Source organism: Martes martes (assembly GCF_963455335.1).
Source record: "Martes martes genome assembly, chromosome: 18".
Lineage (NCBI taxonomy): Eukaryota > Metazoa > Chordata > Mammalia > Carnivora > Mustelidae > Martes > Martes martes.
The window spans coordinates 37,616,545-37,756,407 of record NC_137906.1 but is presented as its reverse complement, the minus strand read 5'-3'; the positions used below and the strand labels follow the sequence as shown (position 1 = coordinate 37,756,407).

Here is a 139,863-nt window from a genome sequence, read left to right as displayed (position 1 = left end):
GACCCTGAGGATACCCCTTAAAGCAGAAGAGGGTGGCAGTGAACGCAGGACTCTGGTGCCCCCTGAGACAGCGCTGGCAGGTCATGAGAGTGGCGGTCACACCCTGCTGGGCCAGCGTCCCCTTCAGGACGCTGCACCCTGACAACGGCATCCTAAGGTACTGTGTCCCCACAGGGAGAGCCCCTAGGTCCAGGAACAGCGTGGAGAGTGGGGGGGCTGGGGGAGGGCTCCGCTCCAGGGATCCACTCGGAAAATCTGCGTTGTTCCTCCCTACAACTTCAGGTTCCCTGGGTCTAGAGGGGAAGTGGAGTTCCTCTGCATTGAGCCTCATAAGTGGCCTCATCACACTTATTCTTCCTCCAGGGACACCTGCAGGCAAGAAGCTGAGTCATCACGCCAACAGGAAGGGGCAGGACACAACGGGGCTTTCTCAGCTGGGGAGCTCTCCATCCCACCTCACCCTCTGAACTAGATGGTAAATGGAGCTCCGATCCCTGGGGAGAGGGGCTGGACAGCTCCTGAACACGTCCTCAGTCAACCCTCCGCACGAAATCCCCACACCTGACACCCTCTTCCCCACACTCTGGGTCCTCCTCCCCGCTCCACCATACCCTCCTGGGAAATCACGCCCACCTCCTCCCCACGCACGCTGTCACCTGACCACCAAGACCTGACGCCAGCACTGCCCCCTCTCCCAGGACCGGCAATGCTCCTTACCATTTCCCCATGTCCCGTCCTGTCCCACCGCCACGGCGCCATCTGACCACGCCACCGCCTCATGCCGCGTCCCCCACACACCACACCCACTGCTCTCACCTGGCCTTGTACTTGCCCTCAGCCTACCCCACCTCCCTTGGACTGCAGCTGCCTGCAGCTCCTCCCGCGGGCACTCCACACCCGGCCGCCATCTACCGCAGCAGAAACCCCGGGAGACATCCCTGCGTCCTAACCCATCTTTACAGAGCCACGGCGAAAACCGAGTCAAGCACGCCGGGCTGTGAGCTCTGAGGAAGGAAGGTGCCCCTCCACCTGCTCCACAGGCGCCCCCAGAAACAAAAATCTATATACAAATATATTCAGACGTTACAACCCACGAAACGAGTAAATTGGTAAACTTATACGATAAGGTATTTTGTATGTTTGTTCAATTACTGATGAAACGGAGAACGTATCTTTATGCAGAACAGAAAAGGCAGGGTGGAGAACCTGGAGGCGTGATCTCCACATGTGCAGAGAGACATGCCTCAGAAGAGATGAGAGAGAGACGTCAAAAGGGTGACTGGTACTGCCCCTGGGTGGGAGGATCACAGGGGATGGTTTTTTCTTTACTTTTCCACTGCTCTCTCAAGTTAGTGAAACAAGCACAAACGACTGCACTTTGGTCACCATAAAGCAAGAATTTCCCGAGAGCATCTCCTTGCGTCCCTCCAGGTCTCCTGTGCGCCTTTCTCTCACACACCGGCGAAGGGTGTGGAAATGCAGGGCAGGGAGGGCTTCTCACTGGAGGGGGAGGTCCCAGCCCAGAACCCTGTCCCTTCCTCCTCAGTGAGGGCAGGCCCGATCTCATTGTCTCTGGGAAGCCGTGCTCTGAGTAAGAGAACCACACCGCCTTCCAGCAGGGGCTCCTTCCGGGCTGGCAGCCCCTTGGACCCCAGAGCATAGGCCAATGTCTAGAACCTACTGTCTGATGAACTGAATGGGGGGGAAAAGTTGATTAAGAAAACTGGGGGGGGGGGGCGCCTGAGTGGCTCAGTGGGTTAAAGCCTCTGCCTTCAGCTCAGGTCATGGTCTCAGGGTCCTGGGATCAAGCCCCACATCGGGCTCTCTGCTCAGCAGGGTGCCTGGTTCCCCCTTCTCTCTCTGCCTGACTCTCTGCCTACTTGTGATTTCTCTCTCTGTGTCAAATAAATAAAAATCTTAAAAAAAAAAAAAAAAGAAAGAAAAGAAAACTGGGGGGGGGAGCGGGGTTACAGTACCTGGGTGACTCAGTCGATTTGAGTATCCAACTTTTTTTTTTTTTTAAGATTTTATTTATTTATTTGACAGACAAAGATCACAAGTAGGCAGAGAGGCAGGCAGAGACGGGGGGAAGCAGGCTCCCCACTGGCAGAGAGCCCAATGCGGGGCTCGATCCCAGGATCCTGGGATCATGACCTGAGCCGAAGGCAGAGGCTTTAACCCACTGAGCCACCCAGGTGCCCCAGCATCCAACTTTTGATTTCAGCTCAGGTCATTATCTCAAGGTCCGAAGATCGAGCCTTGCATCGGGCTCTCAGCTCAATGTGGAGTCTGCTTGACATTCTCCCTCTCCTTCTGCCTGCCTCCACTTGTGTGCACTCTCACTCTCTAAAATCAATCCATCAGTCTTAAAAAAGAAAACCCTGGGAAATGGGTGTTCTGAGAAAGCAGACAAGTTTGTAAACAGGATCCCCAAGTATGGAGACCGCACATTTTCTCCGTAAGAGGAGCCCCCCATGTCCCCCCAACAGTTAGCCACCAGAGCAGCCCTTGCAGACTCTGCCATCTTCCCATCATCCTTCATGAGTGGCTCTAAGACACAGCACAACCCCAGAAGTCCCGAAGATCACCCATCTCCCCAAATCCAACAGATAAGTGTTATTCACCCCTCAGCAGACTCTTCTGGGGGTCCCCAGACACCTCCCTCAGGGACCCTGTTGCCCTGGGCCTAGGGGCATAGACTGCCAGCCTGCCTCGGCTTCTTTCCTGCCACAGGGTGGCTCCTTTCTTCTGCTGCACAGGTTCTGACCCTTTCTCCGGGTCACTCTACCACCCTCCTCCCACCCTCCTCTCTCCTGCTTGGGGGACACCCCTCTTTCCCCTGGTAGGTGCCCTGCAATGCAGATGCCACCTGTCCTCCCACCCTCAGCTCACACTGATGCCCAGAGCTCCAGTCCATGGACATCCCAGGCCCCCTCTAGCCTAGAGGCTGAGAATTACCCCTAGAGGCTCCCTGTTTGGACGGCAGGCTTCCCCTCCAACCTGCAACCCTGGAACCAGCCTCACGACCCCCACCAAACCCCACCCCAGCCCAGCACCAGCCCATGGTTCTCCCCTCCATGTTCCCCAAACCTCTCTGCATCACCCCGTCTGAGTATGGTCCTGCCTCCCCCAGGAGGTGGCCTACCATCCCTTTTGGGTACCGCCCATCCCTGCAATGTTCTGGCCACACTGCAACTGGGGAGATTTCAAAACATCCATCTGCTCACCTTACGCCACGGCCCGCCCCCCTCTGGCTTTAAACATCCCAGGGTCTCCTGCTGTTTCTACGGTAACAAGTGTCACCCTGTGCACGTGCCTCCAGCCTCGCCCACTGCTCTCTGCCCCCGGGCCCCTTCTAGGCCTGCACCTATCGCTACTCTGCCCAGCTCTCCCCATCCAACCCCAGTAACCCTCCCTTCCCGGGCCCCTGCCTGAGGCCAAGCCCCTGGCCTCTCAATCAGCTCAGAGTTCCTCGTGTCCCTCTCTCAGGGTCCTGTCACAGCTCACACTGATCTTTTCATCTGTATGATGCCTTGGGCCATGTTGGCTACTCTCACCAGCAGGGGACCCGGTGGGCACAGGGCCTGGCATCAGTGAGGACCCAGAGGCCTGCTGACAGCATGTGGGGGCCGGCACCAAGCCCTGTGTATGGCTGCTGCTCGACATGACCCTCTAGGAAAGACAGTGGTGTGGACAAAGCACACAGCAGCCCGATGAGGTTGGCTGAGGATGGAGGGGAGCCACACACAGACACCAGGGTTGGGGGTGGGGCTAGCATGGGGCCTAACTTGAGCCCCGATCTGATAGGGACCCCATACCCTAGTAGTGAGGGGGTGTGAGGGTTTCCAGATGCAGATGTGAAGCTGAAAGTGAGGGCAGCTGAGGTGGGGGAAGGGGATTCACAATGCCCCTGACCTAAGCGCTTTCCTGACCCATAAATACCGCCAAGCCCGCCAGGTACAGCCCAGGACATGCGCTCCCCAACGTGATATCCCCGCACCAAGCCGGCACGCCTCAGTCCCTGCCGCAGGTATTTCCCCAAGACTCACCTTGCACGTCGTGCCCACCAGGGCTCCGTCCCGGCTCCAGACAACACCCTGCACCAGGTCCCCATGGGCCGCCAGCTCTGCAGAGAAGCAGCCAAGGTCAGGAGGGGGTCCAAGGTCTCCCCACGCTGTCCCAGGCAATGGGGGCACCAGGAAAGTGGGCACAGGAGGGCCTAGCTCGGGGTGGTGCCCAGGGCAGAAGCAGCAGCTGCAAGGTCTCTCTCAAGTGGGAGGGGCAGGCCAGCATCTCCTTCCAGACCCCTGCAGTGCGCCTGGACTTCTTCCTTCAGCCCTGCCCACATCGGGCCACACGTCTACTCTAAAACCTTCTGAGCCTCCCTGCCCTCGCCCATCCCAGCTCTCACGTCCCACCGAGGCTAACGTCCAGTCACTCACCAACACAGCCCCACTGAGTCACACCAGCCCGTGGCCAGGACACACACGTTCCCACCCCGGGCCTCTGCTTGGGCCATCCTTGCTCCTCCCCCAGCGTGATGGTTTTAAAATACGTCCACGAAAAAAAAAATAAATAAATAAAATAAAATAAAATACATCCACGAATTATGTGATGCTCGTTCTATTAGAGGTTGAACGGTCTCCCCACAAAAAGATGCTGGGATGCCTGGCTGGCAATGTCGGAAGAACATGTGACTTCTTGGTCTCGGGGCGGGAGTTCAAGCCCCACACTGGGTAGAGAGATTACTTAAAAATAAATAAATAAATAAACTTAAAAGGGAAAAAAAAAAAAAAGATGCTGACGTCCTAACCCTCAGTACCTGTGCTGTACCTTTCTTTGAAAACAGAGTCTTTTTAGAAGATCAGCTTAAGCTGATATTGTTCAGGGTGGGTTCTAGTCCAGTAGGACTGGTCCTCGTGAAAAGGGAAACATGGACACACAATCAGACGTGCACAGGGAAGAAGACAGGGAGAAGACACCACGTACAAGCCGAGGGATGCCTGGGGGGCCTGGGACAGACTCGCCCTCATTGCCCTCAGAAGGTGCCACCCTGCCCGGACCCCTGGGTTTCAGACTTCCACTCTCCAGACTGTGAGACAGAAGTCTCTGTGACCTGAAGTCATCCAGATTGTGGTGCTTTCATTACGGCAGCCCTCGGGCTCTAAGGCACCCTCTCTTCCAAATGCGGAACCCCATTCCCTTCCCCCTGAGTGGGAGCAGGGCTTAATCAACTCGTTTCTACTGAGGACCGTCAAGAGCACGTGGAGGTGTGTGACTCGCAAAGCTGAGCCATGGAAGGCACTGCCGCTTCCCCCTGCTCCCGGCCCCGTGGTGGTCCACCGGAGGCAGCCAGCCTCGGGCTGTGGGGGCAGCCCAGGGAGGGGCCCGGTGGCGGGGACTGAGGTGTCCTCCTCACAGCCAGCACCGTGTCCGCAAACCCTCTGAGAAGCTGAGCCTCCTGCCACAACCAAGTCTCCTGATGAGAAAGCCAACGTCTTAGTCGCAACCTCGTAAGAGACCCTGAGCTGGGACCACCCAGCTGAGCAGCTCCCAAACCTCTGACCCTCAGAAACTGCGAGATCATAAACGTTCATAAATATTCTAAGCCTCTATGTTCTGGGATAATCTGTTCTGCAGCAGCAGATAACCACTTTGCCCAGGTCTCCTCCCCCTGGGATTAACCCCAGCCCTGCTGCCCACCTGCTCCACGGGCTGGACCCCGTTGTTTAACCTCATCTGCGACAAGGGAATGGCAGCGGTGGCCTGTGGAACCACTGGGCTGAGTTGGCAGGAAGGCCTCAGCACTGTCCGGAGCTGAGAGGGCTCGAGACACAGCAGTTACAGCTGGGTGACCCCGCACTGACAGACTGCCTGGTGACCGTCCCCTCTGCTTCAAAGGCCAGGACGGTCTCCTGGATGGTACCAGGAGCTGGGTAATTCACAGTACCGGCGGCCCTCTGTTGGCCCCTTGGTCCCAGCCCCAGAGGTAGGGATCTCACCTCGGTGAGCCTGACCCATGCCGGATGCTCCAGACAGCCCTATAAGGGCCTCGGCAGAAATGACACCGGGGTATCACCACAGAACGCCAAGCCTTCGCATGGGTCACGGGGTCACAGCCATTTGCTGAGGAATCTGACCCAAAGCTGTCATCATCTGTGCTGGTCTGACTGTTTGTGTCCCCCCCACACTGAAGCCTAACTCCCGCTGGGACGGGGTCTGGAGGCAGGGCCTTAGAGAAGTGACCCGGTCAGGAGGGTGGAGCCTCCTGACCCACATCGGTGACCTGATAAGAGGTCCTGAGAGCCCCCTCGTCCCTTCTGCCGGGTGAGGATGAAGCACCGGGATGGCCATCGGTGACCTGGAAGCAGGTTCTCACCAAACACCGAGTCGGCCGGCACCCTGACCTTGGACGTCCAGGCTCCAGAACCACGAGCAATGAATTCCTGTTGTTTGTTTGTAAGGCACCCTGGCTGCGGGGGCGGCTTAGAGCAGCCAGACTTGGAACGCACCAAGACAGGCTCAGCCGTGAAAATGAGTGGAGAAGCCTGGGGGAAGGGGCTGCAAGACAGCAGAACCCTCGTCTGGCAGAGAAGCAGCCAGAAGTTTGTTTTCAAAACCGAAGTGACATACCACTCAAGAAGCCACACTAAGAAAGGTACTTGGGCATACGGAGGAAAAACAACTTCACGACACGAAAACAGAAGCCTACAGGAAGTGGGACAGAGCATTTGGGATACATCTGCTAGACTCTCACCACCTTTCCTACCACTGACACACAAGACGTTAACACGTATCCTGGAATTCACGTTAAGGAACGCAGAAGGCGACAGTGTGCCGTCCGGACGGGGTCTGCCCGGGGAGGGCGGCCAGTGCGGCCCGTACCTGTGAGGGGCTGCTGCTTGGCCACGTCCCAGAGCTTCACGGCCGTGCCCGCTGCGCTCACCAGGACGCCGTCGGCGGTGGGATGGAACTGCAGCCCGTCCACCTGCACGGGCTCCGGGCCCAGCACCAGCCCAGGCACCGAGGGCAGCGCCTGGCCAGCGGCAGGCAGGCGCCACAGCTTCACCTGCGGGAAAGAGTAAGTCCGTGAGCCCAGGGGGTGGTACTTGGGCACAGGGGCCGTGTATCCCATGAGAAGAAAGACAGGGCAATCCAGCCCCAAATCACGGCATGTCATCAGAGGTGGGGGGGGGGCAGGGAGACACGGGGCAGGGGCTCTGATCCATCCCTTCCAGTGTCCCATTCCACCCCGGCCCTGCCCTCCTCAGGCAGCCCAGCAGCAGGACAGCAAGTCAGGGCCACGGCTCCTGTCAAAGGCACGGGAGCGCGCGGGAGCCAGTGCAGGCCGAGGAACCGAGGCTCTGGGCTACCCCAGCTCTGGAGGCCTGCGCAGGGGCCGAAGGCCCTGGAGGGCACTGGGAGGAACATCAAGCAGCTCGTCCAGCAGCTCCACTCACCGTCCTGTCAGCTGAGCCCGTGGCCAGGAGGAAGTCATCAAAGGGAGAGAAGTCCAAGTCTGTGACCAGGTCTGTAGGAAAGCAATGGCTGACACAGGCCTGGCAAGAACTTCCCAGGACTTCGATTCCAGCCCAGCAGGATATCTCCCCCAGGTGAGGAACCACAGCCTGGGGCTTCAGAGGTGGAGACAACTCCGCCCACATGGCGGCAGGCTGGAAGTCCACGAGGAAAGTCACACTGTAAATTCCCGCCTGTGATACACATCCGCCAGGATGGGCAAAGGCCCTGGCGTCAGGAGGTCAGCACGATGACAGGCAGGAAGCTCCTCAAAACCCCAAGCACCTGCATTTGCTCCAAACCCAGAGCCCAGTGCAGGGCCCGGCAGGCAAACGTGTGAATGACTGCGAGTGCCAACCCATGAGGGATTCACGAACTGGACAGACACCACCCGGCCCTGACAGACCCTCAGCACCGCCACAGCGAGACACACACACATGTCTCTGCAGACAGAGCAAGAGGTGGGCAGAGTGCAGGGCCTCTCAGGTCAGGCCTCAGGGCAGCTTCATGGAGGAGACGCGGGGAGCCCTGAAGAACGTGAAGGACTAGAACAGGTCAGAACATCAGGGAAGCGGGCACCTGGGTGACACGTGCAAGCTAGGAGCTCTCTGCCCCTCGAGATGCCAGGGGGGCGGGGCACAGTGTATCTGATCCAAGGATGAGCAACCAGCTTCTCTCTCAAGGGAATTAAACCAGGAATTGGGAGGCCTCGTGACAGGGTGCCTCAGGGACTGGCCTGGGTGGGGCGGAGGGCAGCCAGCCGGGAGGGAGCCATCGGCTCCCGTGCCAGGACCCTCCGCAGGCCTGCATGTCCAGCTGCTCCTTCGGTTTTGGAAACTCCCCAGGGCTTCAGCTCTGGAAACTCTCCTCTAAATCCCTTTTTGGCCAAAGCAAGCTGGAGTTGGTCTCAGTTCTTTGCAACCCAAGAATCGGAGCTGCTCACCTCTAGAAGGCCAGGAGGGGGAGACAGGGACACACAGAGTGAGCCACAGCCCTGAGGGGAAACCCACATTTCCTGAATCTCACGAGGGGGGTGAGGAGGCCAGGGCTCAGTGTGGGGGGGTGGCAGGGAACTATGAGCATTCTGGCCAGGCTTGCGTCACCAGAGGAAGGAGCAGAGCGACTATCTCTGCGGCCTGCCTCCACTGGGGGTCAAGCAGGTCTGTGTTCCTCTCTGGCCACAGCCGGACTCCAGGCATCCCAGCCAGAACAGAAAAGAGAAGGGGCAGATGAAGACGGGCACCGCTTGGGACAGCCCTGGTCTGGACTCCTGGAAGCCCTGCCACCCTGACTGTGGGGTCTGCACAGGACAGGGCAGGGCCCAGCTGGGTGCCGCAGCCAGCATGAGCAAGCTGGCGTCCCCGAGGGAACGAGAACCAGGGACGTGGCCAACCTGAGTGTCCAGCTGGCCAGCAGGCCTGTGTCCTTTGCGTGCGTTTATCTCATCAAATCCTCACAGCGACCCCTCAGGATGGCACCGCGGTGTGATCCCCAATGGGGGGGATGAGGACGTGAGCACAGAAGTGGTTTAAGTAACTTGCCCAGAGCCACACAGCTAAGAAAGGACAAGGCTGATGGCTGGGAAGTCAGTCTGGTTTCAGAACCTACACCCTCAGCACAGCACCACGCTGCCCTTCCCAGGTCGGAGCAAGTTCCCAGCCACCCCACAACCCAGACCGCAGGAACACTCTGAAACACCTCCCAGCCCCCTGCTGCCTGGGCAGCTGGGCTGAAGGGCACCTGGCCCTGAGCCAGGAGGCAGAAGGCACCCCCGAAAGGCAGGGGAGCAGCAAGAGGTCAGCCCACCGCACTCTCCCCCCACTGGCGGCACCTTCGAGGGCAGACTGGTGCCTGCTGCTTCGAAGGCAGATTCTGAGGAACTAGAGGTACCCCCCATGCAGCGTTCCAGCAAGGCTGTGAACAGCTGAGGCCACAGGGAGCTACACCCGATCAAAAGGGCCTGGTCCAGCTTCTCCTCAAAGGCCCCCCAGTAATGGGGCTCGTTACCTGGCAGGCACCAGCAACCTGGGGCAGCTCCCCCAGGGGTAACATGCATCAAGAATACAGGGCTCAGGGCGCCTGGGTGGCTCAGTCGTTAGGCGTCTGCCTTCGGCTCGGTTCATGATCCCAGGGTCCTGGGATAGAGCCCTGCATTGGGCTCCCTGCTCCGCAGGGAGTCTGCTTCTCCGCTGCCTGCCACTCCCCCTGCTTGTGCTTGTGCGCGCGCGTGCGCGCGCACTCTCTCTCTGTCAAATAAATAAATCTTAAAAAATAACAAAAACTTTCTTCAGAAAGGGGTAAGAATGGATAAGAAAGCAGACTCCTGCCATGCATTACAACAAAGAAGAATCTCAAAACGTTATGCTAAGTGAAAGAAGCCAGATTTGAGAGACTCCATGTGGTATGATTCCATTTATGCGAAATGTCCAGAAAAGGCCGGGCCATAGAGCAGAAGCTGGCAAACGTTTGCTGCAAAGGGTGAGACAGTGAATACTCGAGGGCTTGGGGGCCATATGTTCTCTGTCATACCTCCTCAACTCTGGGGTTGCTGGGAGAAAGCAGTCACAGGCTGAATGCCAATGAAGAGGGTGGCTGTATCCCCAAAAACGCTATTTACAAAGACAGGAGCTGGCCAGACTTCTGGGGCCATGGCCGTGACAGTAGCTGGCAGACCCCGGCCGCAGAGCCAGAAAGTAGATCAGCTGGAGCCCAGGGCTTTGGAGCCAGAGGTGGAAACGGATTAACCACAAAGGGGCAGGAAGATCCTCTGGGGAAACGTTCTAAAATTGGGTTTTGGATGACCAATTCTGTCACTTCCATAAGAGTCATTGAGTTCCTCACTCAAAACAAGTCACATCAATGGTACGTAAACGATGCCTCAATAAAGTCGTGAAAGGCTTTCAGAAAGAACGAGAAGAAAAAGGTGTAGACATCGTTCTCAGCACACCGAGGGCTCTTCACCACGGTTACTTAATTGGCCGCTGTTCTCATCAGCCGGACCCCGACACTGAGCCGCACACTCAGACTGGGGACCTAGGGCCAGCCCTCTTCCCTCCCCCCAGGCAGCCCAGCAGGGGCAGGAACGCAAGCCAGACGGGCTGGCCCAAAGCCGCAGCAGCAGCTGGACAGGGAGCGAGGAGGCAGCTGGGCCAGGGCTGCCGCAGCCCAGGGAGAGCGAGCTGTTCCCTCGGAGCGGGCAGGCTGCCAGGCGGGCTGCCGGTTGCCCCCAGAAGCAGCTGCGGCTCACAAAAGCGCTCTTTGTGAGGCCCCATCTCCAGCCCCGAAGCCCGGACGGCCCCCTCCTAGAAGGGTGTTGAGCAGCCTGGCTGGGGAGGAGGCCTGGTGGTGAGGGGTGGTCTGCTGGGCTCAGAACCCCAGAGGGCTGAGTCTGCCACAGTGCACTCCACGGCATCGGCCTGGAGCCTGGTGCTGGCCGGGCCCGTCCCCGTCCTCTCAGGTGGGCGACCTGGAGCACTCAGGTTCCCCTCTCTCTGCCCAAGCGGAATTCTCAACCAGGACCCAGCCTTCCAATATGGACACTGAACGAAGGTATAGCAAGGTATAGTAGGAGGGACTTCACCAGCCATGGGACTGTGGCTTCAGGTGAGTATGGGTTCCTGCACCCAAGGAGGGAGGAGCAAGTTCTAGACTTCCTTGGTCCAGTCTCCACTCACCTGAATGGCAGCCGAGGTAGGTCACCTGTCTCTTGTCCTCTCCTTGGCCTTCCAAAGGCACGATGCCCAGCACACCTGTTGAACACATGGGGGCTCTGACTTCAGTCCTAATGGGAACTGTCTCCTGCCCAGGGCACCCAGAGGACAGGAGACCCAAAAGCTCAAGCTTGGACCTTCCCAGAGCCTCCACCAATCATAAGACAATATCCCCCCGGACGCAGTGATTGATCCAAGATTATTTTCTTTCCCTAGGAAAGAACATGTGACATCAGATGTACAGAACATATTGAAAAAAGAGATTGTCTCTTTTTCACATTGTGGGTCATATGGGGTCGGCTTAGGGCCACCAGTGGCCACCTTCCTCAGCTTTACTTAAGAAAGAAGCCATCAGGGGCGCCTGGGTGGCTCAGTTGGTTGAGCGACTGCCTTCGGCTCAGGTCATGATCCTGGAGTCCCGGGATCAAGTCCCGCATCGGGCTCCCTGCTTGACAGGGAGTCTGCTTCTCCCGTTGACTTCTCTCCTCTCATGCTCTCTTTCTCGCTCTCAAATAATAGATAAATAAAATCTTAAAAAAAAAAAAAAAGAAAGAAAGAAAGAAGCCATCATCCAAGGGCAGCAGAGCTGAAGAACAGGACACAGGTCAGGGCCAATGGCACGTGTGAGCCTCTGGATACAGCTCTGCCCAAAGCCTATGATGTCTTATTTAAACCAGCCAAAGAACTATCTGAATTCTGTTTAACTCAGTTTGACATCCAAGTTATCACTAGCGACCAAAAAGTCCCAACTAACATAGGGGAGCTTTTCAAATCTTGGTGTTCCTATTGACTCCAGACAGTCCCAGACCCCCAAATGAGGAATGGCTAGCATATGGGGATAGCTGAAAACAAAGAAGACAGTCCTCTCCTAGTCGTCCTAGCCAATCTGTTAAAAACCACAGCCAGGGACGCCTGGATGGCACAGTCAGTTAAGTGTCTGATGTTTGGTTTTGGCTCTGGTCGTGATCTCAGGGTCCTGGGATCGAGCTCCATGTTGGACTCCATGCTCAGTGTGGAATCTGCTTGACATTCTCTCTCTCTCTCTCCCTCTACTCCTCCCACTTATACTGTCTGTCTCACTCTAATAAATTTTTTTAAAAAAACCCCACAGGCAGTGTGGTTTATACAAAGTAGGCATACATAACCGCATCAAAATCAATCCAAGTACTGCACATTGACCACTTTGTAGGGGTCTAAGGCCCTGCAGGGTGCTGACCTCTGACCCCCAAAAGGAGTCTTCAAGCCTCCAGCCTGAAATGAGCCTGCCCTTCTGCCCCATCCTTATTAGGGTGACAATGTCTGAATGTCCATCCACATCCACATCCAGCTCCCTACCTGGACGGTCAGAGTTAAATGCAATCAAGTGGCAGCTGGATTTGATCTGGTTCCCACATGAGGGTGTGGTTCCTGCTCGAATGTCACTGATCCAGGCCTGAAAATAAAGAAAAGAATTGTGACAGCCAGGTCTCTGCTCATAACTAAGGCAAGGGCTGCACAATTAGAAATGTATTTCTTTGGATCTAACCCTGTGCCCACTCACATATTCCCTTAGGATATGCAATACATTACTGAAATGATAACCTCAATCATAGCGGAGTAATTTGGTCTATTAAATCAGTTCTCTAATAAGGGGGAGAAGACTGTCAGAAGGGAAGCTCCGGATAAATAAAGTCAAGACGCCAGGGGGTTTTTCCTGTTAAAAGGGAGAGAGAGGGTCGCCTAGGTGGCTCAGTGGGTTAAGTCTCTGCCTTCGGCTCAGGTCGTGATGTCAGGGTCCTGGGATCGAGCCCCACATCGGGCTCTCTGCTCGGCAGGGAGCCTGCTTTCTCCTCTCTCTCTGCCTGCTTCTCTGCCTACGTGTAGTCCCTGTCTGTCAAATAAATAAATAAATAAATAAATCTTAAAAAAATAAAAGGGAGAGAGAAAAGCAGAGAAAGCAGAAGTGAGCACCTAAAACAGAAGACAGACTCAACTTCCTCCAGGGCACTGCCGAAGGCCTCCCCCAAGCACAGGGGTCTCCTTGCAAGCCCCAGGAGAAAACACTCAAGCTCAGAAAGGGGAAGAATCAAGGCCTCTCCACAAGGTCTCACAGAAAGGTGAACAGTTCACCGCGGAGAGAAGGCAATAATGTTAACACCCCCACATACGGAGGGGCAAAGGAGCACTCGTTCTGAAACTATAGATCAGCAAGGTCCAAATGTTTTCTCTGTTGGTATCAAAGCACTGCGTGACTATCACCCTGGCCACCTGAAAACTGAACACCCTTGTTTCCCAACCTACCCACCCACAGTGCACCAGAAACCGCCTCTCCCCTGCAAGTTTCTATTTCAATTTTCACCTGCGTTATCATCTTGCATTATTTCATTTTTACTGTACAAATAGAGTGATAGGAAATACCTTTAAAAGGAAAACAGATTAAAAAAAAAATAAAATAAAAAATAAAAGGAGAACAGATCACCTGTCCTCCCATCTCCCTACCCTAAACTGTTTAAAACTTTCTCTGTAATCCCTGGTCCCATGCTCATCTGTTTACTTTGCTGGACTACGGCCTACCTGGGACCAGCCCCAAAGCCCATCGAGTATACTCCAGACCCATAAAGGAGTGCTTACTGCAGAAGGACGGTATTAATGCAAATCTGAGCACCTCTCCACCCCTTGCTTTGCTTTCAACCTTTTAGTACAATGGTTCCCCCACTGCACTCAGAAACAACCCCACTTCTTCCTGTGGCCCTCGAACTCTACGGGACTGCTCAGGACCATCTGACAGCCTGCTTCCCCATCACTGCCCTCCACCCACCCTGGCCCACTTTCCAGGCTCCTTCCCACCCCACTCTTCTCGTAGCTGGCTGCTTCTCACCCTCCTGGCCTCAGCTTAAATGTCACCTTCTCCCTGGAGCCTTCCCTGACTACTGTATGGAGATTAACCTCCATGTGGCCATTCATCTCCATCTCCAGCCTAGCCCTTCTTGTGTGTTCTTTGGGGCACTTACTAAAACTTGCAGCGCCCTTGCAGGCATGTCTGCTTGCTGGATGTCTCCCTCACAAGACTGTCAGCAGTACAGAGGAAGTAAAGTGCTGTGGTGTTCACAGTTGTGGTTCCAGGAGCACACGGAAGTACGGAGGAAATACTGTCCAGAGGATGAAAACCGGGCTTCTGCCCCAGCTACCCTGCTGTGCGTTTGCTCCTGATGGGGTTACTAGAGGTCAGCTCCTAAGCCTTCCAAATAATATTGGGAGCAGCAGAGCGGAACTGGCATCATCTCTGAAGCACACCCCTCATGAGGCCAGCTGCCCTTCCGGGGGGTCCGAGGCGCCCCAACACCTGGCTCAGCTCTTCCTCTGGGCTCCACCTCCTCGGGCCTCCCCAGACCCCACCCAACCCTGGCAGCATCACCCCAGTAAGAGAAGAGCTGCTCTTGCGCCAGCCCTGAGAGAAGGAAGCGCCGGCGGAAACCCGAGGGAGGGGCGCGCCTCTGACTGAGGGGCTCCCGCTCTTCAGCTGACACACCCGGACTCGTCAAGGCCAGCGGAGAGAGCGGCATCTCTCCCGTACCCCAGCCCCGGGAAGGGCCGATCGGGGCGGCAGGGAGGAGCTGGTGCCAGCAGCGCCCGAGCCGCGGTCCCCGGCGAGGCCGACCGGAAGCCGAGAAGGCAGGCAGCCTTGCAGGCCTCAGGCCTCGGCGCGGCTGGGCGGGCTACACCGCTTCGGGGGTCCCGGGGCGAGGCGGGCGAGCCCGCGGACCGCGGCGCTCACGGAGCGGCCAGAGAGGGACCCGGCCAGGGAGCGCCTCATTCTGTCCTCCGAGGGCGACGAAACAGCCGGGCCCGGGCCTGAAGGGGGCGCCCGGGGGCAGGCGGGCTCAGGGGTCCCCGAGCGGGGTCCGGGGTAGGGGGAGGGGTGCGGGGACCCGAGGGCAGGGCATACCTCGCGGCGGGACGGCCGGGCCTCCGTGTGTCGGAACTTGGACACTTTGAAGCGGCTCATGGCGACGAGGACGGCGGCGGGTGCAGCTTCGAGGACCCGGGCGTCGGCTCTCAGGTGCACGGACAGCTGCCGCGACTCCCGCCGCCTCCGGCCCCACCCGCTTGCGGCCGCTCGCGGCCACGCCCCGGCACGCCCCCGGCCAATCCCAGCCCGCTCCGGCCCACCGGGCCCCGCCCCGGGCATTTCTCCGCCGGCGGGAGCGCCGCCGGCCCCGCCCCGCAACCAATCGCCGCGAGGCCGCCAGGCGAGGCCACGCCCCAATGCCGGCGGGCTGGCCGCGCGGGCGGGGAGGTCACGTGCGGCGCGCTGTCCGCCCCCGACCTCGCGGGGCGCGCGCGGGGGCTGGGGGCTGGGGGCACAGTCCCGGTTTTGTAGTCAGGCATCTTTCCCGGGGGCGGCTCTTCAGCGTCCCGGGCGCGGCCTGCGCGGGGCAGAGACGGGGCAGAAGTAGACTAGCTCCATTTCGGACACAGGGACCACGCTCAGGACAGAGGAGCCGCTGGCCGCGGTCTCAAAGATAGCGGGTGGCAGCGGGGAAAGGAAGGGGAGCTCAGGTCTGACGCACCTCCCTGTCGCTGGGCTTACTCCAGCTCCTCCGCGTCCCACTCCTCCTGCTTAGGCCAGGTGGACTTGAGGGCAGGGGTGCGGCCTTCAGCATCCCCGCATGAGGGCATGTCTTGGCGCAGGCCTTGGGCGCCGTAGGGCAAGACTGACACCTGCAATGAAAGCAAGTATGATTTAGAGATAAACGGAAAGGCAGAAACGTGAGAGAAATGGAGAATAACTTTCAGAGCGCCGGTGCCCCACCAATGACTCGCTGAGTCCCCAGACAACTCAGGAAGAAAAGAAAACGGCTTCATTCCACCTGGGGCCATTCATTCCACAAGCATATTTCTCTTTGCTTTGAAAGCGAACTCCAGAATACGCTTTCTGCTTGAGAACAGGCAGAACACCTGCTCAGGCGTGTCTGTAAAAAGGACTTTGATCCGAGGAATGCCAATGATTGTTGCAAAAATTTCCGGAGCCTGTGGCAGAGGAGAGCCTGTCCGGAGGTACCTGCCCACAGGGTGATTCTGAAGGTTTGCAGTGGTGGAGGGCACCAACAGACCCCCAGATGCAAGTTCTTTTTTTCAGTTTTCACAAGTAAACTGTGAAGTCTCAAAGGCTACTTCCTACCTGTATCCTACCCAGTGAGTTAAGAGCGACTTTGATCTCCATAAACCGAAAATAAGAGGCCAGTGGAGTTAACTGGGGCCTGGGATTTGGAATTCTGAGCAGTCCAGCAGCCCCTGGATACAGCTTTCTCTGGGGAGTCTACACTTGGAACTCTGGAATTCCAGCAGAGTCCGCAGTGTTGTCTTGTGGTTGTGCTGTTCGATTACTGCTGATATTGCTTCTTTAAAAAAAAACAAAACAAAAACTGTGGTTAAAAATATATATATATATGATTTACAATTTTTAAGTGTACAGTATTAGGGACATTCACAGTGTTGGGCAACAGGTATCCAGAACCTTTTCAGGCAACGCTGAGACTGTACTCATCAAACAACAGCTCTTCATTGCTCTTTCCCACCAGCCCCTGGTAACCACCATTCTACTTTCTATTAGTTTGACTACTTTGTGTATGCATTCACTTTTTAAGGTTTCATTTTTAAGTACTCTCTACACCCAACATGGGGCTCGAACTCTCAACCCTGAGATCCAGAGTCCCATGCTCCTCTTACTGAGCTAGTCAGGAGTCCCTAGTCTGACTATTTGTGTTATCTCATGTCAGTGGAGTCCTATGTTATTTGCCCTTTATTTTCCTTAACATAGTGTCCTTAGGTTTTTCCTTTTGTAGCAAGTGACAGCATTTCCTGCTACCCGCCCCCCCCCCGCCTTTTATTTCCCAAAGTAAGCTCTACGCCCAATGTGGGGCTTGAACTCACAACCAGGAGATCAGGAGTCGCGCACTGTACTGACTGAACCAGCCAGGTTTCTATTATTATCATTATTTTTTTTTAGGATTTCTGTCCTGGTTAAGTCTATTTATTATCTTTTTTTTTTTTTTTTTTTTTTGGTTAGGATTTCTGTCCTGGTTTAGTCTATTATACCACTGTATGCACCATATAATATATGCCATTAATAGATCCCGTTTTATTTATCCACCAACAGCCATTTGGGTTCTCTCACCTCTTGGCTATGGTGAATAATGCTGCTATGAACGTGGACATGCAAATCTCTCTTTAAGGCCCTGCTTTCAATTCTTTTAGGTATAGATCGAGAAGTGGGTTTACTGAATATCTTTTTGAGGTTTCTCCATACCAGATACCGCTTTTAGAATTACAATTATTGAGGGACGCCTGGGTGGCTCAGTTGGTTAAGCAACCGCCTTCGGCTCAGGTCATGATCCCAGCGTCCTGGGATCGAGTCCCACATCCGGCTCTCTGCTCGGCGGGGAGCCTGCTTCTCCCTCTGCCTCTGCCTGCCACTCTGTCTGCCTGTGCTCTCTCTCTCTCTAGCCAATAACTAAATAAAATCTTTTTAAAAAAAAAAAGAATTACAATTATTTAAAAAAAAAGAATTACAATTATTTTATTTTATTTACTTGATAGAGAAAGAGACAGTGAGGGAGGGAACGCAAGCAGGGGGAGTGGGAGAGGGAGAAGCAGGCTTCTCGCTGAGCAGGGAGCCCGATGTGGGGCTTGATCCCAGGACCTTGGGATCATGACCCAAGCCAAAGGCAAATGCTTAACGACTGAGCCACCCAGGCACACCTATAATTACAGTTTTTTAAAAAGATTTTATTTAGGGATGCCTGGGTGGCTCAGTTGGTTAAGCAGCTGCCTTCGGCTCAGGTCATGATCCCAGCGTCCTGGGATCGAGTCCCTCATCGGGCTCCTTGCTCGGCAGGGAGCCTGCTTCTCCCTCTGACTCTGCCTGCCACTCTGTCTCCCTGTGCTCTCTCGCTCTTTCTCTCTCTGACAAATAAATAAATAAAATCTTTAAAAAAAAAAAAAGATTTTATTTATTTATTTATTTGACAGAGAGAGAGAGATCACAAGTAGGCAGAGAGGCAGGGAAAGAGAGAGGGGGGAAGCAGGCTCCCCGCCGGGCAGAGAGCCCGATGCGGGGCTCGATCCCAGGACGCCGAGATCATGACCTGAGCTCAAATTCCTCAGAATAAAAAGGCAATCTACAGAATGGAAGAAAATATTTGCAAATCATATACGTGACTGATAAGGGATTCATACGGAGAATATAATAGAGAATTCCTAAAAGTCAATAACAACAAAAACAAACCACTTAAATTAAATTTGGCAAGTTTCTGGGGTACCTCAGTGGCTCAGTTGGTTAGGCATCTGACTTCCGCTCAGGTCATGTTCTCACAGTCTTGGAATCCAGTCCTGCATCAAGCCCCGAGTCTGGCTCCGTGCTCAGCAGGGAGTCTGCTTCTCCTTCTCCCTCTGCCCCTCTCCCTGTTCGTGCCCCTGCCCATACATAAATAAAACATATATTTTTTTAATTGGCAAAAGTTGGGGCATCTGGGTGCTCAGTCGTTAAGCGTCTGCCTTCAGCTCAGGTCATGATCCTGGGGTCCTGGGATCCAGCCTCACATCAGGCTCCCTGTTCCTGGAGGCCTGCTTCTCCCTCTCCCACTCCCCCTGCCTACATTCCCTCTCTTTCTGTGTCTCTGTCAAATAAATAAATATATATTTTTTAAAATTGCCAAAAGTCTTGGATAGACATTACTCCCAAGAAGATATACCAATGGCCATTAAGGGTATGAAAAGATGCTCAACATCACTAGCCATTAGGGAAATCAAAACTGTTGTGATACCAATTCACACCCAACAGGATGGCTACTACCAAGAAACAAAACCCCCAGAAAATAACAGGTGTTGGTGAAGATATAGAGTAATTGGAAACTTTATGCTCTGTTGATGAGAATGTAAAATGATGCAACCACTGTGGAAAACACTACAGTAGTTCCTCAAAGAGTTAAAAATAGAATTATCATATGATCCAACAATTCCGGGGCGCCTGGGTGGCTCAGTTGTTAAGGGTCTGCCTCCAGCTCGGGTCATGATCCCAGGGTCCTGGGGTCGAACCCCACATCAGGCTCCCTGCTCAGCGGGAAGTCTGCTTCTCCCTCTCCGACTGCTCCTGCTTTGTGTTCCCTCTCCTCTTGCTGTGTCTCTCTTTGTCAAATAAATAAAGAAAATCTTTTTTTAAAAGAGATGTTGTCAGAGAGAGAGAGATAGAGAGTGCGAGCAAGTGCGCACAAGCAGGGGGAGCAGCAGGCAGAGGGAGAAGAAGGCTCCCTGCTGAGCAGGGAGCCTGATGCGGGGCTCGATCCCAGGACCCCAGGATCATGACCTGAGCCGAAAGCATATGCTTAACAACTGAGCCACCCAGACAGCCCCATTTTTTTTAAATATAAGTTAACTATGCATCTACAGCAAAGGTTCATGTAAACCTTCCAAATTTGCCTGGTGTCACCTCATTGCTATCCCTGAGTTTGTTCTTGTTTTCTTTTGTTTGAATTTATCATTATGTCAGATAAGCCTAAATAGGCAAGTCAGGAAAGTCTTTTAACCCCCAGAGGTAACAAATGGACATGTTGTGGGCCAAATCTGGTTCACAGATACATTTTAGTTGGTTCACATGATGTTTTAAAAATTGGGAAATTTCCTAAAAGTTTGGATTTCAGCCGCTCTGGAAAAATGGAAAGATTTGGCAATGCTAGGTCCACATCCCCACCTGGCAACAATGGGCCCACTGCATATTACCTGCCACGATTACTGCGTGTTTTCCCATTCACCACACTCCCCCTGATGCCTCAGTTTATCTGCCACTACTCCACCCATCCTTTACCTGCGTGGCCTTGGCACCTAGGCTTATGACCTCTGACCTTCTCTCCCAGGAGAGAAATGAACCATGCCCCCGGCTATGTTGAGTCATACGACTATATTTCCATAAATTGAGGGTTGATGGAAACCGAGCAGAAGAATGTCAGGTTTCTCATTCCCACAGCCACCAACCCAAGCTCCACAGCAAGGAGAAGGAAGAGACAGAAGAACATCGGGGTCCAGAGCTTGGTCCTGTCACACATTCCCAGATCCATTCCAGGTGGAGACAGTGATTCTGGTAGAGAGACCTCAGAGCTCTGAGGCTGTTGCAAAATTCAGCTGAAAAAATTGTGAACTGCAAGGTTGAACTGACAGGCTCCAAGATTCCTTGCAGTTCCATGAGTCTAAAAATTACCAGCTTTGTTTCTCTATACTCCTACTGACTCCACTTCGCCGTTTGTCTACAAGGACACTGCAAGACCTCTCTCTACCCTAAAGGGCGCTTTATCAAAAGGTGGATCAAATTCCAGCAGAACAAGGATGTCTGGTTAACTTGAGGCCAGGATGATTTCCATTTCACAGGTGCTGTTTCCAAGAGTAATGACTAGCAAACAAGAATTTAGGAATCCATTGTAGTGAAGTCCTCCTTCCAGAAAACAAAACACTTTATGTACTTGAAAGGATATTAGCAGAGAGAAAAGAGCAGCAAGGGAAAAATAGGGAAGAAAAAAAAGGCACAAAAACATTGAAAGAACCTCAGGATGCAACTTCATTCTAAACCGTGAGGCTAAAGAAAAGAAGTTTCCATCTCGATGTTCCCTTAATCTTCTGTGAAGTTAGTGGTTTGCATAAGTCAGAATTTTTGCAAGAGAGCGTTGGATGGATCCAATGACATTAAAAAAAAAATCCTTAGATCTAGTTATCTGCCCTTGAAATGACTGCTTAAGGTGCACGGTAGGGGTGCCTGGATGGCTTAGGCTCAGTTGGTTAAGCATCTGCTTTCGGCTCAGGTCATGATCCTGGGGTCCTGGGATTGAGTTCTGCGTCGGGCTACCTGCTCAGCAGGGAGACTGTTTCTTCCTCTCCCTTTGCCTGCTGTTCCCCCTGCTTGTGCTCACTCTGTGTCAAATAAATACAGAAAATCTTTAAAAAAAAAAAAAAAAGGAAAGCACTTGTAGTTCTCAGCACAGAAAAAAATTACGCAACAAAATACATTTCAAAAATTGGCAAAAACTCTCCATATCCCATCCCAGCATGACAGTGCACCTTGCATTATTATTTTTTGTTTCTTAAACGAAGGTGTACCCACATGTTCCTAGGGCTCTGAAGTTTTACTACACCAAGTGATTTGTTTTGATATTTTAAAGATTTTATTTATTTATTTGAGAGAGAGAGAGAGATCACAAGCAGGGGCGGGGAGTAGAGAGAGAAGCAGATTCCCCACTAAGCAGGGAGCCTGATACAGGACACAATCCCAGGACCCGAGGATCATGACCTGAGCCAAAGGCGGAGGCTTAACCGACTGACCCACCCAGGCGCCCTTGTTTTAATTTCTTACGGTAATGTGAAATGGTTCTAGCAGACACATTTAATTTTTGTGGTTATAATTTACAACTAAAGGGAATTCTCACAGAAAAGACTTTCATTTTCTAACGTAATGCTTTTCACACTGGAGTTCCCTGACTGCCAGAGGACCCAGAGCTTTATTCTCAGCGTCTGATTTCTTTTTCCTTTAAAAGAATTTCTTTCATTTCTTCAGTTTGTGAAACTTGCTGGAGTTTAAGCCTCTTTTGGGCAGAAGAATATTTAGCTGCGAGCCAGACACCTGTGGTTTATTTAAAGGGTCATTTAGGAAATCATTAGCACAGAGGTCCCACTGGGGAACACACAGGGGACCAAGGCGAGGACAGTTCGTCTCCTTGTACTGTAGGGAACTGCTCCCACGGCAGATGTCATTCATGCCAGGCAACATCTGGGTCACACATCCCGTACCCCCTTGGAATTGTCCTATAGTCGCTTGGGGAGGAAAGGACATGCTACAATTAGAGAAACAGCTGCTTTTTATTGCCTCTGCAGAGACTGGCTCAGGCTCCTCGGTCTTCCCTGGAAGCGATCCTCACTCGCTTGGGGAGGGGATCCCCCATCCCATTGGGTAGTCATGGACTCAGCTGACTCCCCTGCAGCCTAGACGGTCAGAGTCTGCAGGAAATCACAGAAGAGACCATACTTAAAACTCCCTACTAGGGGTGCCTGTCTGTCTGTCTGAAGAGCGTGCGACACTTGATCTTGAGATCGGGAGTTCGAGCCCCACACTGGGTGTAGAGATTGCTTAAATAAATAAATCAACTTAAGAACAAGACAGAACAAAACAAAACCTCCCTACTAGCTCTCACTGATCTCATTGCCTCGGGAGAGAGGGAAAGGGCCCAGTGGAACAGCGAAACGACAAGTGTGGGGGTGGGGGGGGATGCTTGTGAGCCTTGCATGCCTTTTGCAAGTAACATTTGCTTCTTAAAGCTAAATATTTTGGCTTTAGACTGGAGAAGGGGGGAGCAGCAGTGGGTGATGGACACAGGATACATTCTGCCTGGGGGGATGTGCACAGATGGGGCCCGTGTGCTCCTCCCAGTTTTTGGCAACAAGCCTGGGATGGGTCATTTTGTGTCCTGTCCCAGTTGAAGTCTTTGGAAGGCAGGGAAACATTCTGTAGGTGGGGTGGTAATAAATACTTGCCCATGCCTTCCTTTTGCTGTGAGAAGCTGAGGACATTCAGCAGGAGAAAGTACTCTGTAAACTAGGAAGGGCTCTCTGACTAGGAACTATTGATCACAATGACACGAAGGTGCATGATTTAAAGGGAAGAGTTTTGGGTTTCGTTAGGGGGCCCCTGGTGTGGATCTTGGCTCACCCACACACTAGCTCTGTGACCTTGGATGAGTTTTCCATCTTGCACAGCTTATTTCGTTCTGTGCAGGGGATGTGGGGGGAAGGGAGTCCCTTTGTACATACAGGAATAGTCTTTGCCTTACCTCACAGGACTGTGATCAAAATAGAAGATATGACAAAGCTCTTTGTGAACTAGAAAGAGAATGTTCTGAACAAAGCTGCGTTTTTCAGAGCTCTCCATAGCCACCAAGTCTGAAATTGGTCCCACAGAATCTCAAGCATGATGAGTCCAAACAACAGTGACTCATCATCTTTCTCCTCAAACCAGCTCCTTCCTTGGGGTTTTCAGTTTGGTGTTAGGGGAACAGAAAAAGCTTATTCATTGTCCCCCCAACCAATTATCCAATCAAGGCAATCTCTGTTGTGAAGATTTCCAGAGCTTTGTAACTTACCCATGTTTGCTAATTGTAAATGTTTTTTTTTGTTTGTTTTTTATTTACTTATTTGACAGACAGATCACAAGTAGGCAGAGAGGCAGGCAGAGAGAGAGGAGGAAGCAGGCTCCCCACTGAGCAGAGAGCCCGATGTGGGGCTCGATCCCAGGACGCCGGGATCATGACCGGAGCCGAAGGCAGAGGCTTAAACCACTGAGCCACCCAGGCGCCCCCATGTTTGCTAATTGTATCATCTCCTGCTTCTCTATCGTGACTAGCATGAAAGGGACCTCGTACGGGGCCTAGGCTGATCTCACCAGGGCGTCGTTCTGGTGGCTTCCCAAAAAACCATTTTCTTCTCCTTCAGTAGTCACCAGCACCTACTCCATTTCCCGGGGATTCTCTACTTCCTGAGAGGGAATGCAGACTCCCCAGCAATCACCCTTCCTGCTATCCCCGAAAACAAGAACACACTCCCCCTTTTAGTGTGATTTTTTAGTATTAATCATTATGGGGAAATTGATAGGGGGAGAAATAAAATACCAAAATATGAGGAAGTTACAAAGCTGACAAAGTTTTCATATTAGTGAGGCCTCCGTTGGCTCCTAACTAACTCTGAGGTAGTAAATGAAAGTCCTTTTGCCTCTTGTCAACGTTTATTCCTGAAAGTTTTACTTCTCATACAGCACCCTCCCCCACTCTTTCCCCCTAGGTTTTGCTTTCCTATGCCTGAGTTCTGCTTGGTAATCTCAGTGGTTAGCACAGGACCTGGCACATTGGGCTAAGATATATTGAGCACTTACTATGGGCTAAATACCATATGAAGACTTCATGTGGATTATCTCATTCATTCCTCAGATGATCCTTTGAGGCAGTTACCATTATGTCCCCATTTTAGAGAAAGGAAACTGAGGGACAGGGAGGTAAAGGAAGTTGCCCAAGAACACACAGCTGATAAGTGGCAGAGCTGGGATTCATTCCCAAGCACTCTGACTCCAGGGCCCATACTCTTAACCACTATGCTGAAGACATTTAAATATTGGTTGAACATATTAAGTAAACTCTTATCTCCACTTCCCATGTCATGACAACCTCTGCCTTGTTTCTCTAATATGCCTCCCCTCTAGGTTCCTTAGCCCAAACTCTCAACTACTCCTTACATTTTACAATAGTCTTGTAACTTTTTCATTAGACTGGTGGTTTTTATTTTTAAGATTTTATTGATTCACTTGAGAGAGAGAGAGAGTGAGCGAGCACAAGGGAGGACTGGGGAGAAGTAGAGGGAGAAGGAGAAGCAGACTCCTTGCTGATCAGGGCACTGGGGCACGGTCCCAGGCGCCCCAAACCAGTGTTGTTGTTGTTGTTGTTTTTAAGATTTAATTTATTTATTTGACAGAGAGAGATCACAAGTAGGTGGAGAGGCAGGCAGAGAGAGAGAAAGAGGAAGCAGGCTCCTCACTGAGCAGACAGCCCGATGCGGGACTCAATCCCAGGACCCCGAGATCATGACCTGAGCCGAAGGCAGAGGTTCAACCCACTGAGCCACCCGGGTGTCCTGGGACCAGTGTTTTTTAAACCTTCTTGGAATCTCAGAATCTGTGGAGAATCTTATCAATGAAAGCTATGGCTATTACCCAGATTAACATCCACATCCACAAAAATTTGGGTATAATGGGCAGAAGAGGCAGGGAGCACACATCATCTTAAACCCATCAGGGAACCCTCAGTTTCCCTTCTTATTGTTTGGGGGTGGCAGTCGGGGGTGTGTGTGTAAGTTGAAATTCCCTGGTAAGGCTTACTAGACCAGGTTACTTACTAGACCAGTTTACCTGTCTAGCCTTATCTCCAGTCACACACCCCAAGTTTAGGGCTTAAACCTACTGACCAACCCCTTTCACACCTCTAAGACATCTGCTTTTGAAGTTCCTTCTCCTTGGAACACTTTCCCCCTCCACCCCTACCTGACGCACTTGCCATCAAAGTCCAACTGGAATGTTACCTCTCAGATACCTTCCCTAACACTCCAGGCCCTCCAATTGGTTTCAAAAACTCGTCGCCTCTAACATTGTTTATATCTATGACAGCACTGATCGTGTTATGTTAATTGCTAAGGACCCTGTCCTCCTCGATTCATCATTTGCTCCCCCAGAGCAGGGAAGGCATGTCATTCATCGTTGGACCCCCCAGTAGTCTAGAAGAACGTGCGTGACACACAGTAGGTGCTCACAAGGTTTATTACATTGGTTTGTGCGGGGCTCGGCCCTCCCTCCGCGACTGGCAAGTTCATTACAGATTTGGAGGAGACCAACTCGCTTAGGACAGAACCGAGTGATCAAAGTCCGCCCAGTGAGGAATCTGCCGGAGAGAAAGTGAGCCTGAGACCAGACTCTGGAAGTAGGGCAGAGGCCCCGCGCGCTCCCGCCGGCACTAGGTGAGTAACACTCACGCAATATGTTGAGTTTCGGGTCGGGAGGAGGAAGACGCACACTGCATGCTGGGATCTGCGCGACTGACAGCCGCACTGCACGGCGGGATTTGTAGTCCTGCCCTTCATCGGGACACTGGGAAGTGACACCTGGCTACTCTCAACCACGTTTTTACACAGATAAGGTACAATCTTGGCCATACAGCACAGAATGATGAGGTTCTTTAGGGCCAGTATACCTAGTTGCACTCTTCAGAGCAAATCTCATTTCGGCGTTGGCTACCAGAAAGGCGCATTGGAGTGCTGCTGCACGTGCGCAACGCGTGCGTCCGTGCGTGCGCGCGCATCGGGCCCCGCCTCCGGAAGTGCCGTCTCTGCGGCCGCTCACTGTCCTCGCGATGCCTCCTTGAGCCGGGTGGCGCAGGCGCGGTGTCCCTTGGCGAAGATGGCGGCGCGGTGCTCCACACGCTGGCTGCTGGTGGCGGTGGGGACCCCGCGGCTGCCGGCTGCAGCGGGGAGAGGAGCCCCGCCGCCCAGGGGGGGGGTGGTGGGGGCTTCGCTGGGGCACAAGCTGAACGTCACTACCTTCGCGCCTTCCTTTGGAGCGCGGGGCTCCGGGGCGCTGCTGACATTGAGACCCGGTGTCAGCTTCAAAGGTGAGGGCAGGTTCCAAAGCCCGAGTGTGGGATCGCTAAGGCCCGTAATGGAGTGACTCGATCCGGCTTACGGGGGTGGCGGGGTGGAGGTTGTTTCTGACCTGAATGCGGAATTGCTTGGAGAGACTGACAAGCAGGAGGCAGAGAGGCCCAAATGGCTTCTTAGAAGCGGTGAACCAGGGAGAACTGCACGGAGCCCCGGCGGCGGTAGTGAAACGCTCTGTAGGCCCACAGCCTTCACTTCTCTGTCAACATTTCTAGAAGCCTCTTTCCGGCCCGGCGCTGCTGTGATACCCTGTTCTGTTCCCGTCTCCTCCCTTCACCTTCTGGCCGGACAGGAGGAGATAATTGTTATTCGGTGAGCACCTGTTACGGTGCTAGGCACTTTGTGCCCCATTTCGCTTGATGGTAACAATCCTGCAGGAAGGCTGTTGTCATTCTCATTTTAAAGAACGGGAAACAGAGGTCATGAAGGTAGACGAGAAGAGTCGTCCCAAACCCAGAGCTGTCCTTTAGTAGCTTATGCTCCTTCTACCACATGTTTTTAGCTGAAGGGCACACTTAACAGTCTTTCCTAAGTCCTTAAAGTGGTGACTGTGATAAAAATACCAACTAACATTTATTGAGCACTTTCCACATAGGAGGCATGGATCATTTCCATGTGATAGACACTGTTGCTATTCCATTGTGTAAAGAAACTTAAGCCTAGGTGTTAAAACAGCTTATAGAATGTGACAAAGCAGAAAGATGGTGGAACCTTGATTTAAAGCCAGCTTTCTTAATTGCTGGAGGTGATACTGAATTAATACGTATTAAGCTTCTAAATGTTCGGCATTGATGGTTCTGCTCTGTGTTGAATGACTTCCATTATAGTGAAAGAAGGAAGGAGGAAACATTGAACCAACCATGTGTCTGAATTGTGCTCTTGGTCGGGTTCCCTAGTCATTCTCCAGTCTGATGATCTTGCCCCCTTCCTGGATAGCCTCAACTCCCCTGGGTGTGTTTTGTGTTTCTATTAATTTTAAGTGGTCTCCCAGGCCTCCATAGTTTGTTGCTGTTGTTGAGAGCGCTTTCTCCTGGAAAGCCGATGGGTTCCCTGTTGTGTGCATGATAAAAATCTGGGCTCCTTAGCATAGCTCAAGGGCCCTCCTAGCCCTCATTAATCATCAGGAGCCTCATTATCTCTAACCACCCCTCTACATGTGTAAAATCTAGTTACATCACACGTTACTAAATGCACAAGGACTTTGCTGTGAACCAAAGGTGATTATGATTTAGCAGCCAAGTGAGACACTTTAGAGCAGTAAAGGGGAAGCTGTTGGAAATAACATCAGGACTGTAGGTGTAATTTGGGTGGATTCAAACCATTCCTTAGCCTGGTTAATTTCTACAGCTTAACAGTGTCTGCCTTAACTCTTTCAGTTGGATCATCAGTGGTTCTCAACTGGGGTTGATTTTTGCCCTCCGCAGAACATTTGGCAATATGTGGAGACATTTTTAGTTGCCAGAGTGGGGCCAGGGGTAGAGGGGGAGTAGAGTGTGCTACTTAAAAGTAGTTGGCTAGGGCTCTGCTGAACATCCTTTGACATAAAGGTATTTTAGTTGTCCAGGGATGCCATAACAAAGAACCACATTTATTCTCACAGTTCTAGAGGCTAGAAGTCCAAAAACAGTGTTTAGGAGGGTTGTCTTTAAAGACCCTACTTCCAATAACTGTCACATTCTGAGGCACTGGGGATTAGGGCCTCAACAGGTGAATTGAAGGTGCATAACAATAGGAAAGCCCCTCCACCAGGAGGAATCCAATCCCATCATCAACAATGTGCAATTGAGAAACCCTGATTAGGTGACTCTTTGTATGTGACTCTGCATGTCTTTGTGTACTAATATCTCCTTGCACACTGCCTCCACGCTCGCCTGCAGGACTGTAAGCTCCTTGAGAGGGCTGGCTTTGGCTTTTTTCTTCATCTTGTATCCTCAGTGCCTGCTACAGTGTTAAGATCTTGAGTATCTGTAAGCTCCAGAAGGGCAGTTCCTTTGAATCGTCTGCTGCCTATTCCCAGTGCAGAACCCAGTGCCTGGCAAGTAGTAAATGCTCAGTGAATATTTGCTGAATGAATGAATGGGGAGTCCAGAAGCTTCTTTGTAGGCAAAAGTTTGACTTGGAAACCTGGAGCTGTCGTGACTCTTAGACCTTCACGAGGCTCCCTTTCACCCCCAGCCCTGCACTCCCTATCTTTGGTTGTCACAGGATGCGTTGGGGGTTAGGCAGGGCTCAAGGTGGTGTGGGGCAGCTCCCCCCTGTTTCACTTGGTGACAGACCAGCTCAGCTTAGTCGACCACATGCACAGAGTGCAGTCAGGATGGGGCAGAGTGTGTCTGCTGGTGGCTGTTCTCTTAGTCCTGATGCCAGAAGCATGAAAGGGCATATGGCTGCCTGCGTTGGGCATTGACCCGTTAGCTGCCCTGGGGTGGATCAGGTTCAGGCATAGGGCCTTTTAACCCTGTGTGTCTATATAGGTGTATTGTTTTTAGGGGAAGGACAGCACTTTTAACAGATACTCTTAGATCTGTGACTTTGAACACTAAGAACTATTTCTTACAGTGGTTCTCAAATTCAGCATGTGGCAAAATCATCACCTGGAGGGCTTATTAAATATAGGCTTACTGCACCTCCAGAGTTTCTGACTCAGGTCTGGGGTGGGGCCTGAAAATGGACATTTCCAACAAGCTGATGGTGCTGCTGGTCCAGGGACCACCCTCCGAGAGCCACCCCAGAAGCAGATCCCCAAGGTTGCATGGTGGAGGGAAGGAATGTGGAGAACTGTTAAGCATTAAGGGAGACAACACATGTGAAGATACCTGGCACAGGGCAGGTGCTCGGGTAGGGTAAGAGTGGGACTAGGTCCCTTTTTCATTGTCCCGCAGGTGCAGTCTGTCTGGGGTGCCGCTTCTTTGGTGGTGTAGTGGGGGTACCACCTCACTGTATTGTGGTCCAGCAGAATCAGCCCTGCCCAGTGGTGTTTGTTTTATATTCAATGCCTCCAGTGGCCTTGGCCATTTTTGAAGTGCAGTGAGTTAGGTCTCCAGAGGGCTTGGAGGAAAGCCGACTCCAAAGCAGTGACCTCTGTGCCTTCACAGGTATAACCTGGCTGGTTGTTTACTCACAATTTCCTTTTGTTGAGCACATTCTCAGAGTGATTTTCTTTCCTTTTTTCTTTTTTAGGAGTAAGAAGTTCCCCTTTTGTTTGCACTGCCTCCTTCCACACGAGTTCCCCTTTGGCCAAAGAGGATTATTACCAGATACTAGGAGTGCCCCGAAATGCCAGCCAGAAGGAGATCAAGAAAGCCTATTACCAGGTCTGTATGGAAGCCAGATTTTAGGGACAAGACTGTAGAAGGGTTGCTGTAGGTCTAATCTGCTCACCAGTGAGCCATAGCTGCCCATAATTATGGGTTCCATGTGGCTGACAGTGTAGAATGAGGTGAGAACAGTGGGTGTTGCTGGACTGTTCCTCAGGCACATTGGGCCCTGCTCATTAATGCTTCAGAAAAAAGATAGAACCAAAGATTTTTTTTTTAAGATTTTATTTATTTATTTGACAGAGAGAGAGAGATCACAAGTAGACAGAGAGGCAGGCAGAGGAAGAGGGGTGAAGCAGGCTCCCTGCTGAGCAGAGAGCCTGATGTGGGGCTCGATCCCAGGACCCTGAGATCATGACCTTAGCCGAAGGCAGAGGCTTAACCCACTGAGCCACCTAGGCACCCCCACCAAAGATTTTTATTTTTTTTTTTTGAAGTCTTTTTTTTTTTTTTTTAAAGATTTACCTATTTATTTGAGAGAACGCATGTGTACACTCACAGCAGGGCGGGGCAGAGGGAGTGGGAGAGAGAGGATCTCAAGCAGACTCTCCACTGAGCATGGAACTCGACGTGGGGCTTGCTCTCATGGACCCTGAGCCCAAGAGTTGGATGCTTAGCCACCTGAGCCACCCAGGTGCCTTGTTTGTTTCCCCTTTTTTGCTATTTACCAGGAGTGCTGCTGGGAACATCCACGTGTAGGTTTTGCGTAGATCTGTGTTTTCATTCCTCGTGAGTATGTTCATAGGCCTAGGAGTGGAATTGCTGGGTCGCATGGTAAATCCGTGGTTCACCTCTTGAGGACTGCCGGACTATTCCAAAACGGCCGCACCATTTTACGTTCCCACCATCAGAGGGTTCTGACTTCCCGAAACCCACAGCGACACTTGTTCTTGTCTGTCCTTTCGAGTATAGCCACCCCAGTGAGTGCAAAGTGGGGTCTCACGTGGTTTTAATTTGCTTTTCTGTGGAGGCTCAGGATGCTGAGCATCTTCCTATGTGCTTATTGGCCATTTGCTGGATGTGTATTCAGTTTCTTTGTCCGTTCCTGAGTTGTAATGGAATGAGCAAAGGCATGGGTGTAGGAAGCAGAGACCCTGGTTTGGGATAGTGAATAACTTGTTCTCCTTTTGAGCTGGAGGGCGGGGTACCTGATGTAAGAGTGGGAGAGGAGTGACGTGGTGGAGGCTGGGGCCAAATTAGCGGGAAACGTGAGGCTGTTAGTCCTGGAAACTTAAGAGAGAGCAGGGAGGGGCGCCTGGCTGGCTCAGCTGGTGGAGCATGACCTCTTGATCTTGGGGTCACGAGTTTGAGCCCCACGTTGGGTTTAGAGATTACTTAAACATAATAAAATCTTTAATATTCAGAAAAAAGAGAGAGTAGGGAACCATTCAAGTTTTTAGGTGTGGAAGTGAAAAGATCAGGTAAATCTACGCAGTTTAAAAATGGACATGTTTAAAGTAGCCTTTATAGGGAAATTTCTGGGGTCAGACCTTGATGAAAGCTTTCGGTGTATTGCATCATTTTATCCTCCTGACAGGCTTGGAGAGGTTATGACATACAGCCAAGGCTCCATCAGTCAATACGTGTCGTTCATGAGACTAAAATACCACAAAAGATCTCTCTTTTCCTTAAGCTAATCTCATGAGTATATTGCCATGTCTTGCCTTGGCTTCTGGGTCCAGCTTTGTGTCCCACGATGATCTACTGGCTGTCCCTGGAGACCCTGCTTTGGGGTTCACACCAGCCTCTGGCCGGCCTCCATGAGCTGGTGTAAGGACCGGCGTCTCCGGAAGCAGCTGAGTTCAGAGGCACCAGTGGAGCCGTACTCTGCAGTGGCGGAGCTTCTCCTGCTGCCGCCTTTGTTCTGTTTCCCTGACTTTGGGGAGTGGGTGGGTGTTTCTGGCAACCTGCCAGCACCCTCTGTCCTCCTGGAAACCAAAGTTGGGCAGCACATGACCAGTTCTTTCTTTGCAGGCTTAGTGACTTGTATTGCTTTCTTTTGCTACTGTGGAAGATCGAGGGCTGTTTGATTCTTAGTGTAGAGGACTCTGTGGGCCCATTATGTGCCAGGCTGATGTGTAAAAGAGGGTTAAAGTGACCCGTGAGCCAAAAGCAGAGAGTTAGGCTTACTCTAATGAGGACTCTCCGTTGATGAGGGCCGTTGGTCATGGTACACTCCACCTTGGAGGAAAGCAAGTTCCCCATCACAGAAAATAATCCTGTCATGTGTCTCAGGCTTGGATCATGACCTGACATCCCTCCTTTTTTTTTTTTTTTTTAAATTGTAAAGTCTGTTTAAAAATTACGTTAAAATGTACCCCACCCCCTTTGAAACCGTATGAATCTCACATGATCGTGTTTGTTTAAAATGAGACCCGTTTCATGCTGTTTGTTGTCCTTGTGTCTCCAGCATGACCCCGTGATGTCACACAGCCCTGTGATGTGTCCTAGTACTTTCTTGAATTTGACCTCCTTTGGGTCCTCATTTGGCACTCTGAGCTGTGACACTTTTATCTTTACTCGGCACAAACGCGGTCTTACATGTGACACCTCCCCTCCTTCCTTTCACCGTGGGCACAGTGCCTCGCGTCTGAGCTCTGAGGTTGTCCGCTTCAGTGCTGTGTTTCACAGTGGTCATCCTGATGATTTGGGGTGTACTGATAGCAGTCAGTAAGTTTTGGCTCATCATTGAAAATTTTAAATCCCAGTCAGAATTCCTTAGATGCCCCTACCTCCTGCACACGTCCTGCTCCCTTCTGTTTCTAATAATAGCTGACGTTGAATGTTACTGCGTGCCATGCCTTGTGCTCATTTTATTTTTATTATTGATTTATTTATTGTCATTTTAATTTTTTTATTATGTTCCATTAGCCAGCATATAGTGCATCATTAGTTTTCAATGTAGCATTCAGTGACTCAGTAGTTGTGTATATAACGCCCAGTGGCCTTGTGCTCATTTTAGAATATATTTATCTCATTTTATCCCCAGCACAGCCCTGTAAAGTAGGTACCATTACTGTCATTTTTCTAGATGGGTATACTGTGCTTCGTGACATTCTGCCCAAGGTCGCAGAGCTGGCAGACAGTGGCCCTGGGCGCTCTGACCCTGAGGCCGTGCGCTTAGCTTCCCGCCCCCGGACTGCGGCTCAGGGTGTCAGAGCCACGCGGCTTCTCCAGTAAGCTTTGGCATCCCGTGCACCGCCTTCCCTCACTTGAGGGAGCTGCGGTAAGCCAGACTCTGCAGCCTGGCCCACACGGTGAACCACCTACTGTGCACGCAGCACGGCCCAGAGCAGCCAGAAGGGCACCTTCACTTTAGAGCGGCTCAGGCTCCGGACAGCCAAGCGAGTTTTTTAATATTCAAACCTGTGTTTTAAATAGGCAGTCTGTTTCCTTTGTTCAGAATTTGAAAAGCACAGAGGAGTATACGGTGGAAAGTCTCCCTCCTTCCCGTTTATTTACACCCGCCCTGTTGCAGTCGGCGTCACCAGCTCATTAGTGTTCGGCCAGAAGAGCTGATCCAGCTGGTATGTAGTTTCTGCTCCTCTTCTGTAGACGGCAATCTGTCAGACACACCGTTTCTCCGCTGCTTTCGTAAAGGTGCCCCAGTTGAAAGGATCGGGCGTTATTTCTGGTAGATATTTGTTGTGGTTGAACAACAAACGTGTTTATGCTTCAGGTTTGAAGAGACAGGTTTATTTTAAAGTCTTAAGTCTTGTTTTCAGAATTGCTGTTGGTCACAAAATCTTAAACAACTGCTGTAAAGGAGGTGAGATTGGAACTGTCACCCGGGTTCCAGTGTTGGTCATCATCTTGTGTCCATAGTAATTCACCGTTTCCTCCCTTAGCTGGCCAAGAAATACCACCCAGACACAAATAAGGACGACCCCAAAGCCAAGGAGAAGTTCTCCCAGCTGGCAGAAGCCTACGAGGTAATGCAACCTGCCTGTGTGTGCAGCTGCCGTCACTCAGCCGCTTGTGTGCTAATGAGTGTGCGGCACAGGGTGACCGTGAGGTCCCATGTGAAGGCTGCGTTCCCCACGCTAGATTACCTCCATGAAGTGAAGATCCCCAGGCCTCCCGCTAGATCCCACTTGGCATCTCGTAGAAAACAGGATCTAATCATCTGTATTAACAGAGCTCCCAGGTTGCCTGGCTTTGTAGCCCCTCTAGGCGCTCCTGGTTCGATTAATTAATCCCACACATTTGATGACCCCCTTTCTTAGGGCATCACTATCTCATGGGGCTGGTGGGGATGGTAAAAGTATAAGGCATCCCTTAAGGAATTTGAAATGTAATCAGAGGGAGGAAGCAGAAGCACGGACTCATGGACGACTACTGAGCCATTCCAGAGGGACCTTCTCCCCAGGCTTGGAGCGCCTGAGGGGTTCAGGCTGTGTGGGGTATCGTGTATCTGCTTTTCGTGTGTGTGTGTGTGCACGCGCGCGTGTGTACGTGTGCATGCATCGCCTCAGCCGTTGGGGAGCAAGTCACAAACATCTCTCTTCTTCAGTCTCCCAGTGTGTGTTTTCTAAGAACAAAAACATTCTTTTGCATGACCACAGTACATTTGTCAAGACCAAGAGATTTAATGTTGCCGCAATCCCCTTATCTGTAGTTGGTGTACACTCTTGTCTGTGTTCTGGGCTTTGGGAGACTCGGGAGGGCCTGACTGCTGGGCCTTTCTGGTAGGTGCTGAGCGACGAAGTGAAGAGGAAGCAGTATGACGCGTACGGCTCCGCTGGCTTCGATCCTGGGGCCGGCAGCTCCGGACAGAGCTACTGGAAGGGAGGCCCCACTGTCGACCCAGAGGAGCTCTTCAGGAAGATCTTTGGCGAATTCTCATCATCTTCTTTTGGAGATTTCCAGAGTGTCTTCACTCAGCCTCAGGAGGTAAGCTCCTTGTCTTGAAGAATCACTCACTCACATTTTAGCTGCTTGGTGTGAGGCAAACAGATTTGATCAGTTGCGTTTTCTCTAAATAAATAAATAAATAAATAACATAGCAGCTTCCACAGAATGATTTTGAGGCTGCTGTTTTCATAGGAAATCATTCTCCTGTTTAAGTAAAATCCCGTAGGTAATATGTGTACATCCATTTTAACTATATTCTTAGAGCTGCTTAATTGGGCAGCCTAAGGCTGAGGCTCTCAGAGTCCATGACTAGGGTGTAAGTGTTTTATCTCGAAGGTCTGCTACGTTATTCTAGTAGAGCTCAGTCTAATAGGGAGACCTATGGCGTATTTATGTCCTAATAAGACATGATCAGAGTTGAAGAGAGAGGGGGCATGTTTTATGACTTAGGTTATGATTGTGGATCTTTCCAGTTGTCTGTAAGGACTGTGTCCAAATATTACATGTGAACAGTTTGTTGAAAAGTACATTTTCACTTAAAACAAACATTCCCTTTTAAAACTCCTGAGGAGTAGGGCAGAATCACGTGAGTCCCATCCGTTCTTACTAGGCCGAGTATAGGTGAGTAGAATAGTTAAAAGGTAGAGTAGCTGGGTGAAGAGGTGAGCAGGGGAGCACAGAGGGTTTTTAGTGGAATTTCATGTTCAGTGCAAGTACCCTGGTCTTATAGCAGCGGATGTCTGTTCAGACCTATAGGAGATAGTACCACCAATGGTGGACCCTAATGTAAACTATGGGCCTTGGATGATTAAGATGTGTCTGTATAGGTTCATTCTTGATTAAAAAAAAATATTCTGGTGAATGATCCTGATAATGGGAGAGGCTGTGCATGTATGGGGCCGGGTGGGGGTGTGTGTGGGACCTCTGTACTTCCTTCTCAGTTCTGTAAATGTGAAACTGCTTTGAAAGAAAAATTAAAGGAACTGGAAACTGCTGACCATTGCCCTCCTTTATTTTTAAAGTGGAGGGTCATGTTGGTGATTATCAGAAGAAAGATGTCAGGCTGTCCTCTGATTTCTTTAGTACATCATGGAGTTGACGTTCAATCAGGCGGCCAAGGGGGTCAACAAGGAGTTCACCGTGAACATCACTGACACCTGTGAGCGGTGTGACGGCAAGGGGAATGAGCCTGGCACCAAGATGCAGAGTTGCCACTACTGCGGGGGCTCCGGCATGGTAAGAGCCCATCCGGGCCCCATCCTGCCCCTTCCTAGGGGCCTCCTACCTCTGTCCCACCCACTCTCTTCCTCGCCATCCCGCCATCCCGGGGATAGTTATCCGGCAGTACTTGGTGATGAGAGTCCCTAATTTGGTGGGACTGTTTGATCTGTAACCTTCTTCTTTCCCCCTGAGTGCTCTGGCTTGGTCAGTGGGCTGTCTTCTCTGAAAATACATTTGGGATGTTTTGGTAATTTGAAACCATGGTGTAGGGAGGGAGGTTTAAATTTTGTTTGAAGCATCATCATTTTATCATCTTTTTTTTTATATATAGATTTTATTTATTTGTTTGACAGACAGATCACAAGTGGGCAGAGAGGCAGGCAGAGAGAGAGAGGAGGAAGCAGGCTTCCGCTGAGCAGAGAGCTGGATGTGGGGCTCAATCCCAGGACCCTGGGATCATGACCTGAGCCGAAAGTAGAGGCTTTAACCCACTGAGCCACCTAGGTGCCCCTATCATCTTTTTTTTAAAGATTTTATTTATTTGAGAGAGAGAGAGAGAGCATCAAGCAGGGGCAGCAGGCAGAGAGAGAGGGAGAAGCTGGCTCCCTCTCTGAGCAAGGGGCCCAATGCGGGCTCCATTCCAGGACCCCGGGATCATGACCGAGCCGAAGGCAGAAGCTTAATGGGTGAGCCACCCAGATGCTCCGATAAATTTTTCTTTATAATACAAACCGTATAGAGAGTCACTCCGTTATTCCTTACCTGGATCACCAATTGTCAGCATTCTGTCCCATTTGCTTTGTCATCTGTGGTATGTATTTTATTTTATTTATTTATTTTTTATTTTTATTTATTTATTTTTAAAGATTTTATTTATTTATTTGACAGACAGAGATCACGAGTAGGCAGAGAGGCAGGCAGAGAGAGAGGAGGAAGCAGGCTCCCCGCTGAGCAGGGAGCCTGATCGGGGGCTCTATCCCAGGACCGTGGGATCATGACCTGAGCTGAAGGCAGAGGCTTTAACCCATTGAGCCACCCAGGCGCCCCCCGATTACATGTTTTTGATGAAACACCACATCCCTTTCCGGTGGACCATGTCAGGAGTCATAAGGTGTCCATTTGTCCTCTTAGTTGTAATGTGACATTTGATCACTAGTAGTTAGTTAAGGTAGTGTCCACTAGGTTTCTTCACTGTAAAGTTACTAATTTTCCCTTTGAAGTTAACGAGGAAGCTGTGGAGCAGCACCCTAACACTCTGTAAATGTCCGGTTCCTGATCAGACTTTCACCTGGTAGTTGTGGCATCCATTGATCATTCTTGCCAATTTGTTATTACTGGAACGGTCGCAAGATGGTGATTTTCTGATCCCAGCATTCCTCTGTGTTTCTTAGTTGGCATTCTCCTGAAAGGAAGAACTTTCTGTTCTCCATTTATGTATTTATCATTCATTTATAGTAGGATGAACTCAGGTATTCTTATTTTATTCACTGGGCTGTAATCGGTATAATTCCTGCCTTCGATATTCAAATTGTTCTTGACTTGGCCTGTGGAATCCCCTCTAACTGGCTCATGGAATGTTTGACAGGTCCCCCTCATTCTTTGAGCACTTCCTATCATAGATATTCTAGACTCACCTTTTGCTTTTCCTGCCACACCCTTGAGCAGTCATTTCTCCAGGGAGTCCTGGTTGCTTCTAGTGTCTCCTGGGATTTAGAAACCAAGATTTGTGCTCTAGGTGTGCACATGTGTCTGGGGGTTCGCTGCTTCTCCACCCTCCCGCAGACTAGGCCAGGCTGAACGTGTGTGTGTGTGTGCGCGCGCGCTATACTCCTATCTGTACCTCCTTCCATATTATATTCACATCATAGGTAGAACTGTACACATACAGGTACACACCTATCCCTCCACCCACGATCGCTCTGACAAACCAGTGAATTCAACCTGGTAATTCCACGTCCAGCCCAACACCACAGGGTTCATCTAGTCTTCTGCCTGTCCATATTTGAAACTTTTTTCTGATCGCTTCTCGGCCTTTTGGCTAAGATCAAGTGAAACTTTTTTCTGATAAAGAGAAATCTGGCTTTGATTATCCTCAGTATATTTACTCATTTGCTCAACCCTGTAACAGAGAAAGGAGTTTAGAATTATTACTCAGACCACTGTGCAAAATAGTCCTAATTATTGGTATTTGCCGTTTAGAGTTCTTTTCATCTTTTGATTGAATGCGTATAGTTAAAATACTGTGCTCAAAAGTTACTTGGGTCAGTTCTTTCTCTCCTCCTTCGCATGATTATATCTCTGTGTACTTAACTGTAGTTAGGTTTTCATTGATCATGTTTGTATTCCATTAAGCTGGATTCCTGTTGGAGGGGATTGAGAAGTTGTCTACCACCCTCCTTTAAAATCAGTCATTGTGTGGGGATGCCTGGGTGGCTCAGTGGGTTGGGCCGCTGCCTTCGGTTCAGGTCATGATCCCAGGGTCCTGGGATCGAGTCCCGCATCAGGCTCCTTGCTCAGCGGGGAGCCTGCTTCTCTCCGCCTTTGCCTGCCTCTCTGCCTGCTTGTGTGCTCTCTCTCTTTCTCTCTGACAAATAAAAAAAAAATCTTAAAAAAAAAAAATCAGTCATTGTGTGTGTCTGCTGGTGTGACGTAGAAGTTGCCTTTGAGGGCAGAAAAGTTCTTAGAAGTATAAGTCCCTGATAATCTCATCACTCTAACATTTTAAGTTTGTGTTTGTGCAGTTGTTGATTAGGAGCGTCATTTTTTGGGGGCACCTTGGTGGCTTAGTTGGGCATCTGAATGTTGATTTCAGGGCAGGCCATAGGCTCAGGGCCCTGCGATTGAGCCCCACATTGGGCTCCGTGCTCAGGGAGGGGGGCAATCTGCTTGAGATTCTCTCCCTCTGCCCCTTACCCACTTGCGCATGCATGCGCAAGTGCTCCCTCTCTCCCTAACATAGATATATCTTAGGGGCCCCTGGTTGGCTCAGTCAGTAAAGTGCCTGCCTTCGGCTCAGGTCATGATCCCAGGGCCCTGGGATTGAGCCCCACATCGGTCTCCCTGCTCAGTGGAGAGCCTGCTTCTCCCTCTCCCTCTATCCCTCCCTACTGCTCATGCTCTCTCACTCGCTCTTGCTGTCTCTCAAATAAAATAAAATCTTTAAAAAAAATTATTTAAAATAAATCTTAAAAGAAAAGGAACTTCATTTTTGTTTTATATGTTTGTGAATAGGTAATATATGCAGATCATTAAAAAGTTAGTGGGTACAGGGGCGCCTGGGTGGCTCAGTGGGTTAAAGCCTCTGCCTTCGTCTTGGGTCACGATCTTGGGGTCCTGGGATCGAGCCCCGCATCAGGCTCTCTGCTTAGCGGGGAGCCTGCTTCCTCCTTTCTCTCTACCTGCCTCTCTGCCTTCTTGTGATCTCTGTCAAATAAATAAACAAAATCTTAAAAAAAAAAAGTTAGTGGGTACAAATGGTAAATAGTGCAAAATAAGTGTCTCTCCCATTCTCTGCTATCAGCCATTGTGTTTCCACTCCCCAGAAGCATCCCCTGTCCTTCTAGATGTGTGCATGTGTGTGCACGGTTTCTTATACGAACTGTGTAATACAGTTAGCTCTGTTTGTATCTCAGTATTCTGTTTCTGCTTCTCGGTTTATTTGACAAACACTCTGTGTACATAGCTGCCCCAGGCTGCGTGGCCACAGTGGCTTCTTCACAGATGTGCTGTCTCGTACCTCACCAGGCCCCTGTTGGTCTTGTGCTGCTACGTACACCGAGTACCGTCACCTAACAGCCATTTCTCATGCTCAGCTTGCATCTGTCATGTGTGAGGTTGAACATATTGAGGATTTGAGGGTCAGATTTCCTTTATGGCCCTTCAGCCTTTTTGCCTTTTCACTGTTGGGTAATTGGTCTTATTCTGAGGTATTTGTAGAAGCTCTTCATAAGTGAAGTCAATTAGTCATTCGTCACTGATCTGAATCATGTATTTTCTAGTTTGTCATATCATTTTGAATGATTTGTCTTGTATGTATGTAATTTCAATAGTTGAGGCTCAAACGTGCAGTTTTTCCTCACTTTTCATGTGTTGCAAGTATTTTTCCATGTCTCTGAGTATTTCTCAACATTATTTTTGATGGCCAGATAAGAGTCCAATGATGGTGTACCCAAAGTTTTATCTGCAAGTACTCCTGTTGAGAGAAGGGCCGGGCTTGCAGCTCGGTGTGCAGTCACGCGGACAGTCCTCCAGAGGGCGCTCTCGGGGAGCATGTACATTCCTGGGGCTACACTGAGCTGCTGCCGCTTGTTACAGATCGTTTCCATTGATTGTTCCCAATGGCCTCTCACTTCAAAGGTCCTTTCTCCAATGCTCTGAACGGCTTTTTTTAAGAAAAAAATTTCTGAGGAGATAGAGATAAGGTAATAAAGCCAAAGTGTATTTCTCTAAACATGATGCTTGAGACTAGGAAAAAATATTTGTGACATGTGTGCTAAGGGACTAGGGTTCCTAATATGTAAAGAGCTCCTTCACAATAACGGGGGAAAGGCCAGCAGCTCATCAGGAAAACTGGGTAAGGTGAACTGTAGAGGAGATGGCGGGTAGGTGGCTGGTGACCATCTCTCCGCGGCAGTCGGGGACCTGCAGGTAGAAACCGGAAGATGCTCTTGGCTCACCCCCCAGAGGGCAGGCGTTTCAGAGATGGGTCCAGTCCGTGCCAGCAGGCCTGTGGGACCTGAGCGTGCACGCACCCTGACGGCTCTCTGGCTTGTGGGAGTGGCCGCTGCAGGAGCCGTCAGACCCTCATGCATGCATCCCCGTGGGGAGCTGGCCTACACACCACACTCGGGGTGCAGCGTGTGTGCAAGGTGTCCCCTGCAGCCTTGTGTATAGTACTGAAGCCTCAGTGACCCACCAGGAGCGAGTGGCCTGAGATACCGTGGTGCATCCCGGTCACGGGATGCTGTGTGCTGCTGCGAAGTGCCTTCTGAGATCATTGAATTGTAAAAATGGAAGCAAACCCTACAGCGCGGTGTGCATAGTACTGCCTTGGGTGGACTGCAGACCCGTGGTGCTCACACAGATGGCTCGAAACGCGTGTGTCCAGATAAAGCAGGCTGCACAAGCATGTCACCGTGGCTGAGCCTCTGAGGAGGCGCCTGGAACACCTAGGGGACAGGGGTGGCGGGGACACTTAACTGTTCACTGCTGCTCCTTTTCTTACTTTAGAATTTGATACCACGTGCGAGTAAATGTAACACAGTTTTTTTAATCATGTTCAGTTAACCAACATGCAGCACGTCACTGTTTTTTGATGCGGTGTTCAGCGGTTCGTTAGTTGCGTGTAACAGCCAATGCTCATCACATCACGTGCCCTCCTTAATACCCATCCCCGGGCTACCCCGTCTCCCCCACCCCCCTCCCTTCTGTACCCTTGTTTCCTGGAGTCCAGAGTCTCTAACACATAAACTTTTAAATATAATAGATTTTAAATTAAAAAATTTAAATATAATTATTTGTCCCAGCAGTTCCACCTTTGGGGATCTGTCTTATAGATTAGAAGCATCAGAACAATAAGAACAACAAAAGAATAACAACAAAAAAGCATCAGAACAGAAGGATATATGTGTAGAGGGTTTCTTCTGTGTTTTGAAATATAAGGTTTTTTTTTTAAGATTTTTATTTATTTGAGAGAGAGAAAGTGCACAAGAGCAGGGGGAGGGAGAAGCAGACTCCTGGGGGAGCAGGGACCCTGGGATCATGACCTGAGCCGAAGGCAGACGGTTAACCCACTGAGCCACTCAGGCGCCCAGGGGCTGCGCTCTTTTTAAGATGTGTTTGCTCAGCTCCCCGGGGTTTCAGGAACCTCTACAGAGAGGCACTATCTCATTTTCCAGGCCCAAACAATCAGCTTGGTGATTTGGTGTTGAGAAGTCAGCATGTTCCAGAAGATCAGATTGACAGTGTGAGCCCCTGCCCCTGTACTCGTGGGTGGCGTGTTTTAGTGTGTTCTAGTGCGTTCACACAGAACACGAGTCTTCAGTGAGACCTTTCTCTGGTGTATGTTGTATCCCCAGAGGCTTGGCTGTTAGAGTTAACCTGTGTGCTTAAGGGTTCCGTTTTCTTCTCTTTATCAGGAAACCATAAATACAGGCCCTTTTGTGATGCGCTCAACCTGTCGGAGATGTGGGGGCCGCGGCTCCATCATCACGACTCCCTGTGTGGTGTGCAGAGGAGCAGGACAAGCCAAGCAGAAGAAGAAAGTGGTGATCCCCGTGCCTGCCGGTTGGTTCTGGGGTCCCCTACGCACTGGGGGCTGGGAGAGTTGAGGCCTTTGTTTCCTTGTGATGGGCTGTTGAAGCTGTGCTTAAGGGCCTAGAGCCCCGGACTGGAGGGGGGACTAGAATCTCCTTGAGTTCTCGTCTTCGCACTAGTCAGGCTTACAGCTCTACTTGCATGCCACACTGGGCAGAAGGGACCTGACACGCCCGCTCTGCTCCTGTGTGGGGCTCCTCCACCTTCAGTCCACGAGGCCAGCCTTGTCCCCGCTGCCAGCCCACTCTGCACCGCCCCTCCTCCCTCCTCCCTCTGCTCTCCCCACCTGCTCTTTCTCGCGGGGCGGGCTTTCCCCATGGCGGCGTGATCATATCACTCACCCTGCAGAGCACGCTGTGACCCTTGCGGTGGGAAATGTCTCCGGTCTCAGCCCCTGCCGGCCTCTGCAGCCCCGCGTCCTGTCAGTCTTCCCGGGCTGCCTGCCCTGCGGCCTTCCTGACTTTCACAGAGCTCCTTTTGTTTTTGTTCTTTTTTTTTTCTCCCCCAAAGGGAGGGGTTTTGGGGGTTTATTTATTTATTTGACAGAGAGACAGCGAGAGAGGGAACAGAAGCAGGGGGAGTGGGAGAGGGAGAAGCAGGTTCTCCATCAAGCAGGGAGCCCAATGCAGGGCTCGATCCCAGGATCCTGGGATCATGACCCGAGCTGAAGGCAGATGCTTAACAACTGAGCTGCCAAGCTGCTCCTTTCACGTAGCTCCGTGAACAGGCTGTGATGCTTTCCAGGACGGAGCCTTGGTGTGTACCTCTCCCTGCGTCCGAAGCTCACTTTCCACCTTCTTTTCAGCAGGCTGACTCTCCTCCCGGAGCTCCTAGCCCGAGTGTTGCTTCCCCGCGGGCAGCCTTCTGGAGCTCTCCCTGTTCCTTAGATGTCCTTTGTCTTTTCCTTCTAAGAACGTGACCTCTTTGTAATGATGCGTTTGTTAGCGTTACTGTTTGGTCGATAACTGTGTCCCCTATTAGACTCTGCACTCACTGGGTTCCTACACAGATGGGTAGGAGCCGGGGTCCGTGACGCGGATAAATGAGTAGACAGTGCTCTTGTTTGCTCATCAGTTGCTGTATTTGCACCTGTGAGAAGTTACAGTCGTTGGATGTGCTGTGGGTAATTGTGTCGCTCCTCACTAACAGGCATGGGTGAGGAAGTCAGGGGTTTGTAAATGGATCTAGGGCAGAAAATTCCTTGGGAGGTCCCAAGATAACTCTTCCCTTTTGAGCTTCTGTTCTTCCTTACAGGAGTCGAGGATGGCCAGACCGTGCGGATGCCTGTAGGAAAACGGGAGATTTTCGTCACATTCAGGGTAGGTGCTCTGCCCGCACAGCTTCTCCCTGGCCCTCTCCCGCTGGATGTGAGTGTGGCCTGGCCCGGCTGGGGAGAGGCTGGTGCTTCATGGGAGTGTGTCTGGCCATCTCCATTTCTAAGGGCAGCAGTGGCCATCTCAGTGGCGTGGTTAAACATGCATCATGCACCTTTATGCTAGGTTTGGACAGAACAAAGTTTCCTCAAGACTTGGTTGGAGGGACGCCTGGGTGGCTCAGTTGGTTAAGCAGCCGCCTTTGGCTCAGGTCATGATCCCGGCGTCCTGGGATCGAGTCCCACATTGGGTTCCTTGCTGGGCAGAGAGCCTGCTTCTCCCTCTGCCTCTGCCTGCCACTCTTTCTCTGCCTGTGTTCTCTCTCTCTCTGACAAATAAATAAATAAAATCTTAAAAAAAAAAAAAAGATTCGGTTGGAAACATAGGACACATAAAAATACAGAACACGTCTTCTCGTGTTTTTACTTGTGTTGAATTGTGTGTAGGGATAGCAAGTGCCAGAGGCACGGCTCTACATACCGTGTGCAGGGGCAGACCCAGGCTTCTGGAATGGGGGGCTAGTGAGGGGGATAGCGCCCTTTCCCCGCAGCCCCGCCAGGTGCATGTCTGAGGAAGGCCACGCAGGCTGCGTGTGAGACTCCTTCCTCCTCACAGCAAGACTCTGACAACAGCCTGCCGCCCTCGGAGAGGAGAGTGGCCAAGTGCACCACACGGGGGCCAGCGTGCCTCCAAGCAGCCAGAGGAAGAAACCAGAGCCTCGTGTGTCAGCACGACACATCTTGAGACTTCTCAGTTACCAGTGAGGGAAAGAAAGCGGATTGCCAGCAGAGGCAGGGAGGGAGACGGTAAACAGTTTACACGTGAGATGGTGCTGTGTGTTTGGGGACATGTGTACGTATGTAGGAACGGTCGCTGCTGCCTTCATCATGGTGGTCACTCCGGAGGGGGGAGGGGCCGGGGGCTTGTTACTGCTGCTGGGTTGTGGGCACCGTGTGTGTGATGGTATTTACTTTTGTCTGTTCGTGTGTGTGTGAAATATTTCATAATTTAAAGCAAAGAGGAAAAATACCGTAAAGGGTGAACTGCTAGACTGGGAGATCCACAAAGGTGGCCTCCTGGAAGCCAAGCTCTACGACGGGCTCAATCGGGGCTACAGACCCCGCTCCCACGTGGTAAGAGACGAGCACAGAGAGGAGACCTGTCTGCAAGGCAGGGAGCGTCTTTGACGCCCAGAAGTGCTTATAAAGTCAGAGTCATTCCAGTGCTGCCTGTCTGTCTTGAGGATAGTTTGTACCAAATGACTGTTTGAAAGATAAACTGCTTAGCCTTTGTAGGTGTACTAGCCTTTCTTTCTTTAAACCTTCTAGGAAAATAAGATATTTTTTGTTAATGTTTACTTTTTTATTGGTCGATTGCACGGCTTGATCTGAGACACTCTTGCGTTGCAGCACAGAAACAAATCCGATGTAACTCCCGGAGCCTGGGGTCGCGCTGTGCTCTGGCGGAAGTACATTCCGTCCTCGGTCCTCTGCTCCTCACAGAGAAGCAGCGTCACCGGAGCGCATGTCAGGGCCTGTGCCCAGGCTCCTGGGATGTGGGGCTGTTGTCCTGCCTCCTCGGGGGAGTTCTCCAAGCATGACCACTTCTCCCATGCTTGGTCCTAGGTGCAGAAAAGCCCTGTGTTCCGGAGGGACGGTGCAGACATCCACTCCGACCTCTTTATTTCCATAGCTCAGGCTCTTCTTGGAGGGACAGCCAGAGCGCAGGGCCTGTACGAGACGATTACTGTGACGGTAAGAGGGTGGGGATGCCTTTGCCAGTCTTGTACTTCATTGGTCTCTTGTTTTCTGAAATGGCTGAGAAGTGGCAGTACCTGTGAGCAAGCAGCATGTTGGGGACTCCGAGATGAGGTCTGGGGGAGGCAGCAGGAAGGTCAGGCCATTGCTTGGGTTCAAATCACAGACCGTGGGCCTTGACTGTGGAATGGCCACGGAAGGCAGTTCCTGGGTTGCATCCGCTCCTCTGTGGGCGTCAGGCACCAGCGTCAGCACCGTGCCCCTCTGTTGGCTTTGCCTCCTCCCCACTCTTGCTCTCTGTGCTCCCTCACTCCTCCTTGTGGCCTCGCCTGCCGGCAAGCCCCCGTCACAAGCTCTGCTCTGGATGGACCCCGGTAGCCAGTTTCCATGTGGTTGTCTAGAAGCCGAATGGCAATACTTTCCTAGGAGTAAGTCTTTCTGTCGTGAAAAATAATTTCCATTCGACCAACTGGAGACCAAGGCAAACCACGGCTTTCCTTTCCTTGTAGATCCCCCCTGGGATTCAGACAGACCAGAAGATTCGGATGAGTGGGAAGGGCATCCCCCGTATTAACAGCTACGGCTACGGAGATCACTACATTCACATCAAGATAAGAGTTCCCAAGTGCGTGCCCACGTAGCCATGGTGAGGTCCTCCCGATCTCCCCACCTTTCCCACCCAGCAGGGGCGGGTTGAGGGCTTTTTCCTGGCCGGGCCCTGTGCTGAGCCCCGGCCTGGGCCTGCTGTCTGCTGCTGTGAGCACTGAGGCTTCAGGCTGGGGCTTCTTCCTCCCTCTAGTCAGGTGTGTCCGGCCCTGGGTCTCCCTAGCAAAGTGGGCATCATAAAAAAAAAGTTGACCTCCTTAGCTGTGGGGAAAATTGAGTAATACATCGGGCAGACGTGGCTGTAGCTACTGTTGATTTTATTATTACTGCTCTCAGGGTATTGGGGGTCTGCTGGGAGCGGCAGATCTGTAACTGGATCATGGTGCTGACATCCGTGTCCTCTGGGAGGAGGGCCGGGCACAGTGCTGTGGCGTCCCACCCCTCTGGGGGAGACCAGCTCTCCGGCACTCCTTTTAGTTAACTTCCTACTTGAGAAGATTGTAAGACCCTCCCCACCCCATCCCGCCCCTTTTAAGTAAACTGTTTGGTATTGTCCACTTAGGGTATTTTAGGAGATTTTCTTCCTTAACGTTATGTTAGTTTTCAGGTGTAGGACAGCAGTTTGATAGTTCGATAGCTGATGGGGTGCTCGCCATGGTGAGCGTGGTAGTTTCCATTTTCTTGATTGAATCTTCGAGGGTGTGGCTCTCAGGTTCAGGGTGTGTGCCCCTGCCTAGGTTGGGGGCCCCATATTTCCCACATGCTGACATGGGAACTGGCCAAGACCATCATTTAAAGGGCTGCCGGGAGGAAACACTCAACTGTGTTTGGTCCACAGGAGACTGACAAGCCGGCAGCAGAGCCTGATCCTGAGCTACGCCGAGGACGAGACCGACGTGGAGGGGACAGTGAACGGCATCACCAACACCAGCACAGGTAAGGCGGCATGGCGACGTGTGGAAGTCCTCTCAGTCGTTGGAGGACGCACGGTTCAGAAGCATGTTGGGGTTTTCGCTTGCGGAAGCATGGTGGGAAGCTAGGAAGAGCCGAGTGCCAGCCGCGCTCCCAATAAGGCCGCCCTAACTTGGCCTGTGTGCGCTGAGGTCAGGAGGTCAGCACGCCTCCTGCCGGGGAGCAGCTGTGTGTCTCCGAGAGCTGCTCTTCTGAGTTCCATCCGTGGTTCTGCCACTTGCCTTGTGACCTTGGGCACAACCCTATGTGACACTCCTGGTAGCAGCTGAAGGAGATGGACCCAGAACGCCTCACTGAGACCTCAGTAAAAAAGCCGGTCACGGGGCTGCAGGTCTGTGTGAGCACAGCAGGTCTGACTCTGAACTCGTGTGGCCACGAGCAGATGCCTCACTTACCCGGAGCTCCGGTGTCCTGCTCTGTCTGTGCAGTGTATGTACGTATGAGTGATCTGACACCGAAATGCCGGCAGACGGGAGCTCTGGTGATGGACACTGTGGCCGTGGCACCTCTTCCCGTGGGAGGTGGGGGCGCGCTGTGGAGGAAGGCTGGGGCTCTGCTGATGGGGCGCCTGCTCGGACGGGGACAGGCCATGTGGCTCTGGCTTCAGCCACCCATGCTTCCTCCTTGTTGCCTCGTTGTGTTTTTGTCTGGGTCCTGGATGCCCCTGCCCATGTCCTCAAAGCCTGAATGGTCCCCCGGAGCAGGTGATGGGAGTCCCCGGCGAGCTGGAGGACTTGACCTGGGAGCCCAGGGATGGCAGTCCCAGCAGCAACAGCTCTGCATGGACTTTGTTGAGCTGTGTGTGGAGTCCAGGGGACTGAGTCCTCTGCGCAGAAGCAACCACCACAAATCTTTCTGTAGCCTGACCAGATGGAATGGTTTGGTGCCTGGACTTTTATATTCTTGTTACATCCCTTGAAGTAAAAAGAAAGGAGAGTAGCTCTTCCGTGTAATGCTGGTGGTGCTCCTCCAGCACCCTCCCGAATTGCAGCCGTCCCAGTCACCTGGCATGGGAGTCTTGCTCTGCAAACACCCTGGCTTTCCTCCTCTCCCCACCTACAGGGAGCTCGACATCTGCCTGAGTCAGCCCACGTAGTGACGTGGGCCTTGTTCACTATATTAGAATGTCGGTGTTTTTATAAAAAGTTCCTTTTTTTTAAACCTGGTGGTTTAAATTGAGAGTTGGTCATACAGTCAGCTTACGAGTCTCCTTCTGAGCCTCGTGATTTTCATGGATGTTCCTTGTCCGGATAGCGAGTTCCCTTTCCCCTTGTCCAGCCAGGCTTTATTGGGAACCTCAAGTGTGCCAGACATGTTGCTAGTTCCTCCTTTTAAATTTTTATTGACATAATTTTACTGAGCATAACTTAACTTTAATATATGTGTTGAGTGACTTTCCGACAGTTGTTTATAAAGTGAAGTAGGTGTGCCAAATTATTTTTCCTTTCCCACTCACTTTCATTGTCATTTCAGAGTTGTATTCCAGTGGGAAGTTTGGTTCCCAGACACGATTTTTTTAAAATTTTTTTATTTTATTTTATTTATTTACTTATTTTTTTTAAAGATTTTATTTATCTATTTGACAGAGAGAGAGAGATCACGAGTAGGCAGAGAGGCAGGCAGAGAGAGAGGGGGAAACAGGCTCACCACTGAGCAGAGAGCCTGATGTGGGGCTTGATGCGGGGCTGGATCCCAGGACCCTGAGATCATGACCCGAGCCCAAGGGAGAGGCTTAAACCACTGAGCCACCCAGGCACCCCTATTTTTTTTTTTAATTTTTTAAAAAAAGATTTTATTCATTTGGGACTGAGAGAGAGAGGGAAAGTGTGTGTGTGTGAGAGAGAGAGGGAACACAAGCAGGGGGAGCAGCAGAGGCAGAGGGAGAAGCTGGTTCCCCGCTGAGCAGGGAGCCCAAATGCAGGGCTTGACCCCAGGACCCTGAGATCATGACCTGAGCTGAAGGTAGATGCTTACTGACTAAGCCACCCAGGTGCCCCCAGACATAACTTTTTATTTATTTAATTTTTAAAAGATTTTATTTATTTATTTGACAGATCACAAGTAGGCAGAGAGAGAGAATAGAGGAAGCAGGCTCCCTTCTGAGCAGAGAGCCGGATGTGGGGCTCGATCCCAGGACCCTGGGATCACGACCTGAGCCAAAGGAAAATGCTTTAACCCACTGAGCCACCCAGGCGCCCCCAACTTTTTTTTAAAGATCTTATTTTATTTTTTTCTAATATTTTATTGACATAACTTTTTAAATAACATTTAAGAGTTTTGGAATTAACTTCAAAGAACATGTTGTTAGTCTGCTGCCCGGATGTGGTTCAACTTTACTCTACTGTGAAGAGTGTTACTTGTGTAGTCCTCGTGTGAAAATATGACACTACATACAATTCCCATTTCCTGACAACTTCACTAGCAGTGGGTCACATTAAGTAGAGTCTAAATCTCTTATTTCAAGCTTTAACAAAATGTAACTGAGCTGTACTAGAAGCAGTTGTGTTCTGATATCATTGTTTCATGAGATAAGTTGTACTCAGATCACCTTTTTTTTGTTTTTAAGATTTAATTTATTTATCTGACAGAGCACAAGCAGAGGGAGCAGCAGGCAGAGGGAGAGGGAGAAACAGGTTCCCTCCTGATCAGGGAGCGCACAATATGGGACTCGATTCCAGGGTGCCAGGGTCATGACCCGAGCCAGAGACAGATGCTCAACTGACTGAGCCCCCTAGGCGTCCCTCAGATCACTTTTTTAATGGCCTGCAATTACACAGGAGTCAGGGTGTCCTTGGAGACTGCCGAGAGTCATCACAGATACAAACTAATTCCTGGGTGTCTTTGCTTTTGTTGGGGAAGGGGCACCCAGGAAGCATTTGGGATAGATACAATTACGTAGGAAACTGATGTAAAGTTTTGGGAGGATTTAGTATCTCTTGCTTATTTTTGGTCCCTGATGTAGCTGGTGAAAGCCTTAATGGCTGAGTCTAACTTCTTTCCCAGTCTGTGAACCAGAAAGTCCAGAAAGACGTGGTGTGCTTAGGGACTCTTAGGACTCAGGGCTAAGCAACAAGACACAGGGAATCGGGGCACTCTGATGACTTTTTGAGTTAAAGACAGCTTGGCTCATTGTTTGTGTTTCTGGGTCATTGTTAATTCTTGGTGACAACACCCATACACACGTTTAACTGTAGGTGTAGAAACCAATTTCAGAGCTTGTATCCCACCTGCTGTTTCTCTTCTCTGATGACATAGTTGACAGTGTTAACCTTTACACAGGCTGGAGGCAGGAAGGTGATGAAGGAAAGACATTTTAATGGAACGAGAGGTAGTCTTGTTGGCTCAGCCTTTGCATGTAGACGGTTCAGGGAGTCAGGCTGTGACTGTAGACCTGCACGTCCACCTGTAGGGTGACCCAGTCCTTAGAAATCAGGTCCTAGAGTCCTGTTGGCCTCTGTTTCTTCATACTTATGTTCGTTTAGCATTTGTTGTGTGTTAAGAAATGATGTGCAGTGACAGGGTCCCTGCCTTCAGCCAGCTACAGATGATGGGAGAAGGTGGCAAGTGTTGAACCCCAGACATGTGCCAGACCCTCCTCATAACACTAGGAATTTGTGCACGTGGAGAAAAAATTTTGGCCCAAAAGTGTGGCACATATTCATGGGATGAGCATTAAGTGTTACTCTTCCCCTGGCCTCACCTTATGAATAGCCATCAAGCAGTCCTGACCTGGAATCCTGCCTGTAGGAAGCTGGTACGTTCTCTGTCTCCCCCAGCACCTTGCATAGCGCCTGGCACAAGGCCACTCAGTAAATGTTGGCTGCGTTTATTTGAATTTACTTTTCCTAACCACTGGCTGGGAGATGTTCTGAGGGATGGGAATGTAAGCCCATCTGGGGAGAGAGGAGACCTGTGGCCTCGGCTTAGACCTGTTAGACTGGCTGGGCAGCCCTTCTGAAGGTAGAAACTAGACGTGCTTGTGTAATGCCCGTTCGGCCGGAGTGGGCTTCCAGCATGGGCATTTCCTCTTCTAATGTCAGGAGTCACGTACTGGCTGTGTTTTCAGAAGCTTTGGAGCCAAGTGCCCTTGTTTGTGTCCTGTCCTGAGATCAGCAGGCACCTGAATGTCCAGGATATCCTGTAAGGACACGTCTGTCCTCCTGCCCCAGACTAAAAAAAGCCCTGTGTTTATAGACTTGGTCATCTATGTACATAGTTTATTCCTGACATTTGGTTCAGAGTTTTTAATTTGGTGCTTATATGCTTTGATGCCCCTGCCAGTAAACCTTGTTCCTGAAGGAAACTGTAGTCCTTTTATCCAAATTTAAAGTAGAGATGAGAGGGGCGCCTGGGTGGCTCAGTCATTAGGCATCTGCCTTCAGCTCAGGTCGTGATCCTGGGGTCCTGGGATGAGCCCCGCATCAGGCTCCCTGCTCGGCAGGAAGCCTGCTTCTCCCTCTCCCACTCCCCCTGCTTGTTTCTCTCTCTTGCTGTGTCTCTGTCAAACAAATAAATAAAATCTTCAAAAGTAAATAAAAATAAATAAAAATGAAAAAATGAAACAGAGAGGAGGGATCTGGGTGGCTGGTCGGTTAAACGTCTGCTTTCAACTCAAGTCATGATCTTGGGAGCCTGGGATCAAACCCCACGTCTGGCTCCCTATTGCATGGGGTGTCTGCTTCTTCCTCTCCCTCTGTAGCTCCCCCTGCTTGTGTGCACTCGTGTGTGCGCGCTCTCTATTAAATCAATAAAGTCTTTAAAAAAATAAAATAGATGAGACGGTATTCCTGGTGGCAGGGGGTAAGAATTTCTGGGCTTGTGTCTGTGTTTTGTTATTTTATTTATTTTTTTATTGTGAATCATTAACCAGTTAACTAGATGCTTGTTCTGGGGACTTTGGCCACCATGCCTGAAATGCCTGTCGCCGTGGGGCATAATTGCTCCCCGCCTTCCAGGTGACGAGGACAGCAGAGTTGGGGGAAGAGGATGACAGCAGTCCGAGTGTTTCTGTGTGCTGTCATGACTGGTAGCTAAAAGTTTGGGTTCTGATGTCCGCTGTTGCATGGCCCTGGTCAGCTGTTATTGGCTGGAAATTGGAAAAACTGATTAGGCAAATCACTTCCCCTTTTGAGAACGATAATAGCACCGACTTCATGGGGTCTTTATATGATCAAATGAGATCAAGTAGGAAAAGTGTGTAACATGGTACTTGGCACATATTAAAAGCTCTACCAGCTCTAACTCAGCGACACGTACCCACACACAAAGATTTGTTGTCCCCATAATAAGAACACTATGAAATTCAGTAGTCTTGCTCTCCTGTGTCTGAGGAGACCCAGGAGTGATGGGAAATTTCTTAGTTGTGTGTTGCTTTGTCTTAGGAGGGTCTTTGCCTTTATATAAGAATGGGGACATGAGGGACTATGGAAAGGCACACATGGCCTTGTCATCTTTGGCAGTGGCACCTCTGCTGTGGTGATTGTTCAGTGCCCAGGTCCTCCGCGGGGGAACTCTGGGATTCCCGGCCACCTTGGCTTTGGTGATCGCTCAGACCTTGGTTAGCACATCCTTGTTTGGGGCCACTGCTCTCTTTCTGCACTCTAAACATGCCAGGTGCATGGGACTACCAAGAGGGGTGAACCCTAGGACGACTCTACCCACCCCTGCTTGGGGCCTGGTAACCTGACTGAGACCTTGGGGACTGTGACCATTTCTACCTGTGCCACACAGTGTACTTAGCATATCCGTCCTAGCACGTCAGTGACGTGCCCTACGGTTTAAAATGCTGTCCAGTGCGTCATCTAGCTCATGGCAGACTCATGCCCTACCTGCCTACTGGTTGGCAGATCTTGAAAAGGACAGGCTTATGCAGTAGCCTTGATCTCTGTAGTCTCTGCCTGGGGTCTGGAGAAACAGCAGAGCAGCTTCCCTTTGTCTGGAGCATCTGGCTAAGATGCCTTTTTTTTTTTTTTTTTAATTAATTAATTAAATTTTTAAGGGTTTTAAAAAAATTTTTTTTAAGATTTTATTTATTTATTTATTTGTCAGAGAGAGAGAGAGAGGGAGAGAGAGCGAGTGAGCACAGGCAGACAGAGTGGCAGGCAGAGGCAGAGGGAGAAGCAGGCTCCCGGCCGAGCAAGGAGCCCAATGTGGGACTCGATCCCAGGACGCCGGGATCATGACCTGAGCCGAAGGCCGCCGCCCAACCAACTGAGCCACCCAGGCGTCCCTAAATTATTTATTTATTTGACAACAGAGATCACAAGTAGGCAGAGAGAGAGGAGAAGCAGGCTCCCCGCTGAGCAGAGAGCCCGATGCGGGGCTCGATCCCAGGACCCCGGGACCATGACCTGAGCCGAAGGCAGAGGCTTTAACCCACTGCGCCACCCAGGCGTCCCTGGTTTAGATGCTTTTGATAGAGAGTTTGCCCAGTGACATACAGGGTCCTCCACTGCCATCGTTACAGGTCAAAGAACTGCATATGTTGTGGGATTCCACGAGGCATTGAGTCCCCTCCCTGAGTGTCCTGGAGACATTAGATGCACATGTATGGAGCGTGGAAACTGGTTGGTTGGTAGTGGCACGTGTTCTTCACCTTCCAAGGGTCACTGGCAAGGTTTTTAAGAGTTTGGGTCCCGGACTCGACTGCTTGGGTTTGAATTCCGTTCTCCCTCCCACCTACCAGCTCTGTGACCTTGAGCAAACTACCTAACCTTTCTGTGTATTCATGTTTTGTGTTTTTAATTTTTTTTAATCTGTGGAATTTACTTGTAAAGGATTAAATGAGCTCCTGTGAAATCTGTGTGTCCTGGCCTGGAAGGTATGTGGCACTTGGCAGTTGTGGCAGTTGTTACAATGAAGATAGCTGGTCATTGTCCCTCTCTGTGTCTTGTTTCCCTGTTGTGGGCCAGTGACTGAGGAGCAGTTGGGATGCACTGAAGCACTGGGTGGCCCGTTTGCTTCAGTCATCTGACGGGCGAGGCTGCCCTGGCCAGGGCAGTGGTCCCCTCCCCTCTCAAGGTGATGGTTGGTGGTTTCTTGAGTGCCTACCCACTGGGTGGTCAGGTGTGGGTAGGCGGGGCCAGGGATGGGACTCCTGGAAGTGGCGCCCTTGACCCCAGTTCTTTCTGCTGTTTGTGCCCAGGTGGCAGGACCATGGATAGCTCCACAGGAGGCAAGGCTAGGCCTGAGGCTGGGGAGGACAAGGAGGGATTCCTTTCCAAACTTAAGAAAATGTTTACCTACTGATACCCAGCCGAGGTAGGAAAACCCTGAGGTTTCTTCCCCCTTTGTTTCCCTGTGAACTAATCCCTGTTTTCCCTCGCTTTAACCAGTGTCATACCCTGCCCCCTACTCCCAGCCTTGGAAGAGGTGCCAATCTAGGTGTGGTGTATCTGGCGCTCCTCAGAACCAGGCCTCCCAGTCTGCAGATGCCAGCATCAAGGCTAGGAGGCAGCCTCAGCCAGCAGTGCCGGGCTGAACCAGACCACCCCAGCCGGCCTCTGCCATGTCCACTTCCTGGAGAGGTTGTACTGGGGGCTGCCTCACAGCCCTCCTTTCACCAGCTTCTGGGGGCCTGCGTCCCACAGTAGTGGGAACCAGGCTACCCACGGTCACAGAGGGCGAGTCACAGCAGAGCCAGGCCTGGAACTCAGATCTCCCAGCCTCCTGACTCAGCGCCCATCCTGCCTGGGAGGCTCAGGGCCACGTAAACCTCAGGGGGCTGCCAGGAGTCACGCTTGCTCACTGTGATGTCTCAGGACTCGCTTTTTACTTGTTCTGGTCCCTGGTGGCTGGGACTCCTGGTGCAGCTCCCTCCCAAGGATGACAGAAACCCACCTACAGGGTGTCATCCTCCTGGGATGCTGGTGAAACGTAACCATTTGTGTCTTGGCTTAGGAAAACGGTCCACTGGAAACTAGGCCGGGAGCGGCTGCCCCTCCTCATGGCCAGGGCACCGGAAGGATTCCAGAACAACAGCACTGAGCCCCTGCCCGCAGAGGCCCTGGGCCGCCTTGGCAACAGCGAAATCATGTGACAACACACGTCTCCATGGAACGGTCACAGGGGACAACCTGTGAGCAGTAAGGTGTGGCACACGTAAGGGATGGTAGAACTTTCCTGTCCATGGGTAGGTGACGTGGCCTCTTCTGGCTCAGGCAGAATAAAACAACTGGACACTTCTTGCAGAGCTAAAACTCTAATTTGGAATCAAATGTGGAAATATTAGTTAAAGAATTAAAGGCCATGCTTACAGCTTAAAAATGAAGCCTTAAGCTGCACCGAGTCATGAAGTGATTAATTTCCCTCTCAGCAAACCTCCGGGAGGTTCTGGAATGAGTCTTTTCTGCCAGGTTGTCTTTCTGGGGAACCTGGGGCCTGCATGCCCCACCACGTACATCATCCACTCTTCAGCAGGGACGTCCTATTCTCTTCCTGGAGTGAGTTTTAAATCCCAAAGATCCCAAGCAGCTGGAATGTGGGCACTTTGGGGCCTGGGGAGGCACATACCAAGGGCGTCCCTGGACATCCCATTCCTGACCATGTGGGCTGTGATCTTTATTAGGACGGATAGTCCTTCCTTCCATCCCATGTGGGGTGGCCTTTCGTCCCCAACTGTTGAGTTTTGTTGTTCTAAGCCAGGCATCAAGTGGGGCTCCTGCCCTTCTGCTGGACTATAGGTGGTCACAGCTGCAGCCTGGGCCCAGCAGGCTAACGGCCTGTTACCCCAGAGCCCTGGACCCTCTGGCTGCCAGAGGCTTGGTTCTCACCACTCACACTGTTGACATCTGTTTTCAGAAGTATGTGTAAATTATTCAATGCTAAGAGTCATCATCTTCTGTAGAAATGTTTGTTCAGAAAAGGAGAGCACAGTCTGAGCAAGTGAAGGTTTCACCGTCCAGCCAGAGCAAAACACACTGTCCCCCAGCCTCGGCTTGTAGGATATGCGGGCTCCGTGTGTTTCCAGATCCTCCTACTGTGGTAAGACAGGCTAATGGAGAAAACTTATGAATAGTTTCCTTTTTGTTTTCCTTCATAATTTACTAAAATAAAGTATCTATTACTGTCTGATCTAAGAATGTAAAATGATTCTGTATCAATGTAAATAAGATTACTGCCAAAAGATATTTAAAGCATAAATTGTGGTCCTTTGTTCTTTAAAATTTCAGAGTTCAAACTACTTTCTGCAGGGGACTTACCAGTGGGGTTGCTGGTATGCCGTCTGCAGACAGGGCTGTCCCACGTCACCGCTGGCCTCGTCCACGGAGTCCCACCGGCGCAGGAGCACATGCACACTGGTGGCTGGGTGGTGCTCTGACAAGCACTGACCTCCAGCCCAGATCCCAGAGCAGGGAGCTCGCCATGGGACAGTGTGCTAATTGGAGCGAATGTTCTGAAATTCAGTGTAACTTTTTCTTTGGGAGCCCACAAGATGTGCATGTCACTGCCTCCCTCACTAGATTTTTTTCCCCCGGTTATTTTCAGAGGAACATTGATCTTTTACTTAATTTATTTTTTGCATTAAAATTTTTTCTCATTGTAGTTTGACTAGTCGGGGCTGCCAGCCGAGGCTCAGAAAAGCCCCAATGCCTGGCACAGCCAGAGTGGCCCTGAGCACAGGCAGAGCTCAGACCCATCCTAGGGTCCTGGGCTGAGCATGTGAGCCGTGGGAGCCCTTGCTGGGCTGGGTGAAGAGGTTGGGAAGAGCTGGTGGACACAGGAGAGGAGTGGAGAAGTAGGTGGGGAGGGAGGGTGCAGTCCTGTGTGGCTGAGTCTGACCTGGGCACTGGAGCCTGGCTCCGACCCACCAGCACGCCTCTGCTGGGGGTTGGGTGGACTTGAATGCTTGCTTCTCTTTCATGAAAACCCCCCCTCGAAGACGACAGTCCTGTCCAGTCCCGCAAGCTTCTTGGCTACCCAGGTGTCCAGAGACTGCCCTGCCCTCACTCTGCCCTTCTGCGCACTGGGGTCTGTCACTGAATTATGTAGACACTTATGGCTCTTGCAGAAGGCGTGTTTTAGCACTGGAAAACCTGTATTTTGTATCTTTTATTTATTTATTTTTAAAGTATTTTTTAAATTTTTTTATTTTTAAAATATTTATTTATTTGAGAGAGGGAGTGTGAGTGATCCAGTATGAATGGGGGTTGGGCAGAGGGAGAAGCAGACTCCTGGCTGAGCAGGCAGCCTGATGTGGGACTTGATCCCAGAACGTGGAGATCATGACCTGAGCCGAAGGCAGACACTTAACTGAATGAGCCACCCAGGCACCCCAGAGATCTTATGCTTAAGTAATCTCTGCACCCATGGTGGGACCTGAGCTTACACCCCCAAGATCGAGAGTCCCACACACTACCGACTGAGCCAGCCGGTGGCCCCTATCTTTCCACCGGAAGTTACGTCTGTCTGCAACGATCCTTCTGAAGAGTCTCAGATGAGCCAGGCAGCAGCTTATAGTGACTGGGCCCCGACCTGCTTTCCCGGTGCCCAGAGACCACAGGGAGCGGGGGAGACCGGTGGCGCTGTCGGAAGGAGACATCTCTTCAGCTCTAGCCAAGAGGGCGCCACTGGCGTTCAGACCAGTGCTGCCAGATCGTCTGAGGCTTTGGGAGAGAAGCTGGGCATCCCAACTTTGACGTGGTGATTTTAGTTACTTCATTTTGGGGATTACCTGTGCTTTACAATTCAGCCATTGAAAGTGTACAGTTTAGGGGTGCCTGGGTGGCTCAGTGGGTTAAAGCCTCTGCCTTCAGCTCAGGTCATGATCCCAGGGTCCTGGGATCGAGCCCCGCATCGGGCTCTCTGCTCGGCGGGGAGCCTGCTTCCTCCTCTCTCTCTGCCTACTTGTGGTCTCTGTCAGATAAATAAGTGAAATCTTTAAAAAAAAAAAAGAAAGAAAGAAAGTGTACAGTTTAGTGGATTTTAGTTCAATGTTGTGCAACTATTATAATTTTAGAAATTTCATCACCCCAGAGAGAAATCCCATGTCCATCAGGAGCAGTTACTCCCCATTTCCCCAGGTCCCCCAGACCCTGGCAAGCACGAATCTACTTCCTGCTTCTGTGATCCGCCTGTTTGGCACATTTCATGTAAACGGGATCATACAATAGTGACCTCTTCTGGTTCCTTCTGGTTTCACTTACTATAATGTGTCAAGGTTCATTCATGTAGCATGAATCAGTACTCCTTTTTATGGCTGAGTAAATTCCATTCTGCGAATAGACCACGTTTGTTTTCCAATCATTCCCTGGTAGGCATTTGGGTTATTTCCAGCCTTAGGCTGTTATCAGTAACACTAGGAAAGCTGTCTTATTTTAAAATGTTAGCAGCTCTTGGGGCTCCTGGGTGGCTCGGTGGGTTAAAGCCTCTGCCTTTGGCTCAGGTCATGATCTCAGGGTCCTGGGATCGAGCCCCGCATCTGGCTCTCTGCTCAGCAAGGAGCCTGCTTCCTCCTCTCTCTCTCTGCCTGCCTCTCTGCCTCCTTGTGATCTGTCAAATAAATGAATAAAATCTTTAAAAAAATAATAATAAAATAAAATGTTAGCAGCTCTTTATATAAGGTACTTAGGGGTCAAGCTTATAGATGCAAGGTAGAATGGTTCATGTGAGGCTGGGGTGGGGTGGGGAAGAGAATGGGAAGTTAGTGTTTAATAGGAACAGAGTTTGGGAAGATGAGAAAGTTCTGGAGACAGATGGTGGTGAGGGCCACACAACTGAATATAATCCACTGAACTGTATACTTAAATCTGACTAAAACAGGGGGCACGTGGGGGACTCAGGTAAGCATCTAGCTCTTGGTTTTGCTCCCCCCCCCACCATGATTATCTCTGCCCCTCTTCTCTGCAGCCATGTGTCAGTCTATAACTATTCGTGCATATTTGTATCTGGCTCTCCCACCAACCTAAGCTCCTCAGGGCAGAGAGCATAACCTTTTTGGTTAACGTTGTATTTAGGCTGTCCAGTGCTTTCTCAAGTAATCAGTTAATGGATGGAATGTATATGGCAGGACTGCAGGTACAGAGGGTTGGGTAGGACGGAGGTTATGCAAATCTGTAGAGGAAAAGCAGGCCTGCCATGGGACCTCGGGTACATGACCTGTGTTTTCTGGGTGTTGATCTTCCTCTTCTCTGAAGTGAGCGGGAGAAGTGGAACCAGCCCCGCCATCGCAAGCCCGTGCATACACCACCAGTGAGACCTCACTGTTGGCTTTGCCTCCAGCCTTCGCTCTAAGCAGCGCGTCACCTGTTCTCAGCGGTGTGCAATCGTGGCGACCTCTGCTCCAGTCTGCCTCCAGATGTTATGCCCTGCTGTTCTGAAGATCGTCCAGATCTCAGGGCTGCCACAGCTGGGGAAACATCCCATCCCAGAAGGTGATGTCTTTGAGCTCCAAGAACGAATGTGCAGTTGGCCTCACTAGCTCTCTGGACGTGAAGGCTGCGTTTGCCGGGCTGTCACCAGGCAGCGCTTCCGCCTGGCACGAGTACCCCGTGCCTGGACTCTGCACCATCCAGTGTAGTCCAAGCAGCGGTCAGAGCCGCTTCTCTGGGCTGTGGTCACAGTGCCGTCTCCCACCCGCTGGACGAAACTTCCAAATGCATTTATGTCCTGTGTCTTCAGCCCTCCAGCCCCAACACGGGAGGGGCCCTGGGTCCCCGCCACTTGATGCTTCCTGTTGGAATTTTCATGCCCCAGCAGCTGCATCCCAACTCCGGTCCCTGAAACAAAGCTCTCTTCTTTTGGAACCCAGCTGTGAGAACAATGGCCTTTATTTAAAAAATAATTTTTTATGTAACACAAGAACGGGTCACTGTGACTGCACCTCCCCATCCCCTGAGACGGGGCTGAGAGGTGGCAGGGTCAGAGCCCAGCGAAGTCTCCTTTGTGCTGCTCCAGCCACTGGTCCAGTGTTCTGGCCTTGGGGTTGAGCCTCAGGGTCAGTTCAATGTCACGGTCAGGTTTCAGAGCATAGAAACGGAACATGTTGGCCAGGTCCTGGGCACCAGGGAAGCCATACTTCTCATAGTCCTCCGGGGTCACCTAGAAACAGAGGGGAGTCTGTCGGGCCTGTCAGCATTTCCAGCACCCTAGCTGTGGGCAACCCAGTCCCAACCTGAGTTCTTTCCAATAAGTTCATCTGAAAACCCTTATACTAAAAAGGTTAAAGTTCAAAAACCACTATTTTAAGTCAACTTAAATCCTGTTTTCCTTTTTTAAAAAAAAAAAAGATTTTATTTATTTATTTGACAGAGAGAGGGAACACAAGCAGGGGGAGTGGAAGAGAGAGAAGCAGGCATCCCGCTGAGCAGGGAGTCCGGTTGGGGGCTCGATCCAGGGACCATGGCATCATGACCTGAGCTGAAAGCAGATGCCTAACGACTGAGGCACCCAGTCGCCCCAAATCCTGTTCTTTCAAGGGTCGCCTGGCAGGTTCAGTCAGAAGAGTGTGCGACCCTTGATGTTGGGGTCATGAGTTCAAGCCCCATGTTGAGTGTAGAAATTACTTTAAAAAAAAAGTCATAAATCCTTTTGAGTTCTTTTGAGATCATGAGATGGAAATTTCTCAGCCCTTTCCAAACCAGAACTCTGCAAACATCACTTTCTTGCTCAAAAACCAAAGCTGTTAACCCTTCCTGACCAAACTCAGCTCCTGAAATCCTCCATGGCTGCCTCAGACCCTTCTGTGTTTAGATGTGGCCACTTAGGGCACTAAGGAAGCACTTACACTGATTACTCTGTTCAATCCCAACAACTGGGGAAGGAGATACTATTCATACACCCATTTTATAGATGAGGATACTGAGGCAGAGAGGATCAGGGAGTGTGCCCCAAGGTCACGTACTGGTGGGTGTTAAGGGCTGAGAGCAGGATTCCAAGTCTAGAGGGTCTGACCCACCTGAAACACCTGCCATGGCCTCCCCATCACTGTTCTGCATGAATCTGCAGCTCCGTGGGTGGTTTTTGTCTTTCAATGACTTGGGAGTTTCCCAGATCTGCTTTAATGTCAGTCTCACTACCATAATGGGAAGGCCAAATAAGAAACAAGGCACCCGGGGGTCTAAACAGGAAGACTGAAGGTCAGCGGGGAGAGAGGAGGCCGGAGGGCTCCTGCCCACCCAGCCAGGTCAGGAGAAGATTGGGGCCCATCTCTCTGGTCTCCTACCCCCTCCCTCCCTCAAGTCACACCCCAGAGAAGCCCAGCACCCCTGTGTGTTCGTTCACGCCTCGCCTTGGACCCTAGTATCCCCTCTTCCTGGAAACCTTCCTCACTAGTTGGTCCACTGCCTAAGCCAGAAATCTCTCAGCAGCCACACTGGGCGCATGACAAATGCTCACAGTGATGAAGTCATCATTTGCCCACAGTGAAAGGGCAGCCCCACATACTGCTTCCCCACCACCCATAAAGCCCCCACTGGGGGGTCACGATGACCAGAAGGGGGCTGCCAGAGCCCCTGGTGGGAGCTGGGACGGCACCCATCCCGGGCCCCAGGCCGCGGAAGCCCACCTTGGCATCGCGCACAGCCTTGCCGGTGTGCTTGGAGAGCAGCGCGGCGTATTCTGCAGCTGTGTGCTTGCAGGTACTGAGCCCAATGTTCCGGCCGACGTACTCTTCCGGCTTCTTCAGCAGGCTGAGCACCACGGGACCCAGGTCAGTCACAGATATGCCATCCATGGGCACATCACCCATGGGCAAGCCTGGGAGGGGAGGGGAAAGAGGAGGAGGGGTGTCCCGCCAGCCCACCGCCAGGACACGTGCACAGGTCAGCGGCCCTGGTGTCTGGGGTGTACGAGCAGCAGCAGTGGGGTTCAGTCAGGAAGCCATCTGAGCTCTGCCACCGTGGCCCCTATTTATGCCCTGAGCCCTGGTCGCTCCATTTACAGAGCAGGGCGAACACCAGACCTGCCCACCTTCTCAGGGCCAAGACAGGAACGGAAAGGAAACGAAGGGGCTGCTCCCGAGCCGCAGGCCCCAGCGCACTCTGTGGCCTCTGGAATTCCTGACGTGGAAGCCGACTACACTAACAGGAATGCCGGAGTGCCGAGGCCCTGGCCCAGAGCCGCACGTGACAGGTGCTCCCTAAATGGGTGGAGTTGGTGGGTGACTCGATCTGCCAAGGTGGTGTGGTGGGTCCTGCCACATTCCTCACCCACGAGAAGGGGCCTCCATAGCTGCCCATTCAGGTCAGCCAGAGACCCCGTGCACTGAGCTCAGCCAGGGATGGAACACGAGTGGTATCCCCAGCCAGCTCGGCAGACTAAAGGGCGATGCCAGGGAGCCAACACTAGGCCCAGACCGCCTGGCCCTGCTGTCCTCGCATGGGGGAGGGGTGGCCGGCTGAGGACGCTGGCCAGCCACAGGACACGAGCTGCCGAAGGCTCCCTGCAGCCCATTTACAGACTGAGAAGAAAGTGCTTTCCTACTTTGTGAAACCTACTACTGGACCTGATCTTCCAAGTCCTCTCCTTACTCCTGAAGGAGAAGTAACAGGTGTGCTCGTCTCTGTAACAGACGAAGCATCGCATCACTGCCTCCCGGCAGATTTTCTCATCGCCCCTGCAAAAGTCGCACTGTTATGCCCATTTCACAGAGCAGGAAGCAGAGGCCCAGCGAAGTTACATGCTTTGTTCAAAGTCACAGGCCTAACAGGGAAAACCCAGGCTTGGACCCAGAACCGTCTGAGGACAAGCCCGTTTTCTACAACACCCACAGCTCCCCTCGGTGAGAGCAGACGCTCGAAGAAAGCGGAAAAGCACTCACTCAGCAAGTAGCTCTTTCCATCAGGGGTCTTCTGGGGCAGGAAGTAGGAGAGGAGGTTCTCAAAATAGCAGGACAGCCGTACGCTGGTCATGGGAACTCCGATGTCCCGGAAATATTCCTCCACCTCCCCCTTGCCATCAAAGTGGCCTGCTGCCAGTCTCCCGGCCGTCAGCCTCTTGATGTTCTCCAGGCCGCTGTAGACCACGTAGTGAAGGCCCAGGCGCTTGGCCAGATCAGCCAGCAGCTTCCCCTGGTGAGCAGGAACGAAGAAACCACAAAGCTGAAGAGGGAGGATGTGTGTCCCCAATCAGAGCCCTGGCTCTCCCACTCCCGGTGCCGCTGTGCCTGATGCTAAGAGGCCGACACCACTTCACCCTTAGGTAAGGCTCCCTCTTCTGGAATGATGCTCACACGTGGTGCCGCGCCCTCTCACACGCCACTGTGAGCCCTCTATCTTTGCGTCACTTCTCTAGGTCACCCGGGGGGTGATACTTCCCAACAAGCTCAATGGCGGCCCACCCATGTGCACTGTGACAGGTCGGGGTAGGTCTGCTGCCTGGGAGAGGGCTGCACAGAGCCCTCCCACCTCTGCCTGCAAAGCCGCCATCCTAGCAGGCCGCTAGGGAGGTGGCACAGCTTGGAGATGAAACACACCCAGGGGGTTACACCCGCTTTGCAACGCACTAGCTGCAAGATCCTGGACCAGGGACCTAAACTTCTGGCAGCAGTTACACGGGGACAGCCACAGTGCCTGCCAGATAAGGATGCATGGGACTTGAATGGCCTCCAGAAAGATATGTGCACATCCTAACCCCCAGAACCTGTGACTGTGACCTTATTTGGGAAACGAGATCTGCAGATATAATTAAGGAACTTGAGATCATCCCAGGTGGGTCCTCCATCTGAAGACAAGGGTCCCTCTAAGATACTGAAGAGGAGACACAGAGAGGAAAAGGCCACAGGAAGGCAGAGGCTGGGGGGATGGGGCCACGAGGAGAGCCGGCAGCCACAGCCTTGCAGTGTCGACTGCAAGAGGGAAGGAGTGGAATTGTCCTTAGAGCCTCCTTCTGAAGCCTCCTTAATTGTGGATTTCTGGGCCCCAGACTGGAGAGGGTCAGTTCCTGCTGTTTTAAGCCACTCCGTGTGTAATGATGGCCATGGGACAAGAACACAGGCTGTCGGGATAATGAGCCAAGATTGCCATCCACCAGAAAAGCTGTCCTCTCCACTCTGTGGGATGCACTTCCATGTAAGATGTATTCAAAGACAATGTCAAGGCTAAAAACAAGTTTGGAGACCAGTGGTCCAGTCCAAGCTTTCTTTATCTCAAGAAAAAAAAAACAACAAACAAACAAACCCTTTTTTCTAACAAAGCCCAGGGCAGGGAAGGTCCATGTCCAAAGCAGAGCTGTGGCTGGTTGTGGACAATGCAGGGCTGACAGTTGGGGCCTCTCCTCTGCCACTACATTCCACAGATCCCTGAGTACCTGTGTGTGACAGGCTGTGTGCAAATGTCCCCACCTTCAGTGGGACAGAATGATGGACACGTCTCACCTCCTCTGTCTCCTATCCCTCCCCCTGTCACCTGGCCTTAATAACCAACTAACTAGAGAGAATGTGCGTGGAAAACAGAATAAACCAGTATAATACTTCAAAGGGGACATGGGGACCTTCTGGGCTGATGGAGATGTGTTCTGATTAGATTGGTAATATGTGAGTATATTTACATTGATTTTATCCAACAGGACAGTGAAAATATGTGCATCTTATTATCAGAAAATGATGGGTCAACAGAGTTGGTTTTTCATTTTTTTTTTAAAGATTTTATTTATTTATTTATTTGTCAGAGAGAGAGAGAAAGAACACAGGCAGGCAGAGTGGCAGCAGAGGCAGAGGAAGAAGCAGGCTCCCTGCTGAGCAAGGAACCCGATGCAGGACTCGATCCCAGGATGCTGGGATCATGACCCGAGCAGAAGGCAGCCGCTCAACCAACTGAGCCACCCAGGCGTCCCCAGAGCTGGTTTTTTAGAAAGTGTGAAAAGTTAATGGATGACAAAGCAGGTTATCAGTTGCCTGGGACTGGGGGGCGGGCAAGGGCGGGGACTGGGAGTCACTGCTAATAGGTACGGGTTTCTTTTCAAGGTGATAAGATGTTCTGGAATTAGGTGGTGGTGATGGCTGTACAGCCTTGAGAATAAACACTGAATTATATACACTTTGAAGTGGCAAACTCTGGTGCCTCGATGACATCTAAACAAAAGTCACTGCAAGAGGAAGCAGCGGGCTCCCGCACTCATTCAAGTCCTGGAGGACTGCATGGAAGAGGGGGACAAGGTCCGCCTCGGACTGTGGTCACAGGTAGGGTCAGCCCCTCTCTAGCAAGCTGGAGCTGCTTCCCAGGGAGCTCCTTGTCAGATGCGCTGCTCAGCCTCCCCACAGCCTCCCACCTGCCCTCACCTGCTTGACCTCCTGCTCCTGGCTGCAGTTTTCCCAGTAGTTGGTCACAATGAAGGCAGCGTGGGCCCCAGTCAGGGCCAGCTCCATGCAGGCCGCGTCATCCTGGTCTCCCTGTACCACCTCCGCACCCTGCAGCCTCAGCTCCTTTGCCGCCTTCTGCCTAGGGTCCCGCGTCACCACTCGAACCCTGAATGTCCCATCTTCCAGCAGTGTCTGGGCCACGGAGCCTCCCTGAGCACCTGTGAAGAGTCAGAGGACCTGCCTGGGGGTCCTGCGGAGAGGAAGCCCCAGTGGGAACGCTCCACACCAGCCACACACCCACTTTTCACCTGTGAGCCTCACTGAATGCCTTACGCCATTTAAAAAATAACAGCTTTGAGACAATTCACTCACCTTTGAAAGGGTACATCATTTATATTTATTTTAAAAAGTATTTTGGAAAATCCATATACCAGTGGGCTGATTTTACCCAAAGTAAACAAACACTTATATCGGGCAGCTGAGACTTCTCCCACCGTGCACACGTCATGCTTGCCTCGAATTTCACCAGTAAGACTGCTTCAGGTTAAATAAATACAAAAAGGGGCTCCTGGGTGGCTCAGTGGGTTAAAGCCTCTGCCTTCGGCTCAGGTCATGATCCCAGGGTCCTGGGATCGAGCCCCGCATCGGGCTCTCTGCTCAGCAGGGAGCCTGCCTCCCCCCCTCTCTCTCTGCCTACTTGTGATCTCTGTCAAATAAATAAATAAATACATAAAGCATACAGTGCTTTATGCAGGAGAGCCCAATGTGGGACTTGATCCCAGGACCCTGAGATCATGACCTGAGCCGAAGGCAGAGGCTTAACCCACTGACCCACCCAGGCGCCCCACAATAGTGGAAATTTGTAGACAAATGACATGTCCTTGGATAAAAATCTGGTTAAATAGGGGCACGGCGGCTCAGTGGGTTAAGCCGCTGCCTTCAGCTCAGGTCATGGTCCCAGGGTCCTGGGATGGAGCCCTACAACGGGCTTTCTGCTCAGCAGGGAGCCTGCTTTCCTTCCTCTCTCTGTCTGCCTCTCTGCCTACTTATGATCTCTGTCTGTCAAATAAATAAATAAAATCTTTTTAAAAAAAGAAAAATCTGGTTAAATAGTCGGGCTCTCTGCTCAGCAGGGAGTCTGCTTCGCCCTCGACTCTTACCATCTGCTTGTGCTCTCAAATAAATTAATAAAATCTAAAAAAAAAAAAAAAGAATCTGGTTAAATAAGTGATTGATCCATGCAAAAGTGATTAAAAACAATGTGGCAGATCTGTATGTTTGACTGGGACCAGTGAATCCGAACTCTCTTGGAGTGGAAAAGGTAAGTTGTAGAACTACAACTACCCTCACACGGTACAACGTAAAACGATGCAGTCGATTTGAAAACAGTCTGGTGGTTTCTCAAGGGGCTACACACAGGCTACCATGTGGTCCAGCAATTCCAGTCTGAGCACGAACCCCCCAAATTAAAACCACATCTACGGGAAAACTTGTCCATGAATGTTCACAGCAGCATTATTCACAATGTCCATCAATGGATGACGGGATCAACACAACGTGGTCTACCCACAAAATGGGACATTATACAGCTATAAAAAGGAGTGGGGTACTGACACATGCTACAAAGTGGGTGAACCTTGGGGCGCCTGGGTGGCTCGTGGGTTAAGTGTCTGACTCTTGATTTGAATGATATCAGGGTTGCCCTGGGCATGGTGCCTGGTTAAGGATTCTGTCTTTCCCTCTCTCTGCTTCTCCTCCCCACCCCAACCCAAACAAACAAACACCCAACGTGAATGAACCTCAAAACCTTGATGCCAAGTGAGAGAAGCCAGACACAAAAGGCCACATCCTGTATTTCATTTACAAGAAATGTCCAGAATGGGCAAATCTACAGAAAGTAGACTAATGGCTGTCAGGGGCTGGAGAAAGTCAGGAGAAATGCTAGTGGGTATGAGGTTTCCTTTAGGAGTGACGAAATGTTCTAAAACAGACTGTGGTGACGGCCACAGAGCTCTGTGAATATACTAGACAGGAACAAAATGCACAGTTTATGGGTGAATTGTGTGGCCTATGCGTTATACCTTTTTTTCTTTTTGAAGATTTTATTTATTTATTTGACAAAGACACAGAGAGAGAGAACACAAGCAGGGGGAGCGGGACAGGGAGAAGCAGGTTTCCGACCAAACAGGGAACCGGAAGTGGGCCTAGATCCCAAAACCCTGGGATCATGACCTGAGCCACCCCCGCGGCCCTGTGCTTTATACCTTAAGTTGTTGTAGGTTTTTAAAAACATATACAGGAGAAACATATACAGGAAAAACATACAGGAAAGAAAAAAAAAAAAGATCTTTGTGTGTCTAAATTCTCTAGACACTTGATGACAGTGATGGATGGGGTTGCCAGGACGGAGGTGGGAGGGAGCTTTAGTTTCCATCCTATGTGCACGTGCCACGGACTCAAAAACGTTAAAGTAATTAATTTTTTTTAAAAACGTTAAAGGGCGGGGGCGCCTGGGTGGCTCAGTCGGTTAAGCGTTTGCCTTCAGCTCAGGTCATGATCGGTTCCTGGGATCGAGCCCCACATGAGGCTCCCTGCTCAGCGTGAGCCTGCTCTCAATCTCACTGCTGCTCCCCCTGCGTGTGCTCTTTCTCTGTGTCAAATAAATAAATGAATAAAATATTTAAAATTAAAATAAAACGTGAAAGGGAATGAGGGTCCAGGTCCTGCCCCCGCCAGGTCGGGGGTCCGAGATGCAAGACCCTCCTCCCTCCAGGCCCCAGCCACCCACCCTGGGGAGCTCTGCCAGGCCTGGCGGGGTTCTGCTCGCGCTCGCTCACCTGTGGCTCCAAACACCACCACCAGTTTCTTGTCCCCCATGCGAGCGGGAAGTGCGGCCTCAGAGGCCTGGGGGCCCGGCGACGCGTGGGGTCGGCGATGGGGGCACGGGTCCCTCCTGGGACGATCCCGCGCGTGCACCGCGTGGGCGCAAGCGGCGTCAGACACCCAGACCCCCACTTCCCGCAAGATGGCCCCCGGCGCCGGCAACCACCACGCCGCAGCCCGAGCGGGAAACGGTAGAGCTGGAACCAAACGCCCCGGACCTTGTGGCCGAGTCCACCGCTGGAGGGGTGGGTGGGGAACTACCGGTAGAACCTGCGAGAAGACCGACCCCGCCCGCAGCTCCACCGACGCCGTGGCAAAGCCCCCACCTTCCGGGTGGTCCTGTGAGAAGGTGCCCCAGGCGACGCCGCTTCGGGACTCCCAGCATCCGGATCCTGACTCCGCGCGGAAATGACCCGCTCACCCCCTCGGCGGGGACAGATGGTTCCTCCCGGCTCGCGCGTGCGCGGGCCCGGGAGTGTGTCGGCGCAGCGCAGACCCCTCTGCTGCGGGAAACCCTATTTGCGGAGCTCGGGGGTCTTCGAAGTACACGTACCGAGCCGCTTGGCGGGAGGCTGGCGGTGAGGCCCGCGGAAGCAAAAAACAAAAAACAGAAACAAAACACGCGGCTTAATCTCGCGTGAACATCTGAACTTGCAGATATGGGGTGTCGCCTAAAGATAATTAAATAGCATTTAGGACTCTCAACCCCAAGGCTCTGAGTTCTTGCAAGACTGACTCATCTCTGAGGTTGCTACTAGTTGCACGGCTTTGAGTTATTTTTAGCAGAAAAAGTGGGATTTCTTTGTATTCAACTAAAACTCAAAAATGCCCGTGTCGCTCCTCTCCTGAAAACTTATTACTGGGTAAGAATTTTTTTTCTTTCACTCACTCATTCATTTCAAAATGTGTATTGACCTATCCAGGCATGCTAGCTTCCTGACTGCAGGCACATCTCTGTGTTCACTGCTGAATTTCCAGCACTTAGGAGAGCACCTGGCACGTAGGCACTCAATAAATATTTGCTGATGGATTGGTTGTCTAAACATGTAGACACTGGAGTTCTGGGAAAATCCTACTAAAACTGGTGCTGTTTTCCCAAATCTAGTGGTGGAAATAACTTACAGAATAAAGTGTATTTTATTTATTTAAAATACTGGTCTTTGCTATAAAATGCATGTGTTTATTTTAATACATGTTATGTTTACTCGTGTTTGTATTTATAAATGAAGATTTCATATATGTGTTCATCTTGCATAAATCTTTTGCAGTCTCCTCCACGCCCTGTTATGTTATGCCTCGGTGCTGAGACTGTAAAGTTTGCCTGGGTAGGGCTCACCCCGGTAGATAGGGCTAATTCTTATTCATTCCTTAAGACTCCACATACCTACATCACCTCCAGGAAGCCCTCTCTGACCCCTAAGCCAGGCTAACTACTCCTGTTCTATTCCCATCTCTCTCCGTCTGCTGAAATTGTCTACCAGAGTAGAGAGCTACTTCTTCTTCTTCTTTTTTTTTTTTTTAAGATTTTATTTATCTATTTGACGGAGATCACAAGTAGGCAGAGCAGCAGGCAGAGAGAGAAGGGGAAGTAGGCTCCCTGCTGAGCAGAGAGCCCAGTGCCTGCTCGATCCTGATCCTAGGCATTGGCATCCCAGGGTCCTGGGATCGTGACCCAAGCCAAAGGCAGAGGCTTAACCCACTGAGCCACCCAGGCGCCCCAGCAGAGAGCTTCTTGAGAGCTGGCCTATGTCATGTTTGTCTCTTTATCTCTTCCTTCTGGCACCGTATCCAGCACTTACTAGGAACTCAATAAATAACCTACTAAATGGAACCCAAGTGCTTGTTACTGTGATAAAAGATGAGGTTTTTCTTCAATTACATAAGGATAAAGCACAAAACCTGATGTTCCAAGGTCTCTGATTTAAGGAAATAAGTCCAAATAAGAAGGCATGTAGCAGGACCAGCTGCAGAATTTGCAAGGCCTGGTGCAAAATGAAAATGCAAGCCTCCTTGTTCAAAAACTATGAAGAATTTCAAGAAAGCAACAGCAGAGCATTAAACCAAGTGTGGAGGCCTTCTCAGAGCGGGACCCTGTGCAAATGCTGGGGTTACAACCCCGGAAGCCAGCCCTGGGGTCCCGGCTTAATTGAGTAGCATCCCAGGGCCACGATGGGACACAAGGAACTCCGCTGCCTTTTGGCCTTGCTGAAACTGCAGCTTGGAAATCAGTGCAGGCGATGAGTGGCAGAGAATGGCGTCTCTTCCCCTGGGCTTCTGGTTAGTGGTGCTGGTGCCAGGGGTCTGGCTGGAAGTGGGTAGGTGTTGTAAACGGCCTGGGCAAAGGTCTTATCTCTTGACGCCCTACCCAGTCCACGGCACAGTGGTCCCCTGAGGCCTGAGCAGAAAGATTTGTCTACTGACTGGTGTGCTCAGCTGTGACTGCACTTCCTGTGGGACTTGATCTGACGAAGACTTCCTGCAAAGCTCTTGCCAGTTTACCAAGCCCAGTGACATGTGCTAGTAATGATAATGGAGGGAGGGTGTCCTTCTCTGAGCTCCTCTGATGTGTCAGAGAAGCCCCACATTATCTCGTTTGAATTTTATTTATGTAATCTCTAAGCCCAATGTGAGGCTCAAACTCAGGAGATTAAGTCAGGCACCGCCCCTCCTACATTATCTCATCTGAACCCTCAGAGCAACCCACCTTCAATCACTGCCCCTGGATTTAATTCAGTTTTATTGTATTGTGTTTAGGGCAGGGGCAGTATGGTGTATATTTCCAATTATTACTTTTTTTTTAAAGATTTTATTTATTTATTTGACAGACAGAGATCACAAGTAGGCAGAGAGGCAGGCAGAGAGAGAGAGGAGGCAGCAGGCTCACTGCCAAGCAGAGAGCCCGACGCGGGGCTCAATCCCAGGACCCTGAGATCATGACCTGAGCCGAAGGCAGAGGCTTTAACCCACTGAGCCACCCAGGCGCCCCTCCAATTATTACTTTTTTTAAAAATTCATTCTTTTTTAAATTTGGTATTGACAGCCAAGTAATGTGTAATGCATTTATGCATCTCATAAAAAATTTAAATGGTACAGATGAAGCACAAGTGACCTTCGACCTCCCTCTGACATTCTAGTGTGTAAACCTTCTTGGCCTTTGCATGCATTTTGATATCCAAACATGAACATGTGGAGAGAACATTTTGTAGTTAAAAAAAAAAAAAGGGATCATATTGATATATTTTCCCCCAAATTTTATTGTGAAAATTTGTAGACATTTAGAAAATTTGAGAGAACTATACAGTGGATACTCATACTTACCACCTAGATTCCACAGTTCTTAACATTTTGCTATATTTATACCTATTATCCGTCAACTACCTTATTTTTTTATAGGCTTCAACTAAATTGCAGACATCAGTGCCTTTCACCCTTAAACACTTCACATACACAATAGAGTTCAGTATTTTTTTTTTAAATTTATTTATTTGTTAGAGAGAGAGCAAGCGAGCACAGGCAGACAGAGTGGTAGGCAGAGGCAGAGGGAGAAGCAGGCTCCCCTAGGAGCAAGGAGCCCGATGTGGGACTCGATCCTAAGACGCTGGGATCATGACCTGAGCCGAAGGCAGCTGCTTAACCAACTGAGCCACCCAGGCGTCCCTAAAGTTCAGTATTTTTTAGGTTAAACTTATACACTGTCAGATGTATTTTTGTGTTTTCCTACATCTTGATTTTCCCTTCTGCTTAACGTCCTCTCTAAGGTGGTGTCTGCCCTTCCTTTTTTAACGGAAGCACAGTTCCGTTGAATAGATGTGTCCCTGTCAATCCCCACCCCCATCCTTCTTTAATGGACTTTTAGGTTATTTCAAGATTTTCACCCAAAGGGCGTACGTATCCCCTTACGTGTTGCAATGGCCTTCCTTGCTTATGCCTCTTTGGGTTCTTGCACGCGTTTTTCTACGATAGCTGCCGAGAAGTGGAATTGAGCAAAGAGAAGGCCCATTCTTTTTTTTTTTTTTTTTTTGAGAAGGCCCATTCTTAATTCTAAAAGATCTCGTTAAATTGTCCCCTCTTTCCCTCAAACTCCCACGAGCATCGCACGTTCCGCACACCTTTGTCAACACCGGACAGTACCGGTCATTTAATCTGCAGACAACTCTAAGGGTAAGGAAATGACGGGAAGCCAGTGCGGCTGAGCAGGTGGAGCCCAGCGCAAGAGGACCCTGGACAGGCGGTGGCACCGGGCACAGAGAACGCGTAGCCGGGAGGCACCCTCACTAACACTCGTTCTTGTTAACCTGCGCGCTCCCCAGTGGCTCCCCGCCCCGCGGGAGGCGCCGAGCGCCCGCCGCAGGGGCGTGTCCTCCGCAGGCCCCGCCCCCGCTGCGTGCGCACGTCGGACCGCCCTCGCGCCGCCCGCTCGGCTGCGGCGGCCGCGGCACTTCAGGGAGTCGCTGGCGGACGCGCGAGCGCAGCGACTGACGGACGGCCGAGCGGACAGGAGGCCGGTGAGTGGGCCGCGCCTTCCGCGGCCCTTCTCTGGGCTCCTCGGCGAGTCCGTCCGGCTGGGGCCTTTGGGAGCTGGGCCGGGCGGGCGGCGGCACGCTGCGGTCCTGGCGCCGGCCTGAGGGAGACCCGCCGGGCCGGGGCGGGGGGCGGCCGGAAACGGGATGAGCGGGGAGGGGGCCGAGCTGAAGATACCCGCTTCCTACGCGCCGCTTCGGCGGGCCCGCGAGGCCAGAGCAGCCGGTCCGCGTTGGGCCCGATTGGGCCCAGCCCCTCGCGGCGTCACGAGTGCGCGGGGCGAGGTGACCCCGGGGGCGCCGCGTGCCGTCTTGGCGTTCTTGGCGGGGGTTGCAGCCTCCCGCCGCGGTGGGCCTGCCGGGACCCCCGCCTGCCCCCCGGGCTCCCGAGGTCGGTGCCCCGCGTGGCGGCTGTTGCGGGCTCTGCGCTTCTTCCTGAGTCACCTCAGTCGGAAGGGCGCTTTGAGTCACTGTCATGACTTCATGAGTGACCCGTGGCCGCCGGGGCGCAGACGGGTCGGGAGGGACCGACGCCCCGGGGCTGCCGGTTAGTCCGGGTGTGGAGTTTACCAGTCACGGCGTCGGCGCGCTGCTGTAGGTGTATTAATTGCCCGTGGTTGCCAGGAGCGCCTTGCACAGTCCTTGCACAAGGCCTGCCCGTGTCATGCGATTTAGGTGGATTCTGATGAACCGCTTGCTGTGGCCTGTGGCAGTTTGTGTTCGTGGTTCTCTGAACCCGACGAGGCAGCGTGTGATTTTGGGGGGGGGGGTGGTGGAAAACACCGTATAATGCTCTGCAGTTCGCTGTCAGCCCCTTCCAAAAGCTTGTGAGTTGATAGGTTTTTCCACTTATACAATGGAATTAATGATGAGACGCGGGTTAAATGACTTCACCTCCATCCCACAATGGAGAAGACACCACAGATGGCTTTGATCCTAGTCATCTGCCTACAGAACCCATGATCTTTTCTAAACAGCGTCGTAGAGATTGGAAGTGGATTATGCCGTTTAAACTCTGTTCCCTCTCCCGGTAAACTGTCTTCCAAGTAGAAAGAAACAGGAGCTTGGTGGTTTTGTGTATTTGAATTTATGGTTTGACGTTGGCTAGTGTGTTCTGCTTAAAATTTTAACTGCCATATTTAAAAATTTTAGTTTTTCTCTTTGCATGGAGGAGGTTAAGGAATACACTTCAGTAATATGTGCTTTATTCTTTAGTTTTTTTCTTTTTCTCTCTTTCTTTTTTTTTTTTTTCCCCCAAGAAAAATCACAAGCTTACCAGAAGTTCGCAGCTTGGGCATTTACAAGTTTACTTGGTGGAATTGGAAAAACTTTTAAATACAGCACCTAAGCCAAAACACTGGGAATTAAGGCCTTGGAAACACTCGCTGTGGAACCCCATCTAACTGGGGAAGTGGGGACGAAAATCTTTGGTTCTCTTTATTGTCTGATTTGCTTTGCTTTTTTCCTCTGCTTGGGCGGATACGGTGAGATTCTGTGAGTCACTAGAGTCAGGAGTATGAGCTGCTCTAGAAATGGCAGTGCCAAATGAGAAGATGAATTATAGAAAGTATTCATTGCCTTTTAGCTCACCCCTTACTGTGTTTGTTGAAATGCAAAATTGGACAGCTGGGGCCTTTGAGCTACCTTGATTTTTTTTTTTATTTTTTTATTTTAATAGCTGACTCCCTCCATAGGACAATCGAACTCTGCATCGGTATTGCACCAAAAAGTAGAATTTCATTCCTTCAGGAGAAAGATATTTTTGAAAACTGGAATTGTGGGTTCATGTGGGTGGCTTATTCAGTTCAGTGTCTACCTTCAGTTCAGGTCATGATCCTGGGGTCCTGAGATTGAGCCTCATGTCCAGCTCCCTGCTCAGCTAGGCTCTGCTTCTCCTTCTGGCCAGCACCCCCCCCCCAACTCCTGCTCTCTCGATAAAATCTTTAATAAAATTTGGAATTGTGTATTTATTGTACAGTTGAGAATTCAGCTTGTTAACTTCTTGGTGAAAAAAAAAACAGAAAAATTTGAACTGTAAGTTACCTCCTGGTATGTTCTTGGCCATAGTTAACTGAAAAGTTATAAATAGCATTTAATGCAATCTTTTTTTCTTATAGTAATCAGTGAGAGAATTAAGAGCTCTGGATTACATATATTTTGTAACACAGTGAGGGTTATATGCTTTTTAACTAAATTTATTATGTCTGTTAGGTTTGTGCGAAACAGGATGAAAGGTCTTTTGTTGTAATTTGAATGATTTCTCAGGATATTTTTGCAGTACTGAGAAGCAGTGCCATTACTGATTAATTTTTGGGAGGAAAGGAGGGAGGGACAGAAGAGAGACAGAAAAGAGTAGAAGGAGGGGGAATCTTTAATTAGAACAGCTACTGTAACTGCTTATAACGAGGTCTTTCCTTTTTTTTTTAAATACTGGAAGATATTTTACTCTGGTGACCATGCAGGTGCTCTGCAATATTGTTCACTAGTATGGTTTACTTCTCTACACTGACTCCAGTTAGTTACCGTAAGATGTTGTCTCCCATTGTATTACACATTTTAAAGCCAACTAATGAAGGCAGCTGCACCCCTCAGAAATTTCGGTTTTAAATTTCTAATAAATTTGACACGCAGTACTGAAGGACAGCAGCCCATAACTGATGGTCTCGTTTAGCAACATTACATACATTTATGAATATGCAGCTACATTTATATATATTGTAAGAAATCTTTTCTGAATGACCATTGTCTTTTCTTTTTTTTTTTTAATTTTTTTTTAAATTTATTTATTTGTTAGAGAGAGCGAGCACAGGCAGACAGAGTGGTAGGCAGAGGCAGAGGGAGAAGCAGGCTCCCCGCGGAGCAAGGAGCCCGATGTGGGACTCGATCCCAGGACGCTGGGATCATGACCTGAGCCGAAGGCAGCCGCTTAACCAACTGAGCCACCCAGGCATCCCGACCATTGTCTTTTCATTTAAGAATAACACTGGTTACTGGAGCTCACTACAGATAACTTATTTTTATTTATTTATTTATTTATTTATAAAAAGATTTTATTATTTATTTGACAGAGATCACAAGTAGGCAGAGAGGCAGGCGGGGGTGGGGGAGAGCGGGCTCCCCGCTAATGCGGGGCTTGATCCCAGGACCCTGAGATCCTGACCTGAGCCCAAGGCAGAGGCTTAACCCACCTCTGAGCCACCCAGGTGCCGCTCACTATGGATAGTTTAAAGGTATATAGCTATTGTAAAAGAAATCCATTTACAAACAGCTCACCCACAAGAACTACATCTAAATTGCAATCATGGCAGACTGAAATGGAGCTGGAAACTCTTTCTGGGTTGTCATATCAACAAATTTATATTTGTGACCTCACAAGGCAATATTCTGAACTCTTCTTTAATTTTTAAAAAAATGTTTTAAAAGATTTTACTTATTTATTTGACAGAGAGAGGAAGATCACAAGTAGGCAGAGAGGCAGGCAGAGAGAGGGGGAAGCAGGCTCCCTGCTATGCAGGGAGCCTGATGATGCTGCAATGATGATGTGGGGCTCAATCCCAGTACCCTGGGATCATGACCTGAGCCGAAGGCAGAGGCTTAACCCATTGAGTCACCCAGGCACCCCTGAACTCTTAACTAGGCATTACAAAACAGCAATTAAATTCATAAGTCTCTTATGTGAACAGGTTTTTTCTATTGCTTTGATATAATTTTCAAAGACTTTTTAGCAAACATGCATTTCTCTCTATAATAGATTTTTTTTAAAGATTTCATTTATTTACTTGACAGAGACAGCGAGAGAGAACACAAGCGGGATTCCCGTGGGAGTGGGAGAAGCAGGCTTCTCACCAAGCAGAGAGCCAGACGCGGGGCTTGATCCCAGGATCCTAGGATCATGACCTGAGCTGAAGGCAGACGCTTAACGACTGAGCCACCCAGGCGCCCCTGGACTGACTTTTTGTTTGTACTTCAAAGTGATTGAATTGTTGGGGCGCGTGGCTGGCTCAGCTCTTGATCTTGGGAGCTCATGAATTCCAGGCCCATGTTGGACATAGAGTTTACTTTAAAAAAAAAGTGAATTGTTAGGTATAAGATTAAGCTGGTTAGTCAATTTGTAACCATTTTGTTTCACTCACAGCTATTCAACATTAGACAGTTTCATTTTACTTGTCTGTGTCTGTATCTAAATACATACTCATTTATATTAGAGTGAAAAATAAATGGTTTGTTCTTCCAAAAAAGGAAGTTGTAATGGTATATTTTTGACATGAGAAAAATATTTAAGCCCTTTGAGCTGTAGTTTCTGTAGCTGAAAAATGGGGTTAATACTTATGAGGTTAAGATTAGCACCTTAAAAGAGCTTCAGTGCCGTGAATCGTGTTTATAGATCTAAGACGGGTTTTCAAACTTTCCTATTTGGGTAAGTTCGGGATTGGGCCAGGGAATAAGGTTTCCCATGTGATTCTTGTTTAGGGCCCCCTATCTAAAGCACAGGCTAGACCAAAGTGGGAGTGGCCTGGCAAGAGGGTAGAGGAGTGAGTAGGGTACATGAGGAAGTGGACGGCAGAAGAGGAAAGAAAGGGGTAATTGTTGCATGGCAGTGACTGCTGTCAGCTTATACGCCAGAGGCCGAACAAGTAGATGGTCTCTTCTTTCTGCTTAGGGGCAAAAATTAATTTTTGTCACATGAATAGAGTTGTTTCTTTCCCAGGAGTATCATAGGCCTAATTATTGCCATAGTTCTCAGTAACTTTGAAAAGGCTTTGGAGAGGAATGACATAACAGAGACAGGTGTCTCACACCCTGCCTGTCTGACTTTTTACTAAATACTCCCAGCTTCCTGCCTTTCTCCCTATGCGATCGCTTAGTCTCAGAAGAGTCGAGTTTCACTGTTTCGTTTTGTGTTCAACATCGCAATTACCTGAGGGCTGTGGGAAAGCACTAGAGTGATTTAAATGATCTGCCATCATGCTTTTAGCTGACCTAGTTGATCGGCCTTCCTCATCAGTTGCTATGATGGTCATACTTTTTATGCCAACACTGGGACCCCTAGTCTGAGCATACAGTGTACTCAAGGAATTGATGGGACAGGATATTTGATTTGAATCAGAACTGTCCTGGAAAATGTGGAACATAAGGTCAATCTTTAGCACTGTTGCCTGTACTGTACAATCAATATTTATACTGTGGTACACCTTGTGTTGTTTATCTTTTTTATCTCTGTCTCTGTTTTTTTTTTTTTTTTTAAAGGTTTTATTAGGCAGAGAGAGAGGAAGGGAAGCAGGCCCCCTGCTGAGCAGAGAGCCTAATGTGGAGCTTGATCCCAGGACCCTGAGATCATGACCCAAGCCAAAGGTAGAGGCTTAACCCACTGAGCCACCCAGGTGCCCCTCTGTCTCTGTCTTGACTGAAAGGTGTTTAAAGTCCAAACCAGGGTCTTAGGACTGTTTGTTATTACAGAGCCCATGAGCATTATAAACGCTTGTTGATGATGCTGTGGCGTGTCATGTGCCCAAGTGTAGCCATCCTCTTTCTTAGTTACTGGATCTGCGCTTCTCTCTGGCAAGACCTTTACACACTGCTGCAGAGGAACTGTTGTCCCGAGGAATTACTTCCAGGGCAGGATGGAGGAGGGCAGGCAGGTGAAGAGAAAGAATTGGTGAGCAAAACTATATGTGGGTTGGGAAAGGAGTGTAGGTAGTGTTTGAGTGCAGATGTAGTGAAGTGTTGGCCTTCACACCCTTGGTTTTCTACAGGAAGGCAAGGGGAGAGTCAGGCTTTCTCTTTGTTTAGTAATAGGTATCCTATGAATTAGAAAATAACTTTTTAATCTTTTTAGATTTTTAAATGTTTTAAAAAGATTTTATTTCTTTATTCGACAGACAGAGATCACAGGTAGGCAGAGAGGCAGGCAGAGAGAAAGAGAGAGAGAGGGGGCGGGGAAGGGAAGCAGGCTCCCCGCCGAGCAGAGAGCCTGATGGATGCAGAGAGCCTGATGGATGCGGGGCTCAATCCCAGGACCCTGGGATCATGACCTGAGCTGAAGGCAGAGGCTTCAACCCACTGAGCCATCCAGGCGCCCCGATTTTTTAATTTTTTTTTTAAAGATTTTATTTATTTGACAGATCACAAGTAGGCAGAGAGGCAGGGAGGCAGGCAGAGAGAGAGAGGAGGAAGCAGGCTCCCCGCTGAGCAGAGGGCCCAATGTGGGGCTCGATCCCAGGACTCTGGGATCATGACCTGAGCAGAAGGCAGAGGCTTTAATCCACTGAGCCACCCAGGCACCCGATTTTTTAATTTTTAAAGTTATCTCTGTACCCAGCATGGGCCTCAAACTTACAGCCCGGAGGGGTGCCTGAGTAGCTCAGTTGGTCAAGCGTCTGCCTTTAGCTCAGGTTATGATCCCAGGGTCCTGGGATTGAGTCCAGCATCAGGCTCCTTGCACAGTGGGGAGCCTCCTTCTCCCTCTGTGTGCTCTGCCTGCTGCTTCTCCTGCTTGTGCACGCATGCACTCACTCTGTCTCTCTGACAAAGAAAATCTTTAGGAAAAAAAAAAAAGAACCCGAGATCAGGGGTTGCATGCTCCACTGACTGAGTCATCCAGGTATCCCCTAGAAAAATCTAAAACACTCCATTCCTTTACCACAGATTTTTTTTCTTCTTTTTGGACAGCTTCAGCAAAATTTCCAAGTGTGTGTATTCAGTGTCATATTTGTCTTGCTCTTTGTGTTTGCAAAATGTGACTAGAGGACCCAAAAGGAGAAAAGTGGAGTGACTAGCTGCTGTAGATTATTCTTTCTTGCCTTTGCGTTTGGCTTTTCTAGGGCACGTTGTCCAGTTTTAAAGTTATCGTTCAAGTGCAAATGCCTAAAGGAAGAAGGGCAAAGAGGCAGTGGTATCTGCCTGTTGGGCAGCGTGTATTTCCTCTTTGGTGTGCAGAGTATTGGCCCTGAGGGGGTGTGCAAAACAACAACAAACCCAGCACAGTCCTTGTTCACATGGAGTTGGCTATCACCTGGGGGAAACTCGAAATAGTAAAATTCTTTTTTTTTTTTTTTAAGATTATTTATTTATTTGAGAGAGAGAGAAAGAGAGATCACAAGTAGGCAGAGAGGTAGGCAGAGAGAGGGGAAAGCAGGCTCCCTGCTGAGCAGAGAGCCCAATGCGGGGCTCGATCCCAGGACCCTGATATCATGACCTGAGCAGAAGGCAGAGGCTTAACCCACTGAGCCACCCAGGTGCCCCATAAAATTGCTTTGTTTATGATTGTCGTTCTGACACAGTATTTTGGGAGGTCAGGAAGGTGAAGAGCTGAGAAACAGAAAAGACTGAAGAACTTGAACTGAACCCATTGGGGTTAGGTGAAAGTACAGTAAGAGCAAAGAAGGCAGCCAAAGAAAGGGGGAAGCCCTCTTTAATCAGTACTCAGGATCTCACTGAAAACATACTATGATGAAAATGTCTCTCATAAGGAGACTGCTGGAATGGGGATTCTTAACCTGAATTCTGGGTCTGTGGGTAAACTTTAGGGGCCTGTGGTTACTCTGGAATGTCACTGACAACATTTTTTATATGTAATTGTCCTGGAGAGAGAGTCTACAGCTGTCATCTGATTCTGAAAGGGATTTGCAAACAAAAACGGTTAATGATTATTTTATTCTGGCAAATACCCTTCCTACCTATCTTCAGAAGTGCATGTCTCTGAATTTCTGTTTTCAGATGAGGAAGTATTTGGGTGGAAGATTAGAGACGGAAACCATAGCATTCCTTTGTAAACAAACAGCTTTTCACCAAACACTGTCATGGGACATGCATGAGTGTTCATGCAAAGGACTGTGCCTTCCCAGGAAAGTGGTGGTCTAATTTGGTTTTCAGGAACCAGGGTGGCTAACGCACCCTCCCTTACTAGTGTGGTTGAGGCTCCAGGTCTGCCCTCAGGGACCTTACAGTCAAGTGTAGTGGATACAGAATTAGAGCTAAGTAAGAGTGTTGCAGATGGGATGAACTGAGGACGCAGAAACCACAGGCTTTTTGGAAGGTCAGGACGTTTTCAAGAAGCTGATGGACTATTGGAAACAAGGTGTGAAAGAGTATAGGGAGCCCTGGCTCACCAGCCAAAAAGCTCTGGGCAGGTCCAGGAACAGTGGCTAATCCAGGACCAATTTCTTTCTGTTGCTTGGACGCACTAGCCTAAGAGACTGTCCTAGAACCACTGTTGCCTAGCACGTGCAGCAGCAAATGGAAGCCATCTGTTTCGGAGCAAATAACTTAGCTTCCTTAGACTGCAGCCACCAAACTAGACTGAGCTCAGAGTTCCTGAGGATGCTGGAGGAACTGAGCTCCTTTGTTTTCCATTTATTTTTAAAAATTAAGTAAGCTTTACACACATCATGAGTCTTGAACTCAAGACCCTGTAAATCAAGAGTCGCATGCTCTACTGACCGAGCCAGCCCTTTGCCCTCTGCCACCACTTTAACTGTGGATGCTGCACTCATTGTATTTGCTTTATGTATTGGCCCTTTTTGTAGGGTTTGGTTTAGAGAAAGGATTGAGGGGCGCCTGGGTGTCTCATTTGGTTGAGTGTCTGACTTTTGGTTTCAGCTCCGGTCATGATCTCAGGGTTGTGGGACTGAGCCCCGCATGGAGCTCTGTGCTCAGCGCAGAGTCTGCTTGGGATTCTCTCCCTCCCACCTTCTCTGCCCCCCTCTCTCCTGCCTGGTTGGCTCCGTGGGTTGAGCCTCTGCCTTCAGCTTGGATCATGATCTCAGGGTCCTGGGATCGAGCCCCACATCAGGCTCTCTGCTCAGCGGGGAGCCTGCCTCCCCCCACCCCACCCCTGCCTGTCTCTCTGTCTACTTGTGATCTCTCTGTCAAATAAATAAAATCTTTTTTAAAAGGGGGGGGGATGAAAAAAGAATAAAAAGAAAAAAAGGGGGGTGGTGGAGATACCTCACAGAGCCTGAACCACACGGTCCACTGCCTTTCTTGGCCTATAAGTTGTTGAATATTTGCCGTACCCATCTTGTCTACCTTCTTTTTTCTAAAAGTTATTCATTCATTATTGCCTAATCATGTCCTTAGGCAACAGTAGATGTTCTGGGCTATTTGAATTTTTTCTTGATAATGATTAATGGAGACAATGATGTTTGACCAGTTCTTGGGAACTTTTGGCAATTATAGGCACCCACTTCATGTATCTTTAATTCATGTAGTTTCCATGAGGGCTACCCCATGGAAAAGGGAATTACTCAGTTTTACACTGGCAAACTGTTGTTTCTTTGTTTATTTAAGTTGTGATCACTGTAGCATTTTTTACTTTTCCCCCTTGCAATAATGATAACCTTTTTCCTTGGTGTATTTCCTCCAAAATGTGTGTAGAGACAGGATGTGGGCTTGTTAGGAGGTTCTACAGCTGTTGCATTCTTTGGGTTGACCCCATCCCTAGAGTAACAAACATGAAAATGTTGCTGTGTATCCCTTCTCTCCAGAGCCAGCTGGAGGAATAAGGGATTTTTACAGTGGGAGACATCAGGAAGTGTCAGGTGATTGTGCTTGCCTAGGGTGGAGGAGTGTTGGCAAGCATTTACCTTGACTGTTAAAATTTTGCCAATCCATTTCTTTATTTTTTTTATTTTTTTGTTTTGCCAATCCATTTCTTTAAAAAGAAAGGGGCATTGGGGTGGGGAGAGGATGCCATAAGGCAGGTTCTGCTTCCAGTCAGGCTTTCACAGTCCTTAAAACAAAATCTGAAAGGTGTGTTCTCAGTATTTCTATCTGTGGCATGTAAGAAAGCCATTTTAAAACCAATGCAATGCAACATGTCTCCTTCAAATATGAAACTGTTAGTTGAGCATAAAGTATCCCATGCTTGGTTCTCCGACCTGGCCAATCTCATCCCTCACCCCATCAGTAGAAATGTATGCAGTAAAAATGCTTACTCATTAGCCAGTCGTTTTTCTTATTTCTGGGATTCTTTTCCTTTTCCTTTTCCTTTTTTTTTTTTTTTTTTTTAAAGTAGGCTCCGCACCCAGTATGGGGCTTAAACTCACGCCCCTGAGATCAAGAGTTACATGTTCTACCAACTGAGCCAGCCAGGCACCCCTTTGGGATTCCTTTTTAACTATCTTGTTTGTCATCTGGTCTTTGAGAATACCTTGATTCTGAGAATACCCCAAATTCTGGAAATCATTCATTGACTCAGCAAACCCTGATTGGGTGCCCTGTATTGGGCAATAGGAGAAAAAGATAAATGAACAGTAATCTGGAATGTAAATAAATACTGTAAGGGGATACAAGTGCTATAATAGATCATAAAAGGCTCCCTTAGGTAACTCTTAACATCAGGCCTCCAAGATCATCAAGCTCCTTGTTTTCTATACCTTATTTTTAGAAGTAGCAATACTGTATTTTTGAAGGAAGAATATCAAGGAATAGGGGAGCAGCTCTGACTGAAACAGTTGAGGGAAGCTCACAGCTTTTCCTGCTCTTCCTCATGTTAAATACTATCCTCCCTGCAGCTTACTGAGAAATGCCTCTCATTTTATTTATTTATTTATTTATAAATGTTATGTGTTTGAGAGAGCACAGAAGGGGGGAGGGGCACAGGTAGAAGGAGAAGCAGGCTCCCTGCTGAGCAGGGAGCCCCATGTGGGGCTCCATCCTGGGACACCAGGATCATGACCTGAGCTGAAGGCAGCTTAACCAAACGAGCCACCCAGGCGCCCACCTCTTGTTTTATAAATGAGGATGTTGGAGTTCCCAGAAAGTCCTGTAATAGAGCTAGCCAGTACAGGCCGGGTAATAGAACTTAGTTCTTCTCATTCTTAGCCTGCTTGTCAGTCATGCACCAGACTGATAGAGGATCATTAGATTTCTTCCAGCATTTTGTTCCATTACACAAAGAAGTCAGTACTATTAGGGGCTTCATTTCTACCTGGCTTCGTTACTGAGCTTGAAGCTTTAAAGGTTTTGCCTCCTACTGATCCCAATACAAATCAGTCCTATTCCCAGGAAGGTACTGTGATTCCTTTCATTGTCATCTGTGGACAGTGCCAAGTTGCCCCATCTAGTAATAGCCTTTTTTATTTTCTGGTGTAAATTCAGTTTCCCCAGAAATTTCTGGAAATGATATTTGATGAAGGTGTTGCAGTGTGAAGCACAGTGCCAAAATCTCATCTTGTCTCTGTAAACTGATGAAGGGATGAGAAGAATATTAGATGGATGTCCTTTCTTGAATCATCTTAGTGCTGCTTCTGAGATTCAGGCAGGGTTTCTCAACCTTGGTGCTATTGACATTTTGGGCTGGATAATGATTTGTGGTGGCGGCGGGTGTGTGAGTGCACACATGCGTGTGTGTGCATACGTGCACTTGTGTTTGTGCTTTCTGTGCATTGCAGGGTGTTAAGCAGTGTCCCTGGCCTCTGCCTGCTAGATACCGGTCTAATGGCCTACCCCCCAGTTGTGACAAGCAAACATGTCTTCAGACATTGCCAGATAACCCATGGGGATGGGTGTATGCCAAAATGGTCCCCAGCTGACCACCATTGGGTTGGGGATTGAGTGTCATGAGATAAAAGTGCAAATCAGATTTATCACAGAGTCAAGTGATCAGCCATTCTAAAGAAACAAAACAACGTGCTCTGTCCTCCATCCTGACTCTCCATAGCGTGAAGGGAACCTTCATCCAACTCACGTTCAGAGTGTCCCTGAAAAAGTTTGAACTTCGGTGATCATCTTCTTTCAGATCCTTTTCAAAATTTATTGTACTAGAAATTCCAAGATTTTTCTGTTCCTTTCTTGGTACTTAGTGTTATCAGAATGAAAACAGAGGTTCTTCACAGTGAGCCTTGTGTGACCCCAATACAGATTTGATGTTGCCTGTAAGGGTTTTCACTGAGACAGGGGTATTTCCATTTCTTGTCTTAAAGTATATAGGGGGTTGCCTGGCTGGCTCAGTCAGTTAAGCATCTGCCTTCAGCTCAGGTCATGATCCCAGAGTCCTGGTTAGTGGGGAGCCTGCCTCTCCCTCTACCTGCTCCTCCCCCTGCTTGTGTGCCTGCTTGCTCTCCCTCTCTGACAAAATAAATAAAGTCTGAAAAAAAAAAAAGGGATATGAGAACTCTTGTTAACTTTAAACTTTAAGGGACACTTTCTTCAGTTAACGTTATAAACATGTTGCAGTTCTAGAAGTAATTTATCTCATTAAATTCTCATATCTACCTTGCAGAGTTACTACTGTCCTTACAGGTGAAGAAACTGAGATTCTGACAAGTAGCCAGTCCAAGGCCACCCAGCTGGTGTGTGACAGAACCAGGCTTTGTTCTCAGTTGTACCTGACTAGAACCTGGGGCTTCACCACTTCCCTGCTCTTCCTTTTAGCCTGTGTGGCCTTGGCTGAGGTCAGGTCAAATAGCATTTGTTGGGTGCCTGCTACAGGTCATCTCCAAAGGTCATGCAGGCAGCCCTTGCCACACCTCCTCCTGTGTCACTTCAGCATGTCAGCATTGTGTTGTGCAGAAAGGACTTGGATGCATATGCTTGCTGTCAGACTGCTCTGTGCCCCTAACCCCTGTACCAGTGGCGGTAGGGTTCCCTGGGAAAGCTGAATTCCGTACTCTGAGAAAGTCCCAACAGCTGCTGTTGCTGATCCCCTGCTACCATAGACAAAGCTTTTGTAGAATGGAGCCAGCTTCTTGGAGTTACCGGTTTTGAGTCTGGGCTTGTTTCCTTGATCCCACTCCACTTACCCTCCCCACCCCTTCCTTCCCTCCACCCTCCCCCATCAGAATCTAGGCAGCCCCTCCCTCCACCCATCACTGTGAAAAAGCCTGGGAGTAATACCTAACCTTGTAGGCCTGTGTGAATATGTTAAGACCCCTTACAGGTCCAAAGTGAGATATAGGAAGCACCTTGTTAGAATGACCAATACCTTGGCCTGTGGAGTTCCTAATCTTTTTTTTTTTTTTAATTTATTTATTTGACAGAGGGATGGATTATAATTAGGCAGAGAGGCAGACAGAGAGAGGGGGAAAGCAGGCTCCCCGCTGGGCAGGGAGCCCGATATGGGGCTTGATTCCAGGACCCTGAGATCATGACCTGAGCCAAAGGCAGAGGCTTAACCCACTGAGCCATCCAGGCACCCTGGAGTTCCTAATCTTACATGAGGTTTATGTTGACATACTTCCTATCCATTGTACTACTGTTCCCAAATTAGACATATATATTTTTAGTAGAAAAGATGGGACCAAATATATATATAATTTTTTTTAAGGATTTTATTTATTTATTTGACAGAGATCACAAGCAGGCTGAGAGGCAGGCAGAGGGGGCGGGAAGCAGGCTCACTGCCAAGCAGAGAGCCCGATGCGGGGCTTGATCCCAGGACCCTGAGATCACGACCTGAGCCGAAGGCAGAGGCTTAACCCACTGAGCCACCCAGGTGCCCCTATATACATATTTTTTAAGATGTATTTATGAGGCGAGGGAGGGGCAGAGGGAGAGAATCTCCAAGCAGACTCTCACTGAGGGCAGAGGCCAGCATGGGGCCTCATCCCAAGACCCATGAGGTCACAGCCTGAGCTGAAACCAAGAGTTGAATGCTTAACCGACTGAGCCACTCAGGCACCCCAGGACTGAGTAGATTTTAGATACTCAGCACATGTGGAACATGCTTTTAGATTCTTGAAACCAGATCTTCTATTTTTCTGTAGTTACTATGGTGATAGGTGCTATAGAGATGTGCAAATCCTATTGTGACCTCTCCTTGGTACAAGGATGCCGTGAGTCTCTGGCTTCATTGTCCACCAATGAAGGCCTGGCAGGTCTGGCTGCCTCCCTTCATGCACTGAGTGGTAGAGGCAGTGTCCTCCCCTCTTGGCCTGCCCTGCTAGTCAACAAAAGCACGGCTGGCCAGGGAACAATCTTCTCAGGTTGCGGTGTAATCTGAGTGAGTAAAGGTGAGTGTTGTGGGATGGGCAGCACCAGGTTCTGAGGCTTCTGAAGCTTCAAATGGGAGCCTGAGCATTAACTGCTCAGAAATCATAGGACTGAGTGAACTTTTCATACAAAGAAACAAATGACACTCAGTGGTTTAGAAAACCCCTCCACTGCACATGTAAATGCAGTGTAGTATAGCCTCATTTTCCATTTTGCTAGTAGTCTGTGGTGATACCCTACTAATTGCACATCCATGTTAGCTGGGATATAGGAGGAGTGAGCTTGAATTCAGGAAGGACTCAGGTTTCATCCCAACTCCATTATTAACTTTCCAAGTGACCTTGGCCGTATTACTTAAAGCTCTCAGTCTTTATTTCTTCCCGGTCAATGGGACCCCACTTGAGAGTGACTTAACCTGGTATGCCCGGGTCTTTTATTTTATTTTTTTAAAATTTTTTATTTTTTAGATTTTTTTATTTATTCGTCAGAGAGAGAGAGAGCACAAGCAGGCAGAGGCAGGCAGAGGCAGAGAGAGAAGCAGGCTCCCCGCTGAGCAAGGAGCCAGATGTGGGACTCGATCCTAGGACTCTGGGATCATGCCCCGAGCGGAAGGCAGCGGCTTAACGGCCTGAGCCACCCAGGTGTCCCTGCCTGGGTCTTTTAGACTTCAGTCTGGCGCTTTTCCTCTGTACCATCCTCCCAAGGTAAACTTGAGGACCTTCTGTTCTTGTGGGGGTGCTGCTGAGCGTCTGCTGAGTCTCTCTGTAGAGAGGAAAGCACCTGGGAGCTGATAACACTTCATTTTCCAAAATGAAGATTCAGCAGAAGCATCCTAATTAGCCACTGTCCCTCGACCCCCAAATGCTGTTCGTAGTCACCATATCTATGAGAGAAGCTGAAGCCACATGCGGCAACTGTTACACCCGAGCGAACAGGAATAATGACAACTCTGCTAAAGCTACAGGACACGTTTTCAAGATTGTTCTGAAGTTGGAATAATTTTCACTTGATGGTACCTAGGGGTGACCCATGGACTTGTCAGCGTTTTCTATGTTAAAACCACCCCTTGCGGGATGTCTGGTGCTTATTCTTATAAGATATGGTCCTCACCATTTTAGAATTTAGTCAGGGCTTCAGCCCCCACCCCATGTGCTCCTCATGGGAGAGAGTCTTTGTGTTCTCAGCCCTGAGACCTGGTCCTCTTATATGAGGTGGGGTGATGCTCAGGGAACAGGGGAGTCATATTTATTTCATTCATAGTAGCAAGTCTTTTTACCAGGACTTCTCTTTGGCAGCAGCAACAGTAGACTCCTGGCCCCTACTCTGAGCTCTTTTCAGTGCTTCCGGTTTCATCCCCAGTGTCTGCTCTGAGTGCTTGCTCACTTGTATTTCAGCATGCTGGAGATGAGCACGCCCCTGTCCAGAGTAAAAGAAAGGGTGCTGGAGAAGTCATGGACTTCCTGAGTGGTCAGGTTTTGAGGTTACTAAGAAGCTAGTGCCTCTGGACTAGGTAGTGGTTGTTTTGGTTTGGGGTTGCTTATTGACCAGATGTGCAAATGTGTGCTTAGTAAATCTGATGCAAGAGTGTTGTGCCCCTGGAGTCTACTTCTGCAGGATTCCTTGTCTGAAACTCACTCATCAGCAACAGGTTAATAGTCATCCAGTCGATGAACCGTGGGATTGAATTCACCCAGTGATTAAAATAAAAGGGATGAAGGTTGTGTGTAAGATGTCCCGAGGAGTGGCAGCACCAGAGTTCAGAGGAGAGTTCATGCTATTCCTTGTATAAACTCTGAAGCTGTTGACCTCGATGATGTGGTTTCTTCAGAGTTTTGGGAGGCCTCTGTCTTCAGGTGTCTGGTTGGGTTAGTGCAGATTCAGTCTCACACCCTGCTCCCAGCATCTGCAATGAGAAGACCTCGGGTGTGACCTGCTCAGAGTTATCTGTTGATTCACTGGATTTTGTATTCTTTCTCAGTGTTTCATAATCACTTAGTTGCTCATTTTCTTTCTTTTTCTTTTAAAGATTTTGTTTATTTATTTGACAGAGCACACAAGCAGGGGGAGTGGCAGACAGGGAGAGGGAGAAGCAGCCTCCCCACAGGGAGCACGATGTGAGGCTCAATCCCAGGACCCTGGGATCATGACCTGAGCTGAAGGCAAACACTTAACCAACGGAGCCACCCAGGTGCCCCTTAGCTGCTCTTTTTTTTTTTTTTTTTTCCAGATTTTATTTGTCAGAGAGAAGGGGAGGGGGAGAGAGAGACAGAGGCAGAGGGAGAAGCAGGTTCCCAGCTGAGCAAGGAGCTCAATGCAGGACTCGATCCCAGGACCCCAGGATCACCACCTGAGCTGAAGACAGACACTTAACTGACTGAGCCACCCAGGCGCCCCAGCTGCAACTTTTCTTCAGCAACTTCCTCAGTAAGAGATCATCAACATTTGAGGCAACCTTACTGTCATGAAACACTTATATGCACATAAGCTCATTTAGTCCTTACAGTGCACTTGAAAATGTGGGGAAAGGGAGTTACCCTTTTATGGATGAGGAGACTCAGCCTTCAAGGAGTTAGGAATTACCTGTAGCCACGCAGCTACTAAACACTGGGAATCCAGATCTCAAACCCCAGTCTGTACAGCTCTAAAGACCATGCCCTTTGAGCAAGGCCCAGTTGCCTTTTTCAAGGGTGAGCTGAGTCTATAGCAATAATCAGCAGTTAGCAGGAGCCCAGAAGTGCCCCAGTAAACTGACAGGTCCATGTGTGTCACTCCCTTGCCCTGTCTACATTCCAGCCTCCCTGAGGTCTAGGAGCAGAGCAGGGCCAGTCAAATGGCTGTTTATGTAGGGCAGATGGCACTTCTGCATTCACTGAACAGCATGCAAAACTGGCTGTTGGTGTGGGGTTTACCCTTATCAATGCTGGAGTGTAAACTGTGCCAAAGAGGGCACCTGGGTGGCTCAGTGGGTTAAGCCACTGCCTTCAGCTCAGGTCATGATCTCAGGGTCCTGGGATCGAGTCCCGTATCGGGCTCCCTGCTCGGAGCCTGCTTCCTTCTCTCTCTCTCTGCCTGCCTCTCTGCCTACTTGTGATCTCTCTCTGTCAAATAAATAAATAAAATCTTAAAAAAAAAAAAATTAAATAAATAAATAAACTGTGCCAAAGAGAACAAATTCTTGTCCACACCACATCCCAGAATAGCACTTCTCTCCGCTCTTGAGAGTTTCCTGGTGTCCTAAGGTTAGAAAAGCTCACCTGGAGTGTCTTTTAGGGCAGACCAACTAGGATATAGTTCTGGGTTCATTCTCCATTCCTTTTGTAGCATTTGTATAATTTAACACTTATTATGAAGTGTTTTCACAGTCATTATCTTATTTGATCCTTCCAGTGGTCTTGTGGTATGGAACACTGGGCAAGTATTCATTTCTACAGGTAAAAAATACAGAGAGAGATTTGGAGGCTCTGAAGAGATGTGCCTTCCTGCCCCTGGTTTCTTCTCTCAGTAGTAGCTCTAGGGTTCTTTGTTCCCAGATCATATATAGGGTTTATACGTAGGATGTTAGAATTTACTCTTTTTATGTTGACACATATTCAGAAAAGAATTTTTAGGTAAATAGTCTATTTATATCTGCTGAGGCCTGATGGGACCATGTGGCATCATTAAGAATTGACTTGGTCTGATTATGGTATTGGTGAATGGAAACAGGTACTCTCTCAATTAAATGTGAAAAGCCTTTAGGGCATGTAGAGAAGGAACAGATCCTATAATCCAGGAAAGAGAGAGTCTGGGATTCTTGTATTCTGTGTTTATCTAAAAACATGGTTTCTGTGAGAGGTAGTATATTATTTTTGAAATGTGATGCTCCTGAATGCCATAATCTAAGTGGGTGAGGTAAGATCATAGACAAAGATGTATACAGTTGAAAGGTATTTATTGAATGCAAAGAGTAGAAAACACCCACAAAACCATAGGCTGTGGGAAGAAAGCTGCACTAGTGACCAGAGGTAGGCTTTCAGAGGAAAAAATCTTGAGTCTTCATACTTCCAGTACTGGCTAAGAAAAGTAAACAGAGCCCAATGGAGTGCCTGCCCTCATAGGCACATGAGTGAGAAGCAGCCTCCCCTCCTGGGGTGGGGGAGTACATATGGAACAGGGCCTGTTTGGAGGCTCAGAGTGGACCAGGGAGGAGTGCCCAGCTCTGATGTGAAGAGAACAGCTGAGGCAGGGACTCAGGGGAGACTCTGGGCCTTCTGGAGCCCAGGGAGGGGAGCAGCAGAGAAAACACAACACAGCTGGGTGTATGCGGAAGCCAACCTAACTGGGATAAGAATGGTCTTGGCCAGCTTAGAGGCATGGGCAACACAAACAGGTCATTAGAAAATTCAGACCATAAGAAAGAGCGGGAAGGGAAGGGAAGGGAGGGAGATTGGCAGAAAGACAAAAACAAATTACATACTAGTTAGAGGCCTAATACCCAATTTAAAAATTTTTCCCCAATTAAATTTTTTTTTCCGGTAATCTCTACACCCAAAGTGGGGCTCAAACTCACTACCCCAAGATCAAGGGCCACATGACTCTTCTGACTGAGCCAGCCAGGTGCCTCTGCCGTTTTATTTTATTTTATTTTATTTTTGAAGATTTTGTTTATTTATTTGACAGATCACAAGTAGGCAGAGAGGCAGACAGAGAGAGGGGGAAGCAGGCTCCCTGCCGAGCAGAGAGTGGGATCACAACCCCAGCTGAAGGCAGAGGCTTTAACCCACTGAGCCACCCAGGTGCCTCTGCTATTTTAGCAGTTAACCAGTATTTTCTTGTCCCACCCCCATTTAGCTAGCTTTCTCAGTAGGCATTCTGTTTGTGCATCTACGACAGTTAGAACTCAAGTTGGAGACTGCCCAGGGTACTGACCTGTAAGTGATTTGGGACATGGCATTGGACTCTGAGAAACTGAGTCTGAGGGAGTTTTGATGATCTGTCTTGTAGGAAGCTTCTGTTTTAACTGGGGAGACACGATGACAGCACTTGTGAAAGCAGAAGAATAATCACCTCCTATTAATGTGATGCCAGTTCTATACAGGAGTAAACTCTGAGCTGGGAACAGCCTTCTGGTAAGCAGGCAGCGATTCCTGGTGCCCAACCACAAGTGTTTAAGTGTTTAGTGGGGAGGGGTGGGGGCTATGGCCGACCCAGTACAGGAGTCTGAGTAGTTGCTTACTCCTTCCCTGTGGCTGTTTCCTCCCCTGCACATTGGGATAACAACACAAGCTCATTTTGTGGGCGACTGTAGCTGGTCACTGTCAGTTCCAGAGGCAGGTGGGGGAATTGTGCTAATTTCAGGGAGCTGGTTGCCATGCGTTTTCTTACCCCTTCCCCCACCTTGCTCTCTAGTGCCGGCTGATCTCAGCAACCTGCTCCCTTCTTCAGTGATTTTCCAGGGCAAAGAAAAATAATCAAAATGGAAAAGAATTATTATAGATTAAGTCTTTATTGTGCCTTTTTGTTTTGTTTATTTATTTTAGAGGGAGAGTGCAAGCACAGGGAACAGCATAGGGAGAAGGAGAGAAAGAATATCAGACTCTCCATTGAATGGGGGTCAGACACAGGGCTTGGTCTCACGAATCTGAGATCATGACCTGAGCCAAAATCAAGAGTCAGACCCTTAACCGGCTGAGCCACCCAGGTGCCTCTGTGGCCTTTTGAATCACCAATTGAGGAATGAGTGATAATGTAGTTCTGTCTGGCAGCATAGCACTGACTTTCTGAGGTTTATAGGCCGTGAGTGTCCATGGAGGAGGATATAGTATCTTTGAACACGTCTGTTCTTTCAGGGGCCCTAGTGCCTTGAGCCTGCAATTTACCAGGAACAAAGGCTTTGAAATAAGGGTTCTGGATCTGCTGGGCGGGTCCATAGGAACTTCCTTTGCTGGAAGGCACATTGGTGATGGGACATCGTTGCTTCTATCTGGTGCGGGAGTAAAAACCTGTGTCAGGTGAACAGCTAGTACAGGAGTTACGGAGGTAGGTTTTATAAACAGAGGGTCACAGATGGACCTTTCTGAAATTTTAAGAGCACAGTAAAGGTCCAGGTGACTTCCTATGGAAGTTAGTGCACTGAAGGATCTTACTTTAGCTGGTTTGCCTGGTCCAGTTCCTTTCTCTGTCTCTCTCCCTTTCTTCTCCCCCCTTTCCGCCGCCTTTTCAAGAGAATTGGACCACTTTATATGAAAGAAGAAGCTGGGGCGCCTGGGTGGCTCAGTGGGTTATAAAGCCTCTGCCTTCGCTCAGGTTGTGATCTCAGGGTCCTGGGATCAAGTCCTGCATCGGGTTCTCTGCTCAGCGGAGAGCCTGCTTCCTCCTCTCTCTCTTTCTGCCTCCCTCTCTGCCTACTTGTGATCTCTGTCTGTCAAATAAATAAATAAATCTTTAAAAAAATAAAAGAAGCCAATTAGCTAAGAAGTCAAACAAAGAGCAAGTGTTTACCTTTCCAGACTGTCTTCCCGTTACCATCAGTGTATTTACATGTATATATATTTACATGCACATGTATTTTTTTAAGATTCATTTTAGAGATTGAGAGAGCACTCATGTGCGAGGGGGAGAGGGAGAGAGAATCTGTAAGCAAGCACCCTGCTGAGCATAGAGCCCCATGTGGTGTTCAGTCTTACATCCCTGAGACCATGACCTGGACTGAAATCAAGAGTCGGATGCTTAACTGACTGACCCACCCAGGTGCCACTTTTACTTATATACTTTTTTAAAAATATTTTTTCATTTTAATTTTTATTTATTTATTTATTTTTAAGATTTTATTTACTTATTTGACAGAGACATCACAAATAGGCAGAGAGAGGGAAAGCAGGCTCCCCGCTGAGCAGAGAGCCTGATGTGAGGCTTGATCCTAGGACCCTGGGATCATGACCTGAGCTGAAGGCAGATGCTTAATCAACCAAGCCACCCAGGCGCCCCTACTTACATACTTTTGCATATACTTTTAGTCAGCATTTTGAGTCCTTTATGTAAAACAAGTATATGTAGATTTTTTCGTAGTGGGTCCAGCCTATCAACTTGTCCCATCTGTGCCAAGATTCTTGTGTTTATTATCCTTTCGAGCAGTCCTACCCTGTATTGTTAGGCTTTGTGACTTTTTTTTTCTAACATCATAGTATGGCTACCTACCATTTTGGTACAGATTACTATTAGTACTTCTTTACGTGTATTTCCCAGAGTGAAATCTTTTTTGTTGTTGATGTTCAACAACAAAAGGGGGAGAGAGAACCCTAAGCAGACTCCAGGGAGAGTGAGGCAGCTTCTTGTTGATGAGAGGTTGAAGTCTAGAAAGGTTTTACATTTATGATTTGGCCTCTGGTTTTCTAGGAAGTCCAGTGGTTGCTACAAAGTAAAAGGATTTGAGTGTAGAGGCCAGTCAGACCAAGTTTGGACACATAGCTTTTCAGAGAATGAAGTGAATTGTTTCTGACATTACAAGGTGGTTTCTGCATGCCGCACCACACAGCCACTCCCTTGAAGAACAGGGACCAGGACACAGGGATAGTCAAAGGCTGCCTTCCCTGGGCCCGGCTTGTATGGGTTGAGTGTGCTAATGGAGCCTTCCCCAGAACATTCTGTGCAGATGGTGCTTTTAGGTCACAGTAAGGACTTAGTATTCTTGCCTCTAAGTGGAGTAAGACAGTATCTGTTTTTCTTTTTTAAAACAAAATTGTTAAATCATGTTTTGAGTTGAGCAACCTGTTGAAGTAGTCAACAACAGATTACTTTTTGTTGTCCACAGGTGCCATATTGTTGGCAATATGCACCAGACCACTGCCTGCCTGCTTTCTTTCCTTTTTGGATTTTTTTTTTTAAAGTCTTTATTGATGTAAGTAATCTCTACACCTAGGATGGCGCTCGAACTTATGACCCTGAGATCAAGAGTTGCATGTTCTTCCGACTGAGCCGGCCAGATGCTCCTCTTTTGGATTTTTTATTCAGCAAGTGTTTGTTGAGAACTTATTTTCTGGGCTGTCAAATTCCACCAGTGAAATAGACAGCTGTGGCCCTCCTTCTGGAGCCAGAGTTGGGCCTCCCTTGAGCTGAGAGGAAGGGATTAGGGACTCTCAGGCAGGACTGGCGTTGAAGAAGGGGGAGGAATGTATACTTGAAGGGAGACTGGCACAATTAAAGTACTAATGAGAAGACATCTTTGGAAGCTGGCTTTCCCTTCCTTCTCTCTCTTTTTAAAGATTTATCTATTTACTTTAGAGAGCATGTGCAAGAGAGTGGAGCAGGGTGGCGGAAGGAGTAAGAAACCTAAGCAGACTCCCTGCTGAGCACAGAGCCCAACACAGGGTTCCATTCCAGGACCCTGAGATCATGACCTGAGCCAAAAGTGGAGGCTTAACCCACTGAGCCACCCAGGTACCCCTGTATTTTTTTTTTTAAGAGTTTATTTATTGGGCGCCTGGGTGGCTCAGTGGGTTGAGGCCTCTGCCTTCGGCTCAGGTCATGATCTCAGGGTCCTGGGATCGAGTCCCGCATCGGGCTCTCTGCTCCGCAGGGAGCCTGCTTCCTCCTCTCTCTCTCTCTCTCTGCCTGCCTCTCTGCCTACTTGCGATCTCTGTCTGTCAAATAAATAAATAAAATCTAAACAAAAACAAAAACAAAACAAAACAAGAGTTTATTTATTTATGACAGAGAGATAGTGGGAGAGGGAACACCAGCACTGGGAGCAGCAGGCAGAGGGAGAAGCAGGCTCCCTGCTGAGCAGAGAGCCCAATATGGGGCTCCATATGGGGCTCGATCCCTGGGATCATGACCTGAGCCGAAGGCAGATACTTAAGGACTGAGCCACCCAGGCACCCCACATTTTGTATTTTTAAGAGAAGCAAAGGGCCCTAATGATCCAGCAAGACTGTGCCCTCCCAGAGTATGCAGTTATTAGCAAATGAAACCATTAATGATCAGGTTTAATCACAAATACAATCACTGTCATGTAGCATGATAATTAGGTGCAGGCAATTTACCTAACTTACCATAACTAGTATCATAGACAACCAGATTGTACTTGTTCTTGTCTTTGCCTGCTTTTAGTTTCACGTGCAAGCAGCACGGGAGCTGCAGTTTTCTGGTGCCTGGAGTATGTCTTCAGAATGCCACACGCACCTCTACCTGTCTAGAGGCTCTGGGACCTTTTACTCTGCCCTCTTTCCGCCACTGGGTGGCCCACAGCTCCCAAAGAGCACCCTCTTCTCTCAGCGGCCTGAGTGCTGAGTGGCCCAGGATAAATCTTGGCTCATAGGGCCCCAGAGGACATAGATCTCAGATGTTCTTTCTTAAAAGTCTGTGAAAGGAGGTCAGCATGGACAAGCTGTGTGCTTATTCTGTCCCCAACAAAGTCTGCCTTGGCCCCTTGGTAGAAGAATGCAGGATGCATAGCTGGGCAGCCTTACACTATCTCTGTGGTCTGCATTTTACTTTGTTCATGTTGTTCCTTGATCTAGAGGCCCTTCCTCTCTTCCCCAAATGCTGTCTTTCATTGAGGGTTCTGGGTAAGTCCTCCCTTCTCCAGGAAGCCTCTCTGAATACTCTTCTCTCCATGTGATGACCACCTACCTACCTTGGCATTCTGGACTTCACATTAATAAACTGCATAGTTCATCAGCATTATTGGAGATGAGAGTATATCTGATTTGGAATTATGAGAAAGTCCCGTTTTCTATATATTCTCGGTTTTTTTTCCCCCCAGCATATTGAGATATAATTGACAAGTAAAATTACAGTATATTTGAAGTATACAATGCGATGATCTGTAATTATAGATTTCCACAATTGAACCCACATCCATCACCTCACATATTCTGTGATAATGCTTAAAAGCTATACTTCTCAGCAAACTTTAATTATGCAATAAATTGTTATTAACTCTAGTTACCAGACTGTTCATTACATCCTGAGGCCTTACTCATCACTGAAAATTTGTATACTTTTACCAAACTCTCCCTATTGTCCCTTCCCTCAGTCCCTGGCAACCACCATTCTACTCTCTGTTTCTATGACTTAAATCTTTTTTTTTATTTTTAAATTTTTATTTATTGTTTTTTTAAGATTTTATTTATTTGACAGAGAGAGCATAGGTAGGCAGAGTGGTAGGTAGAAGAAGAGGGAGAAGCAGGCTCCCTGCTAAGCAGCAAGCCTCACGTGGGCCTTGATCCTAGGACCCTGGGATCATGACCTGAGCTGAAGTCAGATGCTTAACTGACTGAGTCACCCAGGCGCCCCTTAAATCTTTCTTTTAGGTTCCACATGCAAGTGATACCACACATGTCTTTGGCACATTTCACTTTCTGCTCTTTATTTTCTAAGTATTGTAGGACAACATCCATTAAGCCTCTATCAAAATACGAATGTAATCGTATCTAATATTTAGTGAGTGCTTGTTACCATGTGGTAGGCACTATGCTAAAAGCCTCATACCTTCCATGTTCTCACTTAATCCTTCCTATCACTAATACCACTGTATCAATGCCAAATTTAAAGGCATGACGGTTCAGAAAAAGCATGCTGAGCAAACCATATATTATAATATCTGAAAAGATAAAGAAAATATAATTACATGCCTAGCAAAAACTAGCAGTGAGTATATCTGTGGGGTGAGATGGAGACTGGCTTTTATTTTCTTCTTTACACCTTCGAAGGACCATTACTTAAACTTTTTTGTCCCCCTTGACACCTGTTTCTGTGTGGAATATGTAGAAAATACTCAGTAAGTAGATACTGGTTGAGGTAGAAAGTGAGGGCCTCTTCTTTCCTTGGCTTGATTGGGTAGCTCTGGTTTTTTAAGTTCCTTTAGAAGTTGGTACAGCTGTGCTGCTATTCATCTGGAAAGTTCCTTTCCTTTGTATTGCCAGAGTAGAGGCCTCCAGGGGTGGGAGGTTAGCTTGTCTTGTGGGACTCTAGTTCCCTGGCTGACGAAGACTCGGCCCTGGCAGCAGTGCTGAGAACTGACTGGCTGGCTTGTTTTATTTTCTTCAGCCCAGCAGAGTCGGGGATAGGCTCGGGATGGTCTTCGTGTTTGGTGACTCCATATACCTGATACCACTTGTTGAGTGCCTTTTGAGCTGCTCTGCTTAGCTGCTCTGAACGGCCTGGCTTACTGTTCCCATTCACTGCCCTGCTCTGCTGCTCTGTGCTCAAGGCCGCCCTGCTGGCGACAGCTGGGACGGGCCAGCCCAGATGCCCTTGCTGCCTGACTCAGCTGCTGTGCCCCGCCGCTGCTTTTGTGTTTTTGTTTTAAGCTTTATTTGTGATGTTATTTGTTAGGTAACTTTTAAAATTTTGTTGTAATTTCAAACATGTGGAAGAGTTGTAAGAATGGTATGATGAATTCTTGCGTACCTTTTATCCAAATTCACCAACAGCATTTGGCCTCATTTGCTTTGACTTGGTATGCCCTTCCCCTCTCTCCCTAATATGTATATGCACGCACACACACTTCTTGAGCCATTTCACAGTAACTTGCAGACAGTGTGCCCCTTTTAAAAACTTCAAGATACAGTTCCTAAAATGAAGACATTCTGTTATGTAATAATCACAGTACAATTTCTAAAAAACAGCAGGTTCACTATCAACACAGTGCTATTGCCTAATCCACTGTCAATATTCAAATTTTGTCCATATTCAGATAATGGTCCCAGTGATGTCAGAGCTTTATTTTTAAAACACTCTAAGGCACGTGGGTGACTCCTCCATTACGTTAGCTCCGAGAAGAGCAGCACCAGCAGGTGTTTGGGAGAAGTGACTGCCATGGGCACCACATCACCAGCTCCTTGTGTCTCCTCAGGACCAGAAGAGTGAGCACAGCAGCAATCACACTCAGCAACGATGTCAGCAGAACTGGAGACTTCAGAGGGGGTGGATGAGTCGGAAAAAAGGAGCTCCGGGGCCTCAGAAAAAGAAAACCACACCAAGTGAGTGGGCGCTGGCTGCGTGGAGTCCTCTGGGCTTAGGGCGCCGGGGTGTGGTCAGCGCCGTGCTGATGCCATACTGCCACCCCCCTGGGACACCTGACTGGGACTGCAGAGGTGAATAGCACCCAGCACCCTGGGCTGCTGAGCATTCTCCCTCTTTGTTCCTAAGGAAGCAGGTCAGGCACTGCTAGGAGTGCTGAGGAGTGGAATTTGGTGGTGTTTCTGGTCTCTTTTTCTTCTTAGAGCCCTAAGTGGTTTGTCATCTGTGCTGAAAAAGGGTCATCAGGCAAAACTGGCACTTTGACCAGTGTTTTCCACTCCTTAGAATGTGGGAGCAGCTCTAACTCCAGGGCTTTTTCTTACTGGGTAGGGACAGTTCATGCTGAGCCTCAAGTTACCAGAGCCTGTTCTTCATTGTTCTTACCATCTCGTTGTAGCCTTGACACTGACAAATTGCTTTTTTATATCTTGAAGTAATTGCTAATAATAATTGATTCTTAGCATGTAGGTGGTAAGAGCTAATCTCCTAAAGAAGCCGGGAAAGGGTGGGCCGTGAGGGACCAAGTTTTGGTCACTCTGGTGCATGGATTGTGTGGACCATGTGAGCTGCTACCCGGTGCCTCCATCTTTTGGGTCATATGTTCTTTGCCTTGTCGTGTACTGGCTGGGGCACTTAGCAGCTCAACTCCATCTGTGTCATTTTAAGTGGTACAGACCTACGTCCTGGCTCTAACTGCCTCAGCCCGTCTCACTCTGATCCTACGCCTGGGCCCAGCCACATGTACTCCTGAAGAGGCTGTGGGTCTAAGGTGGGAGGAAGGCAGCAGGGCTGCTTTGGGACATCTACCGTCAGTCCACCATAGCAGCGTGGACTGCCTTCTCCGGGGCTGTTCCCTGGAGAAGCCAGCAAACACTGTGGTGAGATTAGAGGTGTGTGTTTCTTCAGGCACTGGGGGCCACAGAGGCAAAGCATTGTTCATTTGGGCAGTTCATAGAGACATGGACACTGGTAAGTGAGCCACAGTCATCCCGCATGTCACCCAGATGCTTGGGGCCGACTCACATCTGTCTGCTCTTTGGCAAGGCTCTGTATTGCTGCCGGAATGGAGTTTCTGACCAGCTTCTGCCTCCAGCCCAGCAGGGGCTCTGAGACTCTGAGACTGGGAAGGGCCAATGCACACGTGTACATGCACCCACGCGCACGCGTACACAACCCCATCTCCACAGGATGGCCGACCTCTCCGAGCTCCTGAAGGAAGGGACCAAGGAAGCACATGACCGGGCAGAAAACACCCAGTTTGTCAAGGACTTCTTGAAAGGCAACATCAGGAAGGAGCTGTTTAAGGTCAGTGACCTTGGTCATGGGTAGGGTCAGGTTGGGGGCCTTAGTCCCGTGAGGAAGATCCCTTTAGAGCTGCTTGGGGGCGGAAGCTGGGCCTTTCTCTACCCATTCTCCGCTCTTTTGACATCAGATTGTAGTTTTCATGAAGCTTAAATAGAATAGCATAGTGGTGGTGTGCTAGAAGCGGAAGTATCCATGTTCCCAACAATTCACCCCGTCATTCCTTTAAGCAATATGAACGTTTCCTGAGTGTGTGAAATGATTCATTGTATCAAAATGGGCTTCTCGGGATTCGGGGTGATGGGGGCACGCTGCTGGAGCCTTCACCTGTGGCTCGTCAGACGCGGGGGCGGTGGGCTCAGGAGAGGTGCTTGCTGGTCGGGGCCCACAGCCCCTTCCCATGGTCTCCCCATTGCCCTCAACAGCTGGCCACTACCGCACTTTACTTCACATATTCAGCCCTCGAGGAGGAAATGGAGCGCAACAAGGACCACCCAGCCTTTGCCCCCTTGTACTTCCCCATGGAGCTACACCGGAAGGAGGCACTGACCAAGGACATGGAGTATTTCTTTGGTGAGGACTGGGAGGAGAAGGTGCGGTGCTCTGAGGCTGCCCAAAAGTACGTGGAACGGATCCATTACGTGGGGCAGAATGAGCCAGAGCTACTGGTGGCCCATGCCTATACCCGCTATATGGGGGACCTCTCAGGGGGACAAGTGCTGAAGAAGGTGGCCCAGCGGGCCCTGAAACTTCCCAGCACAGGAGAAGGGACCCAGTTCTATCTGTTTGAGAATGTGGACAATGCACAACAGTTCAAGCAGTTGTACCGGGCCAGGATGAACGCCTTGGACCTGAACCTGAAGACCAAAGAGAGGATTGTGGAGGAGGCCAACAGGGCCTTTGAGTACAACATGCAGGTACTGCTGGGGCTCGTGTGGGAGGGGGGCCCTCTAATGGTGGCCACCAGCTGTCTGCTGAGCTGCAGCCTGCTAGAAAGTAGGACCAAATAGGCCACAGAGGGAATGAGCCCAGTGATAGCTCCGCTTTGTTAGACAACCTGTGTGTTTTTGCTTTGGGGAGGGCGAGGCCCTAGCACAGATGGTTTTGGGGAATTGAAACTGTCTTCCTCCCTCTTGCCATAGGATTCTGGTCTTGAGTGAATTTCCTTTTTAGTGAGGTTTGCTCTGAAAAGCACCACTTGGTAAGTTCATGAAGAGAACCAAGGAGAATGAGGAGCAGAATTCCATTTACACGTAGCCTTTAGATAGGGCCAAGCCTGGGGAGGCTGATTGCAGCCCTCAGCACCAGGAGAATGGCCGTGGCCGAGGAGCGCAGCACCAGCCCCAAGGTAGGCCCATCGGATTAGTCTGACATTAGCAACCCTCCAAGGGCCACTCAGAATGGGTCAGCCCTGCTGGAGCCTCAGTTGTCACATGTTCCTGTCATTCACGCTGAAAATACCTAGCCACTGAAAATGGCAAAGTGCCAGTGCCCATGGAGTGTTTCAGGGCAGTGCTTTTGTTCTCTCCTCATTGTTTCTGCCTTGGTGGTTTCAGTTGTGAGCCGTGTTGGCTGGTCAGGGCCCAGGGAGGAGCCACCACAGTTGGCAGTGGTGGGAAGCTGGGCAGCACAGGTGTGGTCACACCTCTCCGAGGTGGTGCCTAGAGAAGGGTTAGGTTCGCGTGGGCCTCCTTGCTGCTGATTTGGGGCTGCTCATGTACTGGTTTTCCTTCCTGAGCGATTCTCACTGGTTCTGGCTCCCTCTGCGTGGGGGAAGAGATTTTTCTCTGAAAGCAGACTGTGCCGTCCTCTGATGGCTCTTTGTCCCCTGCTTCTGCAGATATTCGATGAACTGGACCAGGCTGGCTCCGTGTTGGCCAGGGAGACCCAGGAGGATGGGCTCCCCGCACACGATGGGAAAGGAGATGTGCGCAAATGCCCATACTATGCTGCTAAACCAGACAGAGGTAGGTCTTGCCTGTCTCAGACTCTCCTGCCAGGGTGGGTTGTGTCCGTGTTCCCCACTGATGTCCTGTCCCCATTGGTGCCGCCACACAGGTGCCCTGGAGGGCAGCAGCTGCCCCTTCCAAACAGCTCTGGCTGTGCTGAGTAAACCCAGCCTGCAGTTCATTCTGGCTGCTGGTGTGGCCCTGGTTGCTGGCCTCCTGGCCTGGTACTACATGTGAAGGAACCATCATACCACGTTGGCGCCCTCCTCCTGAGTGACTACTGGCCTGCCCCCACCTCCACCGGTGACTAAGCTACCACCTCAGGTGACTTTTTTTAAATGCTGGTTTTGAGAAAACAAGCAACCAATAAAGGCCAGACGCTAAAGCCTCTGCCTGTAGCATCCTCTCTGTGGGCTAGCTGCTGAGCTGGCTGTAGGCCCACCATTCCTGCAGCCATTAGGCCGTGGTACCAGAAGCAGCCAGCTCAGCTCAGTGGGCCTGTCTGGGCATCTGGAACCGGCTCTGCTCCTGGGGCGTCCACACTGCTCATCCTGAGGCTCCTTCCCTTCGTTCTTCCTTGTGTTGGCATTTAGGTGGGTACCTTTCCCCTGATGGGAACAGAGCAGCCAGCGAGCCTAGGCTGCTATAGCTCGGAGGGAGGGAGGGTGGGTGGCTTGGACCCTGCCTCAAGGGCCTGGGGAGCTCCGTCCAGAACAGCCAGTCCTCATCCCTCTCAAGCAGAAACCCTGGGCGGGTGGGCTCGGGGCTCTGTTTAGCCGTGGCCTGTCTCCTCCCTTGACCTGTGTAAATGCTATAGCACTCAATAAAGTGGACTCTGACAGCTGCCTCCCTCTTTCCAAAAGGCATGATTGTTATCCTTCTCAGCCACTCCTGGCCTTCCTGTGTTCCGATCCCACCACCCCTGGTCACCTCACAGCCCTCCACCCAGAGCAAAGCTGCCGTGTCTCACAAATCTAGTCAGAAGTACTTTCCTACTTCTTGAAATAAGTTATTTATAAATAACGATAAAAAGCATTACATGTCTTACAACAATTCATTGTCTAAAATACAAATGTGAACTTAAATATTTTTATTGATAGGAGTCAGTTTTATATATTGAGGATCTGCAAAAGTTTTATTCAGAAAAGGGTTAAATGGTGGGGAAAACTTTGTCTTCAACTACTGACGAAGCCTACCCATTTTCACAGTTCAGATAAGGGGTAGGGAGGGAGCTGGCTCAGAACCTGGGGACTGACTGGCTGCCCCCATTAGCCTTCAGACCAGAAGCCTCAGCCCCAGTGACTCTGTCTTGCTTAAGGGAGCAAGGGTATTTGCCTGTAGGGTGGGGTGACCCTGAGCTCAAGCCAGCGGGCTCCAGCCTGCGGACGATGTGGGTAGATGCCATGGCGTGGAGATGGGTGAAACCGGTGTCAGAGATAGGAAGGTGCTCTTTGAGTGCAGTGAAAGCTAAATCCTGCCTCGGCCCAGTCACAGGCAGAACCCCACGGGTTGTCCACGCTGGGTTTGGGTGTGGTTTAATCAGATATTGTCATCCCTGGGCAGTCAGTGCAGCACAAGCATAAAGACCCTGAGAACTCAAGCCTTAGACCACTTCTAGCCCCCACCCTCTTTCCATCAAAGAAGGAAGCCAGCCAAGAGAGCAGAGGCCCCAGGCAGGGGAGTGAAAGGGCCAATTTAATGAGAAACTACAAACTGAGACCAGCCATGATTCACAGTGACAGGAGGCCATGCAGTGGCAGTGCGAGACCAGGAGAGGGGTGGCAGCAGGATACAGAGGTCCACATGAGCGAATTCACAGACAAACCATTCACGAGATACAGTGTGGGCTCAGGCCCAGGGCAGGTGTCCACCAGGGCACTTCCACCAGGGGCTGGTCCTTCCTTGTCCCTGGCCTGTCCCAGTCCAGTGCCACAGCTGCTCCTGCTGCAGTACCTGCTGTTGAAACAAGCACAGTGACAGCAAGTCAGCCAGGGCCCAGCACCCAGCACTTCCTGAGAAGAGGATCCATGGAGAGAGCACTACAAATCTGAGTGTGCTTACAAGGGGCCTCTTCTCTCCATCACCTCCAGTCCTAGTTGAGACACACCAGCCACTGGGCAAAGGTCTTGCCGATACACAGCAAAGACACGGTATGGACAGATGGATTAGGCTTCTGGGTATTCCTTCTGGCCCTAGCAAAGGTGGGGGTTTGTGGAGGGGTGACCAGAAAGGGAGCTGGACGGGGGCCAGAGGCGAGTCCCTTCTTAGTAAACTGGGGTGCAACATTCACCCCATGACTTGGAGGTATGCTGAGCTCTCTACCTTACCCCAGGGAACTCCTGGGCACTTGGACAGGGTGTTAAGAGTTTGAGACTTCTAAGGGCCAGAGTCATCCTCCTAATCATCATGCCCACCTCTAGCACCCCAGAAACAGACCAGGCCTTAGGACCCTATCCTGCTTGGGTCCACTCCCCCACTCTTGGCCCAGGAGATCAGAAATAACTGTGGCTACAGGTACAGCCCCACTGCAGGCCCCAGGTCTGCTCTGGCTGCTTTTGGTCCCAGGGAAAGTTAGGACCAAATCTATACTTTGTACAGAAATGGAGGAATGAGACCCCAGCAGGGAGACCATGTGAGGAGACTCTTCCCAGCTTCTCTTCCTGATCACAAACACCAAGCAAACCAGCAACACACAAGCTCAGTGCTATCCCCCTGCCATCTGCTGACCCTTGGCCTTAAAATCCAACAGAATTTTTGCCGGAAGAGTCAGATGCTCAGGGAAGGGCAAGCCAAAGAGGACAAGACTTCCAGGGGACCGGTGGAATGGCTTCCATCCCCAAGTGGGAGCAGGGAAGCGAGCCACTGAGCGAGGGGAGCAAAAGCACAAGGGGCCAGACTGACAGCACGGAGTCCAGTCCCGGCTCCGTTAGCACAGGCGCTTGTACGTGTAGATGTAGGCTTTGCAGCTGGGGCATGTGTGCGTCACATCCTTGAAGTCGTTGATGAGGCAAGGGATCAAGCAGCAGCCCAGATCACACCTGAATCAGAGACAGGGAAGATGGGGAGGTTGGACGAGAAGGCACTGAGGGCACGCAGGTCTACTCCAGCTGGGCGACAGGTGGGCCTGGCGCCCACCCCCCAAGCGCTCACACTACCTACCCCATGAAGCAGCAGAAGAAGCCCAGCACGAAGTTCATCAGGCCAATCTCATAGGAGATCTTGGTGGTGATGGCCTGCTGGCAGTGGGGACACACTGTCTGTACAGGGGCGCCCTCGAAGATCTCTCCCTGCAGTACTGTCACTGTGGTGGCAGCCCCTGAGGGAACTAGGACTGTGGCGGTGTGGCCCCCAGGGCCAGGGTAGGGCCCCGGCGGGTAGGGCCCTGGTGGATAGTAGCCCATGGGTGGGTGGGGGCCTGGAGGAGGGTAGAAACCTGAAATGGCACAGAAGACAGAGTAAAGACAGATTGCTGGCTTGCCACCTGACCCATGTGGCCCCCAGCACCCAGGACACAAGGGGAGGCCTCCAGGACCGAGCCCTGAGCCAAGGTGACCACCTATATTCTACCAGCCCTATGAGGACCAAGACAGAGAAGGCACTTGGCCCAGCCAGACATGGCAGAGCCGGGAAGAAGGCCTAATATCTCCTCCGTCTCAGCTTGATGTGTTTGCTCCTTGCCTCTGACACGCAGGGGCCCTCAACCACAGGAGGGAGAGCCTTGCCACTCACCAGCCCAGCCTCTCTCGTGCACACAGGGCTCTGGGCCCCACCGGTGTCAGATCCTGCACTGAAATACTAGGGACTGGCCCACTTTACCTGGGGCCACCTGTGCAAGAGCCCTGGGCCTTTCTTTGGCCTGAGGAGTTCTGAAGAACTGCTGAACAGGAGCCCAGGCCTCCCCCATGGATGTGGGACCCTGGCAAGGGAGAGGCCCACACAGCACCCACGAGTCAGCACCTACCACTGTGCCTGAGGGGCCTTCCGAGGAGCTAGCCCTCCTCCCAACAGTGCCCAGGGCTTATGTGGTTTGCCTACAGTACCTGCACAGCAGTGCTTTGCTCCAGGACACCTTCCCATGTCCTCCCTCCACACCCACAATCAGTGCCCTCCAGCCCCAAAAAAACACTGGGCAGGAAGACCACCTACCTACAGCAAAGGCTGGATTGGCAGCCCAGATAACACCCTGGATGCTGGACTGGGCAGACCCGTGTGCTCCCCTTTCCTACTTACCTGGAGGCATGTAGGTGCCATCTGCATTCATATGCGGGGGGATGAAGCCAGGCTGAGGCACTGGGTGACCCGGTGGCTCATAGGGTGGGGGACCAATGTCTGCGGGGGGCATCGACATGCCTGGTGGGGGCTGCATCACAGCTGGGGAGGTGCGGCCTGGACAGAGAAGGCAGGGAGAGGGAGCTCAGAGGGCAGTGGCGGCAGGATCAGTGGGAGGGCTGCTCCAGGCACCAGCTTCTGGAGCTGGGATGGGGAAGGGGCAAGGATAGGACCATCAGGAACACTGAATCCTACCTGGGGTCGGTGGGGCTCCACTCTTCTCCTCCAGAAGGGGGGCTGTGGGGCCTCCAGGATAAGGAGGGGGCGGCTCATTGGACATCTTTGCTGCTTCTGGACCTGGAAGGAAAGCTGGGACATGAACTAAGTTCCCAAGCCCTGCATGCTCGTCAGGTATGGGCCTGGGACAGTCCTCTGAGCCCCAGCAGCTCAGGTGGCCTTTTATGCCTCCACATCAATCTCTGCGCTCTGGGTGGGGGACAGGGCTTGTAAACTGGCACAGACTCCTTCAGTAGAGTAGTTTAGAGTCACCGGGTCCCTTTAGGCCTTGGAGATGCCCCACCATCACCAAGGATAACCAGGCCCAGAGCCGCCACCATCCATCATCATCTGCACTTCCTGTGTCAAAGCCAGAAGGCAAGGGTGCCCCGTAAGGACAAGCTGGTGAGGCGGACCCTTCCCCCAGGGAGCAGGCTGCCTACACGCCAGAGCGCCGTGTTTGTGGAAGAGGATAGGGGAGACGTTTTACCTCAAATCCCAGGTACTCAGAAGGGGAAGGCAGGAGAGGCTCCTTCCACTGCCAGCCGGAGCAGACACGCAGGGCTCTAGGGAGCTGTTCTGGGGAGAACAACAGGCAGAGCCTCAGCACTAGGGCAAGAGCTGCAGCCACACCCCCCACCCATTCAGCTGGTTCCCGCAGGCACAGCAGCAACGCGCTTGCCCACCCTCCTCCGCTCCCCTCCCCCTCTCACAGCTGCAGGCCCCGTCTGCTCCAGGCTCACACCGGCCCCGGCAGATCCGCGCCCACTGCAGGAAGAAAGGAGAACCGGCTACTCCCCACCCCAGCAGCTCTGAGAGCCAGCTGTGCACACGGGGCCCCTGCCCCTCATTTTTGTGGAGGATGGTGTGGGAAGGAAGATGCGAAGTGAAACATTTCCCTCATGTCTTTCCCTCCCAAGGCTCCCTGAGCACCTGCTGCTGGGCCCTGGGGGAGAAGCAGGAAACCAGGGGGCCTTCCTGCCTTGGGGTTGGCATCCTGTCTCCCTTAGCAAGGCACTTCCTTTTACTCTATTTAGCACAGAAGGTTTGAAATTAGAAGCATTTTGAAGTGAAGCTGTTAATTTTTTTAACTGAAATAATATGAACTAGAAAAAATTATCAACAGGACAAAGAGACACGCAGTGACAGCAGTTCTCCTAGGGCAGCTCCATCTGGGAGCCCCGCCAGCGGGACGTTCAGACCCCCCCCCAGGGCAGAAGGAGCCTAGAGTCAGTTAAGTTTATTGTATGTCACAGATCAGTGGCAGGGCCTGAGAGACCAAGTCCAAGCAACAAAAGAAAAGAAACTGGATGTTAGTACAATTAAAAACTTGGCCTTTGGGGTGCCTGGGTGGCTCAGTTTAAGCATCTGCCTTCAGCTCAGGTCGTGATCCCAGGATCCAGGATCTAGTCCTGCCTTGGGCTCCGTGCTGAGCAAGGAGTGTGCTTCCTCTCCCTTTGCCCCTGCTCTGCTTTCTCTCAAATAAATAAAATCTTTAAAACAACCAACAACAAAAATTTCTTGGCTTCAAAGGGCACCATCAAGAAAATGAAAAGAGCTCACAGAATGGCAGAAAAAAAATTTTTTTTAAAGATTTTATTTATTCACCTGACAGACAGATCACAAGTAGGCAGAGAGGCAGGCAGAGAGAGAAGGGAGGAAGCAGGCTCTCCGCAGAGCGAGAGCCCGATGCGGGGCTCGATCCCAGGACGCCGGGATCATGACCTGAGCCGAAGGCAGCGGCTTTAACCCACTGAGCCACCCAGGCGCCCCATGGCAGAAAATTTTTATAGATCTACTAAAAGACTTGTATTTACAATAGCTATAGGAAGAACTCATTAACCAAAAGACACCCCAATTAAAAAATGGCCAAGGATCTGAATACACATTTCTCCAAAGATAAAAAACAAATGCCCAATAAGCACCTGAAAAGCTGAACACTTAGCCTAAAGGAAATGCAAATCAAACCTACCATTTCGTACCCACTAGAATGGCTACAGTGAGAAAGTAACAAGTGTTATGCATGGAAACTGGAGTCCTCCCGCAGCTGTCCGGCGCTCACACAGTCACCGCGTGACCGGTCATCCTGCTCCCAGGTGCGCACCCAAGAGAACTGAAAACCACACAAGAATTTGTACATGAATGTTCACAGCATCACTAGTCACAGTAGCCAGAAAGTGTCAACTGAAGTGTCTGACCACTGGCAAGTGACCAACAAACTAGTTGCAGCCTCTGGCGGGAACGTACCCCGCCGTGATGAGGCACAAGCCTGGTACAGGCTGTGTGAGCCCGAAAGCAGGACGCTCAGTGGGAGACACCACCCGAAAGGTCCCATGTGGTTGTGACTCCTTACATGAGGCGCCCAGGACAGACAGACCCATACTTGGGGTTGTCATGGGCTTGGGGGATGGGGCGGACAGAGATGAATATGGGGCTTCCTTCTGGGGTGAAGAAAATGTCCAAACTGGCTGTAGTGATGGCTGCACTGCTCTGTGAATGTATTAAAAGCCAGTGAATCGCACACTTTAAATGGGGAAATCGTATGGTAGGTGGATTATTATATGTCAATAAAACTGATTAAAGAACAAAATAAAATTGCCTGATCTCAGCACCTTAATGCAGCTAGTCTCCCTGCAAGTCTCTGCCCGTCTGTGTTCAGTCATGTATATTTTTATGTACTTGCTGTTGTGATAGTTTTAACATGGTGTCCTATATATTTTGTCCATATTGCAAGACCCCATGGGCATCAATTTTAAGACTCCCTAAAATGGGCCCATCACTGAACCCTTATTAAGGCATTTAGAATGCTTGTTACTCTCATAAAAAGCAAAACAAACAACAACAACAACAAAAAACCAACGAAGGAAAACCTCTGGCAAATGCTCCTTCCCCTTCTTGGATCTTCTTTGGTTAAACTTGCCAGAAGTGAAATTAGGAGGACAAAGGCTATGGCCATGTTGTGCCTTTGGGAAGGACAATGGCAATTTACAGTACACACTTTGGAAACAAATGTTATCGCTAATGGGTAACATTAAAATGACACTCAGTTACTTATTTCTTTGACCACCATGAAACAAAACATGTTCCCAAGTGCTTGTATCTATTGTGACCTTCTCTTCTGAGCTGCTACTTAGAATCCTTCAAAGACATGGAAGCCAAGAAAAGATGGGACTTACCCAGGTCACGTGGCATATAAGAGGCAGAGCTGAGTCTAGGACTCTGCATGGCTCTCCTACCACCCTTGCCTGCAGGTCAATTTCGATAGGGCATGATCAAGAAAGGGAAGCCACAGAGTCTCTAAAGGACACCACACAAAGTCCCCTTCCAGACAGGACTGGCTGTATGTGCTGGACCTGGAAGTCCTTGCCAGCCCCCCAGGCGCCATTCTGATGGTAGAGAAAGAGGCTTGTGCTTCTGCAGAAAACTCTGTATCCCGCTGAGTGTCTTAGAATATGGGCCAGCACCTGTCACCAACTCCTATCCTACCAGCATCTGGGATGCTCCTGGCCAGCCCCACTGCCTATCTCACAGCCTGAGCTCACCAGGAATCCAGCCAGGAAGAAAAGGTGCACTGCTCTCGGTGAGTCACTGGAGCATTTTCCAGTGCTAGGACAGAGGAACTAGCCTGGGTCCTCCTGGCCCCTCTGTGTCCAGAGGGTGTACAGCACTTGGGCCACCCTCCGAGGATGCAAGCCTGACCTGCCTTTCATCAACATCACAATTAGCTCCATGGTTTCCCAGAGCACGTGATTCTGCTTCTGGAATTCCATCATAATGATGGTACAAGCCTGGCACTCGGGGCAAAGCCCTTCCATGGTATCCACTCAACTCTGAGCCGGCCTTTGCACCTAGACCAGGCACCGCTGTGCAGCACGCAGACGCCCGCTACTGATCGGACCACCTGCTTCCACGCCTTCCCTCAGCCAGCACGGCTATTACTCCTGTCTTGCCTCCCCTTCACACCTGCACCCATCCTCCAGCTCCCTTCTGCAGCCTCAACCAGGGCAGAGACTAGGGGCAGGACCCTTCAGTATGAAGGAGAGACGTTGGGGTGCCTGGGTGGCTCAGGGGTTAAGTGTCTGCCTTCAGCTCAGGTCATGATCCCAGGGTCCTGGGGTCGATCCCCATGTTGGGCTCTCTGGGTATCTGCTGCTCCCTCTACCTCCCCCTCACCACCGGGCTTGTGCTTTCTCTTTTGCTCTCTTTCTCTCAAATAAAATCTTAGGAAAAGAAAATTTTTTTCTGGAATTCAACCCCTAGTTCCCCCAGTGCTCCCAATATAAAACCAAGGGGCATGCCACAAAACTATGTTGTCTAAGGTGCAATAAAAACTGTTAAGAATGCTATGATCTTAAAAAAAAAAAAAAAAAGTCAGGGCACCCAGGTGCCTCAGTTGGTTAAGTGTCTGCCTTCAACTCAGGTCATGATCCCAGGGTCCTGGGATGGAGTCCCACATTGGGCTCCCTGCTCAGAGGGGAGCCTGCTTCTCCCCTCCCTCTGCTGCTCCCCCTGCTGTGCACGCTCTCTCTCTCTCAAATAAATCTTTTTTTTTCCCAAGATTTTATTTATCCAAAAAAAAAAAAAAAAAGATTTTATTTATCCACTTGACGGAGAGACACAGCAAGAGACGGAACACAAGCAGGGGGAGAGAGGGAGAAGCAGTCCTCCCACCTAGTAGGGAGCCCAATGTGGGGCTCGATCCCAGGACCCCAGGATCACGACCTGAGCCAAAGGCAGACGCTTAATGACTAAGCAACCCAGGTGCCCTCAAATAAATACAATCTTTTTTTTTTAAAGATTTTATTTATTTATTTGACAGAGATCACAAGTAGGCAGAGAGGCAGGCAGAGAGAGGAGGGGAAGCAGGCTCCCTGCTGAGCAGAGAGCCCGACGCGGGGCTCGATCCCAGGACCCTGGGATCATGACCTGAGCCGAAGGCAGAGGCTTTAACCCACTGAGCCACCCAGGCGCCCCAAATAAATAAAATCTTTAAAAAAATCATATGCCCCAAAAGCGAAACAGTTTTCCAATAAAAATGGACACTGCTCAAATGATGCTACAGATGCAGCTGTGGGACTCGAACCCGCACCCTGGCAAGCCTGCTGTGACACTGGCGCCAGAGCATCAGGTACTAGAGGTGATGGGAGGGGCTGCAAGACCCAAGCCCCGTGGTTTATAGTTCCCCACTCAGGAGAGGGGAGAGGCCTGTAATCCAGGAGCTCAGTGAAGTCAGTGTACAGCCCCAGAAACCCAAAACAGGCCTCTCAGCCTCCCGTTCTGACCTCTTAGAGATAACATGGAGAAACAGAATTGCCTGAAAACCCTCCCAAGTCTACCGCACCGAGTGGGCTGCCCTGGGGCCCAGAGGACTTGAGCTGTACATCGCTTTGCACCCTCTGGGACTGCTCAGCAGCCAGCTGGCCAGTGAGGTGCCGACCCCAACAGCACACAGGTGTAAGGGTGCAAGAAGGGGACACCCAGGACCCCAGGGCACAGGCTCCACTCCACACGGGAGCAGAGGTGCTCTCGATGACAGCACATACGCAAGAAGGAAAACTGTTTTGTTTTGTTTTTAAAGATTTTATTTGCAAGGGAGGGAGGGAGGGAGAGCACCGAGGGAGAAGCAGACGCCCCACTGAGCAGGGAGCTCGACGCGGGGCTTGATCCCAGGACCCCAAGATCATGACCCGAGCCAAAGGCAGACACTTAACCAACTCAGCCATCCAGGTGCCCCAGAAAGGAAGATTCTTAAATGAAGCCGTCTTGTCACAGTGGAACCGTGCCGGCGCACAGGTCAGATGCTCCGCCCAGGCAGGCAGTGCGGGCCGTATTCCTGGGACACGGCTCTTCCATGCCTTGCGGGACTGCAAAAGTCCAAGAGATGAGTACACACCTAGAGAAGTCGTAATCCTGACAGCCCCGGGCACTTGCCACGGGTGCTCAACTGTCCTCAGCTTCACGGGGCTGCTACTAGCATCTCCACTTCAGAGAAGGTGCACACACCTCACGTCATACCCAGCGCCACATGGCCTCACAATCAGCATTTTAGGTTTTCAAGGATTTCTCTTTGAGCTTTAAATTCCTGTTTGTTAGTTTTGCAGCAGTGTTGGGGATGCTGAAGAACTTGCCACGTTGTCCTGGATAAGTGACGTGCCACTGCCCCAGTCCCAATGGCTCCTACTTTAGAAGCCACTAGCCCGTGGGAAACAGCTGCTTTCCAGAGGCTGGAAGTCTAGGCTAAGCAGTATCTGGAAACGTGTGAAGAGCGGAGGTTAGGTTACTGGATGGCACCCCGTCACAGGAGCCTCAAGGCTCAAAGTGACAGAGGAGATCGATGTCCCCTTGACTGCCTTTTCCGGATGAGGCTAGCCTGCCAGTAATGGTCCTGACCCTTGCCAGGGCAGGGAGGCAGCGTGGGCCAGGTGGCTGGTGAGTTAGAAGGCTCAAGACTCTTGAGAAGGTGCTCTGGCCTCCAGTGGACACCCTGTGCCTGCAGCCTCTCCACACGTTTGTTACCACGGGCCTGTTTCTGGGAGACCAGCAAGAAAACCCTTAGAATGGAAAGGGCCACAGGCTGCCACAGGGCACAGTAAGGCCCTGGGGATCTGGGGGTAAACTTAGGGGAGCCCCAAGGGACAGGGGATGGTATGCCCAGGAGAGAAGGTCCTGCGTGGGTCTCTAACAAGAGAGAGGCAAGGGCAGGCCTGCATGTGCTCCTTAGCCCCTTGGAGACAGAATGGGGCTACCTGAGACCAGTCTGGCCCTTGCACCCACAACCAACACAGCCTAGCACCCACTGTGGTTTTACACAGAATTATCCAAGTCACTCTAAAATGAGATGAAGCCTGTCCTCACATCTATCTGCAGACCCACTGCCCTGCGATCTCATCTCATTTCCCCAAGGACGGCAGATGCTGGGGCCTCTGGGTGCAGGACACACTTGTGCCAGACACAGAGCCACACCCTTTTTGCAGAGCTGCCCACAGGTCTCCTTCTTGGCCCTGCAGAATTCTGAGTGCCACCGGCTGCACCAGCAGCCCCTAGGGCCTGGCACTGCTCAGCCCTTAGCGCAGGTCCACTGCAGAATAGAAACTTCTGCTCTGCACCCCAATGCTGGGAGCCTCAGCTGTGTCACAGAGAATAACTAGGCCTCACGCCCACAGAGCAGCCCTTGCTTCTCCTCTGATGAGCTGGTGGGACCAGGTGAGAGTTTCCCCAGGTGTAAGGAAGGAAATGACATCCTGAGGTGCCTGCTATGGGTTTTAGGGTTTGGGGCCATGAAACAAGCAAAACTGCCTTATTACCCCAACCCTCCTCCCTTCCCATCCATCCCAGGCCCTGTCTGCATCCCAAACAATATTCTAAGCAGCTACTGAGGACGACAGCTTCAAGGACAGGACACACAGTGTTCCAACGTGGAGTCAGGAAGGCAAGAAGCCACTCCCTCCTCCCATTCACAGAGGGGCAAGGATGTGCCCCATGGCAGTCATCAGTTAATGGGAAAACAGGGCACACATGGAGAGTGTGGCACTTTGGAGTTTCAGCCGTAGGCTTGAAGCTGGTGGCCTTGGGTGAGTTACAGACCGTCCCTGAGCCTCAGTCTTCCTGGGATCTGGGACTAGAATCCCTGCCTCCTGGCCAGGCTGCAGAGCAGTGACAATGACACATGCCCAGACACATGGCAGACTTACTGGGCAGGGGAGCAGAGCACTTTCAGTTCCAAACACAGGTCTACTGAGGGGATGAGAAGGCTCTGGAATTAGACAGTGGTGATGCCAGCATAGCTCTTCCAACATACTAAAGCCGCTGAACTGTACACTTTAAAAGGGTGGACTGTATGGCACGTGAATTATAATTACACCCCCCAAAAGCAAAACCCGCCCAGGTGTGGATAGTTCTGTGTGTGTGCACGGTTATAAATGAGAGATGGGGAAGAAAGACCCCAGACCAAGATCATCGTCTCTGGGGTTTAAGTTTGGCAGCCAACAGCCAAAGGAGGACGAGGCTTTTGTCATTATACAGACTTATGCATATCTTAAGCAAAAAGGCATCTGTGTATTATTTGCATAACTAAAATTTTGAAAGGAATACAATTTCAGGACAGAGCTGTGATGGGCAGCTTCAATTCCTGGTGACAGAGGAGGTGGGTGGGGGTGGGGGGTTCCTCCACCTCCTAGTGCACTAAGCTCAGTGGCTGTCCTCTGGGTTCCCCCCTACCCATCCCAGAGAGGAGTTAAAAGCAAAGACTCTGGGGCCCTGGGAAAGGCCTCTGGCGTTCTGCTCAGCTCCCAACTATTCATCATTCATTGCAGAGAGCTGCTGTTGGTCTAAAGCTGGGCCAACTGGCAACAGCCTACGGCGGCCCAGGCGGGCTGCCCATGGGACCTTGGAGGGCCTGGGCCCAGGCCAGCAGGAGACACTCCTCCCCGGCTGCAGCCACAGCTGCAAACCCAGTTCTGCAGTCTGAATGGTCCTGCACACCGCCAAGGGATACCCACCCCGCCCCCACGGTCTCTGCGGCACCACACAGGACCTGCCAAGGACACACACCGACACTCCCTTCTGGAGGAAGACCCAGACCGGGAGGGCCAGGAGGGCTGGTCTGATGCTAAGCCCCATCTGTGCACGAGTGGATGCTCCTGGAGGGCCAAGGAGGGGTGCCAGGAGATGAGGCAGAGGTGAAGGCAGAGGACAGTGAAGGCAGTGCCTGGAAGGAGGACTTTCGGACACAAATCTCCCCGGGATCTGCTAGAGCAGCAGCAACCCCAATGTTTTGGGTCTTGGGATTCCTTTACACTTGATTACTGAGGACTCTAAAAAGCTTTTGTTTTGTGGGTTATATCTATCAATACCCAACCATATTAAGAATTCTAAAATGAGGGCTTTTTGAAAGTATTTATTACTAAGTCATTACAAAACATCAATAAACTCATTACATGTCAGCATCAATAGTTAAAATAACTACCCTCCAAAACAAGTAATAATGAGACAGGTGGCACTGTTTTCCATTTCTGCAATCCTCTTTCACTTCTGGCTTACGGGAAGTCTGCTGGATTCTCCCGTCTGCTTCTCCACCCAGTCTGTCTGCTACACTGTGGTGGAAGCACGTGAAGAAAACCCAGCTTCCCAAAGATAAGCGGCTGGAAATGGGAGGGGCGTTTAAAGAGTCTCTTCAGGTATGTAACAGTGGACATTCTTCCATACCACACCCAAACCTGACCCAGGTAGTGTCTCAAAGGTTAGCAGCAAGATGGAATTTGAAGGCTTAGTGAATTCTTCCTCCTGTTATGTTATAGTTCACCGGCCCACCTTGCATTTGGAATGGCTTTTACCGACCCATGGTTTCTAACAGCAGACAGGAGTCATTTGGAAAACATCGGTTCACAACATGAGCCCTGATTATGAAGGCCGAATAGTGCTGATGTGCCATACTTACAACTTACTACTAACTACTTACTACTACTTACTTACTTACTACTTACCCCCCACTCAAATCACAGGCTAGCATCACCACCAATATCATCAGCAAAGACTTTAACTACTGGGAAGCTGTCAAGCTTGCAGTGGCAGACACAAGTTTTCCAAAATTCTAACTAACTGTCCCTTGAAAGTCCAATTTTATCATCGGCCACAAAGAGATTAACAAATTTATCACTGGTAACATTTACAAAAACAAAGGTCAGCTGTTTCCCCTGAAGTAGTGGGCTCACTGTTCATTTTCAAGAGAATGTCCACTAAATCCCCAAATGTGAATAACCACAGTTTGTGTATCAGTTGTTAAGCAAATCTGGAGCTCCATGAGAAAGCTAGTTCAGTGCACAATTCAAACAACTGTGCATGTGCTTTCCCTGAGGCATCTATCAAACTCTGTGTGTGCATGAGGTAGGTCTCATGTTTCATCACACAGAATACTAGAGATGTGTAGTTGAGGGTCAAGATGATTTATACAGTAAGACATTTTTACTGCTTTTTTTTTTAAGTAAGACCTGTGGGTATGGTGAGCATCATCACAACCAGGAGGATCCCAGGTTGGCGTCTCTGCCTCGAGTCAGACAGCCATTCACTCCTCGCTGCTTCTGTACCACAGATATGACAGCCAACAAGGTGAGAACAGCCCTGTAACAGCATCTTAGCACTGCCATAAAGAGTCCTGACCTTCAGCCCCCTGGCAGCCCCCAGGACACAGCACCTGTGACCTTTCGAGTACCATACCGCGGTGCCACAGGCAGCCCTGCTGCCACGGAGACCCGGAGCAGCCCAGCCCCGTGAGCCCTTGAGCTTGCTATGGCCACACTCCGGCCCCCGCCTGGCTGTCGTGCAGCCAGCCTGAGAGGAGCCGTTGGACCAGCTCAGGCCCAGTTCCCCACTTTGTAGCTGCGTGACCTGTGACCTCGCTGAGCCGGAGTCCCTCATCTATAACCAGAGGTAATCGTGCCTGCCTCCAGGGGTGGGAGCAAAGTTTAAAATAAACAGTGTGTGCAAAATACCCGGAGCAGTAGCTCCGGACCCAGCACACGAGAACACGGAACAGACGGCACCTGCTGATATCACTGTTTTTGTGAACAACTTGCAGCAGGCACCAAGGCCTCTGCCATGGCAGCTTCTGCTCCCACCCAACTGGGGGGATCCCGGTGTGTGCTTCTCACAGGATCTGGGGTGGGGCCTGGAATCAAACCCCACCTGAGCGGCCCAGCCCGGCAGAGTCCATCTGTGACACGGCCAAGTTGAGGCTGTTCTGCAGGACTCCTGAAGAGATACAGCAATCCTCCTAAGAGGCCATCTCTCCTTTCGGGCAACTTCACAGTCAGTCATGGCCCAGGCAGAGCGCTCACACCCATCGGTAGGTCCTGGGGGACCAGAGCCAAGAGGCAGGATGAGGATCATGAGCCAGGAAGCCCACAGCCTCCCCACAGCAGTGCCCCAGCCCTCCTCTTTCCCAGCCCACTCTGAGTGGTGCCCCCATCCCCAACCACTCAGTCTTCAGGAACGAAGCTGTCAACTTTCTTTCTTAACCAGCAATAAAGTCTGAAAGCACAGGATTCACGGGTATCCTGCCCACCATGACAGACTGTATGACCCTGGACGAGTCAAAAAGACACTCCCAGCCCTTCCTGCAGGCACCTGTGACCAGGTGACTAGGCTCTGGCCAATAAGTCAAAAGCAGAGTGCTGTAAGGAAGGGCAGGAAGGGCCACCCCGGCCAGACAGACCCTCCCGTCCTCTCGTCTGCTGCCTAAATATGGCTGTGACCGCTCCTGCAGCCATGCTTGACCATGAGGTGACCTTGGACACGGAAGCCATACTGAGGCCAGAAGGAGGTGCCCTGGAAGACCAGGGAGACACCGTGCCAGCAGCGAAGCGACCACTTCCCACTTCCTCTAAGTGAGAAAGAAACAAACTTGTTTTAGTTGGTAACTTTGGGTTTCCTAGTAAATACAGCCAGACATATTTCCAGTAATCAAAGAGAAATGGAAAAGCTAGTTTTGCAGCAGTTCTCAAACACGCTATAGCCAGAAATTACTTGTGATTGGTAAATTTCCAGATTATTAACAAAGAAGGAATGCAAGTATCATTAGAAATACGCAGTGCTAGTCAGGCTGAGGGTATGTCAACAAGTAGTCCGTAACTGAAAGGCTCCCAGTCCAGACTTCCCACCGACTTGGCTTTCTCTATCTAGCTCACGCTGCTGCCTCCACACGGGTTCGATGAGTAAGGCCCTTGGGCTGCCAAGTTCTAGCCCTGGAGGGCCTGGGAAATCCCGCCTAAGGCCCAGTTCCCATTGTTCTTACTGATGGAGGCAGGACAGAAGCAGTAACCCCTCCCTCAGAGAGCATCCCTGGTGGCTCTGAATGGTTTTATTTTTCCATGTGAACACAGGCTTATCTGATGCCGCGGGAATTCTAAATACTTCAAAACAAGCTAAAGTAAAGACACAGAAAGGACCAGAAAGCAGATCTTGTTTTCCCATCTGCCCCTCTCATCCCACCCGGCTGCAGGCTCCCTGATCGGTATCATGGCTCCAAGAAGCTAGGACACCAGCCCAAGCCCGTGGCCCCGAGAGGAGGCCTGAGCCCCGGTCACAGCACCAGCTGACAGGACAGAATCCTCACCTGCCGGTGCCCAGGCACTCAGTCCCACACCAGCCATCTGTTCCCCAGCTTTCCGGAGGCAAGATGAGACCTAAGTGGGGTTGTGTGTGAAGGCACACAGCACACAGCCGGCCACACAGTGTTCAGTAAACACAAATTCCTGCTGGTATCACTGGTATTTACGGAGTTGCAAGCAAAACACAAGAAAGAAGTACACAGTTTAAAGAGAGAGAGAAAATATACAGGCTGCTCTTAGGAGCAAAATCCAAAAGCAGACAGGACTCAAGGAATGGTTCTAAATTAAAAGTAGATTTCTAGGAACTCTGATGACAACAATCGTAACTGAACAATTTACATCATGCTGAATTCTTGTCAAAGTCCTGGCAAACCACTGCGACTCCCCGAGTGTCAACAGCAACGGAACACAGCAGAGCGGGTCAGTGCGGGTTCTCTGGGGGGACAACTCCGCTATCTGTACATTCTATATGACTCATTAATTTCCTTTCAAAACATCTGTCCTAGAGCTAAGTGAGCATGTGAGCAAAGATTCACAGGCCGATGTCTGTATGTACAATGTCCCATGTTCCACCAAAGGGACTGGTTACCCGCCTGGTTTACCTACATAATGTAATTGTATTCACCCCCCAAAATGATAGAGACCCATTTTTGTAGGTAGAACGATGGTTTTTTTTTAGAACGATTGTCTTGACACTGCATCATAAAACCGGTACGTGGACGGATTCTACTTCAAAAATACATATTTACGTAGCTATTACACACCAAATGTTAATTGTTTTCTCTGGGTGTTAAGATTTTGGATCATTTGTTTATATACAAATACACACATAGAAGCTGTTACGTGTAGTTTCTAGTTTTTCTAGAATGGGCAGCTCCTTTGATTGGTTTGTTCCCAAAAAAGGCTCACTATAACTGTGTTACATTTATGTGTATTCCTCCTCAGTCCACAAAGGTGCCTCTGACTATAACCTCTGGGAAAAGCAACAGTCCAAGAAGCAAACCCAGGGACTGGCGATTTGCCAGTTTTCTCTCCTAAAGTGGTGTTACGGTCTTTACATTGGTCTCACGGGAGTCTGGTAGCATGAGTCCGTTCTCTAAACCAGGTCACCTCACCGTACTCCAGTAACAAAGAGGCTCTAGATCTGTAAACCTGGAACGTAAACACCATCCAAGGTAGTTCTAGCCTCGGAGACCCTGCCTGGACAGCCAGCATGAGGTCACCTGGCAGAGGAGGGCAGGTAAGAAAAGCCCGGCAGACACACAGGAAACGGAGACAGATCAGGTGACAGAGCTGCACCCGGGGTGGGGCTGCCAGCTGGGGCAGCTGCTGGGAGTGCGGCCCAGGCCTCCAAGCTGGGGTCCAGCACCTCCTCCGCCTTCCTTCAGAGGAGCCTCCCAGGCAGGGGGGAGGTCTCTGGAGCTGGACAGGGGAGGAAGGACAAGTCCAGACAGGAGGAGAATGAGTAGCAAAGGAGGAAAACAGACACAGCTGCAGCCACTAGCGAAGAAACCAGTCATCTGCACCTGTCAGGCAGGCAGGGCTTGGGAACCAAAAGGCCAACTAATTTTAGAAGCAGGATGAGTCTAAAAAACCATCCCTTAGGCAATCAAAACGAAGCCCTGAAAGAAAAAAACCCTTACCTCTGCCCCCCCCCCCCCCGAGCTGACACAGAGCAGTCTTTGACTCAACTCCATTTTAATCAGTTATCTGAAATCAAGATATACCATTCTGACCCACGGAAAAGCACGAGGCCCTACATGCAAGCAAGCCACTTGGCCACTACGGACACTGCCCCCCAGCTGGAAGAACGCACTCTGGACACAAACCCTGCCGCGTCGGTGCCAGCCCCAGAGGGGAGCTTAGCCGCACCCGGGCCAGTGCAGGTCTCCCTGCCCGACAGTGAGGAAGGGTCTGCACATCATTTACAGCCTTCATGTTACTGGGCGTTCTCTCCGGTAGTTTCAACCAACAAGAGCTGGATGGAGAACAGGACTTGCAGCAACCTCACCGGTGCCAGCATGACAGGCTTCTAGAGGTCACCCAGATGGCATCAGTCAAAAGAAAAAAGCCAGAAACCAGTAGATATGTCGCAGATTAGTCACCATTCCTGGAGCCCACTGCAGTGGCTGGATGTTGCCGTAGACAGCACAGTAAGAAGCTATGTTGCCGGACCAATGGAAAAAACCCGAGACAAGAGAACATTCCTGGGCTACGCTCTCCAGTGGAAGTGTCCCAGTGGCCGGGGGCACTCAGGCAAACTGCGCTGCCGAGCACATGGGACCGATGTCTGCGACCGTGACATGATGTCCACACCGGAGAAAGGGAAGGGTGGGGACTTAAGTGCTCTGGGACACGTGAGTGAAGAACAAATCACATCAACAGTTTACATTACACAAAACAGTATATGGAAGTTTAAATTCCTATCACTCTAAATGGACACGTGACCCAGAGAGTTTACTCATGCCAGTCAGGACTGAAGAACTATTTCGGATCCTCTCCTTGGGAAAACAGGAGCTCATGGCATATCTGGTTTGCCTTACTTATGGCCACATGCGATTTCTCTAAGATTCATACATCTCGAGACCACCTTCCAGACAGAAATGTCGTAAGAGAGCACGAAGTCCAAGGCCTCAGCTGACATTCATGACCCTTCAAACATTTACTAAGCACCCGCCCCCAGCAGAGGCAGAGTGCCCTGCAGGAGGCGGAGTGGGCAAGACACCCCCCCCCCGCCGCCCCACTCTCTGAGGGGAGCCAGGCCCAGCTGCTCGGAGAGGAGCCCTGACTCATGCCCCACACACATTAGATGCACCAGGCTCAGTCCCGTCTCTTTTCTCACACAGTCTCCAAACTACACTCAAGCAAGATCTCACACTCCCAACAAAGGGCTTTGCACACCAGAATTCCACCGTGTGAGTTTACATGGATTTCGGTGTGGCCCAAACAAAAAAAAGAGAAACAACTGAAGTGAGCCTACCAGGCTCCCTGCTTTTCCCTTGCTGAGGGCAGGGCTTGGGAGAGGAACGGAACTCAGGGGGGCATGCCGTCCGCACAGCGGCCCAGCTCCTGCACACCTCTGAGCTCATGGGCAATTTAAGGACTTTGCAGGGCAGCTGGACCATGAGGTGTCGGCTCTACCAGATGACCTTACACCCTAGCCACTGAATGTTCACTTGGGAACTCTCTCCAGCTGTGCTGCAGGGAGCGCAGGAGCCCACGTCCACTCCGCTCCCTACCCTCTGCAAGGTACTAAGGCAGGACAGCTGAAAGGCAGGCACACGACCTGTGTCCATGGAGCTTTTTTTGCAGGGCTTGGGGGCTAGAATACAGAAACAGGTCAAGTATATAGTTTGTCAGACAGTGACACATGCCACGGACGAACAGATGAGCAGGGGAGAGTGCTGCGGTGATGCAGTTATGAACAGGGAAGGATTCTCAGAGTGGGGAGCATTCAGGCCAAGATGGAACAGGCCACATGTGCAGCTGTGGAAAGAAGGTCCAGGCAGAGAGAGTTAAGTGCGGACGCCTGGAGTGTGCCTGCACAACCCTGGGAGCTGGGGGCTGGGTCGTGTGGGTGCCAGGGGAGTGGGAGGAGCTGAGAGAAGAGGGGCTGGCCCTTGATGGGAGGGAAGCCAGGTCCTCAGGCGCTAAAGGACACCCGCTCGACTCCGAGTCAGGCTGTCCAGTCTCCCGTGGCTCTCCACTTCCGGCACTGTGCCTGGTGTACTGATGCGGGCCCCAAGTCCTCATACCAACAGGCGGTAGCTGACGGTGGGGGACCAACAGTTCTCAGCCCCCACACCTCCAGCAGGCACGGTTTCTTCATGGCCAGTCTGACTGGGGCACAGAGAACTGGGTCATGGCGTCAACCATACGCTCTCCAGATAAAGCATGTAAATGCACAGAGAAATACACGTAACCGGAGCCTGACTACACAGGGACAGAGACTGAGGCCTGAGCCTCAGGCAGTATAGAATGCCCCAGAGTCCAAGAGCTGACAAGGGGTCACAGGGCGACTTCTCGCCTGGAGCAGTACAGAACTCTTCCAGGCCTAGGAAAGGCCAGTTTTATTGAGTAGAGCCGTCACTATCCAAATTTGTTCTCTTCTTTCTTTCAAGTGACTACCTGTCTGAAAAGCCTTCAGATTCCTGACTCCTTAATTCAACATTTCGTAGGTCCCTCTATGGAGGTCACTCACTGTGTGGCGCCGGGCCTCACGGAGCTGTAGATCCCGCCAGGAAGCCAGCTCACACATAAGAACTGACGAAAGTTACTCAGCAAAACCCAGACAACACCTCATGACAGCAGGTGCTCCTGGTGAGAGAAGGGGCCTCTGTAGAGAGCAATGGGGAGGCTTCGGGTACAGGGTGGGCCCTACAGAAGGAGGGCAGGATTCCCAGTCTGTGACAACAGAGCCACTGTGAGCACAGGGGAAACAGAACACTGTGGTCAAGGGGCTGGCCTCCCCAGGCCAGACAGCAGCTCCGGGAGGGCAGGGACGGGGTATGGGGCCAGTGTCTCCAGAGCCCCAGACAGCACACTGAACACTGGCTGTCCGGGTGGATAAGTAGTGCAGCCTGGCTGGTACTCCGGAGAGGAGCTCTTCCCCATCCCACAGGCCCTGTGCCGTTAGCAGTACCCCAGCCATGAAGATGGACGTGAGAGGTGTTCCAGACTTTTCTCTGGCCCTTAAGCCTTGAACTGTCAGCAAGTCCTGCCAGTACCATGGCTTAAAAAGGTCACAGATCCATTCTCTCATCTACTGCTCAAGGTTTAAGGGCCAAAGTCTGGACTTGGCCTCACGTTCCACACTTCTCTACTATACCCCACTGCAGCCACGCAGACTAATCCGCTCTTCTCCAAATAAACCAAACCCCACCCCATCTAAAGGACCTTCCACAGACCCTTCCTCAACCTCCACACAGCTTCCCCCTGCCCCCCAACCCCTGCCTTTCCAGCAAACCTCGGCCTTCCCCATGACTCCCTCCAGACTTACCTCCCACCCAGAGAACACCAGAGGAGGGCTCCCCCTCGTGGCCCTGCAGGCCCTGCCCAGCCCCTGGCACAGGTGGGATGAATAAGTGAGTCTGTGAGGGTTGGGGTTAGCTAGGCTTCCCATGCTGTTTCCTGCCCAAATGTGCCCCACCCACAGCCACGGGGGCAGAATACAGCCTTAGCACGGATGGAGTCCCTGCCTTCCTGATGAAACTGCCTGGTTTATGGCCAAAATCCAGACAGAAGACCGCCTTTTAGGGTCACAGTCAACTCCATCGAGCACTTTCCATGATGGGGCCAGCACAGCCCACATCCCCCTCAGCCTCACTCTCTTCAGCGCTACTGTGCCCGGATCTGGCAATCTTTGGTAAATCGCTTACTACCTCTGGCCCTTTCCTCCACCGCGAGACCCATGCCTGTGTCGCCTGCTGGCTGCTGCAAGGCCCCGCAAGGGTGGAGCACGGGGGAGGGCGTTGCCAGGCGGGCCCAGAGCACTTACCAAGAGCAGCCGCTGCAAACACGACGGCTTCCTGCGCTTCCCCAGCTTGTAAGACCGCGGCTCTTAATGCCGCTTAGAACCGCGACACGTTTCACTTCCTCCCATAGGAGTAAGGCCGAGAGCTCTCAAACCCCAGCCCAGGACAGCCCCCCAGCCTTCGCTACTACTGAGGCCTCCATCTGCTTCTCCTTCGAAAACACAGACACTGGAGTAGATCTGAATTCAGATGCATTCGGTACAGAGGGAACACACTACGTACCCAGCACGCTCAGTTCTGACTGGACCTTCGTGACTGCTCCTTGTGGTAGAATCCGATGGTGCGGGGTCACCCAGTGGCCAGACCATGAAGGAGCTCACAGCACCCACAGATGAGAAGCTCCAAAAAGATGATGAGAAACGTTTTCTGGAAAACCGATCCGACATTACCAAACGCATCTCAACCACTTTTATGGAAACACTCAGAATGTCACTGGACTTCCCCTGCATTGCTTTGTGCTGGTTTTACTTTGTCTAAATTAAGGGACCCTAATCTTTCTGCACGAGCAGACACGGTCTTCTTCTCACCTGGGTGTTGCTTTTCACCTGCCAAAGATGCAGGTAGTGAGGCCACGGGAGGGCAAACGCCTCATCACACAGCTTGGAAGCAACAGAAGTGCCTCCAACATGGTCGGCTGAGTCTCGACAGTACAGGTCCCAGGACCTCACCTTTATCACCAGAACCTGGTAACTCACAGAGCAGGAGAGGCGCCTGGTCCACAGGCTCCACAGGGACCAGACCTGCATTCCCCTGGGCGGGCTGCCTTCTCAGGGGGGGAGAGGGTTTGCCACAGGCCCAGGCCGAGCGCCCCCTCTCCTCTGCAGCACTGAATAACAATGCAGCCTCTACCACCTCCTGGGGAGACATGCCTGGGAGACCCCTGACTGCAGAGGCCCTCTGTGGGGTTCTAGAAACTGGCACACACCCATTCTCTATACTCCATTTCCAAGTCCCTCTGTGGAGGCCTAACAAACCTCGAGCCTGGCTTTCCTCCCCACTAAGGGCAGACGCTATCCGCAGAGCTCCCCCTGCATGCTGCCTTCTCACCAGCATGACGGTTTCCCTCACTAAGGACAGAGACGTCAATAGAAGGTGCCATAACTCTAACAACCACATTTCCCGGTGTCCTCCATGAATAAACGGATGCGCATGCCCTTTGAATAGTATTGCTGAAGTGGGAGATGGATTTCTACAGGACCTGTCTCCTCTCCCTCTCAGACAACTGAACAGCATTAAACGCGGGTGTTTGTGCCTACAGAACACAGTACCTCAGCCCAAGGGACTCAAAGCTTGTCAACTGGGCTACGCAGCCCTCTTCCCCTGGAGCTTGAGAAAACACACTGAACTAGCAGGTTCAAACCAGGCAAACATAAAATACAAGGAGCAGCAACAGAGTATGCAAGCTGACAACTTGTATCATTTATTGTCACTGCGACCTGCTGGGGCCATCTGACTATTGGGATACATTTCATTAGCACCCCTTCAAAATGTTTTTGTTCCCTGAAGTATTATTGTCCATCACACATTCCATGTTTCTTTTAGTGATTTTAGAACCATGGCCTACTGTTTTCAAATCACTGTTAAGAATACATGTAAGTTCCTTCCTGGTTCCAGAGGCCCATCCTATGGAAAAACCTCCAGCTCCTCAGGGATGGGAGACAGAGGTAACACTTCAATGCCCAGGGCTTCTACTGGTTAAAAGACAATAAGCAAAAATTCTCAGATTCTACTTAATTATATGCATGTTGAATTATTTGGGAGGGAAACAGACTGATGTGCACACTTACTTTGACAAACATGAACAAGATGAACTGTTGATCATTAGATTTGAGAAAAAATACAATAAAATGCTGCACGTTCTAGGTGGTGGTCTATCGGTACTGTGTTAAGCTTTTTCAACTTTTATGTATGTTTAAAATTCTTTGTAATTAAACGTGGGCCGGCGAACAAGGCCGAGCTGGCACGCCTCTCCCCACCCAACTCTTAAGTCAGCCCAGCCCTAAGAAACAAAGTACCCAGGAGAGAGGTCACACTTGCCTACGCATTGCCTGCACACCAGCAGGTCCCACTCTACATACAAAATTGGTATGAATGCTCTGCCCCAGGACCTCTATCCTCTTCACTTCAAGATAACGGCTCTCAACCCCAAATGTGACTCAGAATTATCTGGGGAGCTTATTAAGTACAGTCCTGGACACGTCCCATAACTGCTGAATCAGAACCTGCGGGAAGGGGGGGGGGGCAGCTGCCCAGGAATCAGCCCTTTTAACAAAGGCCCTGGTGATTTCATGGCAGAGGATCTGAGACCCACACTGGAGACACTCCGAGCCGCTAGCTCCTTACCTGACACCTGTTGAGAAGACTCCTGGGAACATTTAGAGGAAAACAGAAACGCACACCTACGAACAAGTGCCCAGAGTGGGTCTCGAAGACGCCGTACGTTCAACTACACCAAGGTCCTCGACCGCATGAAGCTGGGACCGAAGCCTGGCCCGAAGCCTGGCCAGGTCACTGCCTCCCCACCAGCCTTGGCGCGTGCGGGCCGAGTGCTGGGCACAGAGATTTACAGATGTCGCCGAGCGGAGACGGGCGGGGGAGAGAAAGCCGCGCAGGCCCCTCGGGCCTGCCAAGGTCACCGAGGAGCTCAGCAGGGGCTCCTCTGTCCCCGGGACCCTGCTCCCGACCCCCTTTCGTTGAGGAAACTGCCGTCGCGGAAAGCGGGAGATGCTATTTCCCGACCCTTCCTTAGAGGGGACGCGGGAGAGATGATAAGCGGGACCCCGAGGGGCGAGCCGGCAGCCCCCAAGGCAGAGATCCCGGCGCCCGCCAGGGCCGGGCCAAACTGTAACCGCAGCCCCGCGGGTGACCGGCCAACCCAGCGACCGTGCGACGTCAAAACCCCGAGAGCCGCTCTGGATCGCATCAGTGCCCGGCGAGGAGGCGACGGGCTCGCTGCGCCGCCCCCGGGGACCCTTTACCTCGGGAGACCAGGCGCCCGAAGCCGAACGAACGCCGACAACCCAGGGTCCAGGCGCTGGGTGGACGAGACCCTCGGCCCCGCGGGGCTTTGCGCGCACGCCGCCCCCCGCCCGCTCAAAGGCCTTTGGGAGATGTAGTCCGTCCGTGCGCCTCAGGCGCGCTCCGCGGGTCGGGGAGACAACCGTGCCCGACATGCACCGCGCAGGCGCCGCAGGCGGGGGCTGGGGGCTCGCGGTCCGAGGTCAACCCCCTCTCCGGGAGGGCCGCGAGCGCCCAGCTCTGCTCCCGGGGGGCTCCGCCCGAAGCTCTCCAGCGGCCTAGGCGACTCACCGTCCCCGCGGCACCCACGGCTGCCGCAGCTGCAGACGCGAACACCTCCGCAGCTCGCCGTCGCGCGTCTGTCAGAAGGAGGCGGGTATGCTTTGGAGCAGGGCGTCAGGGCGAGGGGCGGAGCCATGAGGTCAGCGCCGGGGCGGGGCTTTGGGCGACACGTGACGGCCCCTGGTGACGTCGCGGGGAGCGGAGGTGCTTCGGCGAAGGTGGGACACGTGAGAGGGTCTGGGACGGTTTTGTCCTGAGGAAGAGTGGCATGAAGTTAGGGGAAGGAGCCGTTAGCGCCCCCTCCCGCCCTCGCAGCACCGGGGCATCGGTCGGAGCAAGCCTCATCTTCCTTCATGTATTCAGCCCAAACTCACTGAGGTTAGGTGCTGTGCGTTCCGGGGACGTGCCCGGAATGGGAAAGGCTTTAGTCGCTAGGTATGGAGGGTCCAAGCTGAGGTCAGATCAGGCACCATCGTGCCTTACTTTTTTTGCTCTCGTACTGTAATCAAACGTCTCATTTATGTTTCATGCCACGGCTTTTGCATTGTTGTGGGTGGTTCTGATGTTTAAAATGGCGTCCCAGTGCACAGAGTATCCTGTGCAGCGGAGGTCACGTAGGCAGAGGCTGGGGGAGGTTCAGCGACCCTCCAGAGTCCACCGAACAGCAGAGGGCTTAAGAGCCCGCGAAAGCCTAAAACTGAGTAAGACCTGGGGTCAAGTGCTGGACCACACCACTGTATGGCCTTGTTCAAGATACTTAATCTTCTAACCAGAAAATGAGGATAAATATGAGGCTGGCCTCCTGGCGTTGTTGTAAGGAAGGAATGGCACTGGACACGGTTATTATTCACTCACCTGAGAGTGCCCTGGGCCTCGGTTCCCCTGGTTACAAAAAGGGAACTATCATCTCTCACTTGCTGTTAGAGGAATCAAGGAATAAAAAGGAGATGATTGAATTTTATTTGCACTTAATACTAAGGGCAGGGGTGCCTGGCTGGCTCAGTCCGATGGAGCGTGTAACTCTTGACCTAAGGGTTGTAAATTCAAGCCCTGCGTTGGGCATAGAGTTTACTTAAGAAAGGAAGAAAGAAAGAAAGAAAGAAAGGCAAATATTCCCCAAAAGATTAAACAGACTCATCTAGCAATTCTACTCCTAGGAATAAGGCCAAGAAAATGAAAACATATGGCCACACACAAACCCATACACAAATGTCCATAGCATTTGTTCATACTCATAGCCCGAATGCTCACGTTCACTAAAGCCGAAAAAGTGGAAACAACCTACCAACAAATAAATCGATAAATCGTGGCTGATCCAGGCTACCACGTGCATGAACCTTGAAAACAGCATGCTTGAGCAAAAGAAGCCAATCACAGGACACCACATATTGTAGGATTCCATTTGTAGGAAATGTTCAGAACTGACAGATCCGCAGAGATGGGCAGATCAACATTGCCTGGGGCTGGGGGAGTGCCGGGGAAAGGTGGGGAGATGGTTGCTAATGGGTGCAGATTTTCTTTTCAGGGTGATGAAGACGTTCGAAGATTGACTGTCGTGATGGCTGCTCGCCACGGAGAATATACCGAAAGCCACAGAATGGGTGAATGGGATTATACGATAAAGCGGTTACCAAAACAAACAACTAACCAGGGAAACACTATACCCAAAGCAACTCAGGAAGAATCAGACACGCCATAAGACACAGCCATGCCTGTGTAGAGAGATAGGGTGATGTCCTCTGTACTTTTTGCTGTAGAATCTTCATGGGGTGCATCTGAGACCAGAAGCCCACGACTGTCCTAGGAGGCTTTGGGAGCTGTCACTTGTGGTCTTGCAATGTCACTGCTGATCTTACCTTTCCCCCTGGAGTGTTTGCTCTCTGCAGACGCCTGCCCTTCTCACAGACGCACCCACAAGGCTGCTTCCACATCATCTGCCTCCTCCTCCCAGCCTCCGAGCCTCACACCTGGACTGCAAACCCAGCCCCACTTTATTTTTAGTCCAGATTATACCCTAACTGGGTCAGCCGGAGCGCCTGGGATCCCACACAGCCCCCGTGGTCCTTCTGCTGGCCCCTGCCTCCGGATCCTCCTGGTGCCACCGGAAGAAAACCTGTCTACTTTCTTTTTTGGTTTTTTTTTTTTTAGATTTTATTTACTTATTTGACAGAGAGGACAAGTAGGCAGAGAGGCAGGCAGAGAGAGAGAGAGAGAGTTGGGGAAGCAGGCTCCCTGCTGAGCAGAGAGCCGACGCAGGGCTCGATCCTAGGACCCTGAGATCATGACCTGAGCTGAAGGCAGAGGCTTAACCCACTGAGCCACTCAGGCGCCCCAACCTGTCTACTTTCACAGGGGCTGGACCCCAGTTTCCCAGGTTTTACCGAAAACAGCCGGAAGGTGGGAAAAGCGGGAGCTCCTTCGACCTGTCTACAACCAGTGCCATCTGCTGGCCAAACCTCGGTGCAGGGTACGTGGTGGCTCCCTGGCATGCCTTTCCTTCCGGGACTTGGAGCCTGCTTTAGGGAGTGCCCAGAGCAATGTTCATCCCTCTTAGCTCTCTCAGGCTGGAGTTTAAACCAGACCTCCCTCCTACATTGAGACCCAAGAGAAAAGGGCCAATGTCTAACGTGTTGAGCTTGATGGAGTTTCACGAACCTCACTTTTGGTGCAGAATGTACCAGGTCAAGACAGAGTACAACTGTCCCTCAGCGACCTCCTCTGTGCCCCTTTTCACTCACTGCCCCCCCCAACCCCCGCCGAGGAAGTCTTATTTGCATCAAGGACTGTGCCAAACATTCTGCATGCACACCTGTCCTCCGGCCCACAAGGAGCCTGCTCACTCTTGCCTGAATCTGAGCAGAGAGTGGAAGGTGCTCAGAGGTGCAGAGCCTGCGGCTGGCAGACCCCAAATCTCGTGACCCTAGACTGGTGGTCTCCTCGCTCCCTAAGCTGCTCTCCAGAGACGGTGTGAGCCAGGAGGAAACTGTCACACGCAGGCCTGTTCTCCATAAAGATCTGTCTTCACACCCAGCACGGGACAGCAACGGAGCCTGCAGCCAGTGTGGACCCCACATTGTTAGGTCATGGGGGCAGCTTCTCAGACCTTTGATCCTTTGATACGGAAAAGGGCCCTTATCAGAAGTGCACACCCAGCACGTGCATTTTCACAAACCAAACACGCTGGTGTGCCCACTTCCCAGCAGTCTGCCTCCCAAGCATGAGATCACCGCACAGCCACCAGGCTCCTAACTTCTAACAGCAAAGATAGTGCTCTCCATTTTTGTGCTTTTTATAGAAATGGATTCATACCGTATGAGCTCTTTTGTATATAACTGCTTTTGCTCAATTTTATATCAGTGAAAGTCATCCATGTGGGTGCACATGGCTGCCCATGTTCACGCTCATGGCCATAGGACCGTCCATCGTGTGACTGCAGTGTGGTCCGTCTGTTGTGCCGTTCATGGGCAACAGGGGAATGCGCAGATGGGAATTCTTAGCTATTACGGTATGGCTGTCACAGACACTGTAGGGTAGCTGGGTCATAGGGTCTGCCTGCATTCAGCTTTGCAGATCCTGCCACAAACTTTCCCCAAGCGCTTCTCCCAATTTGCACTCTACCAAAAATGGGAGCTCTGCTCATCAGATCCTCGCCCACACTTGGCATGGCCAGACCCTCCGATTTAAACGCTAAATGATTCTAAAGGGAACCCTGAATGATTTCAGTGTCAGTGTCTATTTGGTAACATTTCTATTGTTCACACAGCCCCTGAGAGTGGACCACTCGGTTGGAGCCATCGTCCAGTTGGAGAACATTGCCTCAGCCCCTCCTGCGTGCTGGGCTCCCGGTGCTGGTGCTAGAGAGACAGAAAAAAAGCAGAAAGCTCTCTGTCCTGAAGGAGCTCCAGGGACATCCTCTCTTCAGGTAACGGCTCAGATGTCACGTCTGCAGATGGGCCTCCCGGAGCACCTGCCCGCAGCACCCGCTGCCTGTCTGATCTTCCTCGTGGCACGTACATCGCTGAAGGTACCTGGTTTCCCTGTCTGTTGACGTAGTCGCCGTTCTCACGACAGCAAGAATCTCGTCTGCTCGGTGCTCTCTGTCCTCTCACATAGTTTCCTCCACATAGCCGGCATTCAGTAAATATTTCCCAGGTGAGTGAATGAGGGATTAAGTGCCAGGCGGGGTGAGACCCGAGATCTTAGGTTCACGTCCTAACTCTGCCACCTAGCAGCTGCCTGAGACCTTCAGTAAACAATTTCAGTTTTCTTTTTCTTTTTCTTTTTTAGATTTCATTGATTTATTTGAGATAGAGAGGGAGAGAAAGCACGAGCTGGGGGGCGGAGGGAGAGGGAGAATCCGGCTCCCCACTAAGCAGGGAGCCTGATGTGGGGCTTGATCCCCAGACCCTGAATCATGACCTGGGCTGAAGGCAGACGCTCAAACCACTGAGCCACTCAGGCACCCCAGTTATTTAAGTTTTCTGATCCTCATTTCCTCATCTATGAAACGAGAGTGCTTGAACTGGCAAAGGAAAGAACAAATGAGCTTTGCTGCTTCCTGGCGGCGCACGGGAGAAGAATGAGGCACAAACAAGTCAGCTGCAAGAGAGAGGGAGCAGGGGTGGACCGTAGAGAAGACTGTCGCCCCAGCAACTCCTCAGTCCCCTATGTATTAGATACAAGATAACTATCGACAAAGGAGCAGAGGAGGGCTGCGCATTAACCGTATGCCGTGTAGATAAACAAGAAGAAATATGAGTTATACATTGATTACAAATCTTGCAGATAAGGAGAGTAGGATATATATGGTCAAGCAGCATAGAATTTATAGTTGAGCAAGCACATTTAAGGGGATTATCTTGATTAACTGATTAACGGTAGGCTGTCTCTGAGGCAGGGGAGATGACCTCGAAAAATGAAGCAGGCCACGTTTCCGCCCTGAGCGGGCCAGGCGTTCCCGGCTGCTCAGCTTCCAAGACGTAAATCATCCTCTCCCTCAGAGACCTGTTGCTAATGCATGTTTTTCTTTTCCTTTCTTTTTTTTCAAAGATTTTATTTATTTATCTGACAGAGATCACAAGTAGGCAGAGAGGCAGGCAGAGAGAGGGGGGGAAGCAGGCTCCCTGCTGAGCAGAGAGCCCGATGCGGGGCTCGATCCCAGGACCCTGAGATCATGACCTGAGCCGAAGGCAGAGGCTTAACCCACTGAGCCACCCAAGCGCCCCTACCAATGCATATTTTTCTTAAGGTAACATTTAACCATGCTTGCCAGGCTAGTACAATTCCTCATGGGTTATATTTTAAGCAGTACATTGTTTTGAGGGACGGTTACAGAGCTTAAAGGTAGATTGAGAGAAATTACATAATCTGAAAAAGAGAGAAAATAGAATGAAGAAAAATTGAACAGAGCCTCAGAGAAATGTGGGACACCTTTGAGCACACCAACATATGTGTAATGGGAGTTTCAGAACAAAAAAAGAGAGAAAGGAACAGAAAAAATATTTAAAGAAATAGTGCCCCATGGGGCGCCTGGGTGGCTCAGTGGGTTAAAACCTCTGCCTTCGGCTCGGGTCATGATCCCAGGGTCCTGGGATCGAGCCCCGCATCGGGCTCTCTGCTCAGCGGGGAGCCTGCTTCCTCTTCTCTCTCTGCCTGCCTCTCTGCCTACTTGTGATCTCTGTCTGTCAAATAAATAAATAAAATCTTTAAAAAAAAAAAAGAAATAGTGCCCCAAACTCCCAAATATAATCAAAGAAAAAAACCCCACATTAATCTGAACATCCAAGCAGCTCAGCAAACTATAAAGAGGAGTTTGCAAAGAGCTGTATACCCAGGGGCATGTACTGCGTGCCCTGTATGCCTGTATACCCAGACACATCATAAGTTAAAAGACAAGACAAAGAAAAAAAGTTTGAAAAGAGCAAAAGGGGCTCCTGGGTGGCTCCGTGGGTTAAGCCTCTGCCTTCCGCTCAGGTCATGATCTCAGGGTCCTGGGATCAATCACCGCACTGGGCTCAGCGGGGAACCTGCTTCCCCCTCTTTCTTTGCCTGCTGCTCTACCTACTTGTGATTCCTCTCTCTCTCTCTGTCAAATCAATAAATAAAGTCTTTAAAAAAAAGAGAGAGAGAGAGAGAGAAAAGAGCAAAAGGGAGGCTCCTGGGTGGCTCAGTGGGTTAAGCGACTACCTTTGGCTCAGGTTATGATCCCGGAGTCCTGGGATCGAGTCCTGCATCAGGCTCCCCGCTTGGCAGGGCATCTGCTTCTTCCTCTGACCCTCCCCCTCTCATGTACTCTCCTCACTCTCTTTCTCTCTCAAATAAATAAATAACTCTTAAAAAGAGCAAGATAAATATGACTCATCACCTACAAGGGAACCCAAATAAGATCTTTTAAAAAAGAGTTATTTTATTTATTTGAGAGAGAGACAGAGTTCCTGGGATAGGGAGGGAGAGTCAAACTCAAGCGGGCTCTGTGCTGATCACAGAGCCTGACATGGGGGCTTGACCTTAACCACCCTGAGACATGACCTGAGCGGGAACCAAGAGTTGGATGCTCAACCGACTGCACCACCCAGGTGCCCCAGGGAACGCAGATAAGATTAACAGCTAACTTATCTGTGGAAACAACAGAGGCCCCCAAGGCAGTGGGATGGTGTATTCCAAGTGGGAAAAAACAGTAGTAATCAACAGGGGTGACCCTCGTGTTACAGCATTATTGTTTGGATTCGGGAACTGTAAGTTCAGTGTCTGACCACAGGGGTTCCCTGAACACATTACCAGGAATCATATAGTATAGTTTCCAATTGCCTCTTTTGTGTTATTTCATCCGCCCTACCTGAGTTGACGGCAGCAGCTCAGTATTACCAAGGCAGAAAGTAAAAATCAGCCCTTCTACACCGATTTGGAGGTTTGGCCAAAAGCAGCAAATGTCTCGGTTTGTGGTGCTTCCTAGGAAAAAGGCTTTCTACAAATGACTCTGTTGTAGTCATCAATTATTATGTATTCATTAAGCATCTACTGGGTGCTTGCTAGAAGCCATAGTCGTCCCATGGAACTCAACATCTGCCTGCAAGTACTCACAGAGTAGTGAGGGAGAATGGCACTCAGCCAACAGTCACACCAATGACCATGCCAAGCAGGTGAAGGAAGGCTGTGAGAAGTACTAAGATCCCAGAGTTGGGAACATTTATCCCAACCAAGGAGGTGGGGAAGGCTTCCCTTAGAAAGTGATGGTTGAGCTGAGGTCTGGATGATGAGTAGGACTTTCCTCTCCCTCACAAATATGGGCAGGAAAAATGTTTCATGTGCAGAGGGCCTGCGGCAGGAGAGAACAGACAAGGACAGGGGGACCATAGGTTCACAGCCCTCTTGGGAGCTTTCATGGTGTAATCTGGAACTGCCCCTATACACAGAGAGCAGGGAGAGACCAAAGAAAGAGCCAGGCCACTCCCAGTGGGTAGGTGGCAGGTTTAATAATAGCAAAGGGAGGGGCGCCTGTGTAGCTTAATCCATTGGGCCTCTGCCTTCAGCTCAGGTCACTCTCCTAGAATTCCGGGATCAGGCCCCACATTGGGCTCTCTGCTCGGCAGGGAGTCTGCTTCTCCCCCTCCCTCTGCCGGCCACTCTGCCTACTTTTGCTCTCTCTCTTTCTGTCAAATAAACAAAATCTTAAAATAATAACAGCAGGGGTGCCTGGGTGCCTCAGTGGGTTAAGCCTCTGCCTTCAGCTCAGGTCATGATCTCAGGGTCCTGGGATCGAGCCCCGCATTGGGCTCTCTGCTCAGTAGGGAGCCTGCTTTCCCCTCTCTCTCTGCCTGCTGCTCTGCCTGTTTGTGATCTCTGTCTTTGTCAAATAAATAAATAAATAAAATCTTAAAAAATAATAATAACAAAGGGAACTTATATATGAGATTTGTCTTGGGACGCAACAGGACAAGTAGATCCCTACACTCACCCACCAGATCTAAAAGCTTAAAAGGGACACCTGGGTGGCTGAGTCACCCAACCCCACACGCCAACCCCAGAGCCTCCAGCGGGCCAGTACAGGTACGATTTTCTCTTAAAAAAATTTTTAAAAAAAATACTAGTCCTGCATTTCAGAACCAGGAACGGCAGTTGCCTTGTTTATTTTTCACACGTAACCACCACGGAGACCGAGGTGGGTGGGGCAGGGGAGATCTGATGGGATTGGGGCAGCTTGCCGCACCTGTCGAGAGCTCACCCCCCCCCACCTGGCGCCCTCACGCTTCCCCAGTAAGGAGAATGTCCAGACAGCAGGCAGCCAGAAACCGCACACTTTCACCGCCGACTCTGACCCTTCACCCACAGTCCTCCCTGGCGCCCGGTTCTTCCTGGAGCTACAGAGGAAAGGGGACTTTCTTCATAGCTTTCCTCCGGAGCTATTTATGCAACATGAAAAATGGCTTGTCTGGGCAAAGTGGACAAACGGCACTTTAGAAAATGGATTTAATCGTTGACGTCCGTTTATTTGGGAGGGAAAAATACTGTTAATGGTCATTTCCAATCATGTTAATTGGCCTCTGGCTTCTATCAGCCGTGCGAAGAATGTCCAGTGACAAGTTCGTCCTGAAACTGTCTGATTGGGGATTCTGCCATCGGAACGCGGCTGCTGCTTCCTGGTGACCGAAGGGCAGGGTCGCCTCCTGGGGACAGCAGTCCCTCCAGGAAGCAAGGCACAGCCTGTGGAGCCACACTGTGTCCTCTTACACTCAAACGGCCACGTCTTCGGCTCTTTTGTTTCTACAACAAGTGTTTTATTCCCAGACCTAAAATGACATAATCTTTAAAGTTTATGAGTCCTCTCAAGTCTAACGCAATGGATTTTTTTAATATATTTTTTAAATATTTTTTTATATATATTTTTTTGCATTTTATCACAGCTGTTTTGGTTTCACGTTATCAAACACAGCTTTCCCGGATCTTGCCATTCTGTAATGTACAATGAGTGAACTCCCGTGTGTCCATAGGCGCAGATCGGTGGTACGCATGTGTGCATTGTGTACCCAATATACAGTGGTGTATACTGTATGTGGCTGGTGTCGTGTGGAAGGGGCCACACAGGGTATCTTTGCGGGGGGGGAGGGGGTGTTGGGGGCTGACTACCCTCCCAGCCTGATGAAATGAGTGCCCACGCTCACTCTCATTTTGTCCTGTTTTAGTATGTTTCTAACTCCTATCCCCTCCCTGGAGTGTGGCTGGTCTGGCTGGAGGAAGAACCGGCTGGGTGGGGATCCTTTCCCAACAATGGTGGCGGTTGGCGCGCAGGAGTGGGGGAGTCACATCTGACGAGTGTAGGGGACCCAGGAGCCCCCGGGAGGCTCCACGATGTTAGGGTGGCACTTGAATTGTTAGGTCTTACAGCACAATGAGGAGCCCCCAGGCATGTCTGGGGGGTTAAGTTAGAAGGGCTTACTGAACTTGGGTCCCCTTACTGAACTTGGGTAATGGGGAGTGCTGGGGACTGGTGCTGTCGGGAAGCGGACGTGGTTCTGGGATCAGGTCTCCTACTCGACCTCATCTAGAAGGCGGGAGGCCTGAAGGAGCGCTAACACTCTAGTGGGTCAAGAAGCAGTGGTCACTCCTTTGAGCCTGGACAGGGGGCTGTCTGGTCACGTTTGTGGTGGGGACAACACGCTTGTTTTTACTTGAGTTCAGACACGATTGCAGCTGGTCTCGGTTTGGGTGGGCCCATCACGGGGGCTTGGCGGCTAGCGTCCTGTGAAGTTGCTGGTGTCCACAGGAGCATATGAAATGCCTCCCAGCGGCCCCAGGACCCCCAAGTGCCAGGCCAGTTCCAGATTCAGGAGATGCTTTTCTCTCCCTCCACACCCTGGGTAGCCAGAGGTATCCACAGTTGGTCCTCAGAAGCTTGGTCTCCAGTATCCGGAGCTTCGCCGTGGCCCACTGTTGCCGGTCAGGAGCCTGTTCAATGAGTGTCCTCGCAGCGGGGCTCGGGTTACGTCCTCCCTCTGGCCTCCCCCTGTCCTGCAGAGTGAGTTGTTTTGGCTTCTCCCTTGTGGGTTGCTGCTCCTTACCAGAAACAAACCTGGCTCCTGGCTCTGGTACCAGGCCTTGAAGACTGGGGCCTCGATAGCCAAACCCAGGCTGTGAAAACCAGCCCCAGAGTGCAGCTGGCTTTGCCTAGAGGGCCTGGTGGCTCTCCCTTTTTTTTTTTTTTAAGATTTTATTTATTTATTTGACAGTCAGAGATCACAACTAGGCAGAGCAGCAGGTCGGGGGGAGGGAGCAGGCTCCCCGCTGAGCAGAGAGCCCGATGCGGGGCTCGATCCCAGGACCATGAGATCATGACTTGAGCCGAAGGCAGAGGCCCTAACTCACTGAGCCACCCAGGTGCCCCATGGCTCTTGATTTTTAAAGCCTAGTCACAAACTGTTCTACTTGACCCATCGTGTTTATGTAGCATTTACAGAGGTGCGGCAAGAAAGACTGTCTTAAGCTTGAGTCTCCCCCACCCCGGCTGGGCTGGCAACAGGAAATTCAGGGCTTCATGATCCGCTCATGAATGTGCATTCCACCTGCTTCTCTGGGGTGGCATTTGTGTCATTTATGACTTCTGCTAGGGTCAGAGACGCGTTTGGGATGGGAAAGGTCGTCTGTCCACGTTACCCCTGCGTGGGCACCACAGCTGGCCCATGTGCTTGAAGAGACAGTGGCCCCGGCGGCCTGTGCTTACATCTTCCCCGAGGTTTCTGGGTGTTTTCGGGGAAACGGGATCCACTGGAGGAGTGGTCGGTTTAAACATCTCGGAATCTCCAACAGGCGTCCTGAATGCCCAGGATAAGTGAGTGCACGGCAGGGGGCTAGGAGCCCGATGCCTGACGGCCACGGAGCAAGGAGCATCCAACAGCCTCGGCCGCTGTAATGACAAAGACACGGGCAGTCACAGGGGTGACGTCGATGGAGGGAAGTCGGAACTCCCATAGCTGGGGGCAGGATGTAAAATACTACAGCCACTGTGGAAACCGTCTGGCCATCGCTCAAAGCGTTAACACAGACTCGTGTCTGAGCCAGCAGTTCCGCCCCAGTTGTCGACACCAAGTCACTGAAGGCTTATACACCACCCCCCGTAGCAGCAGCATCCCTGAGAGTGAACAGGCAGAATTGGCCCAAATATCCATCCGAGGGTGGATGGGTTAAAAACTGGTCTGTCGGGGCACCTGGGTGGCTCAGTGGGTTAAGCCTCTGCCTTCGGCTCGGGTCATGATCTCAGGGTTCTGGGATCGAGCCCCACATCGAGCTCTCTGCACAGCAGGGAGCCTGCTTCCTCCTCTCTCTCTGCCTGCCTCTCTGCCTACTTGTGATCTCTCTCTCTGTGTCGAATAAATAAATAAAATCTTAAAAAAAAAACAAAACTGGTCTGTCCACACAATGGAATAGGATCCAACCCTAGGAAGGAATGACCCCTGCTACAGTGTACTACAAAGTGTCGACACTTGCTGCAACGTGGGTGAGCCTGGAAACCATGATGGGGGGAGAAACCAGTTGCAAAAGGCCACACATGGCCACATGATTTCATTTATGCAAAACGTCCAGAAGAGGCAAATCTGTACAGACAGAAAGTAGGTTAATGAGTGCCAGGCCCCGGGGGGGCGGGGGATAGGAGAGCACGTGCTAATGGGTGCGGAGTTCCTTGTTAGAGTGATGTGCTGACGTTGACTGCAGGGATGATTACACAACTCTGTGACCTACTACAATCACAGGATTGTATGCTTTAAATGGGCGGATGGTATGGTGTGGGGATTATAGCTCAGTAAAGCTGTTACCAAAAAAAAAAAAAAAAAAAGTATCCAAGTGGGATCCAGACTGAGCTGGGGACATCAGTATGGTTTTTCCCAGCAGGAGTGGGTCTGTGTGTGTTTTCTTACCTCTTGAGATGGGCAAATTCCTTTAATTCAATGCAATTTTTAAAAAAGATCATTTATTTATTTGACAGAGATCACAAGTAGGCAGAGAGGCAGGAAGAGAGAGGGGGGGAAGCAGGCTCCCCACCGAGCAGAGAGCCCTATGCGGGGCTCGATCCCAGGACCCTGGGATCATGACCTGAGCCGAAGGCAGAGGCCTTAACCACTGAGCCACCCAGGCGCCCCAGCATGTGTTATTTCTGTGTACACACACACACACACACACACACACACTGCCCCTCCCAGCAGCAACCTCACGTGGAAGGGCTTATTTCCAATTTAGCAGGCAGGGAAGCTGAGACTCAGAGGGGTTAAGTCACTTGCAAAATGTCACACCGCTGTTGACAAAGAGTCACGCACTCATCTCCGTAAACCCAGGGTGGACAGGTGCTCTGCTTTCTGTGGGGGAAGCTGGGGAAGATTGCCCCTTAGCCAGCGACACTCCGGAGCGGGGCTCCTGCCACCCACGGTATATAATTGTTGTGTATCGTGCCCGGAATGGTGGGGTGGGCCCGGAATTGGGGCCCCGAGGGTTAAGCCAGGGACATTCCCTGCAGACTTCCCTCAGAGATCAGGACGAGCAGGCTGCCGTTTTCTTGTCCAAGAGTTGACACAAGAGGGGCCTGACCACATAGGGCCCCAAGTGGTTTCCCAGTTCTGCAGCAGCTGGCTCCCAGTGGTGTCCTTAGGACACTGGGGTGTTCGAG

General features: G+C 50.6%; 5 protein-coding genes across 25 annotated transcripts in view; 2 read left to right on the top strand and 3 right to left on the bottom strand.

Moving 5' to 3' along the window:
• Positions 1–14,770, bottom strand: part of LOC308359646 (coronin-7) — a gene marked incomplete at its 5' end in the record, with an annotated part of 56,184 nt that extends 41,414 nt beyond the window's left edge. Inside the window, 6 exons of the mRNA XM_080830854.1 lie at positions 4,050–4,126; positions 6,886–7,069; positions 7,461–7,531; positions 11,193–11,267; positions 12,564–12,660; positions 14,609–14,770. Of these exons, the coding sequence (XP_080686980.1) occupies positions 4,050–4,126; positions 6,886–7,069; positions 7,461–7,531; positions 11,193–11,267; positions 12,564–12,660; positions 14,609–14,770 (666 nt within the window). The remainder of the gene's footprint in view (positions 1–4,049; positions 4,127–6,885; positions 7,070–7,460; positions 7,532–11,192; positions 11,268–12,563; positions 12,661–14,608) is intronic.
• An 11,412-nt stretch (positions 14,771–26,182) lies between these two features.
• DNAJA3 (DnaJ heat shock protein family (Hsp40) member A3) lies at positions 26,183–56,048 on the top strand. 2 transcript variants are annotated; one of them, XM_080830091.1, is made up of 12 exons: positions 26,183–26,446; positions 29,673–29,806; positions 33,658–33,741; positions 34,502–34,702; positions 35,747–35,899; positions 42,022–42,169; positions 43,454–43,518; positions 45,198–45,326; positions 45,839–45,954; positions 46,774–46,871; positions 54,052–54,167; positions 54,807–56,048. In XM_080830091.1, the coding sequence occupies exons 1-11, from the start codon at positions 26,236–26,238 to the stop codon at positions 54,153–54,155; spliced, it is 1,443 nt and encodes a 480-aa protein (XP_080686217.1). In that variant the 5' UTR covers positions 26,183–26,235; the 3' UTR covers positions 54,156–54,167; positions 54,807–56,048. The 2 variants fall into 2 exon arrangements, with proteins under 2 accessions (XP_080686217.1, XP_080686218.1); XM_080830092.1 differs by lacking the exon at positions 54,052–54,167 and having other exon boundaries at positions 26,186–26,446.
• A 3,608-nt stretch (positions 56,049–59,656) lies between these two features.
• NMRAL1 (NmrA like redox sensor 1) lies at positions 59,657–68,398 on the bottom strand. Its single transcript, XM_080830090.1, has 5 exons — positions 67,980–68,398; positions 65,122–65,360; positions 62,665–62,914; positions 61,411–61,601; positions 59,657–59,945 (listed from the first exon to the last, which is right to left on the bottom strand). Exons 1-5 carry the CDS (start codon positions 68,017–68,019, stop codon positions 59,766–59,768), a joined length of 900 nt encoding a protein of 299 aa, XP_080686216.1. The 5' UTR covers positions 68,020–68,398; the 3' UTR covers positions 59,657–59,765.
• Positions 68,399–68,488: 90 nt separating this feature from the next.
• On the top strand, positions 68,489–102,618 carry HMOX2 (heme oxygenase 2). Of its 4 annotated transcripts, none has more exons than XM_080830088.1 (7): positions 72,412–72,530; positions 91,461–91,585; positions 98,314–98,440; positions 99,668–99,785; positions 100,208–100,699; positions 101,623–101,749; positions 101,841–102,618. In XM_080830088.1, the coding sequence occupies exons 3-7, from the start codon at positions 98,355–98,357 to the stop codon at positions 101,966–101,968; spliced, it is 951 nt and encodes a 316-aa protein (XP_080686214.1). In that variant the 5' UTR covers positions 72,412–72,530; positions 91,461–91,585; positions 98,314–98,354; the 3' UTR covers positions 101,969–102,618. The 4 variants fall into 4 exon arrangements, 3 of the variants coding, with proteins under 3 accessions (XP_080686215.1, XP_080686214.1, XP_080686213.1); XR_013968398.1 differs by lacking the exon at positions 91,461–91,585 and having other exon boundaries at positions 72,426–72,530; positions 101,841–102,055; positions 102,185–102,589; XM_080830089.1 differs by lacking the exons at positions 72,412–72,530; positions 91,461–91,585 and adding an exon at positions 68,489–68,888.
• A 152-nt stretch (positions 102,619–102,770) lies between these two features.
• CDIP1 (cell death inducing p53 target 1) lies at positions 102,771–127,326 on the bottom strand. Of its 17 annotated transcripts, none has more exons than XM_080830083.1 (8): positions 127,224–127,322; positions 116,957–117,123; positions 106,767–106,855; positions 106,256–106,357; positions 105,962–106,117; positions 104,891–105,164; positions 104,633–104,769; positions 102,771–103,687 (listed from the first exon to the last, which is right to left on the bottom strand). In XM_080830083.1, exons 4-7 carry the CDS (start codon positions 106,338–106,340, stop codon positions 104,658–104,660), a joined length of 627 nt encoding a protein of 208 aa, XP_080686209.1. In that variant the 5' UTR covers positions 106,341–106,357; positions 106,767–106,855; positions 116,957–117,123; positions 127,224–127,322; the 3' UTR covers positions 102,771–103,687; positions 104,633–104,657. The 17 variants fall into 17 exon arrangements, with proteins under 17 accessions (XP_080686209.1, XP_080686194.1, XP_080686197.1 ...); XM_080830068.1 differs by lacking the exon at positions 116,957–117,123 and adding an exon at positions 124,137–124,280 and having other exon boundaries at positions 127,224–127,315; XM_080830071.1 differs by lacking the exon at positions 116,957–117,123 and adding an exon at positions 111,988–112,140 and having other exon boundaries at positions 127,224–127,293.
• Between the last annotated feature and the right edge of the window lie 12,537 nt (positions 127,327–139,863).

Excerpts from the sequence above, each read along its gene's own strand:
- DNAJA3 (XM_080830091.1), top strand. The coding sequence starts at position 26,236 with ATGGCGGCGCGGTGCTCCACACGCTGGCTGCTGGTGGCGGTGGGGACC. Across the intron at positions 26,447-29,672 it reads ACCCGGTGTCAGCTTCAAAG|GAGTAAGAAGTTCCCCTTTT; the intron begins GTGAGGGCAGGT and ends TTTCTTTTTTAG. Across the intron at positions 35,900-42,021 it reads ACTGCGGGGGCTCCGGCATG|GAAACCATAAATACAGGCCC; the intron begins GTAAGAGCCCAT and ends TCTCTTTATCAG.
- NMRAL1 (XM_080830090.1), bottom strand. The coding sequence starts at position 68,019 with ATGGGGGACAAGAAACTGGTGGTGGTGTTTGGAGCCACAG. Across the intron at positions 65,361-67,979 it reads GGTGGTGTTTGGAGCCACAG|GTGCTCAGGGAGGCTCCGTG; the intron begins GTGAGCGAGCGC and ends GACTCTTCACAG. Across the intron at positions 59,946-61,410 it reads AGGCTGTGCGCGATGCCAAG|GTGACCCCGGAGGACTATGA; the intron begins GTGGGCTTCCGC and ends CTCTGTTTCTAG.
- HMOX2 (XM_080830089.1), top strand. The coding sequence starts at position 98,355 with ATGTCAGCAGAACTGGAGACTTCAGAGGGGGTGGATGAGTCGGAAAAA. Across the intron at positions 99,786-100,207 it reads TCAGGAAGGAGCTGTTTAAG|CTGGCCACTACCGCACTTTA; the intron begins GTCAGTGACCTT and ends TGCCCTCAACAG. Across the intron at positions 100,700-101,622 it reads CCTTTGAGTACAACATGCAG|ATATTCGATGAACTGGACCA; the intron begins GTACTGCTGGGG and ends CTGCTTCTGCAG.
- CDIP1 (XM_080830076.1), bottom strand. The coding sequence starts at position 106,340 with ATGTCCAATGAGCCGCCCCCTCCTTATCCTGGAGGCCCCACAGCCCCC. Across the intron at positions 106,118-106,255 it reads TGGAGCCCCACCGACCCCAG|GCCGCACCTCCCCAGCTGTG; the intron begins GTAGGATTCAGT and ends TTCTCTGTCCAG. Across the intron at positions 105,165-105,961 it reads TGGCACCTACATGCCTCCAG|GTTTCTACCCTCCTCCAGGC; the intron begins GTAAGTAGGAAA and ends GTGCCATTTCAG.